This window comes from Labeo rohita, chromosome 7, assembly GCF_022985175.1.
Source record: "Labeo rohita strain BAU-BD-2019 chromosome 7, IGBB_LRoh.1.0, whole genome shotgun sequence".
In the NCBI taxonomy this organism is placed as follows: domain Eukaryota; kingdom Metazoa; phylum Chordata; class Actinopteri; order Cypriniformes; family Cyprinidae; genus Labeo; species Labeo rohita.
The window spans coordinates 40,343,941-40,466,042 of record NC_066875.1 but is presented as its reverse complement, the minus strand read 5'-3'; the positions used below and the strand labels follow the sequence as shown (position 1 = coordinate 40,466,042).

Sequence of the window (122,102 nt, the reverse complement as noted above, 5' to 3'; positions counted from 1 at the left end):
GGTCCAGCATATGGGGAAAAATCCTGGAATGTTTTCCTCAAAAACCTTATTTTCTTTTCGACTGAAGAAAGGACAGTTTTCAGGAAATGTTTAATTCTGGAAGTAAACTAATCCTTTAAGCAACTGTTTTCAACACTGATGATAATAATAATGTTTCTAAATAAATAATATTTCTTGAGTGTCAAATCAGGAGAATGCTATCAAAATGATTTCTGAAGGATCATGTGACACTGAAGACTGGAGTAATGATCCTCAAAATTCAGCTTTGCCATAACAGGAATAAATTACATTTCAAAATATATTAAAATATAAAATTATTATTTTAATTTGTAATAATATTCCACAATATTACTGTTTTTAAGGTATTTTTCATCATAAAAAACAGCCCATTTGAGCAAAATAGACTTGTTTTAAAAACATTAAAATCTTAGATCCCAAAGTTAGATTTGTACAACTACAGAAACTATCATTTGTACCAAAAATGTTAAAAAAAAAAAGTCTTTTAATTTTCAGTTAATAATTTAAAGAACTAGGCCTTCCATTTCAACATTAATTGACATATTTTATTCATTATTGGTGTTGCAGTAAATTATACAAGAGAAACTCAAAAGGAATGATATTTTAATCCAAACTCAAGAAGGGTGTATATACAAGTGATAAATGAAGTATGTTATATCTGTACATAACTTAAAATGTAACTGTTGATATGTTACACCTAAACGTTGTAACCCTGAGAGTTTGAACCCCAAACCTCGTCATCGCAAAGAAGATTGTGTGCCGTTTTCCTGGAATCTCCATTAAATATTTGTGAGACGTTCCAAACTGTGAAAGTGCTTCCAAATTGCATTTGGTCAAAAGAAATGGCATTACAAGAAGAGGTGAAACTAAATTGTGAGTCCTCATGTGATGCCAATGCTGATAAGTGAGTTTCAGTTCACTCTGTACAGGATTAAAGAGAGAAGTGAACAATATGACTGTTTGCCATAGATCAGTGCAACATTTTAATGTAATGAGGCCTATTTTATGCTGTTCAGCATATGGTAAATAAATGCAACTAGGAAGTGTTAATGATTAGAGAACATGCATGCATTATCTGCCCATTTAATTGCACATTTACGATTAAATTCACTATTCAAACTGACCAAGATTCATTAATGCAGAAAATGAATGATGAATAAAACACTCCCTGAGACATGGATCTCACTCAAAAGAAACTGGACTTTACCTAAACAGGAAGTCCATTAGATTTTTATTTCAATAGAACTTTTTGGTGAACTGAACCAGTATTATATAACATTAACATTATAAATCATATATTATATTTATGCTGCTTCTTTCAAAATGGCAAAACGTGATTGACAAAATGGTAAGTGAAATCGAATTTTTTTTTCTCCCATTGTGTTTGCTTAGTAACAGTCCCAAAAACTTGTACTGGGCACCCATTTTAAGTGCTGAAAGTAAAATAATAATGTTCACTGTAATGATGTCATGCAAAATGTCAAACATGGGAATCAGTAACAGTCTTGAAGTCTACAAAATAAACAATGAATGTACAAATGCTTTCAAGAGTGCTTATCCACAAAAAAAGAAAATGTAAGTTTAGCAAAATCGCTTGTTGGGAAAAATTGTTTAAATGACATTGGTGGCTTCTTGTTTCATTTTCAAAAGTGATTCAAGCATAAATATTCTTTTTAAACTTATTAAACATTTCTTTTACTCACTTTGTTAGAGACAAAAAGTACAATAATTCTCCAACAATGTCAAGTCCTTCAAAAAAACGAACAAAAAAAAGGTTTAACCCCGCAGCAAACTTCCTGAGTGAAGGAAAAACAAAAAACAGGATGTTGAAAACTCATCCCTAACCTTTTTCTTTCAATTAAGTGCTCTGACTCGTAGTGCATTCGGTATTAACATAAGCATTACCGTTAGCATTCTCCTTATGGCCGTGGTTTGAACCCGAAAAACAGTCGTCCGAGTGAAAGTGCGCTGAGATCTGGTTGTAGCAAAGCAGGACCAGCTGCCTCTCCTCTGGGTTGTAGTCCAGGGAATGAGGGTGCACTTGTAGGATGTGTCTCTTGATGGTGCTGACCTTTAGTGTTGCGAGCGTAGCGCCACACACCATGCAGATCAATCCGTGCTTCCTGCAGTCGTAGTCCATCAGAAAGTCCATCTTCCAGCGGGCCTGGTAATTGCGCCTCTGGTCCTTCCCCGGGTAGTGCCTGTGCCGCCCAGTTGTCTGTGTCGATGGTGTGATATTTGTGCTATTATTGTCTTCCGTTTCACCTCCTTGCTCTGTGGTTTTCACAGGAGACACCTGCGTGTCGACAGCAGCGTTTGTAGTGACAGGGCCACTTTGTGAGTCTTCAGTGGCAGAAAAAAAGAGAGAAACATTACTGAAGCAAATTTGCATAATGAATGCACGTTTTCTTAACCAGCGCTACAAGCAAGTAGGCTCAGCTGCTAGTACACCAAGAATATCTTTACATCCTTAAAACACGATAAATTTACCTGAGAACCTAAATATTCTTTCATTTTCAAGCTGTTCACTTGCTAATAAGCGAACTGAAAACACTAGGAAAAATAAATGTTTGACTATTTTTAGCTTTTGAATGAAATGTAAGACAATAATGAACATATTTTCATCATTACATAGCTAAAACAAGATACATTTACCTAGTTTTCAAGCTGTTAGCTTGCTAAGCAAAGGCTAACTGAAAACACTAGGAAAGAGAAACGCTTAATTTGGTTGTTTTAGCTTCTGAAATGTAATTTAAAAGACATTAATCAACATATTTTCATGATTAAGCACAACTTGAATATCATTACATACTTCAAACAAGATATATTTACCTGAGATGCTAACCCTGGTGAAAAAAACAGCATATGCTGGTTAGGTAGGTTTTGATGCTGGTTTAAGCTGGTCCTCTGCTGGTTTTGCTGGTCATGTTGCTGGTCAAGGACCAGCAAAAACCAGCTAAGGACCAGCATAAATCAGCAAAGGACCAGCTTAAACCAGCATCAAAACCTACCTAACCAGCATTCCAGCATCAAAACATACCTACCAGCATATGCTGTTTTTTTCACCAGGGAAATATCTAGTTTTCAAGCTGTTAGCATATAAGCAAAGGCTAACTGAAAATACTAGGAAAGAGAAATATTTAATTTGACTATTTTTAGCTTCTAAAATATAATATTTAATATGTAATTTAAAGGACATTAATCAACATATTTTCATGATTAAGTACATCTTGAATATTTGGTCTGAAAGCTAAAATTTTACTAGGAACGAGAAGTATTCAACCATTTTTGCTTCTAAAATATATTTAATATGTAATATAAATGACATTTATCAACATATTTTCACGATTAAGTACAACCAGAATATCATTACATACTTAAAACAAGATACATTTACCTACGATGCTAAATATCTTTAGTTTTCAAGCTGTTAGCTTGCTAAGCAACAGTTAACTGAAAACACTAGGAAGGAGGAGTTGACAGTTTTTAGTTTCTAAAATATATTTTTATATGTAATTTAAAAGACATTAATCAAAATATGTTCATGATTAAGTGAATTTTAAAAAATCTGGTTAATGAGCTAAAATCTTTAGTTGTCAAGCTGTTAGCTTGCTAAGTAACAGTTAACTGAAAACACTAGGAAGCAGAAGTTGACAATTTTTTGTTTCTAAAATATATTTTATATGTAATTTAAAAGACATTAATCAACATATTTCATGATTAAGTACATTTTAAATATCTGCCCTGTTGAAAAAAATAGCATATGCTGGTTAGGTAGGTTTTGAAGCATGGATGCTGGTTTGAGCTGGTTTAATCTGGTCTCTCCTGCTCAGGACTAGCTTAGGACCAGCACATAACCAGCTAAGGACCATCTTAAACCAGGTCATGACTAGCTAACCCTGGTGAAAAAAACAGCATATGCTGGTAGGTATGTTTTGATGCTGGGATGCTGGTTAGGTATGTTTTGGTGCTGGTTTAAGCTGGTCCTTAGCTGGTTTATGCTGGTCCTTAGCTGGTTTATGCTGGTCATGTTGCTGGTCAAGGACCAGCATAAACCAGCAAAGGACCAGCATAAACCAGCTAAGGACCAGCATAAACCAGCAAAGGACCAGCATAAACCAGCTAAGGACCAGCATAGACCAGCAAAGGACCGGCTTAAACCAGCATCAAAACATAGCTACCAGCATATGCTGTTTTTTTCACCAGGGAAGGACCAGCTTAAACCAGTTCAAACTAGCATCCATGCTTCAAAACCTACTTTACCAGCATATGCTGGTTTTTATAACAGGGTGGTTAGCGAGCTAAAAGCTTTAGTTGTCAAGCTTTTAGCTTGCTAAGCAAAGGCTAACTGAAAATATAGGAAAGAAATGTTTAATTTCGCTATTTTTAGATTCTTAAAAATAATGTGATATGTAATATATAATTTAAAGGACATTAATGAACATATTTTCACGATCAAGTATATCTTGAATACCTTTAAATCCTAAACAAGGTAAGTTCACCTGATAAGCTAAATAATCTTTCATTTTCATAGAATCAGTTTTGCTTTTCAGGATCTTGTTTACAGTTTTTTAGAAGATGAAATCGATGTTTAAGATCTGTGTTTCTTTCTTTCAGGTGTTTATTTTGTTTATATGATGATTTTATTGTTATACAAAATTATTAATATGACATATACAGTAATGATATGCCTAGTTTATGTCTCTTTATATCTGATTTTGTGTATCTACAGTTGTCTGTACTTACCATCCCCTTTCGGTGCAGCCTTTTCGATATTCTCATCCTTTATCCAGGCACTGACCACAGCATCTCTCTCACCTCGGCTGAGGCTGCATGTCTCCGGATGGCACTCCTGGATGTGCTTGCGGAAGTTGCTGACCCTCGGCACGGGCAGGTGTTCAGAACACACCATACAGTAGCAGAGCGGGTTTTCCGGAGGACCGTACGCCACTAAATAATCGAGGCGGAGGCGCCAGGGGCTGCCGTATTTCAGTCTTCTCTTTCTGGGATAGTAAGGTAAAGACTGGGATCTCTGACCAGTGTCTGCTGGATTCTCATCTCCTCTTGTGTAGTTCACCAAATTTCCCTGAATGGGATCCACATTCAGAGGGATAAATGAGGCGGAACCATCTAAGTTTATTTCTTTGGTATGTTGTTCCGATTTGATTTGAGGTTGTAAAGAGTGGGATTCTTCATGACAAATCCAAGGAGAAAAAAACGTATTAAAGTTGAGAAGAAATCAGTGTGAAATTTACAATTACAGAAGCATTATTATTATTTCAATAGCACACAGACTGTTTTAAATTCTCTGATTTCGTCTGTTTTTTTTTTTGTTTCTCACCTTCACCGTGTGTCTTAGCCCAGGTCTGCAGGATGGAGTGCTTTTCCTCAGCACTGTACAGCAGAGAGTTTGGGTGCAGATCCAGCATGTGACTTTTAATATGATCCAGGTGCAGCGAAGGCAACAGACAGCTGCATACCATGCATACTAGACGGCCCTCCTCTGCCTGGTATTCCATCAGGAACTCCTGGCGGAACCAGGCGTGCAACGAGTCATTCAGGTAGCGCTCCATCACCTGAGCTGTGGGGCCTGGGACCTCCTGAACCGAGGAGGCCGGAGGCGATGGCGTGACCCTGCTAATGCCAGATTGAGCCTGAAGTACTGGAGAGATGGAACCACCAGTCTTGCCTAGAATGACATGAAGAATGAGCTGTTAAAATAATAATAATAATAATAATAATAATTTTATGTTAATTAAATGTCATAAAATGGAAAAAATCTATATTATTTATATATTTATGAATATTTTTCTTTTAAAAATGTATTATTTCTAATGTGCCTTTCTTACACTCAAAGCGCTACAATATAACATAAATGTAAACATCTCAAAAAGAGAAATTATTATTATTTTCTCTTTTTGATATATAAATTAAATATATTTTAAAAATGAAATTTAAAAAATAAAAAATCTTATTTATTTTTTATATCTTATTATTTTAGTATTTTTTTTTAATATTCAGAATGCTACAATACGACCTAAAAGGAAACATCTCAACAGAGATAAATAATAATTGTACATAAAATTACAATTTTGAATGTCAGATTTTTGAACTGTGACATTATTTTCATGGGATTTAAAGGCATTTCCAGATGTTTAAATATTTGTGTTTTTAATTCTTATTATTACAGTAATGAAAAAAAATCCTGCCCAGACAAAATTAGTTTAATTAATTAAAAATATATATACATTAGCATACATTAAAGGCTTTAAAGAACATTTTACCATGACACAGACACACTAAAATACTCAAAACAGTGTGTATATTTATGATGTATATATAAATACACACACATACAGTATATATTTTAAAAATATTTACATGTATTTACATGTACATTTATTTACGTGTATATATTTATATTCATATAATTTAATTTACACATAAATATATTATACAAAACATAAAATTTTTCTTAAAATATACATGCAACTGAAAAGAAGTCTGATTAAAATAATTATATATTATAAAAAAATATATATATATATATATATATATATACTGTATATATAATTTTTTTTTATACCTTTTGTACTTTTTAATTATGTATAATTTATATAGAATTATATACAATTTATAATATTTAAAATTGATACTTCTTTTTTTTTTTTTTTTTTTTTTTTTTGATTGCATTGCATGAGTCGAATGTGCTTAACTGAAAAAAAATCTTATTATAATAGTATTAGATTTTTTTTCCAAAAATAGTTTACTTTTAAGCAAAATAAATTTATTGATTTTTTTGGGTGAACCTTAAGACATGTTTTGTAAGGTTTCATGTGATTCAGACTTCACAAAAAACACACAGAAGCACAACGAAATATAAACACAGACCTGTGGAGTGCCTGTTAACATCCAGAATCTCCTGTGCCTCTGGAGGAACATCTGGATCGGGACATAATGGCACCTGGCTGTTTTCTCGATTCAAATGATTCTCCCATCCTGACCGGATCACATCTTTATCTGACTCGGTCCACAGCAGGGAGTACGGATGCTTCTGATTGATGTGCCTCTTGATGGTGCTTAACTTCAGGGTTGCCAGTGAACTGCCACACACCATGCAGATCATCCCTTGTCTCTGTGGGTCGAAGTCCATGAGGTACTCGCTGCGCCAGTATTCATGGTAATAGCGCCGGTGGTCTCGACCAGGTGTGTGCTTCGATGGAGGGGGGTCCTTTGTAGATGGTCCTGGGATGGGAGACAGAAGGAAAGGAGAGTCTGTGCTCTCAGAGACACACCAGTAACTAGTGCCTTGGGAGGACACAGAGGTGACAGGAACGTCCTGGCTGTCATGAGATGTGAGACCATTGGCCACATCCTCCTGACCTGTGGAGGAGACAAAACCAGAGTTTTATTGATGAAGCATAAGGTAAATAACACATAATGGAGATAAATTTTAAATAATGGTGAAAATGTATTTATGCCAGCCCTTTCTGTGCACAAGTTTAAAAAAAATAATCTGTATAGGGTATATTCAGAACATACCATATGTGAATGTTATACTGGACAAAAATTATGTATTTATTATTATTATTATTATTACTTGAATAGGACTGTTGCTGATAGACTAAAGGTCGTTCTCAAATATAGTAACAGGGGAAACAATAAAATTAGAAACTTTATAGGAAAATATAAAAATTATTTTGTATTTTTTGTATTATTACATATTGTTAATATATAATGCATATTAAAAATGTGTACAAATATAAAAATTATTTTAATGATAAGTTTTTATATATAAATATTATATATACAATTATATATATATATATAAGTATTTTAATTATAATTTTTTTATATCACTGATAGATTTAAAGTCATTCTCCAAAGACAACAGTTTGTAATTTCATATGAAAAATATGAATATGCAAATTATCTTGTATTTCAGAAAAAATAAAAAAAATATAATAATGACTGGTGAATATTAAATAAATATTAAAGACAATTTTGTGTATAAACCTACAAATAATCTATCGGATAGAAAAAAAATTCTGTCTCAAAATTTTAAATATTCAAATAATTTTTCATTTCAGCAAAAAATATTCATGCAAATAATATTCTAACGCAATTTAAATTAATTTTATTAATTATTAAATTAATTTTACATTATTTTTAATGAATTTTATTAATTATTTTGTATTTCAGAAAAATGTAAAAATAATAATGACTGGTGAATATTAAATATTAAAGTCAAATTAGTGCATTAAATTACAAATAATCTATCAGACAGATTAAAATTCAGTCTCAAATTTTTAAATATTCAAATTATTTTTCATTTCAGAAAAAAATATATATGCAAATAATTATTTAGCACAATCTACATGAATTTTAATTCTTAAATGAATTTTAAATGAATTGTATTAATTATTTTATATTTCAGAAAAATGTAAAAATAATAATGACTGGTGAATATTAAATATTAAAGTCAAATTAGTGCATTGAATTACAAATAATCTATCAGACAGATTAAAATTCAGTCTCAAATTTTTAAATATTCAAATTATTTTTCATTTCAGAAAAAAATATATATGCAAATAATTATTTAGCACAATCTACATGAATTTTAATTATTAAATGAATTTTAAATGAATTGTATTAATTATTTTGTATTTCAGAAAAATAAATCAAAATAATAATGACTGGTGAATATTAAATAAATATCAAATTTGTGCATAAACCTACAAATAATCTATCAGATAGATTAAAATTCAGACTCAGAATTTGAAATATTGAAATTATTTTTCATGTCAGAAAAAAATGATTAACGCAAATAACAATTTAGCACGATTTAAAGTAATTTCAAAGTGAAACTGGTATTTCCGCAGATCCATTTTTAGCACAAGAAGGGGGCGGCGGCATGGTGCCGTACCGCCGTATTTCCGCTAGGTGGTGACCGCGCATCGCGTGTACATATGCAGCATGGTTATTTTGCCTTTGTTTATAGTGGAGCCCGAAAGATTAGGGGCCATGCCGCTGCGTGCTATTGTTCGTCACGGGTTTTAACGCTTCCAAAAGAGAGCCATCGATCTAATGGTCAAAGTTAAATGCCTAACAACAACATTTACCTGCTGAGAGGTCCCCCAAGTGTCCCCGCTGCGGTGTCGCCTCCTCTTCCTCAGCTTTTATTATTAATGAGCGCGATTCTGTCTGCTCAGCTTTGTGCACCGACTCTTTGGACTCCGCTTCATCCATACCTGTGTTATGTTATTTTAACGTACAGGATTCGCACCTTTTGTACGTAGAAATGTCACAACCGGAGGATTTCGTAGATGCATTCGTCGGGTGGTTGACTAAATATCTGAAACACGCACTCACCCATTACAGTGTGTGCAGTGTCTGTCTCTGCACTGAAGCCTCACCGCTGTTTGCTTTTTGCTTTAAGTAAACTTAACTTTACGTGACGATAGATCGCTTTTAGATCGAAGTTGGAGTACGGATCTGTCAAATGGTCGGTGACTTTAAGCGGTCTCCTGTTTGTATTTAGATGTTCTGCTTGTCTTCAGGGTGGAGAGCCGAGCTAGGGGCCCCTGGGGCTCCTTTAGGGGCTCCTGGGTAAATTTAAAGAGACAGTAGCGGCTGTGATGTAGTGACGGCTGCATCATGGGGCCCATCTTTAATGTTTTATTTTAGATTTTACATAAGATTGTTTTTGTACATACCCATTTTTGTACATACCATTTAATATTTAATTAATTCATGAATTATAAAATAGGATTAAATATATTTTCTTGTCTAGTTTTGCATTGATTAACAGGCATTTTTTGGGAATTACAATTAGGCTATTTTACATGAAGTGAACGTCTAATGAAATGTATTATTTATATTATTGATACTTATTTCTTATATTTATGAATTATTGTGTATTTATTATGAAACTGAATAAAAAAGAACAGTATTCAATATTCGTGAAGTATAAACACACATTCATGTTACATTAGTTTAAACAGTGCATCTGTATTTTAAAAACATAACTCGTTATGTGAAATAGGCTATGCATATAGTAAGATTCATCATGCCTATAATAAGGAAAAGCTGGTACTGTTAAAGCCATTGTTTACACATTCGTGACACAAAAGGCATCTTTTTTTTTTTAAATACTTAAATATTAAATATATATATTAAAAAACGTTACGTTATCTGCACCTAATTCATATTGTCTGTTGTTTAAATGCAAAACGTAATTGTTATTTTTTATGGAGGGAGGGACTCTACTGCTTTAAGACCCTGTCCATCCACGCACATGCTGTAAGCTCCTACATCCTGGTACTTTTACCGTTGTCAAGGCGCCGTAGAAAGGAAGGCTGCAACGGAAAGCGACTGCAGTGTCCTGAGACTGAGCTTAAAGAAAGTTAGGTGCCTTTACCAGGTAAAACAAACGCATGCTTCGCGTACTCGGTGTTGTCGTGACGCCTTTTACTGTAAAGACTCGACAGTGCACACGCTGACAGACAAACAGACAGACCGCAGCTCACGAGGGCAGATAAGGAAGACAACATTGTCCCTGTCAAACACTGGAAACAGCGACAGCCTGCTCAGTAAAATCACTCCAGTGTTTGATAGGATGCTTTTTAGTATATATTTTATATAAATAAACAGGTGCTCGGAACAAAACGCCAGATAGCCGGAGAAATCGTCAGCTTGTGATTGTGAGATAAGATTTAAAGTGACAGCAACGTGTTTGTCCCCTCCTTGAGCTTTAAGTTATCATTTACTCCACATTGTATTAATATTAGCATATTTGTGTGCTTTCAATTAAGTAAAAAGCTCCTTTCTTTAGCAACGCATAACAGTTGTAATGTTATTAAATAAATAGTTGAATAAAAATGAAAATTCGTGCATTGTTTACTTACAGTCATGTTGTTTTAGACCTGTATGAATTTCTTTCTCATGTGGAATGCACAAAAGCATATTTTGCAGAATGTGCAGTCTGCTCTTTTTGATCATAGACGTGACCAGAGGCTGCCAAGCTGCAAAAACGCACCAAAATATTAGTCCAGAAAAATCTGTAAGATAGCATTATGCTATAAAGATAAAAAGAAATCACTTAGGAGCTTCATGTGTGACACTCTGGCACTAATATTTACATTAATTCATGTTTGCAAATGTTTTTATACAAAGTAACTTGCAAATTAGCAATACTACAGTATGATTCTTCATAAGGAGATGGCAACATAAAAAGCTGCAATACAAAATCCTAAATTTGGCTAGTACCAGGCATGGGCAAACTTGGTTCTGGAGAGCTGGTGTCCTGTAGAGTTTAGCTTCCACCCTGATAAAACTGACCTGTCTGTAGCCTTTTTTAGCAGAGATTGTCTTACTATAGGGAGATGAGAGGGTCTGTATTATTTACTATAGAGGGTATGCATGTGACGTCACCATCATCTGGGCTCCGCCCACTGAGTGGCAGCATTAGTTTCAAAGCAAATGGTGCGACAGAACACACAAAACACCTCTTAAACCAGAACGAGCTTTGCGATTGACTGTACAGAGATTTGACAAGAAACCTGAGGTATATTGGTACAGACTGCTGAAAGCTACTGAAAAGAGAAGCAAATTAATCGCTGCAATTCAAAGAAACAAATGGTCTCCAGGAAGCGAAACACGGAGTTGCAGTTATCATTTCATGTTAATATGTTGAATTGTGCAGTAAAATCATATCCTATATATTGTAGTATATCGTATTGACAAGTCATCAACTAAATATTTACCATCTTAAATTCTGCATAACTGGATGTTTTTAAATAAACACTGGCAAACACTATATACGTTTTTCAGCTGGATGATATGACGATATGTTTAATATTGATATAAGTGATCACCGGGGTTTAGACCAACCTATTTTGTATTTACAAAATTAGTTTACAGGCAAATTTGCTTTATTTATTTTCCCTGGCGTCAAAATCAGACACGTGTAAGGGTTGGAAAACACGATTTCTGGCTGCATCATTATGCACTGACCACTGGATATTTGTTAAGTTGTTAGGAACATTATATTAACTTCAGTAACCTTTAGTTTAAACTGATTATCGTTTGTTTTACTGCACGTTTTCGCACCTTCTCTATTAAATCCATTCACGCTGAAGGCTCTTTTGCCACTCAGTCCGGCTAAGGGGGCGTGTCCCAGCGGGTAAGTGACGTCAATACATACCCTCTATTAGAGAAAGCGTAACGGCTAACTTGGATCACGTGTCCCTTAATAACCAATCACATTACAGCCTTGACGTCAATGAATTTCAGTCAGAGTTGTGCGACACTCAATTGCTGTGTACGGATACCATAGGAATGAAGGAGAAGTGCCATAAGAAAATCCCACCTGTTGCAAAAAGTCAGTGACTTCTTTTATAAAACACCATTTCTTTTTGTAGTAAACTAGTGGTAAAATAGTTCAATCCAAAAGTATTGTGTAGTCTAAAACATGTTGAAGATTAGCAGATAGGCTGTTGATTCATTAAATAATAAGCTGTTTCCTCAAACAAGCTGTAGTATTCAGCGTAGTAAAGCCTTTCCTCCACTGACATCCATAAAAAAAAAAAACGGCCTTTGGTCTCCTTTCCCACATACTGCCAGACCGGAAGTATTAGCTTTAGCCGTTACACTTTTTCAGCTAACGATTGCAAGCTTGCCATCTAGTGGCTTTGTTTCTAGTAATCCTAAAGACTTTGATTAGCTTGTTCAGGTGTGTTTGTTCAGGGTTGGAGTTAAACTGTGCAGGGACAAAGGCCCTCCAGGACAGAGTTTGCCCATGCCAGGGCTAGTACCGAGAATGCAGTGGTCTCAAACTCAATTTCTGGAGTGCCACAGCTTTGCACAGTTTTGTTCAAACCCTAATCAAACACACCTGATCCAGCTAATCAAGGTTTTCAGGATTACTACAAACTGGTGTGAGTTAGAGCTGGTTGTAGCTAAACTCAGCAGAGCTGTGGCCCTCCAGGAATGAAGTTTGAGACCACTGAATGGTTGCAAACCAAGCATGAGTTGTCTTTAGATGTTTATGGAAGATTTAAGAATAACTTGTGACAAATTATTGAATACTTTTTTTTATATATTTGTCCATCTAAATTGAATTCCTGTAATGTCAATGTTGTTAAGGCTTATGAAGGCAGTGCTTGATGTTCTTATAAATTTATATCAGCATTGCAGACACAGCATGTGGGGCACATTCCCTTGGGGCCCCAGACCTTCCCTTCCCCCACATGGATAGAGGGCATCGTTCTTCTGTTTCTTGTATCTACATGTACTACTTCAGGGTACACTTGTCATTGTGTACTGCATATATTACTCTTATGATAAATTGCTTGCACTGTTCCTCATTTGTAGGTCACTTTGGATAAAAGGGTCTGTTAAATGAGTAAATGCACAAGTACTGGAGCCCAATGTGTACTGGAGGGCCCCTTTGGTCCCAGCCATGCCTTTGGAAGACTGCAGGGGCCCCCAGAATTCTGTTGTTGCTTATTATATTATTGTTGCTGATCACACATGAATCACAATTGACGATTTTGTCTCAACACCCAACAAAGTGCTCTCTGGGGCCCCGTCCTTCAGCATAGGGGCCCTTTTACATTTACAATTCTTAACCCTTATGTAATAGTTTGAATTATTTGGGTAATTCAGGTTATTTAGGCTTTATGTAGTTTGAATTCTTATATAGTTTGAAAGTGATGTGTGGCTTGTTTATTTGCATTTTTTTTTTACCAACCATTGATTTTTATTTGAATGCAATTTTTATTTATTTTACACAATTTTCTGTTTTATAAATTATTATATTGATGTGCTATTTAATTCCACATGGATTTAAATTATTTTTGACAATTAAAGCCAATGATTTTACTGACGTTTTGTTTTAACTGTATGTATATGGAGTAATATTATGTGTAAAATTATTTTTCTGTTCAACAGTTGATTTTGTTGATTTCTATTTAAATTGGTTTCTGTTGTTATTAAAGTCAGATGTTATTTTGTTTTCATTTTATTGTTGTTAAGGTGTAGCCTTAAGCTTACAGTCGATTGGTTTTTGTTACTGTACATGAGTTTATAATGTTTTACAAATCTGTTTCTCATCATTCATCGGCTCAATTATTAATTATGCATTTTTGTTTCCCCCAAAGGTCAACTACTCTTGGTTGTTCAGAAAAATGGACAGGATGACTCAAGCTCTGCATGCAAAATCCATCTAAATAGAAAGACCTTGAGAGACTGCTTCATATAAATTAAAGATGTGACCCCCAAATACCCTGTTTAGAGCAGGTTTTGCCCTGCCTAAGAAGACTTAACCAACCGTTGACGTTAATCAACAGTATAATAATGGTGTAACCAAACAACAGCTATGTCCAGCAAGACTTCCTCTAAACGTCGTTATCAACCAGCAACAGAGTTTGATGATGCCACTCTCGCCCGCAAAAGGGAATATTGGAGGACCAAGAAAAGAGAGCAGAGGGCAAGAAAGTTGTCTACCAAAAAGATCAGAAATGAAAATCTTGGGTTGTGCATGTCCATTGTTAGTGAAGTCAGAGATGATCCTTCTCTACATAATGACATCTCATTCAAACAGAAAGCTGCTGATGCTCCTAAAAACTTCTTCAGCTCAGGTCTATCAATATCTGAGAATAATATTACTACAGTGCCATGGAAAAAAGAGAGATGCTTTCAAAGGACCAAGCTCAACCATGCCTTACCTCAGTTCCCAGAAACAAGCACAAATTCTCTGAAGGGTGTAATGGGCAATAAAAAAATAAAGTCCTCAGATACTGGGTCATCAAAAACAAATGCTACAACAGTTGAGTCTGTCTGCCCTAGAGTCCTTTTGGTGCCTACAGCATGCATCGAAATGCATCCAAACAAGCATCCAAATGGCAAGCAATTAGCATCATCTCCGCAAAGCCATGTATCCATGGTTTTACCAGTGCACAAAAACCAAAATAAGCCACAGAACTGTCTTAGACCGTTGACCTCTGTAGAATGTGAGGTTCATGAACACCAGAGTTACGTTCATAGTCCTATCACTAAGAGAAAAACATGTGCCTTTCCTTCAGAGCACAAGAAAAGAGTGGCTATGAATGAAGAAGAGATGGTTGCTAAGCGTAGAGAGAACTGGCGTATCAAAAAGCGAGAACAAAGAGCAAAGCATGCTGCAAAGCTGGCACGGGACCGAGAAGGGAGTCTTGGACAAGGACAACCTTTATCTGTTGGTATCGTGCATGCTTCGTCTCCTACTAACAGTAAGGCCTTGAGAGGAATCAACCTCAATTCAAATCTCGTATCCTTCAATCAGCAGTCATTGGGAGCAAAATCTGGCAGTTCTCGAACAACACAGCTACATGTTCAGGGTACTAAACCAAACCATGCATCCTTATCAGGTGGTATTTTGCAATCATCCTCAAGTAAATCAAAATCCAAAGGACAGAAATTTTCACATACTCAAAAGAGGCATTGTAAAAATATTGCGAGGAAATCCGCACTTGGTGCTTCCAAAGTTGAATCTCCTGAGGATCGCCATGCCAGGCAGAGAGAGTACTGGCGAATTAAAAAGCGTGAGCAGAGAGCAAGGCTGTCTTTGGCGTTAAAAGCACGACTGAAAGAGCGAGATGCACTAAAGCATCGTGGGAGACGCTACCACAGCAGTTTAAATCAGACGTGTGGAGTTCAAGTGAGCAAAGCAAGTGGATTTGCAGTTTCCTCAGATACCATTGGTGGTTTTATCAAAGAAGATGGCACGGTGACAGTCTCCATTTCAAAGACTTCTTCTGAGGCTTCCCTATCTGCAAGCCAAGACATTTCCAATGCGAAACGCATTGGAAAGGTAAAACTCCAAGTTCAAGTAAATTCACCCCTACATTCAGATGCTCAACCAGTCACAAAGCCAGGTTCTGCTCTCTGCAGTGTTTCCAGTAACTCTACCAAAACTCATCAAAACTCCCTAGTAAGGTCTAGGTTAGCCAGAGGTGCAGTTATGGGCAGTATGACAGTCACCATCCAGTCTGAAACCCCAACAGAAGAAGAAAGGGTCGCCCGTTTGAGGGAGTACTGGAGGATAAGGAAACGAGAGCAAAGGGCTAGCCGAGCTGCCCGACTTGGGAAAGGTTTACTTAGGTCAAAGGTTTCAGTATTAAAGCAGAGAGAGCAAAACAAGAAGTCAAACCAAAGGCACAGTATTACTTCATCTGTCGCCACAACAGTTTGTGACTCCTCAACCAGTGCCCCAGTCCCTATACAAGAAGAACACGTCTATCCCACTATACAAGCTGTATTTTCCATCCCAGAAATTACTCCCTGCATCACTGTTCAAGACCGCAAACCTTCACCCTGCCCATCCTTAGAGTCGCACATTGAACCTCCAGCAGCTGTGGACCATCATGACACTACTCTTCAGGCTGTAGCCTCCTTGAAACAGCTCCTGGAGGAATCAGTTTACACACCAGAAGAAAATAATGCCAATGAAATTCATGTTAAGTGTGAAAATGAGCCTCTTCCATTAACTAAAGATGAGTTTCTTACATCTGAAGATGTAAAGCCAAGTTTTACCTTAAAACAAAATGTCTTATTACAGTGTGACGTCTCAGAGGACGCAAGCCTTAAAGATATCAAATTGCGTCCTCATGCATCAACTTTTGAAGACACCAGCCATTATAAGATTCATAATGTCTGTGAAGAGGCTACAGTTGGAAGTCATGCCATTTTTCCGATGCCTTTGCAACCTCAGTGCAGAAAAACTCAGAAGTTCAGTGATTTTGGAGCAGATCCCATGCAGTCCTGCCTTTCACAGGCCTTGCAAGAGCAGCAGCTCGGTGAAAGTGATGAGCTTCAAAGAAAGAGAGAGTATTGGCGGTTAAAGAAGAGACAACAGCGGGCTAGAAAAGCCAACAAAGATGCAACCAAACATGTGGTTCTTCGCAATCTGCCAAAGGTAAACTGCATTGATATTTGAGTGACATTGGAAGCATAGAGTCTGGGTCAAGTGAGTTGGTTGTTTGTCTGTCTATCTACCCCGTCCGTCCGCCCAATTCATCCATCCAATCCGTTCGTACATCCAATCCATCCGTCCAATCCGTCCGTCCGCCTGTCCAATCCATCTGTCCATCCATCCGTCCATCTGTCCGTCTGTCCAATCCATCCGCCCAATCCGTTAGTCCATCCCATCCATTCATCCATCCATCCATCCATCCATCCATCCAATCCGTTCGTCCGTCCCATCCATCCATCCAATCCATCCGTCCATCCATCCATCCATCCATCCATCCGTCCAATCCGTTCATCTGTCCCAATTGTCCACCTATCTAGTTCATCCATCTGTCCAATCCATGCGTCCAATCCGTTCGTCCGTCCCATCCGTTCATCTGTCCAATCCATTCATCCATCCAATCAATCCATCCATCCATCCCATCCATTCATCCATCCAGTCCGTCCAGTCCATTTATCTGTCCATCCAATCCATCTATCCAATCCGTTTATCCATCTTATTCATCCATCCATCCATCCATCCAGTCCATTCGTATGTCCAATCCTTCTGTCCATCGTCCATCCCCTCCATCTATCTGTCCAGTCTGCTCGTCCATCCCATGTATCCGTCTCTCTGTCCAATCCATCCGTCCGTCCAATCTATCCAATCCATCCATCTGTCCAATCCATCCGTCCATCTGTCTGTCTGTCAGTTGTTGCTTAATGGTTTCGTTTACCAATTTTCCAAAAGTTATTTTAGAGAATAAATATGTGGGGACAATTCTATTATTAGACAGTTCTTCCAGTAATGTTTACATGCATGAAGTTAATGAGTGTCTCCATATGAACAAACTGATTTACAATTAGTTGAAAGCTGTATAAGTTTGATTCACTAACGAGAATTTATTCTTTAGTCACTACCATAATCAAACTACACTGCTTGCATTTCACAGACTTCTCAAAAGAAAACACAAAGCACAACTTTCATGCAAGCAATGTCCAGGGACACTTCCACATACAGACAGATCCCCATTCAGAAAAAAACAAGAAGGTGCACCAAGCCTTCAGGTCCACAGACAAAGATTACCAATAAATCAAGAACTAATAGAATTCAAATAGTGGCAACACCAAATCCACAAGAAGATCCAGAGGAGATTATACGTAGAAGACGCATGCAATGGAGGATCAAGAAACAGGAGCAGCGAGCTAGAAAGGCAGCACATGAGAGAAAGCTTCGTCAGATGATGGTCCCTCCACAAGGCCGAGATTCACAGGTAATGACTTTTAAGCCCTTTATGTGACTTACTTTTTAAAGGTTTGGGGTCAGTAAGATGTATTAGGCTTTCCACAAAGATATTGAGCAGCACAGCTGTTTTCAACATTGTTAATATTAAATGTTTCTTGAGTAGCAAATTGGCATATTAAAATGATTTCTGAAGGATCATGTGACAGACTGGAGTAATGATGCTGAAAAATCAGTTTTGCCATTTCAGGAATAAATTATATTTTAAAATATATTAATATAGAAAAATGTTATTTGATCATGTAAAAGAGTTTCAGAATATTACTTTTTTTTTAATTGTTGCTTTTTTTTATCAAATAAATGCAGTGTTGCTGAGAGACTTCATTCAAAAACCTTAAAAAACCTTACTAACCCCAAATTTTGGAGAAAATGCCCCAAATAAAAGCACAATCATTTCAAAACACTGTCAGCAATAACATCCCCCTCATTTTATAGATTGTTCGAAAACAGACCAAAGTGCAGCACCGCTGTGAGTTTGAGTGGGACTGTGATACCCACGCAGCGCAACCCACTGATTGTGCAGTTGTTTACTTGTGTGACAGATCTTTTGAACCAATTTGTGGTTTGCACAGTACTGTGCAAACTGATCTGCTCTTTACTATCAGTGTCTCGTTCGTTCATTTAAACAGAGAATCATATAGCTATCGGCATGTCGTTTCAAACCTGTATGACTTTCTTTCTTCTACAGAATGCATAAAATTTTTCGAACTATGTGTTCCATGAAAGAAATAAGGTCATACAGGTTTGGAATTACGTGAGGCTGAGTTTGTACTGAGAAGCAAACATCACGATCTACCAAAGCCCTGTTATAATAACACTACATGCTTTATGTCCCCTTGGGGCCCCAGCTATATCTCAGCACCAGAAATTCACAGACAAATGGGGGTAGGTTCTTTTGAATTAGAGTAGTGTTCGCAGGGCCCCATATGGGGCCCCAGCCATACCTTAGCGCCAAAATATCACAGAAACATTTTGGAGGCCTCTTTTGACTTGTGGCAGTGTACAGAGGCCCTGTGTGGGGCCCCAGTGCCTCCAGGCATATCTGTGAGCCAGCATACTGTAGAGACATGGAAAACATAGGGAAATAATTTAGGACATGATGGTGGCCAGTTTTGTAATTGATTAGGAGTCAAATAATGAAAGGTGTTTTTCTTCAAAGAAAATTTATAAAATAAGCATGCAAAAGATATGAACATGTATGTTAGCACACAAGGTCAGCAGCCTTCTCACAGCTTGCTGCTTTTGGATTACTTATACCTTAGATGGAGAGATGCCAATGTTTTTATACCAAGTAACTGAATATGTTCAGTGTTTTTCTCAGGATTGGGATCTCACTGTTTCTTTCACAAGTTTCTCAAATGATTGTATCCCCTCGGAACAGATTTAAGGGTTGAACTGCATGATTATCGTAGGTTTAAAATGCCATGACAGGAATGTCTAAATTTGGTTTGTCCATTTAAGTAGCACTTTATAAGTTTGTTTGAGAATTGCCAACATCTACCCAGCCTTAAGTCGCTCAGAACTTGTTTTTGACTTTGTGAAAACTGGACCACTAGACTACTTAATCTTGCATTTACATATACTTACTTGCATACTACATAAACTTCTAATAATCTTTTTTCTCTCCTTTGGTCAAATGAGATACAGCTCTAGTGCCCCCTAGGTTCCGACACTCTAGGATTTGTTGTTGCGATTTGCTGACTACAGTTCATGTGCATTATTCTTACTTTTCTTCCTAGAGTCATAACTCCACCAGTCTCTGCTCAGCAGTAGTTCAGAGGTAAGTAGTAATATATAAAATGTATATAAAAATTGTGATTATTGTATTTAATAATAAGCTATAATAATAATAATAAACCTTATAATAAGATTATAAATAACCTTTATAATAAGATTATAAATAACCTTATAATAAGAATAAAATTATAAATTATTATTATTATTATTATTATGTTTTTTGTTTGTTTAAATGTACACTACTGTTTAAAAGTTTGAGGTCAGTATTTTGTATTTTATTTTTTTTTTTTTGTAATTTTGAAGTTTACGCTCACAAAGGCTGAATTTGTTTGATAAAAAATACTGTAATAACAGTAAGACTGTGAAATTTTATTATAATTTAAAATAACAGTTTTCTATTTTAATATATTTTCAAATGCAGTTTATTCCTGTGATGGCAAAGTTTATTTTTCAGTAGCCATTACTCCAGTCTTCAGTGTCACATGATCCTTCAGAAATCATTTTAATATGCTGAAGAAACATTTCTTATCAATGTTGAAAATTGTTGCGCTTTTTAATATTTTTGCAGAAAACTGTTTTTTTTTTTTTTTTTTTTTTGTCCTATGTCTTTTACTGTCACTTTTGATCGATTTCAATGCATCTTTGCTAAATAAAAGTATTAATTTCCTTATATTATTATAACTTATGGTAGTGTATATCTTATTTATGTACCCAAGTAATGTTGGCTTCTTTTCCAAACAGCATAACATCAGAAAACCAACTTGCCAACTTAGCTGAACCATGTCAGACTGCAATCAAAGGTTATTTTTAATACATTTTTGAATACGCACTTTGCCAAACAGTTTTAACTATTTGTTTCCTGATATTTCTAATATATTCTGTTTGAAGAGTCAGGCTTTGCACCAAATGATGCAATGGAGGGGCCTTTATCACAGGCTGAGTGGAGAAATGTCTACCTCATGGACTTTGATCCTGTCAACCCGTTGTTGGTGTGTATGGTTTGTGGAGAGCAGCAGTACTCTGTGAGTGTGGAAGGGGTGAAAGCTCACATTGAGGAAGTGCACCCTGATACACTATTATTGGGAGACTTTGAACGCCAAGGCATTCTTGATGCTTGGGATAAACAGGTGGCTGTACGAGAGCACTTCATCACCCACCAGCTTCAGCAGCAATGCAGAGCTTCTACAGGTAACGAGGAAATCTGCATTCAGTTTTGCTTAGAAAATAAAAAAGAATTCAATTTATGAATCTTTTTTCAGAGCTGAATTTAAACTGCCTGGTCAAAATTGAACCTAAAGTAGAGGCTGAAGACTTTGAGTGATCTGACGGATGCAAGAGGAAATGCTGAAGCTGATTATTCATTTATATCCTTTATAAACAACCATTTTTTTCCCACTAAAACCAAACGTAAACTTTTTTCACTCCTTAATGATCTAAGATTCTGTTTCTTACATTTTCTTTGTAAGTTCCAGCAGTCATGTAAGAGATCAATATCTTAGTTAGTGACTATGTACTTTTAAATTCTGGTAATGTTCAAAACTGTGTATTTACAGGTTACTGTCTTTAAAAATGTTCTCACAACACATAAAAACTGGAACGTTATTCTGTAATCTGAAGAACTGAATTTTGATCTTGTGTTTTTAGTACTTGTTTCTGTACAGGGTTGTTTCTGCACTTTTCTGCAAAAATTTGTAATAAATTTTCTTTTTGTAATTGTTGAACTGCATAATATATATTATTTTTATTTTGTACTTTGATTTTACAAAAAACATCACTTAAGAATTTGTCTTGAAAAAATTATTACATTTTCCTTCAGTTTATATAATACTATACAATCAACTGTATTAACCATAATTTGAACTTGTAGTTAATTACTAGCTAACCTGCTGAATTATCTGAGAGTGTGCTGTTAATGTTTGGTTATAGACATGGACCACGTTTGCAATTTAAAAAAATAAATAAATAAATCACAAGGATGAGAATAATCAAAGTCATGTATAGTTTAGCAAACTGTGACAAATTGTTAGTCTTTACAGTCTAAGCGAAAGGATAAGTAAAACATTTAATTATGATTATGGATCTTTAGTCCACATCTGTTTTAGCTAATAAAACCTTTGGCCCATTTTGTTTTATGACACAGATCTTGCATTGATTACATAGTTTGGCTAAAATATAGGTCTATTTTCACTTAGAATAGTGAAACAATAATTGTTCTGAACACTGAAGAACTACTTATCAACTTTATATAATCCACAAGTTATATTAAAAAATGCCCACAAAATCTAAATATTGGAGAAATGTATGTTTTATTGCACTGCCAAATCAGTTTATGGCATGTTTACACATCATAGAGCAACTCTGCATAATGTAGACAGATCTCAATTCAAAATAGTGTGTAATTGACAAGACATAACTATCAGATTCATGTATAACTACCACAGTCCGTCGTCTTAAACGCACATCCATTGGCATGGCTTTTGCAACAGCAAACTCTCACTGTTTCACTCTTTGTGAGTGTAGCGGTTCCTCCTCGATAATTGGGTCTGTTTCAACCTCCTGCTCAGGGGTTTGCTGAGCATCCGATGAGGTTTGCAGTTCTCTAGGTCCAGATTCCAGTCGGAACACCGTGGGGATCTGGCCCAATATGGGACAGGTCTCCTGTAGACCAGAAATCCACTGCGACAGAGTGGCCTGATCACCCTGACCGGCCATACACATGGCGTAAACTGGCCCCTCTTCCACTGCAGGATCAAATGAATGGACATCATTTTATATGATATGGTAATATGCAAAACATTTTATTCAAACCAAGTTGACAAAGCATTGTGAGTCTCACCATCATCCACATCGAAACTGAAATCATCACCCATGTCTCTTTCCAGGTCAAGTTCCACTCGCTGAGGGTAGAAGAGACTCTGCTCCGGTCCAATCATCTCAGGGTCAAGTTCTTCCTCAACCTACAGGAATATAAGAGCTAATACATAATCCGGAATGCAAATTTTTTAAGAATGAAGGCTTAATTTATTTATCAGGTATTGTTGTATTCTTTAAAGTATCACACTACTAAGTTTGAAATAATTAAGATTAAGTTTTTGAAAGAAGTCTAATGCCCTCGAAGGCTGTATTTACAGTTGAAGTCAAAAGTTTACATACACCTTGCAGAATCTGCAAAACGTTATTTTACCAAAATAAGAGGGATCATACAAAATTAATGTTATTTTTTTATTTAGTACTGACCTGAATAAGATATTTCACATAAAAGACATTTACATGTAGTCCACAAAAGAAAATAATTTATGAAAATGACCCTGTTCAAAAGTTTACATACGCTTGATTCTTAATACTGTGTTGTTACCTGAATGATCCACAGCTGATTTTTTTTTGTTTGTTTGTTTTTTTTTTTTTGTTTAATGATGGTTGTCAGTCCCTTGTTTGTCCTGAACAGTTGAACTGCCCACTGTTCTTCAGAAAAATCCTTCAGGTCCCACAAATTCTGTGTTTTTTCAACATTTTTGTGTATTTGACCCCTTTCCAACAATGACTGTATGATTTTGAGATTCATCTTTTCACACTGAGGGACTCACATGAAACAATTACAGATGGTTCAAATGCTCATTGATGATCCACAAGGAAGCACAATGCATTCAGAGCCAGGGTGTAAACCTTTGAATAGTGTACATTTTTCTTATTTTGTATAAATATCATATTTTATCAATTTAGTACTGACCTTCAGAAGCTACAGAACATACTTCAATGTTTCCCAGAAGACAAAATAAGTTAAATATACCCTGATCTACAAATTCCAAAAGTATTCACCCCCCCCAGCTTTTAATTCATTTAATACATTTTTCCTTCTGAGGCTTCAGTGAGCTTTGTGAAGCTTTTGTAATAGTTGCATATGAGTCCCTCTGTTGTCCTCAGTGTGAAAAGAAGGATCTCAAAATAATACAGTCACTGTTGGAAAGGGTTAAAATACACAAAAATGCTGAAAAACCAAAGAATCTGTGGGACATGTAGGATTTTTCTGAAGAACAGCGGGCAGATTAACTGTTCAGGACAAACAAGGGACTCATAAACTACTAAAAAAGGGATTTTGTATGATCCCTTTTATTTTGGTAAAATAATTTACATTTTGCAGATTCTGCAAGGTGGATGTAAACTTTTGAAATTGTGAATCTATTGTAATATTATTGTTATCTATTGTAATATAATTTATAACTGTGATGATAAATCTGAATTTTCAGCAGCCGTTACTCCATTCTTCAGTGTCACAGAGTCTCTGTGTTAACTTTAGACTGGTAGTGTGTATTAAGTTAATTTTTATTTTGAAATGCCATCATTAGCCTGATTACTGTACCTTTTCCTCAGGCGGTATAGGGTCTGCCCTGAGAAGGTAATAATGAACACAAGTCTTTCTGAGCCATAGTGGGAACGGTCCTTCGACAAACACAGGCCTGCAGGGATTGTGTTTGGCCAGAAGGGAGCGCTGGTTTGGACTTTGGATACCTGATTACAGAAAAGTTACAGTGGGTTTTATTTTGTGTGCTTACTAATTTAACAAATAGTATCCCAAATTCCTTTTTATGCCAAGAAGCATTTTAAAAAAATAAAAATATGAGGTCCAATCACTTTGTATTAAGATATAGAAATTAAAATTACAATTGGTCCTTTGCACAATGATCAAACTATGGTTAAATATACATTTCAGTTTAAAAAGCGTACAAGTTGGATAGTATTTGTAAAGAACGCTTTAGTTGTGAGGTCTTATTTTCTGTTGTATAGATGAGATACAGATAACTCAGAATTTTCCTGAAATTTGAGGTTCAATTATCAGAGCTACATACCTACAATATGGGGACGTGTAACTTCTTCACCAGTCTCTGTGATGTCTGTTGACGGATACTGCAAAGAGTGAAATAAAGCACATTTATCAGACTGAAAAGCCTTTGTTTCAAGATATATAACTGTATACACTAAGAGTCAAAAGTTTTCCGACAGTAAGATTTTTAATGTTTTTTTAAAGAAGTCTCTTCTGCTCACCAAGCCTGCATTTATTTGATCCAAAGTACAGCAAAACTGTACAATTTAGAAATATTTTTGCTATTTAAAATAATTAATAACTTCATAATTTTCGATTTGAACGTATTTTAAAATTTTATTTATTCCTGTGATTTCAAAGCTGAATTTTTACCATCATTACTCCAGCCACATGATCCTTCAGAAATCATTCTAATATTCTGATTTGCTGCTCAAAAGATATTTTTTATTATTATTGTTGTTGAAAACAGCTGAGCAGATTTTTTCAGGTTTCTTTGATGAACAGAAAGTTCAGTAGAACAGTACTTATCTGAAATAGAAATCTTTTGTAACATTATAAATGTCTTTATCATCACTTTTGATCAATTTAAAGCATCCTTGCTAAGTAAGCTGCATCACATTTTAAAATATATTAAAATAAAAAAAATGTTGTGTTTTACTGTATTTTAAATCAAATAAATGCAACTTTGGGCCTTGACTTTTTTTCAAAAACCTTTAAAAAAAAATCTTGTTAACCCCAAACTTTTAACAAGTATTGTTTCTGCTTGTGTGATTCTGCTTTAAGTTGTAAATTCAACAGTCACCTGATAGATTGTTAATTTAGCATCCAGGTTATCTGCAATCCGGGTAAGACTGAATCGAGCAAGTTCTACTGGGTCACTGGGGAGCACATGTGGGACGGGGAAGGGGTTTGCGTGCTTAAATTTGGGAAACCAGTACATGATACGCTGGTACTTCCTCATGGGATGACTCTTTTCCCCAAATATCTGAGCCAGCAATACCTTGGTCTCCACATTCGGTATGATACCTGGAAAAATTAAGAAGGCAAAGAATTAGCGAATCATCAGCAGTTTTTCTTTCTCTCTTACAGAAACACAAATGCACACACCATAATTCTCCATCTGCTCCAGCAGCTGTACTCCACACTCTTGCTGTCTTGGGTAATGGTTGAACATCCTCTGAATGAAGTTCCGAGGCACGAACACTTCTTTTGGAAACACATCCAGGAGTTTGTTGTAAACAGTAATGTCTCGTTCTACTCCAAATTCTGGCATCTTTTTCAGGGCAGCATAAATAAACTCCACATGGCCTCGTCGTCGAATGTCCTTCTTGCTGAAAACATCCACTACTCTATTAAAATCAGCCTTGGTCTTTGAGTCTCTAGCAGCTCGCTCAAATAAATCATCATGTGTGACTAAACTTTTGTCTTTATTAAAGGTCTCATCTTCAGCTGTCTTTTCAAGCTCTGTCTGGCTTGGACGACTCGTGGAACGTGCCGCACTGCAGTGGAATGGCCTCAGAAGCTTAACAAAAAATTGGACAGAAAAACACAGCGAATTAATGCAGGCACTCAAAGTCTACAAAGCAGCATTATTCAGAGGTAAGCAGGTACCTGGCCATATTTGTGCTGTGATCCAGGGGTTTGTAGATGTGCTCCAGCAGGTAGGATCACTCGCTGTACAGGTGTCCCCAAAAAACGTGCAACGCACCCAATGCACTGGATCCGTAACAACTGACGAGGGGCATTCATGATTACGACATCACAAACCAAAACAGATAAATTACAAATGTGTTGAAACAGGCCTAGAAAGGAAACAAGGAACAAAAGAAAATCATCAATATCAAACATAATATCAGTTATACTGTATGTAATAATTTATGCAATTACTTGTACCTATCTATCTATCTATCCTACCAGTCAAAAGTTTTTGAACAGTAAGACTTTTAATGTTTTTTTAAAGAAGTCTCTTCTGCTCACCAAGCCTGCATTCATTTGATGCAAAGACAGCAAAATTCTGAAATATTTTTACTATTTAAAACAACTGTTTTCTATTTGAATATATTTTTAAATGTAATTTATTCCTGTGATCAAAGCTAAATTTTTAGCATCATTACTCCAGTCTTCAGTGTCACATGATCCTTCAGAAATCATTCTAATATGCTAATTTGCTGTTCAATAAGCATTATTTTTATTATCAATATTTAAAACAGTTAAGTACATTTTTTCAGGATTCTATTATGAACAGAAAGATCCAAAGATCTGAACAAGATCAAGATCGCATTTATCTGAACAGAAAAGCTTTTGTAACAATAATTTTAATTTTGGGAAATAAATTATAAGAATTCATATTTTTATGTAACAAGGATGCTTTAGATTGATCAAAAGTGATGACAAAGACATTTGTAATTTTACAAAAGGCTTCTGATGTTTTTTGAGCAGCAAATCAGAATATTGGAATATCAGAATTTAGTAATGATGCTAAAAATTCAGCTTTGAAATCACAGGATTAAATTAAATTTTAAAATATATTTTAATAGAAAACAGTTATTTTAAATAGTAAAAATATTTTAACATTTTTATTTTTTTCTGTACTTTGGATCAAATAAATGCATTCTTGGTGAGGAGAGACTTCTTTAAAGAACAAAAAAAAAAATAAAAATTTGTACTGTTCAAAAACTTTTGACTGGTAGTGTGTGTGTGTGTGTGTGTGTGTTAGTAATTAAGTAATGAGTAATTAATAGTGATATAATTCTTAATAATCACATTATTGTCACATCTATCTATCTATCTATGAGTTATTAGTAATTGAATAATGCTATAATAACTTCATTGTTACATATATCCATATAACCATGTTAGAATAATTATTAATGATATAATGCATAATAATCACATTATCAATCTATCTATGTATCTATCTATCTATATATCTATCTGAGTCATTAGTAACTAAATAATGCTATAATAACTTCATTGTTACATATATCCATATAACCATGTTAGAATAATTATTAGTGATATAATGCTTAATCACATTATCTGTTCATTTATCTATCTATCTATCTATCTATCTATCTAAGAGTAATTAGCAACTGAATAATGCTATAATAACTTTGTTACATATATCCATATAACCATTTTAGAATAATTATTAGTGATATAATGCTTAATAATCATTACCTATCATCTATCTATCTATCTATCTATCTATCTATATATCTAAGTAATTAGTAACTAAATAATGCTACAATAACTTTATTGTTCCATATATCCATATAACGATGTTAGAATAATTATTAGTGATATAATGCTTAATAATTACATTGTCTATCATCTAGCTATCTATCTGAGTAATTAGTAACTAAATAATGCTATAACTTTATTGTTAGATCTATCCATATATTCATGTTATAGTAATTATTAGTGATATAATGTAATCACATTATTGTTACATCTAACGCTATCTATCTTTCTATCTATCTGAGAGTAATTAGTCATTAATACAATATAAATCTTCAGAGTAATTAGTTATTATGTAATGCAGTGATAATCACTTTACTGTGACATATACTAGTGCATTTTCTATAAATGTAATTATGTTGTAAGATAAAATAATCATATACTGCAGAGAAACGCGAGACAATAGTTTGTCAATACTCACGATTAGTCAATCCACTCAGATCTCATTCTGCTGTCAAGTCTCCTTCAAACACGCACCGGCTGGTTTCCTGGTGTGTCGCCTTTCAATCCCCCCCTGAAACGCTACGAAGAACGTTACGCTCACATTGGTTCCGGGCTGGGTGTATTATTCACCACATCAGCGCTAGATGGCAGAGAGGTCTTGCGTGAAAACCACAGCTGTAGCTGTCAAAGTTCTGTTTTTACTTTACGTTCAATTGGGGTCTGGGAGGGGAACTATAGAGTTCGTAGCGACGTAGCGCGACTTATTTTACTTTCGCTTCGTGCCGTTACAAGGATTAAATTACAAACCTCACGCTCTCAAGCAACTTTACATGGACGCGGTTCCTGGAGTAAATCCAGCCCGTGAGACCTTGCACTTGCCTCATGCGTTAGATACCCTCTCTGCTCATTTCCTGGATTCGTGATTTTACAGTTACAACTTCTGCAATCCTCAGTGGCACCTCCACGCGTGTGCTGCTGTGCGAGGGTCCCGCCAGCTCTCGGCAATGCTGTTGACAGCATATATGGAGATATGCACTGCGTTTCTGCCAATGGGATATACTAGTATAATCCAACATTTGAGAGATCTGTAAGGAGTATTTGATTCAGACATGGATGGATCTACGAATAGTCTTGGTGAGTTGATAAACACGTTTGGCTTTGCTTTGCCACTTACAATGCTCGTGTCAGTACAGTATAAATATAAACAATAAACTTAACTTATACGTAAGTTTTATTAGAACCAACTAACTAGTTTTAAACGCTTTGGCAACGTCATTTCTGAGTATGAATTTGTAATTTTCCCAGTGAAACCAGTCTGTTATCGCTCAGTATTTACAAATGTGTAGCTTGGCTTACTTTAAAAAGTTTTAAAACTTATTTAAACTGAGTATTTTGAAGTGTGTGGCAACTTCAGGGTGTAACAGACAGTTACTGACACTATCAGACTTCCCTAGCAAAACAATATTATGGTAACTTAGTTTTCTGACAACATATAGTTCTTGTTGTTGTATTCAAACTAGTAAGTTGATGGTAAAACAGCATTTAAAACAAAACTAAACCGATCTTAGCTAGTCTCCTAGCCTGCTCAGGCAAGCTGGTTGTTAGCTGGGAAGACTAGATAGCTGAGATATGTACAAAACCCATCTAAAACAGGCCTGACCAGGCTAAGAGACCAATCTTAGGCTTAAGAGAAAACACTGACACTAAAAAGAAAATTAACATTAAAATCAAAGGAAGATTATAATAACGTCTTCCCCATATTAATTTTGTTTTTTAAAGTCACATTAGCTTATAAACACAGTCATATTTTGTAGGAAACTATGATAACCTGTTAAAAAGGTGCTGTTAATGCAGCCACTTTGTGCACTATTAGATATCAAATTAATAAATAATCTTTTATTTTGTACATTTTGTTAGCATGTTTAAGTTTCAAAGTCATGCAGACTTCAATGACAGACCCACAACAATGGCCGCAGTTCATTGCGTCAGTTTTGTTTTAAAAAATATATATATATATCAAAGCAATCCAAGTCTCACTTCCTCTGTTGGTCTTCATAGTTAACTCATGCTGCCCTATTAGCCTTTGAAGGATTCTGACACACTATGGCAAGCCATTTTATCAGTTATTTGTTAACTCTGAGTAGTATCTTAAATAATAAGTAAATAAAAATAAAGATTAATACCTAATTAATAAATGACAGCAACTCTTCAGCTGCTCTTTAGTAATTTTTCTGTTTCAACTATTTCAGCTGTTGCATATTCCAGTTTTACTAGTACTTAGATATTGGATACTAGTACCCTGTTATCTGCCCTGGTACTTGCTATTAACGTTTCATCCTTACCAGTTACAATTGCTCCTTTTCTTTTCATATATACTGACAAGTCAGGATTACTACTTTGTAGTTTAATTAAACGCTTTACTTTTAAGATTCAAAATAGTTCTATTAACAATCCACATTCAGTTGCTACTACAAAAAACCTGGAATAAATACTAAAACTGTTAGTTAAAATAAAAATACAAGTAACTAGGGCTGTCAACGATTAATCGCGATTAATCGCATACAAAATAAAAGTTTACGTTTGCCTAATATATGTGTGTGTACTGTGTGCAATTATTATGTATATATAAATACACACAAATTAATGTGTATATATATATGAGAAATGTTATTAATATACAAAATGATTTTAATATAAATTATTTAAAAATTATAATAAATACATATGCTTGTAAATATTTCTTAAATATATACATGAATGTGTTTGTATTTATGTATACATAATAATTATACACAGTACACACACATATATTAGGCAAACTCAAACTTTTATTTTGTATGCAATTAATCGTGATTAATCGTTGACAGCCCTACAAGTAACCATTGGATTGCTACTCTAGTATTTAAACATAAGTTATTTTGAATGAGTAAATGTTTATACCACTTGCCATAGTGTGTTTGGTGTCTAGACAGCTTTGTTGGTTATAATGGAAGTGTTGTAATTTGTGACATTGCTTGCAGTATAAGTTTTCAGTGTTGGATGGGTGTCTGTAGCGGTGACACCACATGTGCTTTTGTTTTGTTTACTGTCTGGGCCAGTGGAGAGCTGTAAATGTCATGCAGGAAACCCTCTGGCATCATGCTTTTACCACAGATGCTTAATTTCTCCCAGCTTGTCTTTCTGTGATGGGCTCTCTGTCTGTCTCAAGTGCCTCAGAGTCTGCGAGACGTCAGAAGAGATGATTGCCAAAGATATCAGATAATTGGTGCAATTGCAATGATTGGCAAGTTGACATGGTGTCAAAGTGTTTGGTTTTCCACATGTCAAAAAAATGTTCTTTAAAAGTGTGTTTACTATGAAAGTGGTTTGTAAGTGCACAGATTTTAGGTTTTAAATTTTAAACCTAAATCAGATTTTTAAAGAATTAGTTTAGATTTACACAGCAGTTAGTTTTACATATAACTTTGACATGCTTTCTGAAACCTTGCTATATGAGTGTTAATAGTTTCGCATAGGCTTCCAATTCATGAGACTTGTCAGAACGACATTTTTTCGACCTTGATAGCCTTTTGAAACTCCTACATGCACTAAATTTTCACTCGGAAATTGCCAGTAAATTTTACAAAGAAATTTCAGGTAACACTGAATTAAATGTGAAACTTTGAAGTAGAAAAACCACAAAGGTTTTTTCTTGTAAAACACTAGTTTCTGTTTCATTTAAAATTTCAAAAAAAAAAAAAAAAAATGGAGTTTGTCGGCTCGTTTGGGAGAAATCTGGACGATGTCAAACAGAAGAGTTATTCTTTCTCGCTATGAATTTCTTACTGCTCTTTCTCGTCTTTATGAAGAATTAGTGCTTCTGCCATGTTTTGAGAGTCATAACAATGTTTCTTTCATAACTCACTTGACTTTATAACAGTAACAGATCTGAATTGGTTGGACAAAAAAAGTTTTTATGGAAAATGTGCATCGACTCTGTCTAATTTGTTTTTGTTTATCCTGTAGATACAAATAAACGTAACTGACGAAATTGTTTGGAGAACACAAGAAAGCGTCCCAGCTAGTTAATATTTCTTTCTTTTTCAAATAAACTTTGAAAGATGTTGTACAAAGTTTTCTCTTGCTTTTCGTCTCATTGTGGGAGGTGAGAATTTGTGTTTGTGAGTAAGAATGAAGATGCAGGGGCGGACAGTGCCGTACAGGAAGTTCCGCCGTAGCCATAAGCGGTGCGACGCAACGCTGACAGGAAAGAGAGCAGTAAGAGGTGGGCGAACTGAAGTGGAGAAGTGCCACACAGGGCTTATGATACTTTCGTTTCTTATATCATGGCTCAAAGTGAAAACAAACACACTAATATTAGATTTTGTGGAAGGCCAGATTTCTCCCAAGCTTTGCTGAAATTGTTTTGCAAAATCAGTGATTGACATTGGATGCCAAATTCTTCACAGATTCAGCTAAACTGTTTTGCATGGAGCATATGGTTTTGTATACCACGGATGAAAGGCAGTCACTCATCAGTGTTTGATTTATTTTTAGCGTTTTGTTTATTTTAACATCTTTATTTTATTTGGGCTTGCAAATTGCAGTTACTCTGAGCTGTCTGACTTTGTTCTGCATTGTTTTTCAGAGTGTGAATTATTTGTTTTTTATGTTTCAGACAGAAAAACAGTTCAGCATCCCACAATGCAATGCACTTCACCTGGCCTTTCTTTGTGCCACAATTAACCAGTCTTTTTTGGCTCATTCTCGGGTATGACTGCCAGTAATGTGCACATTAATTGCACATTAAAAATGTATCACATAATGTGTAGTGTATTTTAAGCAAGCTTACAATATGCCATAAGCGATATATTAATACTCCATTCAGGAAGTTCCCCTCTGTTCAAAGCTCTTAGGAAAGATTATCTTTAATTAGGTTGGAAATGCACTGGCTTAAAGCAATTTAATTCCATAATTTTACATTTTCGGCATTACCATAAATTGAGGTTGTAATGTCTATTTTTAGTGAATGGTTGTGAAAAAAGATATGAGATGTTTACATGATGTTTATTTTGTTCAAACAAAAACTTTTTGTTGTTTAGAATGGCTTAATAGCTTGATAAACACATTTTTGCATATGGTTTGCGTTAACGAAACGAAAGGGGAGTAAGGGAATGTAATTTGGGACAGGGATTGGCTCTGACGTTCAAAGAAACCATACAGGCCATATCCAGATTGGTTTCTCTTCTTGAATTTACAAATCTGATGTTGTGCATTGCTCTGCAGTTCTTTTCCTCTGTCACTTTCTCTCTCTCGTATCAGCGTGACTCTAAATGTGCTCAATGTTCCCAGTGTTTCTAGCTAAATAAGTCCTCTTTGTTCATAAAGTTTTACAGACTGCTTCTCTGGCCCTGCAAGTCTCGCTGGACTCATTTCGTTGGTCTCAGGCTCCAGCTATCTGAAGATTCTCAGCTGAGATACAGGATGTAGAGACTGTCTCTCACATTTATTAAATAAATATGAAGGGTTTGCATTGTGCAAGTGCCAGGGTTATTATACTAATTAGAAACTGACAGGGAAAAACTACTAGTGAAAAAATATTTTTATTAACTAAAAAATTAGAGCGTAAAACGTGTACTACAAAAACAATAAAATTGTATTTTTAGTTTTAGTTTTAGTAATTTTACGTACTTTATCATTTTTTTTTAGTCTTTGTTTTATATTATTGTCAAATATTATTTTATTTAAATGCTTTTTAGCTATTTTTATTTGTTTTAATTAGTTTAGTAATTTAATTTAAACTTTTTTTTTTTTACTTAAAACTTTTAAAGTTTTCTTTTCTAAAGTTTTTATTTCATTTCAGTAGTTTTATTTAAATCATTTTAGTTTAGAAACTAAACCAATGTGAGTGAGAGATCTCTTAAACTTTCTTCCTCACCTACAAGGCTCATTTGCAGTCTTTCATATGCAGAGAGAAAGTGAAAAAAAAAACCTTGGGATGAAAAAAAAAAACCCAGATGAACACAAACCACTAATTGATTCCTCATGTGCACAGGAGTGCAGTTTGGCCTGCTCACATTGCTGCCTGATAGATGTGGCTCAGAGCACAACCGACAGACCTTTATGAAATTCTGGCTTGGCGTTAATGAAACTGACCGATATTTCACCCAAACATATTAAGACCCTGGTCACTTTTAACTTTTAGACTGCTGCTGTTTAGAAGCCAAATGCATGAGGACAATCAAGTTTTCATTGTCCTCATGCTTCTGGTTTCTAAAGTGCCAGTACTCTAAATTCATGGAGACCAATTAAAGTCGTTTTTACTGTATGTTACTATCCTTGCCGATCTCGCCCACTCTTTTCTTAAATGGCAGACAGACTGTGCCACATAATCGTGGCCTTGTTAGTGCCAGCATTACCATCCCACTGGCATTTTCAGCATTTCTGTGTACATGCTGGCTTGAATTTAATAGGTGCAATCAAAAATAAACAAACCCTTATAATTTCTTTTATGAGTGCTTCTTGACCATAATAGCAGCAAGGCATTTAGTACTTGGAGGACTACTGTTGGATAGTCGTGCAGCATTTTACATAAATGGCCTGTTTTTGTTTTTTTTTGCTATTGAAATGCGGAGAGTTATGTCACATCTGAGCTCTTTAGGTTTACGAACTGGATTTATTAGTTTTAATTTACTAAGGCACGCATTACTATTACTATTGCTCATACTTAGGGTTAGTGATTTCACCACACCCCAAATATGAAATTGGGCTGAACTTGCACCGTTTATGCTACAGAGATATATGATTCCTCAAACTGAACAGCTTGTTATGAGCTATTACTTTTCTAAGTTTTCAAACCTAATTTTTCTTGTGGTGGATGATAAAATGGAAAACAAAAAAATCCCCTAGACTAAGAATGAAAGAGGTACTAAAGCCATTATTTTAGGACCAGAATCTCATATATAGTATGTATCTTTACACAGCTGAGTTAAAGGGAAATGAAAATTCTGTCATTAATTACTCACCCCAATGTAGTTCCAAACCTGTAAGACCTTCAAAACAAATTAAGATCTTTTTGATTAAATCCGAGAGCTTTGTGACCCTGCATAGACAGCAACTCAACTGACATGTTCAAGGCCCAGAAAGGTAGTAAGAACATCATAAAATAGTCCTTGTGACAGTGCTTCAACCTTAATGGTATGAAGCTATGAGAATACTTTTTGTGCACAAGAAAAAAAATTGCATGCATGTGCATTCCTCTACTCGTAAACAAGGTGCAGCACATCCGGATTCTGCTGTACATCAGAACGCTGACTTCTGCGTCAGCAGCACCACATGTATGCGTCATGATGCTCTCATAAACGCGCAGCAAAGACTGAGACAGAAAAGATTAAATTGTTAAATAAAGTTGTTATTTTTGTTTTCCTTGCGCACAAAAAGTGTTCTCATAGCTTCATAACATTACGGATGAACCACTGATGTTACATGGACTATTTTATTGATGTCCTTACTACCTTTCTGGGCCTTGAACATGTCAGTTGCATTGCTGTCTATGCAGGGTCAGAAAGCTCTCAAATTTCATCAAAGAAGTAGTTAAGAGAAGTCCACTTCCAGAACAACAATTGACAAATAAAGTACTCACCCCCTTGTTATCCAAGATGTTCATGTCTTTCTTTCTTCAGTCGTAAAGAAATTATGTTTTTTGAGGAAAACATTTCAGGATTCAAAATCGTCCTATATCGCTATTTTACCTTTTTTGTTAAGGGTGTTTGATGATCTTTGCATGTTCACTTTGCATAGACTGGGTCGGAACTTTTGCAGCAATGTAGAATGATTTTGAAATGGTTTTTGAAGTTGAGGGAGAAAATACGGTTGGAGTTTTACTACATACCCTTGAGCCAGAATACACAGAGTTCAGGGAGAGCAAGACAAGACGATCGTTTGAGACTAAAAAGTATTTAAATTGTATTATTTTAATGAAAATAACCGATCGTTTCGCTAGATAAGACGCTGCTTCCTCGGCTGGGATCGTTTTCAACCGCATTTGGGATCGTTTGAAGCGGCATTTAAACTGCATTTTGGAAGTTCAAACTTAGGGCACCATATCAGTCCATTATATGGAGAAAAATGCTGAAATGTTTTCCTCAAAAAACACAATTTCTTTACGACTTAAGAAAGAAAGACATGAACAGCCCTTTAAGGTTGCTCTGTGCCTCAGAATTCTGTGAAAAGATGTAATGCTGCATAAAAGACAGATTAGTTTATGCCCGCTTTGACCCACCTCAATCCCTGTCATCGAAGTGTATAGTTATAATAGCTGTGTAAATGCATTTATGCCACCTCTGAGCAGCATTAAAGAGCAGATCATATGGTTTGTTAAGTGTCGTTTCACAGTGATTTCAGAATGGTTCGTTCAAAGCATTCTGTTTGTGAAACCCTCCATTTTACAAGCCAGCTCTGCTTTGATTGGTCAGCTGGCCAAGTCTGTTGTGATTGGTCTTTCCATATACAATGCAAGCATATCGTGCCTACAGCTAAAGTTTAGCTGCTAAACTGTAAACACTTCACAAAACAATAATGGTGGATAAGTTAGCCGGGTGCTAACGTGACCAACTAAACAATACAGTTTGTAAACCAAAATATGTCTACTGTAATGTCTGAAGAATGACAGACAAAATACGCTCCGTGTCTTAACTTTTAATTTGAACGCAGAACGGCTGTATAACCCCGCATTAACCCTATAACTGCTGGTGCAGCAAAGTAAACAGCAATTTCTTAGTGATTATAAAGTCTGTGCGCTACACTACATTTTTATTATTGAACGAAGTAATTCGAACAACAACAGTCTACATTAATTGACACATTCTTAGGAAATAGTGGGTTCACAGTGAATTATCAGAACTAGTAAGACAGTAATATTGTTTTTTATCCTGGAAACCTAAAGCTACAGTAGGTATACATCACATATTAGCACCAAAAAAAATACATTTTTGAACACTCGAAGACAATATCTTTATCATGCACTTTTTTGATTAACAACTTCACAGACTGATTACATTTAAACATAGTTACGTTAAAAACTGCAAAAAATATGTTTTTTGAAAACCCATATGACCTGCTGTTTAAACAGTTTGACACCTAAATACTTCAGAAGCATGTCTGTGTCACCTTTGCAGTGTAAACGCAGCAATAGACTGAATGGATTGGCTCTTCTGACTTTGGCCACTAAGTCACTGCCCAGAATACCTTAGCAACCACATAAACATCTAACAAGCACTCTGAACACCTTAGAAACATCACTTCATCATCATCATGTTTTTCTTTGTGTGAAGAATGTTTTAATAATCTGAAGAACATTTTGTGCACTGCAAAGGTTCCATGGTTGTTAAAGGCTCTTCATGGAGCCAATGATGAGTGTAGAAGTAGTTATGAAGATTTACACCAATTAGAATGTGTGGGAGCTTCACAGATCAAAAGGGGTGGTTGAACTAATTTAATGTGGAAAGACTGGATTCTTGAGACATCTGTCTCTCATTATTAGCCATTTGGTCATTCTCATTTAAACAGGTGTTTAGACAATATGCTGAGTTATAACTTTGGTTCTGTAAATGGTGGGCATCTGAATTAGATCTGTATACACAGCTAGAATGAAGAACTTACAATGCAAAAATAGAGCTTGTCTTTGTTCTTTTGTTTTGATTTAAACCAGTCGGGTCATATTTTGTTACACTGCAATTTGCTGTACTGGCAAACAGTGTACTTGGCAACTCAGACCTTTTGTTTGGTGTTGCATTGAATCAACAATAGAGAGAACATAGGTGCTATTAATGTTGGAATCTTAGGCCAGACCGCACATGTAAGTGATGATAATTATTCCTCCAGTATTACAGTAGTGAGAACTGCAAGTTGAGCTTTGCAGAAAACACTGTTAACACGTTCTTTACATTTTATTTTTTTTAAAGAAACAAAATACTGTATTGAACCAATCGCCCATTATTTGAGAACAAATAAAAAAACATCATTCATGCAGAAACAGGCGCACAGTAACATTTAAAATCTCTTTATAGCTATAGTTTAGGGTTTAAGTTCCCTTTTGTTATGATTAATTGTACTAGTTGTACTAGATTCATTGTACTTCCTATCCTTTATTATATTTTCTACATTGTTAATTTTCCATGTAACGTTTGCAATATATACAATATTTATAATACACATGTAATATTTTCTGCTAGGGGTGGGTGATATACCAGTGGACATGATTAACTGGTAAAAATTTGTGAATCGGTAGAGATTTTGGACTGTATTGTTTGCACACGTTTTTAAGCATTGTGGTTTAAAAACAAGTGATTTTAAGCCACTGAAATGCAATCAGCAGCGAATTAGAACTCATTTCGTTATATGCACGCACAGTCTGAGAGTTTCAGAGCGCTGTCAGAGAGGCGTTCAGACATGAAGATGGAGCTCATATAGCACGGGAGGATAGAACTTATTTGTGCTGCTTTATAGGCCTTGAAAGGTTAAATACACACACCAGATGCAAACACCTGAGAAAGATAACACGTGCAACAGTATATTGAATCTGGGCAGCTCTTAAAGTGACAGCAGTCTAATATTCCTGCTGTCTGTCATTCATGTTAATCAAACAACAAAAGAGAGAAAAACTCTCACTGCTCTTGACTAAATGACTTTTGTAACTTTAATAAAATAAAATATATACAGTGGCATGCAAAAGTTTTTGGAACCCCTTGCACAATCTGTGGAAATGTGAATAATTTTAACAAAATAAGAGAGATCATACGAAATGCATGTTATTTTTTATTTAGTACTGTCCTGAGTAAGATATTTGACATAAAAGATGTTTACATATAGTCCACAAGACAAAAAAAATAGCTGAAATTATTAACATAACCCCCTTCAAAAGTTTGGGAACCCTTGGTTCTTAATACTGTGTGTGGTTACCTGGATGATCTATAACTTTTTTTTTTTTTTTTTTTTTTTTTTTGGCTTTGTGATAGTTGTTCATGAGTCCCTTGTTTGTTCTGAACAGTTAAACTGAGCACTATTCTTCAGAAAAATCCTCCAGCTCCTGCAGTTTCTTTAGTTTTCCAGCATCTTTTGCATATTTGAACCCTTTCAAGGAGTGACTGAATGATTTTGAGATCCGTCTTTTCATACTGAGGAGAATTGACGGAATTTACTGAATAACGCAAAATGTCACGGAATTAGTCAAAGTTTGAATTAATTAATCAAAAGTAGGTCATTACACTTCAAACTGCAATATGGACTAGTATCTGTAAATATTACGCCGCAAAAATACCATTTAAATGTGAGTCTGCATGTTCTGCTGTCTCTGCTGTTTTATGAATGGAGCAGACGAGCAGTTTTGTTTACTACACAAACACTGAAGTAACGCTCGCTGTGATTTTCAGCGTTTGTCGTTTCACTAAATGAGGACATAAATACCTGAACAATATCTGCTGAAAGTCACTTCATGGGCATTTGACCGTTCCATTTAGGAAAACTAGCAGTATATCATATACACACAGAAATTTAAAGGTAGACACGGCAACCCATCAAAATAAAAGTTCGGTATAATCACACAACATTTCTTACTTGTTTTAATTTTAATAGTAAATTCCCCTTTGTTTGCCAAAGAAAAGTTTGCTTTGAATAAAATTAATGTTTTATGCCTTTTTGATAACATTTGATAACCAGAACATTTTAAATACACAAAACAGAATTTTTGAGAATAAAAAAAACTCTTATAAGGCTGTTTTAAGAATAAATTGTAATAAATTAAGAATGCATTAAAATAATTTAAAAAACACAGAATTTGATAACAATAAAACATATGGTGAGAAAAAAAAAACATTTCAGAGGGCCCTAAACATGTACTTTTTGTTAAACCTTTATTAAACTGATGTGAAATTGTATAAGTTTCATAATTTTAATTAATTAGACATGCTCTTTAATTAATACAATTTAATTTAACCATTAAAAAGGAGTTAAACTGGAAAAAACTGAATTTGGAAAAAAATAAAACGGATTTCATAGGGCTCTACAGTACTATATAGAAAAAAATTTGATGTTGCAACAAAATAAGAAAAATTTGGACATGTCCACATCCCCCCCAGCTCTTAATTCATCTAATTTCTAATTCATGTTTATTTTTAGGTTAATTTTATTTCATGTTTGGACAGTCGTAGAAACATTTCACTGCATGTTGTACTGTATGGTTGTGTGTGTGACCAACAGAATTTGAATGTAAAATACATTTTATGAGGATCAACTTTGTACTAGTTAAGTCCCTGGTTTTATTGTGTTTATTTATCCTTTGCGGATTTTGAAAATTGTGTGAGATGTTTAATAACAAAAAAAATTGTCAAATAAATCAAATACTAGTTATAGCTCACTTCTAAAATGTTTTATAATTTATTATTGTTGTTAAAGGAAATACTCTGTGTTTAAAAACTGATTTGATATCGGCATGGAATGATATGACATCTTGACGGATCTGCATTACAATTATCCTTGTTGTTTTAACGTGACTGTGGTTTGCTCATTTCTTCAAGATCTTCAAAGTTGTTTGATTCTTTCTTGTGCATGTATCTGCCTGTCTTGCATCTGTTAAGAGACTGTTGGGCCACATGGAGTTCAGCCAGATGTTGGTTTGGATGTAAATATACTGTAGATCTGTTGCCATATCCTGCTTCATTTGTCTGTGTGGATCTGTGTGAAATTTGTTGAAATGTCAAACTAAATTATCCATGCAGCCCTGTAGTTGGCAAGCATTTGTAGTTTTGTATAACTTCCTTTGTTAACTCCTTCTAGAAAATCTTCTAGAAAAGTACAGTTTAAAGGAATAGATCATCCAAAAAGGAAAACTGGTTTTGAGGAAAGATGCACAAGTTGGAAACAATGTCAAGATGAATAAATAATGACCTGTCCCTTTAAATCAGTAGTCTTATTTTCCCCACAAATATGACTCATCACAATCTGCAGTCATAAATGAAAGTCATCTAATAAAAACAAGGCTATTTAATGATTTGTAGCCTTCGTAGTGCATTATGAATCTCAGATTCTTTTAGTAGATTCACTATTAGTCCATATTTGTGACTGCTGTGCACTCGCAGCAGTTTGGCCCTGTTTGAATCTGTTTGGTGTATTTGTGGTTTTGGCCTATGGTTGGTCTTGTGAAACTGAAAAACATGTTAGCTGGAAGAGAGCGTCCCACATCTTCAATGAACCCATTGTGGGAAGAAAGCAGAGGAGTCACAGTTCTCGTCCAGAGGCATTGAATAGCCCAGTTTATGAGTCTCTGTGTGTGAGAGAGAAAAGAGAACATAGTTTAGGCTTCAATTTTGTCTCTCCCTGAAAGAGCACAAAACGACTCAAGTAGTGGTTCAGGAAGTCTGGACCATAGAATATGCGCACTTCCTGTTGTGTTGCAAAGAACTTGAGCCAATTTGCAGCAGCTTGCCTCAGTAAAATAGATCTTGTCTCACCTTGCTTTGTAAGAGCGAAATTTATATCTAAATAAGAGCTAAATTTATATTGACTTCTGTTGCAAGTGCATTACTGTAAACATAATTTGTGCTTATTTAAATACAGACGTACGGGAAACCTGAAATTATTATCTGTGGTACTCGTCAAAATGCTGTAGATGCTGTTAGTGGGGTTTAAATTGCACTTAAGCCGCAACATTCTTTTAAGGAACTTCATGACACCTTTAAATAAACCATTGACGTCGTCGAGACAGTAGTCCAAGGCCCAATTGTGGTTCACTACTGCTGTAGCTCAGTTCCGTGTAATTCGGTAAATAAAGGGTTATCACTAAAGAGGAAATGCTTCGGGCTTGAAAAAAAAATCTTGCTGCTAAAATAGATTAGTCAATAATTCCAGGTGATCAAAGCAAAATGAAATGGGTGTGTTGGGGTGAGGCCAGTGTGTGATTGAAAAGTCTGGCAGTTATTTATGTTTTCACAGCTTAATCTTATTTTATTGCCATTTTATCCCATTGTCAAATTTTCTGACATCCACTTAAGATAGTGGCCCCCAATACGTTTTTTTTATTGGCCAGTGCTGATATATTGCAAATACAAACACACACCCACATATATATATATATATATATATATATACTCTAGACTATAAGGATATGTATAAGGACGTATAAGGACGTATAAGGATTTTCGACAGGCCAATTTTAAAATACAAAAAAATAACAATGGCCACGTTCACACTGTCAGTTTTTGAGATTGACAACCGCATTTACTTACAGGTGTGAGTCTCGAAATGTCCCGTTCACACAGCAGCTTACAATCGCTTTTCCAATATTGTCTGTATGAACGTGCAGTAGGAATCAAGCCCTATTTCTTGTAAATAACCATAGCAAAACAGACCAAAGCAATATCAAAGATGGCGACGTCCATAAAACTGACAGTATTACCGGTTTCTGACACAACATAAATCCAATCTAGCCGCGAGTTCATCCATTAAATCATCATTAACCGACAGCAGATTTTAAATTTGAGTGGAGAGCAGAGCATTTGAGCCGTTGAGCCGCGTGAAAACCGCTAAACTGACGGAAGGCAGCGGCTCCGGTGGAGACAGGATATAAAACTTTCCGATGACACACAGCTCATTTTTCCGTCACTGTAAGTTACCGAAACCACGGCTCTCTCGCCATTTTATGACCTGACAGACAACTAGGGCCACGTTCACACAGCAACAGAATATTCGAGAATATGTGAGTCCTTAATGCGGATACGTTCACTCACAGTACGGTTATTTACGGGTGTGACAGCCGTATTCTATAACAGAACCACTTATCTATATATAATGTAAATATATAATCTCTATTATAGATCAGTGAACAGAACACACCCCCGTAAATTTTCAGGACTCACAACCACATTGTTGGAACACACCCGCTGTGTGAACTGAACAGGACTGAACAACTAGTTTTCCGTCACGTCATTCAGCGCGAGAGAGCTGCACAAACGCGCATCTACCCTGTGCTGCGTGGTTTAATTTGTGGTTTAATTTTATATCCAGTATCACTCTCCACCGGATCCGCTCCCTCCCGTCAGTTTTGTATCCTGTGCGCGGCTCAAAAGTTGCTGTCGGTTAATGATGATTTGATGGATGAACTTGCGGCTCAATTAGATTCTTGTTGTCAGAAAGTGGCAATACTTTCAGTTTTACAGACGTCGCCATCTTTGATACTGCTTTGGTCTTATCGCTATGGTTACTGGTAAGAAATTCAGGCTTGACTCCCGTTGCGTGTTCATACCGATAGTATTCGAAAAGCGACTGTTTGCTGCTGTGTGAGCAAGACATTTCAAGACTCACACCTGTAAGTACACTACAGGAGGCCTAGTTGTCCAGTCCTGGTCCGTTCACACAGTAGTGTGTTCCGAAATCCTGAAAATTTACGGGTGTGAGTTCGGTTATAGAATACGGTTGTCACACCAGTAAATAACCGTAGTGTGTGTGAACGTAACCGCATTAAGGACTCAAATACGGTATTGACAACCGTATTTTGCTGCTGTGTGAACGTGGCCAATATATGTTGTAATTGTTCAAACATTAAGAATGTACACATAAATTCATATTAAAATACAAAAATAAGTGATTTTAGTGTTTTTTTCATTGCAACGAATTGGTCATAGTCTTAAAAAATGTCGTACCACATGATATTTCAAATTCAGTCAAAATTTACAAACACAGAATTGGCCACCTAAGCAAAACAAAAAGTCACTATGAAATTTAGAATATAAATAAATACTTAAAGAAATAACTTTAATATTCATTGTTTTGTTTTGTTTTTTGAGGTCATACCACATGATCCAAATGTAGTCACTGCATACCAGCTGTTAAAAGGTTGTATTTTTCCACATTTAAAAGAGAGTTACAAATCTGCTTGATGCTTCCATGGGTCATTGGCAAATTGGTATATGTTGCAAAGTCCTATCTTTGAATGGATTTCAACATAAAAGTCCCAAAATTGTAGTTTCTTCATAGTTGCACCACATGATATTTCATAATGGAAATCATCGGACAAAATTTGTTTGTATATTATAATGGATACATATGCTACTGCTTTTGTGATGTGTCATGTGTAGTTAGTTGAGGAACTTTTAATGTTGCATATTAATGTGTCCCTGTGTGTTTGTTTTTGTGTGGTCTATTGTAACTAAGAGAATAGACCTATATCTGCTTAAACACAACAAACACATGCCATATATTCAGCAGAAGTTCATTTAAGCCTAGAGGGCAGAACATTCAGTCTGCAACAGTTGCACTAATGACTCTTAATAACACTCACCCAGCTTCTATTACATTCCAAAAATTAGGACACCAAGAAGTTGCCCTGTTTTTTTATTTTAGTGATCATCAACATGACATTCTGCATAGAGAAAGCAAATTCATCATTTAGAACCATTAACACTTTTTGAATCTCATTACTGTTATACAAAAAATGGTATATTATGAAATAAGTGTGAAATATTTAAGTCATTATATGAAATAGTATACAGTCAAACCAAAATGTATTCAGAAACCTTAAACGCAGTTTATTCGCTGTAGTTTAGAAAATGGTAATAAAATATGACAAGAACTCGAGTTAAACTCGAGTCACAACAAATTCATCTTGATAATGTCAGATAACTTTGATAAAAAGGTATGTAACAAAACATGGTCAGGTTAAAGTGTTAAATCAAATGGTACCAAATTTTTATTAGTTTTACTGGTAGTACACTGTAAGAATATGTCACAGTTTACTTTATTTTGCTATCTTACGTATATCAACTGTTCTGCACCCACTAGTAAAAAAAATATAAAAAATTATATCTGGTGTGTGATTAATTTTTGGTTTGGCTGTATGTTGTTCTGCACTCATTTATATGCTGATTTTAACTTTAAAAGCTACAATTTTTTTTGGTGCAACATTTGTCCCAGCCATGTTTTTTGCATGGTCCTTACATTTATATTGTTGTTTTCTAGATGATGTGTCTGCAGAAAGCAGCACAGAGTTTCCTGATAGGCTGTCTTTAATGGAAGTGCGCCTCCAAGCACAGGAAGATGAAATAACGCTACTGAAGTCCTCATTGGCCGATGCCTTGCGTAAACTCCGTCTCCATGACCAACAGATACCCCTGCTTAAACAGCAGCTGATTGCCGGTAAGAGGTTTGTTAAAGGAATGATTCACACAAAAATAAATATTTGCTGAAAATTGACTCAGACCATCCGAGGTGTATCCAAACAGATCTGGAAAAATAGCATTGCATCACTTGCTCACCCGTGGATCCTCTGCAGTGAATAGGTGTCATCCACAGCATATGAAAACATCACAATAATCCATAAGTAATCCACACGACTTCAGTCCATCTATTAATATCTTGCGAAGTGAAAAGCTGCATGTTCGTAAGAAACAAATCCATCATGAAGGTATTTTAACTTTAATCCGTCACTTATGGTGCAAAATATAAAAGTCCATAATCCATAATAATGCTTCCTCCAGTGAAAAAATCCATCCCATGTTGTCCTCACACATCAGCATGCACTGACATACTTGTTTGGAACTGTTTTAAGCTGTTTTCACTTGTAAACGGTATTGATCTGTGCATATTTCTCTCGTGCTTCAAAGGAGACAACTTACTGAAGCTATATTATTGTTAAAATATATTTTAGCCAAAAGCAACAAGTTAAAAACATCTTTCTCATTCTGACGGCATCCATTCATTACAGAGGATCCACTGTTGAGCAAGTGATATATTGCTCAATTTCTCCAAAATCTGTTAAGATTTAAAAAAAAAAATATTTTTGGGTTAATGATTTCAGTGCACTACTATAAAGATATTGCCAAAGGTTTATTGCTGTTTTAAATGTATTGCAACATATTTTTATTGCATTGTTTTTCCTGAATTAAAGCTGTTATAGCCGTAAGCTATCACTCATGCAAATGTGTGTGTACAGTGAACCCTGCTGCAGCCCGAGTGTTAAATCAGTCCTGTTATGTGGATGGATTTTCTAAACCTTGCAGACTGTCTACAAGCTCCCTTGATGGCTTTCACCACTCATCCAACAGGTATACAGAGAACTTTAATCATTAGCTTGAAAGGTAACAACAATTTTCTGTCTCTGTACATTTTATATGGAGTTGTAGTACAAGGCTGGTTAACAGAAATCACAAATTCAGCTCACAGTCAAATAGTTATTCATCAAAATATCTGTTATCCTTCAAATGAAGTTCAGTTACGTCTTGATGAAGTTTCAGATATGCTTGATGATACTGAGAAGAAAAGCTCTGAGAAAATCAGTCTGGCCGCCCACACATTTAGTACAAAGAAGCAGAGCAACATTCCTTGACAAACTTCACATTTGGGACATTCTGAACAGCATCCAGGGAAAAGGGGAAATATTTATGTTCATTATAGACCAATTATAGGTTTGTAAACATTCGGGATGCGCGCACATCAAGGTTGCAGAAAACCCAGGAGAGATAGCCTTTACGGCTAGAGAATTACATGGTTACGGTACAAAATGTTCTCCGCATATTACGAGAGCTTGTCCCCTGCGATAAGCACTGTTATTTAACGAAACAACGTTAGATATCCAAAACAGGGATGATGGTTTTTGTGGGCGGAGCCTATCTGGTCACAGAAAATGACGGTTTTCAAGTGGCAGTCTATGGAGCCATGGAATGAAAGATTAAAAAAAGGTCAATTAGATTTTATATTCAAAATTCTGACATTATTCTTCCAATTCCGAGATTATATCTCACAATTCTAATAAGGAAAAACAACTCGTCATTTTCTCTTTTCCCCTCGGCTCAGAATAGGAGTTTATATCCCACACTCCTGCCTTTTTTTACCCTCAGAATTGACAAACTCACTATTTTAGAGTTAAATCAAGTTATAAAGTCCGAATTAGGAGATATAAACTTTTTTTGCGAGAAAAAAGTCTGAATTGTGAGATTAAATAAGTAAATGTTATGTAAAAATGTTAATAGTAATAGTTTTAAATAATATGTCATGCTGTAACTGTAGGGCTCATACAATACGTCCCCTATGAACAGCTTATGTGAATATTATGCAGACCTATTGTTTAAATCAAATTTATGCTTTAAAAGTAGAGTAATCGTAGCAGTTCTCATCCATAGTATGTGCGTTTAAACGTATGTGTTTAGCTTCAAATGGCATCTTTGATGACAGTATTCTATAAAAATTATTTGAATTCCAATTTTGACATCAAAAGGTACTTTTTTTTTTTTCTTATTCCATGGATTTTACCCGTTTACCTCTATTTGTTACCAGTGTTTTTCTGCAACCACTGTGCACGTGCAGCTGCAAGTGATGTAACTGTGACGTCTACTCCGAATTGGTCTATAGTATTAATGTTACTTTAATGAGATCTTTTTTTGTATGGAGAAAAATGCAAAAATTACAGTTCTTCTTTGAAGTTTACTGCAGGTCTACATTATTATAGTGTGATGGTGTAGCTTTCTGCTTAAAGAGTTGGGCTGGTAAGTGTTAACTAAAAGTTTGTAGGTTTAACCCTGGAATAACTGAACCTTGAACTAATGAAGATTAAAAACAAGTAGCTTTGTCATAATCAAATAATGAATATTGTCAAAAGAGTTAATAACCACTGTAAAAGTATCATTAAAGTAGTCAATTGGTCTTCTGAAGTCATATTATAGCTTTTTTTCAGAAATCTTGACATTTAGCATCCAAGTTGCATGAAGTTTTACAGCCTCGAAAAGGCATTTAGGATATTATGCAATATCTTTCTTTGTGTTCCATGGAAAGAAAGTCATAGATGTTTGGAATAATATGAGGATGACTAAATGATGACTGAATTTAAATTTTTGGTTTGTTCCATTCACTTCACCCGAAAAGCAGCATTTTGAAACGTTCTTCATCTCAAACATTCTGTTTTATTTGTGTATCTATAGCCATATCTCAAACACAGCTGAAAACGGGGAGGGCGGGGCTAAAACCATTTCCAGCCACAAACCGAGCACTAGCGACAGGTCCACTCAGACCGAACCGTGGATCCCAAATCACGAGGCTGTCCCACTGGCCCTGACACGGGGCATCCAGAGTCTCTCCCTGGAGGATGCATTAACAGAAAGTGTCCCGTACGCTGATGAAACCCGGACCAAGCTTCGCGGAGAGGACGAAGATGCCGATGAATACGAGAGGGGGAAAGACCAGACCTGGAGCTCCATAGTAGAAGAAACCATCCAGCCCACAACAATCAGAACCCTTCAGCAACAACAGAGCAAAGGCAGCGAGGACAGCCAGGGTTCATGCCCTCAAACGCCAACGTCCTCCTCGCCCGCTCCCCCAAAAGAGCGGACATCCAGCCCACACGGAGGCCCTCTCTCTCCGATTCGGGAGGGAGAGAAAATGCTGTGCGTTGATGCCCAAATGGTGAAGTCAAGCATTGGCTGGCTGCTTGAATTCACTGCTTCTGGTTTTGGTGTTAATCCTAACATTAACGCTTATGTTGCTGCACAAACCAAGGTTACAGCTTGTTGAGCCAGTTTTGGCTCCCAGATTGAGCTATATTTACACAGAAGCATGAGTGGATATTCTAAAAAAAAAAGTGGGAGTGTGTAATTTAGGTCAGCCCTGATTTTACTTGAGACTTGTGTGTGCACCAGTTTTAGTAGGAAACTTGTTACTTGTTACATTGCCAGTGGATGAACAAATTTAAATAGCTTCAAAATAGTGCTGTGCAATGATTAATCGCGATTAATTGCATCCAAAGTAGAAAAAAATTTGTTTGCATAACATATGCAAACAAACAGTGTACTGTGTATATTTATTATGTACAAATACACACACATGCAGTATATAGTTTGAAAGTATTTACATGTATATATTTTTATTGATATTATATATATATATCTCAGAGGTTGCGTTAGACTGTAACATTGGACAGGTCATAAAAATTCTGTCATAATCTATTACTACCCATCATTTTATTTTTCATGTTTAATTATAAGAACACATTTAATTGCTTATATTTTTGTTCACATTTTCATTTTTATTTTTAAAGATCTATTTTTTGGCATTTATTGTGACAGGACAGATCATAATTGACAGGAAGTTAAGTGGAAGAGAGAGGAGGGGTGGGATCAGGAAAGGTCCTCGAATCGGGATTCGAACACAGGGCGTAACGGCGCTGTATGTTGGCACGCTGCCCACAAGGCTATTGGCGCCGACCACGTTATACCAACATACACAGTACACATATATTACGTAAACGAAAAGTTTTATTTTGGATGCGATTAATCGTGATTAATCATTGCACACGCTATTTTAACATTTCAAGAGATATTTTAAAAATGCATGACTTTCTCATTTAAATTTTATCCCTAGTGACTTGCGTTGCATTTAAGGTATCCATTTGATCATCATGCATGTTAATAGATTTCCTGAGAATCATTTCTAGCACCATTGAGCTGTTTGAGCTACAGTAATGTATTAGTTCTTTAGTAATACCAGAGACATCTGTATCCCTGAAGGTGCTTCAGGCCATGTCTGTATTGATGTACTTCTGGCATTTATTTAGCTTTTTTAAAAAGAACAGCTCTGTACCAACAGAGTTTTAAATTTGTTTTTGGATCTAGTTAATGCTTTGACTTCTTTAGAACTGTAGTGTGATTTATTGGGGCAGATGTCAGAGTTCTGAAGATTGCAGGTTTGAATTTTTAGTAGGAAAAGGGGAGGACAGCTGCCAAGTGTTTGTTCAGTTGCAGTGTTGATTTAGCTAGGTATGCATGTCCGTTACTACGGTTTCAATAATAGTACAGCCTTCCGAAATAAACGCAGCAATAATATTGTCATCGAGCCCTGTCGACTCTCCTTCAGGTGAATACGGAACACATGAGATCACCGCTGAACCCGAAAAAGCTGTCATTCTGACAGGAATGTTGAAATGCCTGCGTGCATATGCCACAATAGCTCCTGGGAATCTTGTCTGTAACATGGTTTTGCAGAAACACAAACCTCAAGATTGTGAGGCAATGAAATTCTAACCTGTAATCTCACTTAATCTTCTAAACAAAGGAAAGCTCTTGATTCATTGACTGATAAATCTACATGCATGCTTTGGGTGGTCTTCCGTGTAAATGTCTTCTTGGTTTCCACAAATGAAATAAGCCTTATTCCATGTAAACAGTGCTTTACAGATAATTATGTCTTATCCCTTCCTGGTGTCCTTGAGTGGACCTCAAGCAAAAGGGTTATCGGGTTTTCAAAGTTATGTGGTGCTAGAATGCCACGGCAAATTATTTTGCAACAGAGCACCAGGCAAAACTAAACAGTGCTTGCATCGTTAAACGGTCATGGCTAGTTTAGTTTCAGTGCATGAGGGAAGCGTGTCCAATGAATGTATCTGAATATGCAATAAAAGAATGTGGTTTTACAGTCTGAAACCCCAGAATGGAACTACCCATAATTAATTACTAATTCATGGTAAAGTATGAACAGTGAACAAGATAATGCAAGATCATGTTGACAGACAGTTAAAATGTCTTATAGTGGCCCCTAAGCTTCTTAACATCCAAGACTATTTCAGATGGTGGTCTGTAACTTGTCACTCTTCTGCTGGATTAACTCTGAATGAAAACAAATGTGCAGTTTTAATAGCATTCCACGCAGACAAACTCTTAAACTAACAACGTACCATGAACCACACTGGCACGATTTCAATGTTAAATGCATGACGAGTTCCATGCACTGATTAAGTGGACATTGACCATATGTTACATTCAAAACAAAGTTAGGAAACACATAGTTTACCATGTTCAGACTCTGTTTAGACTGGTTTTCTGCCATTCAGAAGTTTGGGATCTGTGAGATCCTTCAGAAATCATTCTGATATGCTGATTTATTATGAATTTTGGAAACTTGTGCTGCTTAATATTTTTTGGGAATCTGTGATGCTTTTTTCAGGATTCTTTGATGAATAATAAGTTAAACGCAACAGCATTTATTCAAAATAGAAATCTTTTCTAACAATATAAGTCTTTACTGTCACTTTTTATCAATTTAACCTATCGTTGCTGAACAAAAAATATTAATTTCTTTCAAAGAAAGAAAGAAAGAAGCCCCAAACTTTGAACAGTAGTGTATATTATTACAAAAGATTTCTGTTTTAAATAAATACTTATCTTTTTAACTTTTTCTTCATCAATGAAACCTTTTAAAAAGTATCATAGATTCCCAAAAAATATTAAGCAGCACAGCTGTTTTTTCTGAAGGATCATTTGACACTGAAGACTGGAGTAATAACGCTGAAAATTTAGCTTTGCATCATAGGAATAAATTCTATTTTAAAGTATATTGAATTAGAAAACCACTATTTTAAATTGCAATAATATTTACAATTTTACTGTTTTTTTTGTTTTGTTTTGTTTTGTTTTGTTTGTTTTTTTAAATCAAATAAACATAGTGTTGATGAGCAGAAAAGACTTCTTTAAAAAACATAAAAAATCTTACTGATCTCAAACCTTTTGAATGGCAGTGTAGGTACTCTAAATAAATGATCTTTTGAATTTGGCTTCATTGTTTTAACAATACTGATATAAGAGTTTTATGTTAACATATATTATATTTGTGATTTAAAAATATGTATTAATACAGAATTTATATGTATATATACACATTAGCTTTTATATTACACGTTCACTCCATATGTAAACTACCATTTTTTTTTCTGAGGAAAAATAAACAACTTTTATTTATTTAAAGTGACAGTTAAGACATTTATAATGTTAAAAAGGATTTCTATTTCACATAAATTTGTTCTTTTGAAAAAAATCTTTTCCACAAAAATATCAAGCAGCACAGCTGTTGAAAATTCAGCTTTGTCATCACAGAAATACATTTTCAAGACTTTCTAAAAATAGTCACATATTGAGTGAGCAGCGTGGGTAGTGTATTGGTCTAATGCTCATTTTGGCTTGCCATGTAAAATGTGGCATGTAAAGTGTGACAGGATTAAGTTTAATAAGAGTGGACAGCCCCTTAGCTGAGTTTCACTTCTCTGTCTGCCACCACAAGTATCATCATTGATCACATGACCACAGATATTTCCTGTTTCATGTAGCTTTTTATTGGATGCTTCTAAGTGTGTTCAGAAGAACAGGAAATAGGGTGTGCTAAAGGAAACAATCCCTCAGTGAGCACAGACTCATACTCCCACACACACAAGTTCAAATATATTGTGACTAAAACAATTGCATTAACTCACTGATATCTGATTTATTTGCATGGTTTTGTCTGCATGATTGTTTTATTGTGGGTAGTGGGTTTGGTATGTGGTGCATTTGCATGCTGCACTTGTCCAAACTTGATGGGACACTTTAATGAAAACATGCTAAGCACGTTCTGTCAGTTCTGTTACTGCATGTCAGCATGCTCATGTCTGCATTGGTGACTGCTTGCATGCGCTCTGTGAGTCTGATTTTAATTCCACTTGCAGTTACTGATTAATGTCTCTTCTTGAGATCAGGGTGAGGAGGAACAGTGAGAAAAGCAGAGACTCCCAAGACAAGACCAAACAGCGGCTTTCTAAGAAAGCGGCCTCCTCTACGAACTTACTCACTCGATCTCCAAGTCTGGAGAGGTGAGAGACTTTTTTTCTGTTCAAGCATAACTGAGTGTTTCAGAGTAAATACATAATTTAAGCACTATCAGCACAATCTATGAGATTATGTCGGTTTCCACAGAAAATCTGTATGACTCATCCCTCAGTTTACAAAAACAACATGCATGTACAATGGATGTCTATGGCACAAGTGTAAAGCATTTACGAGGATTCTTTAATATAACAATGTGTTTTTTTAGTTGTAAAGTTGTCTAAATCATCCCTTCCTGTGAATGGAGTTTGCTCCATGTAATCAGCACTTTGTTGATAGTTGTTATGTCCATCCATGTTTGGATATGCAAAAAGTTTCTGGGTTTACCAGGTTATATCAGCTGGCCCACTGAAAACCCATCAGGCAATATGTAAGCCACCTACACTGTAAAAAGTTTTTACCAGTTTCAACTTAAAAACGTAAGTTTAGCAGCTGCCTTTAAATTTTAAGTTAAATCAACTTAAGTCATTTTAACTCATAATTTAAATCAACTTAAAAGTACAAGTCATTTAAACTTATTTTATTGTAGTGAGTTGAAATGATTTGTACTTTTAAGTTGATTTAACTGCTGCTAAACTTAAGTTTTTAAGTTGAAACTGGATAAGATTTTTACAGTGTAGTATTTGCATTATGCTTAATTTTTGTAATTTAGGTGGGATGAGTGAAAATTATTTGTGACCCTGGACCACAAAACCATGTGTGCCAAGCGTCAATTTTTTGAAATTGAGATTTATACTTCATCTGAAGTCATTATTAATCATTAATGTGTGGTTTAGGGTTGGACAATATTTGGTCGAGATACAACTATTTGAATATCTGGAATCTGAGGGTGCAAAAAAATTTCTTAGCAATGCATATTACTAATCAAAATTAAGTTTTGATATATTTACAGTAGGAAATTTATAAAATGTCTTCATGGAACGTGATCTTTACTTAATATCCTAATGATTTTTGACAAAAAAGATAAATCAATAATTTTGACCCATACAATGTATTTTTGACTGTTGCTACAAATATACCCATACTACTTAAGACTGGTTTTGTGGTCCAGGGTCACATTTAGTGATAATCGACAGAGTGCCACAGATGGTTTAAGAGTTCATCCAAACATGAAAAGTTGCTGAAAACTCAGCCTCAGGCCATCCAAGATGTATATGAGTTTGTTACTTCATCGGAACAGATTTGGAGAAAATTTAGCATTACATCATTTGCTCATGGATGGATCCTCTGTAGTGAATGGGTGCTGTCAAAATGAGAGACCAAACAGGCCATCTGAGAAAGCAATATTATTGACAGAGGTCTTCCATTTTAGCCATTTGGACCTGTTTGGACTCTTATTCTGCAGAGAATCTATTGGTGAGCAAGTGATGTAATGCTACATTTTCTCCAAACCTGTTCCGCTGAACGCCTGAGGCTGAGTACATATTCAGCAAATTTTAATGTTCAAAACTTATTGTCAGATTCTCAGTTCTTTTTTAAGTAAAGTCATATGTAACCTTTGAGTTCATCTTCATGTCTTCAGGTCTTGTTAACAAGGAATTTCTTGCAAAATGAAATAATTATATCTTATTCTCTTTTAAATTGTAACAATGAACATAAACAATGACATTTTGTGTTGTAACATTTGTATTGAAAGGTTGATTTGACTGTCATGTTAATATATATATGTTCTGTCATTCACTAATTAGTTGATGTATTTGTCTCCATAGCCGGGCGAAAGACCTTATCTCCGGTACAGGTAATAAGGCATCTCTCTTGTTCTCTCTCATTCTTTTTCTTCATTGTTCTTTCATAAGCATTTCTAAACAGCATTGATCTTTGCAACCTGGCTTTGTCATAATTCAGGCTTGCAGCCAGCGTTTTATCATTTTTACTTCAGTTTCTGTGCAACTTCAGCTATTTGTATAGAGATAGTCAGTTATGCTGTTTACAGTACCCTTTCTATTCTCATACCTTGTGGTGTTTTTGATTACTGGAAAAGCTGTCATGTGTTATGAATATAAAACATGTAACCTTTCACTCATCATGTAGTCATTGTCTGTTCAGTTTCTTACAATCAGGATTGTCAGGTTTCATTTCTTGATAAAAATGTATTTTTTCCTCAGCCAAAGAAGGAAAACATGTTTATAACGCTATCTTTTAATCTCTCACTTCAACCGATGAATTCAGAATAATGGGAATATTTGCTCATAGCAAGACAGTAATTGTCTTTATATTTATTGATGAAGAAATGTATGCACAAGTGTTGTACAACCTCGCTAATCCCGGCCCATCAATTATTATTTTAATACGTTTTTGTGTTTCTATACACTATCAGTCAAAGTATATTTTTTTAATTTCAAAAGAAGACTCTTACACTCACCAAGGCTGCATTTATTTGGTCAAAAATGCAGTAAAAACAGTAATATTAATTTATTGTAATTTATTTTTGTGATGAAAAGCTGAATTTTCAGCATCATTACTTCATCCTTTAAAAATCATTCTAATATGTTGATTTGCAGCTTATAAAAATATTTCTTCTTATTATTAATGTTGTAAACAGTTATTCTGCTTTTGTTCAGTGATACGTTTTTTTAGGATTAATTAATAGAAATTTCAAAGGAACAGAATTTATTTAAAATAGAAATCCTTATAACATAAAAGCCACTTTTGATCAGTTTAGTACATCCTTGCTCAAGAAAAGTGTTCATTTGTTTAAATTAAGGCTGTCAAACTGTGTAATTATAATGTATATATAGATACAGACACATTCATGTATAAATTTAAGAAATATTTACAAGTATATGTATTTATTATAATGTTTGTAAAATTTCTGGTATATATAAATAAAAATATTTTGTACATAACATATTTCTCTTAAATATATACATTAATTTGTGTGTATTTACATATACATAATAACACACAGTACACACAGATATATTAGGCAAACTCAAACTTTCATTTTGAATGTGATTAATCGTGATTAATCGTTTGACAGCCCTGCTTTAAATAAATAAATAAATCCCACAGATTTCATGAACCACAGTTTGAAAATTGAAAACCCAATTCATAACAGAATAAAAATAGATTAGAGACCAAAGTCCAAATGAGTTGAGGTGCATTAAGGTCACTGTGCATATAAACATTTATGAGCGAGCATTACTCAGCACAACCGACTTATAATTACTGTAACAAACTGTTAGTGGCCTCATGTCTAGTCTTTAGATATTTATTTGTTTGTTTATTCATTTTGCACATACAGGTGCCGGTTTTCTTCAGCAGTGAGACACAGGAGAGTTTGTGCTCACGCTGGAAAGTTACTCTCACTGGTTATGCAACCGCACTACTCTAGTTTTCTGTCCAGGATGATGGATGTCTGTTTCCCATTCCCTGCGTGCCAGAAACTCACACCACCTTTTCACAGCAACGCCTTGGCTGTTTCATTTGTGTGCATGTGGTGTTTTAATAATTTATTCACCTGCACTATTTAATTGCTGGAAAAAATAAATGGGGGGGAGGTTTATTTCAAATATCATGACTGTGCTCAACATCAAACATATGTTGTATTTCCTTTGGGGATGAAACTGACACATTTATGGAATGTTGTTTCGGCGTCACCTGGGCGACATCTATCTGATAACATTAACATAAGGGTCCTTCTGGAGTAGTACATGGTTTCATTTCAAAACCATATGATGCTTCAGAGGAATATGAGATACTTTCTCTTGTATAAAAACAACCCATATTATAAAAGATCATTGCAGGTCAGTGATGTTATGATGCAGACTTTGATTAGTAGTTTCTGGCTGTTGCTTTTATTGTCATTCCATGGCATTAGACACACAGATTGACTTGCTTGTCTCATTGCTTTTAAAAAGCCCTGTTAAAAACAGAGTTTTCCCCCTTGTTGCCGTCTAGAACCAGGTCCAGACAATGATACCGATGAGTCAGAGAGGTGTTCTTACTGGAGCTCCCTGTAGAGTCAGTTGGAGCGCCATAGGGCTGCAGGAATTCCTAATGTGTTTTGCAGCTGCAGAAATAATGTTTGTTTGCGTTTTATCTGTTAACAGGATCTCAGGGGTCCAGGAGAGGAACTCAGAGTAGGTTTCAGTCTTGGCTTTGTAATTATTTGTATTCGTATAAGTCAACGGTATTCTTGAAGTTAACGAATCCAAATTATAGTAACCATTGCAACTAGCTATAAACATGAAAGTCATTTACATTTCTGTATTTTCATGTTGTGCATTCTAATATCACAAGTCGCATTTATTTTGCTTACAGGTCAGTCAATCAAGATGTTCATCCGTGGACGACCAATCACCATGTACATTCCTTCAAACATTCTAAACTACGAGGAGCTGAAAATGGATCTCCCCTCACAGAAACTGGATCTGGATTGGGTGTATCCTGAAGAAATTCTTTTCTGTCATAGTTTTATTTTTAGCAATTTATTTTATTAGTGAATTAATTACATTTGAATTAATTCAAAAGAAATTAATATAAATTGAATTATATATGAATTTACGTTGATATAAATTAATTGTAAGTAATTATATAATACATTATATTATAAAATAATGTAATATATAATATAATATTTTATTATAAAACCAGTTATATTTTGTGTATATGTCATTAAATATTTCACTATGTATATACACTGACGTTCAAAGTTTGGGATCAGTAAGATTTTTAATGTTTTTTTTTTAAAGGAGAACTCCACTTCCATAATTTACTCACCCCAAGATGTTCATGTCTTTCTGTCTTCAGTCGTAAAGAAATTATGGTTTTTGAGGAGAGCATTTCAGGATTTTTCTCCATATAGTGGACTTGGTGCCCCGATTTTGAAGTTCCATAATGTAGTTTAAATGCGGCTTCAAAGGGCTCTAAACTTTTATACTTTTTAAGCACAAAAGCTTGTGTAGCACAGGCTCTGGGATGCGTGTTCACAACGCTACGTACTATTGAATCACGTTGAACCACAAACCCAGTGTTTACAAAGCGAACGTGCATAGACTAATGAAGTGCAAGTAAGTTTGTAAACACTGTTTACAAACAAAAAGGTACAACGAAGTCCTCCTCTCAAGTTGTAGGAGAAAATAAGATAGAGTTTTTCGCCATACTCAGTGCACAGATGATGAACTTACACGTGATTCGTAGTAGCGATGGGAAGTTCAGAAGTTCAGGGTTTGAGTCGTTCGCTCATCTTATAGGGCTGTCATGTGATGAACGAACGACTCAAACCCGACTCGAAAAACCCAAAGACTCGAAACAGGTGAACTAATTCCAGTACAGAACCTAACAGAATGTTGCGCATGTGCGACTGAACGAATCACTCCCCGAGACAACTCGTTCTTCCCGAGTCACATTAAAGATTTGTTCAAAATGAAAGAATCGTTCAAGAACGACCAATTACTGATTCATAGCATCATGGACGGGCATCCCAGAGCCTGTGCTACACAAGCTTTTTATTTTTATTTTTCGAAAAAAAATGACAGATCGTTTCGCTAGATAAGACCCTTCTCCTCGGCTGCGATCGTTTAGAGCCTTTGAAACTGCATTAAAACTACATTTTGGTAGTTCAAAGTCGGGGCACCAATGAAGTCCATTATATGGAGAAAAATCCTGAAATGCTTTCCTCAAAAACCATAATTTCTTCACAACTGAAGACAGAAAGACATCTTGGATGACAAGTGGGTGAGTAAATTATTTGTAAATTGTTGTTCTGGAAGTGGAGTTCTCCTTTAAAGAAGTCTCTTATGCTAATCAAAGTTTTATTTAAAAATATTAATTTCTTTGAAAGTAAGAAAGAAAAAAAAATTACTGCCCCAAACTTTGAACGGTAGTGTATATTGTTACAAAAGATTTCTATTTTAAATAAATCCTGTTCTTTTTAATGTTTTATTCATCAAACAATACTGGAAAAACGTATCACAGTTTCCAAAAAAAATTAGCAGCGTGACTGTTTCCAACACTGATAAGAAATCATCATATTAGAATGATTTCTGAAGGATCATGTGACACTGAAGACTGGAGTAATGATGCTAAAAATTCAGCTTTGAATCACAGGAATAAATTATATTTTAAAGTATATTAAAATAGAAAAACACTATTTAAATTGCAGTAATATTTCACAATATTACTGTTTTCTGTATTTTTAATCAAATTTAATCTTGATGAGTAAATAAATCTTTTCTTTAAAAAACAATCCCAGACTAATGACTGGCAGTGTATATATTCACATATTCTTCCAATACGTAGAACATTAATTATGTAACTTGACTTGTGATTTCTCAATTTCATAATTTTTGGGTTTATACCCAAAAAGCAAGGTCTGGAACAAAATACCTGTTCCCTCGATTATTTTGGAAACAGTATAAATCATAATTTTCCGAAAATCTAATATTACCTGACATTGCCAAACACAGTGAATAAGGTTTCCTTTATATAATGCATAAATATTAGCAAATGTTCCTTGACCTTTTTATTTTCAGCTATGGTTACCGGGGTCGGGACTGTCGAGCAAACCTTTACCTGTTGCCATCTGGAGAAGCAGTTTATTTTATTGCATGTGTGGTGGTTCTGTATCATATCAACAAACAAACACAAAGACATTATCGGAAGCACACAGACTGTGTCAGATGGTGAGTTTGAGGAGTTATTTAGATGTGCAGAATCACATAATTTATTTTTGATCGTTATGTTCTTGCTTTTTATTTTTTCTTCTTGGCATGTAGTGTTGCTATCCACCCAGACAAGGTGCGTGTAGCATCCGGACAGACAGCAGGAGTAGACAAAGATGGCAAGGTGAGATACACATATGTATATATCACATTCTACTGATTACCAAAATGTGGTGTCATATTTTTAGTTTTCCACAGCAAATAATGAGTATGTTAGTTGACATTCAATACAAACAGGAAATCAAAATTGTGGTGTGACGTGCTATGCGCCATGTAAATACCGCTTTTTTGTAACTCTATTATTTATGTAACTATTATTTTTCCATGTACAATTAATGACCTCATATGCATTTGTAATAGTTTTACTTTTAAAATTAATTTGTTGATGAATTGCTCTAGTTTCACTTTGGATAAAAGTGTCTGCAGTGTGCGTAAATATAAATTAAGCAGTGAAGGCAAAATGGTGATTAGAAGTGTGAAACATTACAAGAAGTGGCTTAACAGTCTGTTGTACGTTCATAAAAACCTCTTCATTATGTACGTTCATTAGCCTCTTCAACCATTTGTGCACATCTGGGACTCCAAAACGCTAGTGACACTGCAACAGATTGGCCTAGGCACATTTGAGCGAGGTGTTGGAGCCCTAGCGTTTTCCAGTTCAGTGAGTATTGCCTCCCACTTTGCATTCTTTCCAGTTAAAACACAGCAGACAGAAAGAATGGACTGTTTTTTCCATGTGCAAAAAAAAAAAAAAAAAAAAAAAAAAATCATCATCATCATTATAAAAATATGTAAATTACTTCTATAATACTAGCATTTCTAGACTAGAAACATTGCCATGTGGCAGTCGTACAATAGTACAATTTTAATTGTAAATAAATAAGTAAATATCTTTATCTGACTGTATCTTTATTGACTAACAATAACAATTAAGTTATATAAAATTAAGTTAAATTAAGTTATAATAAATAGCGTAATAAATGTATTGCTCACTGTACATTAACTAATGTTAATAAAGGCCACCTTATTGTTAATGTGTATATATATATATATATATATATATATATATGTGTGTGACCCTGGACCACAAAACTTAAGTCGCTGGGGTATATTTGTAGCAATAGCCAAAAATACATTGTATGGGTCAAAATTATGGATTTTTCTTTTATGCCAAAAATCTTTAGGAAATTACCTAAAGATCATGTTTCATGAAGATATTTTGTAAAATTCCTACTGTAAATATATTAAAACTTAATTTTTGATTAGTAATATACATTGTTAAAAACTTTATTTGGACAACTTTAAAGGTGATTTTCTCAATATTTAGATTTTTTTGCACCCTTAGATTCCATATATTCAAATAGCTGTATTTTGGCCAAATATTGTCTTGTCCTAACAAACCATACATCAATGGAAAGCTTATTTATGTGTAAATGTATAAAGCTCAGATTTGAAAAATTGACCCTTATGACTGGTTTTGTGGTCCAGGGTCACATAACTGTTTTTACATTTTCTAAAATCATGTTTTTTTTTTTATTATGTTTTTGTGTTAGCTGTATTTTTGTAGTTATTTTCATTCAGTCAATTTTTGATCAATCAATTTTGGTCAGTCTATTTTTTTATAACCCGACTGCAGTTTGTTTGAGATTAATTGGAATGCACAATGAAAAAACACGATTTGTGGAGAGCGTTAAAAACAGAGTTATCCGTTTTTGCAAATGAACTCTTCATATATATTTATATATATATATATGTGTGTGTGTGTGTGTGTGTGTGTGTGTATATATATATATATATATATATATATATAATACAGTACTGTGCAAAAGTCTTAGGCCACTAGTATTTTCACCAGCTAAAAAATGGTCAGTTAAAAAAAAGTCAGTTAAAGTCAGTCTTTTGCTGTAGTGTGTCAGTAGGAAATATCAGTTTACATTTCTAAACATTCATTTTGCCATTAATTATAATAATCCAGTGAGATTTTTGTATGGAGCACAGGCTGTTGTCAGACTCCTTGTGCAAACAGAGATCTGATCTCCCCATCATTCTGTCCAGTCTGTCTTTAGAAACAGAAAAAACGGCGACAGACTAAATCCAGAAGAACTGTGGCAACATCTCCAAGATGCTTTAAGAGTCCTATACCTACAAAGCTACAGTACTAAACTGTACTAAACTTTTTAGGCAGTTAGGTACATAAAATGAGGATGCTGTCAGAAACAATGTCATAAACAGATTTTCTTTATCAATGAACTTCTATTAACTAAAATAAATAAGCATTTGATGTGACCATCCTTTACGTTTAAAGCAGCTTTTGCCCTATGTGCACTTGTGCAGAGTTTTTCAGGTAGCTTTGCAGGTAGGTAGGTTACTTGAAACATCTTGAGAGATGTTTCAAGGAGATGTTGCCACAGTTCTTCTGGATTTAGTCTGTCTCAGTTATTCTGTTTCTTCATGTCATTCCAGAGACAGACTGGATGATGGTGAGATCAGATCTCAGTGTGGAGCACTGGCTGTTGTCAGACTCCTTGTGCAAACAAAAATCTCACTAGATTATTACAATTAATGGCAATGTTGAAAATGTTAACAGATATTTTTTACTGACACACTACAGCAAAGGATAGAAATAATTTACTTTAAATCATTTTTTAGCTGGTGAAAATACTAGTGGCCTAAGACTTTTGCACAGTACTGTGTATATATATCTCAGAGGTCACGTTAACTGAAAATTGGACGGAATTATTTTATCAGTGACGGAAAAAAAAAATATATATATATATATATATATATATACATATATTACAATGATTTATGAAGGATCACATCAAGACTGGAGTAATGATGCTGAAACTTCAGCTTGGCATCATAGGAACAAATGTCATTTTAAGGTATAATAAGATATAAAAGAAAACAATTTATTTTCAATTGTAATAATATTTCACAAAATTATTGTTCTTACTGTATTTTTAATCAAATAAATGCAGCTCTGGTGAGCATAAAAGCCTTATTTCAAAAGTATTAAAAAAAACATAACTATTTCAGACTTTTGACTGGTTGTGAATTCCATTTTCTTTCTTTTTTTCACCTTTTTTTCTTGTTACAGGATGCTGGTACATTCCTGTGTGTGATCGACGATTCCAATGAGCACATGCTTTCTATATGGGACTGGAATAAAAATATAAAGCATACTGAAGTCAAGGTGCGTTCATGTACACACACACACAGAAATGTAAGTTCAGTGTATATGTTCTACCATTACAATATCTACATAAAGCTACATGGGTATAGTTTACATTCTCATGTAATCTATTAGTAACCTAGCAATATTTTTTCAAGCACACTGTATTTTCTAATAAAAACTCCAGGTTCAACCCTTCATCATGTCTGAAACTGTTCTAAATTGTTTCATAATTTATTTGACTTTTTAAGATAAATTATCCCAGTGATTATTTCAGCAGCTCTTGACTGAATATACATCCAGCTGCCTGAGTTCTGTAAAGCTGTCAGCTTTATTGTGGATGTTTTTTTTAGCTCCGTGGGATCTTTTGTCCTGAATATTTCCTCCTCCTTCTGCACGAGCGGTTTGAGCGGGGTTGCTATGGGAGCGGCTAAATATTTTACAGTAGATTTGTGTGAGTGATTGCGAGTGTTTTTGGGAATGGCCATTTGTATGAAGTAATTTTTCTTCCTCGTGTGTTTATTTTTGGGCTGTGCCGCTAGTAATGGATTTAGGAAGTAGTAGGACTTTGAATGGCATGACACTTTGTCATTGCTGACTGAGTTAATCTAGACTTCTTAGCTCAGTGGGTTTATTTTTTTAAAGTTAGTTTGCGGTGAGGTAAATATCATTCAGAAATTCACAAGCCTTTCAGAGAATTTTTGAGGTGAAATTCTGGAAACAATAGTGCTTAAAGAAGCAGTACAAAATTAAAGACTCTGAACAATTTAGAAATCATAAGCAATGACAATATCTTCTGCGGAGCTTCGAAAATGTATTTACAGTTTTTGGATTACATATTTTAATAAAACAGGAAAATTACAGTCATTTTCTGTCATTAAACTGACATGAGCTGCTATTGCAGCTGAAGACCGACTGGATGTTTGAAGCTGAATTGCAGCTTTTCTCTTGTAATAACAGAGCTGTTGGCACGTAGTCATATATACTGTGGAAAACCATATGTCTTCATGGTGTGTGTCTCTGTGGGTTTGTTATAGAGCACTAATGAGGCAGTTTTGGCTGTGGACTTCAGCCCAACAGACACCAACAACATCATCTCCTGTGGCAAGTCCCACGTCTACTTCTGGACCATGAGCGCTGGCACACTGACCAAGAAACAGGGCATCTTTGGAGTGAGTCCATACTTGGCCACCAAGTTGACTGTCCTCCACTTTAAAATTGGTATCATTTGCTTTTCCATGTACGAAAATGGGAAAAAATTATATACATTAAAAGCAACTTACTTACAAAAATGTACCATGGTATTATCATATTTTAGTGGATGTGGTACCGTGGTAGTATTATGTTATTTTTAGTTTAGCATCACAAAGTTTTTTTTTTTATTTGTTATGAATACTTTTATTTAGCAAGGGTGCATTAAACTGATCAAAAGTGACAGTAAAGTTATTTATAATGTTACAAAAGAAATATATCACATAAATGTTGTTCTTTTGAACTTTATATTCATTTTTGATGGAAAAAAATGATGATCACAGCTAAATAAAATTAAGAAATACAACTATTTTCAACATTAATAATAAGAAGAAATGTTTCTTGAGCACCAAATCATCTTTAGAATTATTCCTTTTAGTAATTTAGAATTACATTTTAAATTTTAAACATAAATATATTAATATAAAAACAGTTATTTTAAATTGTAATAATATTTCACGATATTACAGTTTTAATGTAGTAGTAAAGTAATGTACCTTGGGTGGTATTTACAGTTGAAGTCAAAAGATTACATACATCTTGCAGAATCTGCAAAATGTTAATTATTTAGCAAAAATAAGAGGGATCATACAAAATGCCAGATGTTATTTATTATTTAGTACTGACCTGAATAAGATATTTCACATAAAAGATGTTTATATATAGTCCACAAGAGAAAATAATAGCTGAATTTATAAAAATGACCTGTTGATCATGTTATTTCTGTAATAGTTGCATGTGAGTCCCTCAGTTGTCCTCAGTGTGAAAAGATGGATCTCAAAATCATACAGTCATTGTTGGAAAGGGTTCCAATACACAAAAATGCAGAAAAACCACAGAATTTGTAGGACCTGAAGGATTTTTCTGAAGAACTGCAAGCAGTTTAACTGTTTACAACAAACAAGGGACTCATGAACAACTATTACTAAACAAAAAAACACAGCTGTGGATCATTCAAGTAACAACACAGTATTAAGAATCAAGTGTATGTAAACTTTTGAACAGGGTCATTTTTATAAATTCAACTATTATTTTGTCTTGTAGACTATATGTAAAGATCTTTTATGTGAAATATCTTATTCAGGTCAGTACTAAATAAAAAATAACTTGCTTTTTGTATGATCCCTCTTATTTTGGTAAACTATTAAACATTTAGCAGATTCTGCAAGGTGTGTGTAAACTTTTGACTTCAACTCTATATGTGATACCATCACTATACTATTACATAGTATATCATTTTAAGTACATATCTTACCGTAGCATGCCTCATAGCTAGCTTATGATTAGCTTTAAAGGAAAAAAGAGTTCAAAATGTATTCAGCTATGAATTCTCTCATTGTTTGGTATTGTTTTATGTACAGAAATACAAAAAGCCCAAGTTCGTCCTGTGCTTCGTGTTCAGTCTTACGGGTGATGTGTTGACGGGAGACTCTGAGGGGAACATTCTCACGTGGGGAAAATCAGCTGCTGATATTAAAACATTAGGAAAAGGAGCAAAGGGTATGCAAAATGATTTCTTCATTTTTGTCTGATAGACTTGTTCACAATATTAATCAGTACTGTATCAGTACGTTTTCATCTAATATTAGACATTAGATAACCTTGTAATTTTGTATCAAAATGCCAACGATCTTCCAGTGAAATGGCAGACTTGTCTCTGGTAATGTATGCCGGACTTCTCTAATGATTTTGTCCAATCATCTGCCTCCATCTAATTAACAACCAATTAAATAATCATTTAATAGAATTTCACTTGGTTGTATGTTACTTCCTAACCTTGTGATTTTAAGTGTCTTTTCTAATATTTAACATCTTCTAAATATATATCCATGTCCATATAAATAAAGATTATCTTTGTTTGTAGCATTTAAAACTATTGATTTGTGTTTTATTTACATTTAAACAAAACAGTGTGTTGTTTTTGCCCATTTAACATTTTTTAAATTGCATTCATTTAATCATTGGCTTACCAGTTAGCATCCAGAATTATAAACTGTATCAGTGCAAAATATTTTTTCCTTTACTTTTATCTGCATTTTTAAAATTGCTTTAATATAGCCTGTATTGCTTATTGAAACACTATAGATACTGTCCGTCTTTTTAAATTCACCTTGCCACTTTTTCTCTTCTTCCTGCCTGCAGAGACATTTCAGATCATGAAGCAGACGCGCGCTCACGAGGGCAGTGTTTTCACTATGTGCGTCCTGCAGGGTGGAGCTATACTCAGCGGTGGCGGCAAAGACCGCAAGATCATCCGCTGGAGTGCAGACCTGGCACCTGAAAGAGAGTGTGAGGTGAAAAGTGAATCTGTATTAACTCTGAACTGTGTGTTTGGAGCTATGTAAGTATATGCAGATATGGCGTTAATATAACCAAAAATTATTGAATGGTCATTGTTCTTCCAGATTCCTGAGAAATTTGGTGCAGTCCGCACCATTGCGGATGTAGACGGAGAGGAACTGCTCGTTGGCACAACACGAAATGCAATCCTAAGAGGAACATTTTCGGATGGGTTTGTTGCCATTGTGCAGGTAAATAAATTGAATTTATATGCAAATATACAACAACATTTGTCTGTCAGAATAGGACTATTGATGTACATTAAGACTTTACTTACAATAAAATGAACTTTGAATTATGAATCTTTTTTATAAATTTTATTTAAAAGCAACTTCAGCAAAATAAACAAAGTTTTGATCTTATACTCTTAAAGGGGCAGTTCACTCAAAAATAAAAATTCTGTGATTAACTACTCACCCTCATGTTATTCCAAAATTGTAAGACCTTTGTTTATCTTCGGAACACAAATTAAGAAATTTTTGATAAAATGGAATGACATGAGGGTGAGTAATTAATTACAAAATCTTTATTTTTGGGTGAACTATCCCTTTAAGTGAATCTAAAAATTTGTATTGAATTGTCAGGGTCATGTGGATGAAATGTGGGGTCTGGCCACACACCCCAATCAGAACATATTTCTTACCTGTGGAAATGATCGTCAAGTGTGTGTGTGGAATGCAGAGGACCACAAACTGGACTGGTGCACAACACTAGAGGTCAGTGAGGTCACAGAAAACTGTTTTAAAGGCACACTAGGTGTTTTTGTGTCTGTGCCACTGGCTGCATACTACACTTTATACTGACACCTATTGGTATGGATTCTGCATTGTGCAATATGCTTGGAATAGAGTGGAAGTACATGGCTGAAAGTATTTGATAATATATATAATAAGATATATTCATTTGGTCTCAATACTACAGTGCAGAATTATTGGGGCTGGTGCATTCTTTAATTCAAGTCTCTTATGCAAGGTTGCATTGTTTGAATAAAATATACAGTAAAAACAGTTCTATTGTAAAATATTATTATGATTTATAACTGTATATTTTTATATATTAGCAACTAAAATAATATAATGATACAAAATAAATAATATTAATAACTGTATATTTTTCTGTGTTTTAATGCAATTTATTCCTACAAAAGCAAAGCTTAATTTTCTTCAATTTTTTCTTACATGATCCTTCAGAAATCATTCCAATATGCTGATTTAGTGTTCAAAAAACATTTCTTGGTATTATCAATGTTAAAAACAGTCATGCTAGTTAATATTTCTGTGGAAACTGTAATGCATTTTTTAGAATTCATTGATGAATAGAAAGTTCAAAAGAACAGCATTTATTTAAAATTTTAATATTTTGTAACATTATAAATTAGTAATTTATCTCAAAAAATGAATACTGACCCTAAACTTTTGAATGGCAGTGTATGTAAAATACAGTTTTTGATTACACCACAGACATCACTTAAACGAGAACTCCACTTCCAGAACAACAATTCACAAATAATTTACTCGCCCCTTTGTCATCCAAGATGTTCATGTCTTTCTGTCTTGAAGAATTATGTTTATTTAGGAAAGCATTTCAGGATTTTTCATTGGTGCCCTGATTTTGAATTTCCAAAATGTAGTTTAAATGCAGCTTCAAAGGGCTCTAAACAATCCCAGCCGAGGAAGAAGGGTCTTATCTAGCCAAATGATCAGTCTTTTTTTTTTCGGAAAATAAAAATGTGTATACTTTTTAAGCACAAAAGCTCATGTAGCACAGGCTCTGGCATGCGCGTTCACGACACTACGTACTATTGAATCATGTCAAAAGGTCACGCCGAATGTAGGCAGAACCACAGACCCAATGTTTACAAAGCGAACACGCAAAGACTAAGAAAGTGCAAGTAAGTCAAACGCAGTTTGCAATCAAAAAGGTACAATGATGTCGGACGATTCTGAAGTTGTAGGAGAAAATAACTTTTTTCGACATACTCTACCTTTTTGAGCCGGAGTACATAGACGATGAACTTCAAAGACGTCATTCGTAGCAGTGATGGGAAGTTCGGATCATTTTACCGACTCGGACCTTTGAGTCTCGTTCAGCAAAATTAACGAATCTTTTTTCGATTCATTTCGTTCATTTTAGCAAAATCAGCATCACGTGACAGCCCTATAAGATGAACGAACGACCCGAAAAACCTGAAGACTCAAAACAGGTGAACTAATTCCAGTTCAGAACCTGATAGGATGTTGTGCATGCGCGACTGAACGAATCACTCACCGAGATGACTTGTTTTTCCCAAGTCACATTAAAGATTCATTCAAAATGAACAAATTGTTCAAGAACGCGCATCCCAGAGCCTGTGCTACATGAGCTTTTATGCTTAAAACGTATACAAATTTTTTTTTTTCGAAAACAATGACTGATCGTTTCACTAGATAAGACCCTTCTTCCTCGGCTGGGATCATTTAGAGCCCTTTGAAGCTGCATTTAAACTGCATTTTTGGAAGTTCAGATTTGGGGCACCAGTGAAGTCCATTATATGGAGAAAAATCCTGAAATTATTTCCTCAAAAAACATAATTTCTTTACGACTGAAGACAGAAAGGGCTGAGTAAATGTGAGGTGAGTAAATTATTTGTAAATTGTTGTTCTGGAAGTGGAGTTCTCCTTTAAAATCATTTGAGCATGTGTCATTTTAAACATATTTGCTATTATGAATATTCATTTATTTAAATGTAAAACGTTTATGTTTAATGTTTTATACTTGGTGCACCTTTAAATATTTATACCAGTATTATAAACACATAATAAAGTGACAATGAATTTTAATTTTAATCACTTTTAGGAATCTGGTCTGTGCGCTGATTTCAGCCCAAATGGAGCTGTCGTCTCTGTTGGACTGAGTACTGGAAGGTAAAACATTTACAACACAGCTGATAACAATTACCATTACAGTTTTATAGTAAGCTTTTAACAGTGAAATGTTCCCTTTAAATGACTTTATGATGGGTTTTTTACCGCTTACCTATATAGATGGGTTGTACTGGATCTGCAAACCAAAGAAGTGGTGTCAGACCTGATTGATGGCAATGAGCAGCTGTCAGTAATGAGATACTCACCAGGTAAGAGGTCAACAAAATCACAATAATAAAGGACATAGTGTAAAACACAACAACTCTTTTCCATTTATTACATTTATTAGTAAATATATTGTGAGATATATTAGCCAGAACTCACTCATCATCATGTTTTTGTTTCTAGCTTGTTTGTGGCACATAGGGCATGTGTTTCATTCTAGCAGCTTTTACTGCATGCAGCTCTTATAAACCTGTTTACAGATGATAACTTATACTTTACTACTTACTAAAACACAGATGGCAGCTTTTTGGCAGTTGGTTCCCATGACAACTTCATCTACATTTACAACGTCACTGAGGGTGGCCGGCGTTATACGCGATTCGGAAAGTGCACAGTAAGCAAAGCATTTGGGTCAAGTGTTCTAAATGATGTCAAACTGTTTTATGGTGTTTTTTTGTGTGCAGTGGTTTATAGCGGTAAAAGCACAATAAGTGTTGCAGATAAAACTCTTCCCTGTATGTAACTCTACAGGGGCACTCCAGTTTCATTACTCATCTCGACTGGTCCAAAGATGGAAAATACATCATGTCCAACTCTGGCGATTATGAAATTCTATACTGTAAGGCTTCGTGCTTGAGTTCATGATGCAGATGCATATTCACAAAAGACAATAAGTTATATAAATGATAATGCGTTTGAACATTTATGTTTGTAAAGGGGATGTCGCAAGTGGCTGCAAGCTGTTGAGGAACCGGTTTGAGAGTAAAGACAGAGAGTGGGCGTCCTATACCTGTGTGCTTGGATTCCACGTCATGGGTGAGAGATAATCTTTTTTTTTTTTTTTTTTTTGCAAATTCATTTTAGGCATTAGTGGTTCTTGCTAAGGCAAGCAGCACATTGAGTCATATCTACCAGCATAGGAGTGTCAAACTCATTTTGAGTCTCAGTTTTATATTTTAAAATGTAAATTATTCCTGTGATTTCAAAGCGGAATTTTTACCATCATTACTCCAGTCACATGATCCTTCAGAAATTATTCAAATATTCTGATTTGCTGCTCAAAAAACATGTATTGTTATGATGTTGAAAACAGATGAGTAGAATTTTTCAGGTTTCTTTGATGAATAGAAAGTTCAGAACAGCATTTATCTTAAATAAAAAATCTTTTGAAACATTATAAATGTCTTTATCATTACTTTTGATCAATTTAAAGCATCCTTGCTGAATAAAAGTACTAATTTCTATAATTTATTTCCCATAAAAAAAAAAATGTTCAGGTAAATGCTGATTTTTGAATCTTTCTATTCATTGAAGAATCCTGAAAGAAATGTGCTCAACTATTTAAATATTGATAATAAAAATAATTAAATTTTAAAAAATGTTCCTTGAACAGCAAATTAGCATATTCAAATGATTTCTGAAGGATCATGTGACACTGAAGACTGGAGTAATGATGCTGAAAATTTAGCTTTGATCACAGGAATAAATTACATTTTAAAATATATTTAAACAGGATACACATATTTTAAATAGTAAACACATTTAAAAAAATTACTGTTTTTATTATTAAAACATTACTGTTTTTGCTGTACTTCGAATCAAATAAATGCAGGCTTGGTGAGCAGAAGAGGTTCTTTAAAAAATATTAAAAATCTTACTGTTCAAAAACTTTTGACTGGAAGTGTACACAACATACACTTTTCTGAATGTCCAAAATCAACTTTATCCTTCCTTTATGACCAATATTATTTTACATTAGTTAAAAATAAAAAATAAAGTTAAAACTTTTGTTAAAAATGTAAAAATGTTAATGTTTTGTTTTTTGAAAATCACAGTGTTTTTATGTGTTAATCATATTAATAAATATTACTTGATTATTTATTATTATTAATTCGTATTTTATTGTGTGTACTTAAAGGAGAACTCCACTTCCAGAACTTTACAAACAATTTACTCACCCCCTTGTCATCCAAGATGTTCATGTTTTTCTGTCTTCAGTTGTGAAGAAATTATGTTTTTTGATGAAAGCATTTCAGCATTATTCTCCATATAATGGACTTCATTGGTGCCCCAATTTTGAACTTCCAAAATGTAGTTTAAATGCAGCTTCAAAGGCTCTAAACAATCCCGGCTGAGGAAGAAGGGTCTTATCTAGCGAAACGACATTGTATACTTTTTAAAAGCTTGTGTAGTACAGGCTCTGGGATGCGCGTCCACGACGCTACGAATTAGTATTGGGTTGTTCTTGAACGATTCTTTCATTTTGAACGAATCTTTAATGTGACTCGGGAAGAACGAGTCGTCTCGGGGAGTGATTCGTTCAGTTGCGCAATCGCAACATCCTATTAGGTTCTGTACTGGAATAAGTTCACCTGTTTCGAGTCTTCTTGTTTTTGAAGTCGTTCATTCGTCACATGATCAACGAACGACCCGAAAACTTGTCAGATAAGAGGTGAGGTGAGCTAATCATAGACTAAAGACCCAGGTGAACAATGAATTAATCTTTTCTGTTTCTTATAGCATTATAGTTTTGTCTTGTTTGTAGTCTGATCAACATTTGTGTAAGCAGTAGATGTGTTAGGGAAGTAACACGTAACATTTTAATTATATTTTGCTAAAATGAACGAAATGACTCAAAAAGATTTGTTCATTTTACTCAATGAGACTCAAAGGTCAGAGTCGGTAAAATGATCCAAACTTCCCATCACTACTACGAATCACGTGTAAGTTCATCGTCTGTGTACTGAGCATGGCGAAAAACTCCATCTTATTTTCTCCTACAACTTGAGAGGAGGACATCGTTGTACCTTTTTGTTTGTAAACAGCATTTGACTTACTTGCACTTTCTTAGTCTTTGTGCATTCGCTTTGTAAACACTGGGTCTGTAGTTTCGCCTACGTTCTGTGTGACCTTTCGACGTCATTCAATAGTACGTAGCATTGTAAACGCGCATCCCAGAGCCTGTGCTACACAAGCTTTTGTGCTTAAAAAGTATAATAAAAATTATTTTCTGAAAAAAATGACCGATCGCTAGATAAGACCCTTCATCCTCGGCTGGGATCATTTAGAGCCCTTCGAAGGTGCATTTAAACTACATTTTGGAAGTTCAAAATTGGGGCACCAATGAAGTCCATTAAATGGAGAAAAATCCTGAAATGCTTTCCTCAAAAACCATAATTTCTTCACGACTGAAGACAGAGACATGAACATCTTGGATGACAAGGAAGTGAGAAAATAATTTGTGAATTGTTGTTCTGGAAGTGGAGTTCTCCTTTAAGTGTGTATGCATCTGATCTATGTGCATTAAGTATATTCCCTAATGTACTTTACACATATAATTTAATATACTTTAAGTATGTTGTGAGTCCCTAAAGTCCTGTGCATTGAAAGCATATGTAAGTGTATGTTGACTGTCTTTCTAAACTGCAATGCTGTCTAGGTGTGTGGCTCGAGGGATCAGATGGAACAGACATCAATGCGTTGTGTCGGTCACACAGTGAGAGTATGGTGGCAGTCGCCGATGATTTCTGTAAGGTTCACTTGTTCCAGTATCCCTGTCCCAAACCAAAGGTAAGTCACTGCCTGAAATATTTATTGAGAATCAAATAAATGATCGTTATCGATATACTTAACAATGCATTAAAGTTTGATATAACAGGCCAGATATTGTGCAGTTTAATAATTCACATATGTATGTTTATCAAGTACCTGTAATAATTTAGAAAAAGTGTTTGTTTATGCTGTAAGACTTTAATAATTTATTCCCTGATTTCTCTGTCAGGCTCCAAGCTATAAGTATGAGGGGCACGGCAGTCATGTGACCAACGTTCGTTTTACACACAATGACAGTCACCTTCTGTCAATGGGCGGGAAAGACACGTGCATCCTCCAGTGGCGGGTTAAAGGAACAGGGATTGGAGACCATCCCAAAGAACATCTAGCTTCTTCCTCTTCTCTTTGCTCTTCCTCTAGCTCTCCAGAGAATGGAACTTAGAGAGACATCTACCAGGAATCAAGGAGGAAAACAGGCTTGAAGATATTCTAAGAAATGAAAGGAGGAAATATCTCATTGCACAATCTGCTGTGACATGAGGCATTTTGAAGGTTATGCCAGCTTTTGTGAAACATGTCACAGTGTTGTTTTACCATTGAGAAGTCATAAATAATGCATAGCTATTCACTACCTACATTTCTTCATGAACTGACGAGTTACCCTGTTGAGGCTTAACAAATGGGCAAAAAAAAATATTGTGTTTGATATTTGTGTTTTTTTTTAATGTATCATTGCATACCAAAATTAACAGTAATAATAATACATTATGAAAAATCTATTAAAATGTTGTGGTGGTCCTAAAAATGTTTATTTTCTTAATGCAAAAATTTTCATTACATCTTTTTTTTTTGCCTTTTAATTTTGGGGCTTTGTATGAGGCAAAAATTGTGAATTTTCACAATGGTGAAATTTCTGTCATTTAAATGCATCACGAGACAAGGATGTATTAAATGAAATTAAATAATCTCTAGTTTTTACATGTATCATGCTTTACTCAAGTTTACAAGTGCTTGTTTACTTCATAATGCTTTTCATATGCTTATTTTAATCATCTGTTTTATCTGGCCATTAAATACTACATGCATAATTATGTGACATTACATTATTAACCATAAATCATGTCCCTGTGAAGCACTGTGTTAAGGGCAGTAAGATAATCAATGCTTTAATTGCCTTTAGGAATATCTCCTCTGTTCAGAAACTTCCAGAAGGCTTGTTTTCATGGATCAAGTCAGCTTTTCACGGCTTGTTAAACAATGTGAAATTTATTTTTAATCAAATAAAAACATTTTAAAGTAAGAATGGTTTTGTCTGTGTGTACTTTCATAATGTGATTCACGCCACCTAGAGGACATTAGGAGCAAGATTTGATTAGATTTTTGTTGTTGTTAAAGGATTAGTTCAGTTCCAGAACAAAAATGTACAGATATTGTGCTCATCCTTTTATCGTCCAAGATGTTCATGTCTTTCTTTCTTCAGTCGTAAAGAAATTATGTTTTTTGAGGAAAACTTTAAGGAATGGACTTCAGTTTAAATGGAAATGGAAATGCAGCTTAAATGCAACTTCAAAGGGCTCTAAATGATCCCACCCGATGAATAAGGGTCTTATTTAGCAAAACGATTGGGTATTTTCTTTAAAAAAATACAATTTATATAATTTTTAACCTCAGATGTTCGTCTTGTCTAGCTCTGCGTGAACTGTGTATGCCGGTTCAATACAGTTAAGGTAGATCGAAAAACTCCCATCTCATTTTCTCCTCTAACTTCAAAATCGTCCTACATCACTGCAGAAGTACCGACCCAGTCAGTAAGTGAACGTGCAAAGAAGATCAAACGCCCTTTACAAAAAAGGTAAAAGCCATGTAGGATGATTTTGAAGTTGAGTTTTTCGACATATCCTAATTGTCTTGAACCGGAAAAAAAAAACAGTTCAGGCAGACAAGACGAGCAATTGAGTTTTAAAAGTATATAAATTATATATATATATTTTTTTGTTTGTTTGTTTGTATTTTTTTTTTTTTTTTTTTTTTTTTTTTAATAATAGATTGTTACGCTAGATAAGACCCTTCTTCGGCTGGGATCATTTGGAGCCCTTTGAAGCTACATTTAAACCGCACTTTGGAAATTCAAACTCGAGGGCACCATAGAAGCCCACTATATGGAGAGGAATCTTAAGATGTTTTCCTCAAAAAACATAATTTCTTTACGACTGAAGAAAGAAAGACATGAACATCTTGGATGACAAGGGGGTGAGTACATCTGTAAATTTTTGTTCTGAAAGTGAACTCCTCTTTTACTGAGAGACTGCGATGCAGTCTGTAAGTCTATAGAGGGAAGTATTGCACCACTTTTCACTGTCCTAACCTGAATCTGCGTTGTGTTTGCAAGTGAACATTTCTGACAGTTTGTAAGATAGGCTATCATATATCTGCGAAATTTCATTTTCAGTTTAAATCTAATGCAGTGAACCTTTGATAGGTCTAAGGGTGCATGTATTTTTTATTTAGTCACTAATTAAACAATTAATGCAAAAAAAAAAAAAGCAAAATAGTCTTATGGTGCTGCATTTATTTTTACGTTATTTTCAAAAGTACAGCTATTTATGTTGTTTTCAGAATAACATATAAACAATGTAAACCTGTGAATTACAATAAATCATGAGAGAAGAAAAACGACGTTCACTGATTAATGACTTTGATATCCTTATTATGCAGTATTAATGTATGTACGTGCAAAATTATATTTAAGTCCATGATATTCAGTTTTGCTTTATAAAGCGAGAGTAAGCCCCTCCACAGTAACTTTGTGCCACAAAATAAATCTAAAATAAAACGTTGTATCATCTCTTTTAAATGTTTAAAGCAATTATTTACTGGAGCTCGTGTTTCTGTTTCCCGAGAGTTTGTAGAATTCTAAGTGACGTTGTGAGCTTCCGAAGATGACGTTGGAGAAGGGGCGCGTGCACGCGCGCCCGTCTGTGTGTGTGCGTGTGTGTGAAACAGAGCGGAGGTGAAGAAGAGGAGGATGAAGCAGGGAGCGGAGGATGGGAGGAAGAGTGGAGTGAGAGAGAGAGAAAGAGAGAGACAGGCTGGCTATCAAGGGCTCGTGTGAAGTGTGAATGTCTGAAAGGGGCTTCGATGGGAGTTTTATCGCAGCACCGAAACAAAGACGCGATTTTTTTACCATCCGCAGAAACATTGTAGCGGAAACTTTAAACTTTTACCCGCCAGAGCGGCAGCGCCGTGCCGGGTCCCGGCTTTGTCTCGCAACGGGGGGAAGTACGCCAGTACACGCGAGGATATAAAGAACCAGCACCACTTTTGGATACACATTTTTACCCACGCAACGAGGGAATCCGTGATTATTGTGTTTGTTTAGGAGAGTGAGAGAATGGCGGCCAACATGTACCGAGTTGGAGGTGAGTATTATTGTTAAGGCTAACACTAGCAGCAGGCTCGCGGGGGTTAGCATTAGCATTAGCGCGAACGGCTGTTTCCGCCTTAGTTACAATGAGCGGAATCCCGTTGCTAAGCGAGCTAGGCTAGTTTCATTACGGCTGAATTTGGGTTAACGCAATATTAATTATTTATATACGTATTTAACTTAACTTTCAAATTCACGTGGATGTAAAAACTTGAATTGCGTCGTAAACTCTTTCTTTTGTTCTTAGTTTTGATTCTTCAAGTAATTAGCCGCCGCAAGCAAATGAGCTAATTATAAGGGGACCCTTCCGTTAGTTTATCAACTTATGATGCTTTTTACTCACTTTTTCGACTTTCATTCAAGTTTTTGCCGTGCACGTTGTCTGAACTCTGTCATTCTGTCAAACTTTTGACAGCTGAATTATATGGAGTGCATATGAGAGTCTCACAGTACGAGATGCAAAGACTTTCAGTTTTGTCACCTGTTTGAAAAGGAATTTGGTCAAATAATTGTTTGTTTTTTACGGATATTTGGAAATGTAGACATTTTGAACTTGGTAAACCTAGATTTAGAGTTCATTGAATGGTACAGAACAGGAAAACGACCAAAGTTAGTTCATAAGTGGCACTGGAAGTTCATTTATTTATTTATTATATCCAATCACTGGTACAAATCCAGTGCAGAAAGAACAAGGCAAATATAAAGCATTGTTGTACAATTCAGAATATGTAAAATAAGGAATAAGAACAACAAACAATGCAAAGGCAACAATTACGTAAAAATAAATAAGGAATAAAATAAGTAAAATAAAAATGTAACATTTGGAGAGTTACATAAATTTGAAAAGCTTTTATGTTTATTTTTTTATGTTTATTTTTTTTTATTTTTTGTGTTCTCATGTTTGTAAGGGTTTCAAAGTACACTGTGAGATAAGTTTTACAAAAGGTGATCTATGAGGGTTTTTTTAAAACTATTTTTGTCTTTTGGATGTAAAACTTGAGTTAACGAGTTAAAGTAAGGTCAGTTTTGCTTACCAGGAAATGATGGGTTTTGTAAACAATGTCCATTTTGAAGTAAATCCAAAATTAAATAAAGAAAGGGCAATAATAATAATAAAAAAAAAAAAAAAAAAAAAAAGGGAAACAGCTTCGGCTGTAAGTTTATATATGGATGGTGAATAATTTCCGTGCTCATGCATGTGAAGATGTAATATGATAACAGTTGCATCTAATCTAACTGCAGTTTACACTTCGTCCTTCTTACTGTACGCTATCATGTATGAGCATCTTTTGTCAGCAAGATGCTCCCTAGTGCATTGTAGTGAAGTTTACCTTATAATAACATTGTATGTGCATGAACATCATTGGCTGCAGCGTGACATGGTGACCATGCACATGATAGTGCTTTTATTTTCTTAAATCCGGGAATAGGCAGTAAATAGGTCACGGCAATCAGGCTGTGTTGCTTTAGCAGATTCAGCTGATTGCTTTATTGCAGTTGCAGATTAAACAGGCAGGGTTTGATGGGAAGTTCGGGAGGAAAAACTCACATATTACACGCTTGTCAAAATGTATTAGAGTTTATGACTCAAGACTAGGTTCAGAGGAAGGCAAAGTCTGCATCTGCTCAATAAAGTCGCATTAAATGTTTTATACAATTAAGATGCTGGTTATCTAGCATGCTGTGTAGGATTTAATTCTAATGATGATCTTTCATAGTTTGCCAGATACTGCATTTTATTGCGCTGTTTGCTAGTGTTTTGGGAGGTGCAGGTACAGGTTTAGGTCATTGAACTTGACCTTCTATTCTGGCCCCAAGCTGTTGCAACTCTGCATTTTACCTCTGTGATCTGAAGCTTTGTGACTAAATGCTGTCGCCTTGCTCTGTTTTCCGTTTACCCTTTTGATCAGAGTGTGTTTTTGTCATTGAGCTTCCTAGAATGCATTAGTGATAGGCTGACATATCAGCCAATATCTGCTGAGTAGTGCTAGACTGATATATTGGCCTGGCTGTATTATCAGTCAGCGTTTGGCCATTTTAAGAAAACTGCTACTGCCAATTCCTGTATCTGTATCTGCTTGAAAATTCTGTTTTCGAAAAGCATGTTGTTGTTTTTTTTCCTTCCTGCAATAATTTTGTCCATTTAAACCCGCCACTTTCTTATAATAGACTGCTTCGTCACATTCAGATCTGCCCCTATCCAGTCATCATTCTTCATTTTTTGCATCCATTTTACTCTGATGTACGTCACAATATGGAATAAAATAATATGAACAATATGATCTGTTCTTCCGTTACATTGCAAATTAACCAACAGCCTTGTCGGTGGATTAAAGTTTCTGTTTTCATTATTTTGTAGTGAATCACTAGGATCAGATCATATATACACAATGCCGAATAGGGCATTCCAGAACCTCAAAGTTTTTAATGTGAAGTGAAGATTATACAATATGCCTCTCTTGCCAGAGTCCAGTATCTCTTAAACATATTTTGTTAAATTGTGTTGGCTTAAGTTCTCTTATGAAATTATGTTACTCTGAGGACACTCTGGAAGAAATTTTAAACAGATTAATCCTGAGTCCATTTCAGAAATTTTATCTAATGCAGACTTTGAAAACTGATTTAGGTTTTAAATTGCTTTTTTATATTATTTCAATGCGTTACCCACCATGAAAACAGCCAAGGGAGCTGGCATGGTGTTAAACTACCAACCAACCAACAGTCTTTTGTAGACTGTGTAAAATCATTTTGATAGCACTTTATTTATGGTGTCCTTGTTGCAGATTTTAGATATTTACTATAGATAGATATTAACAACAATAAATTATACATAATTACATGCAACTACTAAAACCAACCCTTAGGGTCGGAAATTAATGAAGCCATATAGCAAAAACCGATTAATCGACCGATAGTTTTTAAAATGGATACTGAACGGAAAATAAATAGTGCTCTACTTTAAAAAAAAAAAAAAAAGTAACCTGCTGAACCATACTTTGTAAATGAATAAAAATATTAATATTATTATATTGATCATTACAGTTCATTGTTCTTTAATGTTAACAAAAGCAACTAAAATTGCTAAAATATATAAAATACTTCTATTCTACAGCTTTTATCAATGTTAATGTTACAAATGGATTGTAAAGTGCTACCATTACATCAACAGTCAAGCTAAAGATGACCATCTTTGAATATCTACACAAAGGCCACAGTATTGAAATTGCAGACATATGGATATTGTGTACTTTTGCAATTTAACTGCTTTTATTCTAGAACATTTGTGGTTATCTAATCAAAATATAAAAATATGTTAGTCACACAACGGGCAAAAGTGCAGCGCCGTGTCTAGAAGAACTCGCAGCTATCACACACGCGTTCAACTCAAGCTAGAGGCCGCTTTCGTGCTGTATAACAAAGACTATAGGTACTTTGCTGTATAATGACGACCTTCTCAGCCGCTCCAGCAACGGACCCAACCTGGAAAAAAACTATAGGCATGGATTTTTGCCGATAACCAATAGTCAATCAACTATCGGTGCCAATTAATCAGCAAAACTGACACATCATTCGACCTCTACAAAGTATTACGGCTGTCGTGATTAAAATTAAATGGAAAAAATGAATGAAAAGTGTCAGTTCACAGAATTTTGTACAGCATTAAGTTTCTGTTAAACTTAGGAATGCATTGGCCAATCAGGTGCTTAGGTTAGTCAATGCTGAAAACACCGGCACTGTGATGAATGCGCACACTCACAAATTCCCTCATCATAAACAGCAAAGTGCAGATATGATGTAAATAAAAGATTCATTTTGTAGCTTTAATGATTATAATAAGAGTTTCTGCATAACTTGCACTAGACGAGGCTAACGCCATGGACCGGCATGTCTGTCTGTGAAGCCAGAATGTGACGTGCCCAAAACACAGACAGGAAACAAAAACTTTTTTTTTTCTGTTTCGATATTAATAATCATTATTACAATATAAAGAGTAATAATGTTAATTTTTGTGGTTTTTGTCATAATATTGCAGCCCTATGAGCTTCTGTTTTTTTTACATGTGTAATTTAGATAAACTGTCTGTTGTTACTGACAGCAGTTTAAAATATTGAAGTAATTGGGTAAATAAAAATTGGCCTCACAAATATAAAAAATTCCCCTGGAAATCAGTTTCAGGGGGTAAATATTGTAGTTAGTTAATATCACTTGGTACTTAAAGGTATAATTACACTGTAACAAGGACATTGTATGCGTATATTGGTATTGTATACCTGTCAACTCAAGTAGATATGTGTAGATGTAGATATGTTTGCTGGCATTGGGTTTTAGGAGATCCATATTGTTTGACCACTAGAGATATCATCTTTGCCCAGGTCACTTGTGCTCACTGAACTCCTGGTTTGAATGTCGCTGTCCTACTATGCAAACATGGCACAGTGTTCAACAGTTTACTGTATCAAATGTTACTGTAACAACCCAGATGCAAAGTGCAGGGAGAGCTGTATCCTCGAAATGCCATGTCAGTGAATTCTCAAGCGTGTTTTTAACAGTGAATAAGGCTATGTGTAAAGTCAAATTGTTCTTGCATGGTAAAATAGGGAGTTTTGGAGCAAAGTGGGTAATGACAGTTCACTTGAAGAACTCATTGTAAAATGTAGCATGGTTTTTATGTGATTTGATTTCCCTCATTATATCTTCATCGCTGCTCTTTGAACAAACATGAAGCATGCTAAAGTATGAGGGCTTGTCCTTTCTTTTGTGGTGCTTTAAGTTCAAACCAGGCAAGTACAACCACACTGTTTGTCAGCAAGAGAGAACTGAAGTGGTTCAAACCAGCACTGTAATTGAGATGGTTTTGGTTCAGCGAAGCTTACATTGTTTATCACAGGGTGTTAATTGAGACCTCTAATATGGATGCAAGGTGGATACTTGTCTAGTGATGCGGACAGAAATTTCTGCTCGCATGCATGTGTGCAAATGTGTATAGGGTGACTTTTTGTGGTTTGCTATATGAGCATCCTGCTCTGTATGTGCATATACTGCCAGACAGATGTTTCATTTAAAAAAAAAAACAAAAAAAAAAACACAGACTGCATTCAATCTCTGTTTTGTAATGCTTTACACTAGTGGTCGATAGTTATGGGCTTTTTAAATGGCCAATTCCTATACAGGTATCTAGAACAGAGCAGGTTCTTTTTTCCAAAGCATTCAAGTTGTACATTTGATCAGTTCCCTTTGAATCAAACACAAGGTCTTGCTGGTCATTGCTGGCCATGCTTTACAGTTAGCTACAGGAATGTAATTGCAATTAATGTAATGCATGTTACTAGTGCCAAATTAAAATGACACTTGTTTTGCACTTTCATTTCTTCTTATATTCTGGAGCCTCACACAGGATATGAAGACAAAAATATATATTGTGGCCACGAAGTAAGAATTTGTTCCCTCATTTAAAGAAGCTGCAGCCACATTGTACTAATTTGTTCCCTCATTTAAATAGAACATGGCCCTGTTGCACTAAGTTGTTCGCTCTTTTTAAATAAATCAAATAGAGGGGACGAATTGGCTACTGTTTACTAAAATGAGGAAAGTTGTGTGGGAACGAATTCTTAATTTGTGGTCACAATTTAACTGAAACAAGGAAACAAATTAATAAAATTGAGATGAATCGCATACAAAATAAAAGTTTGAGTTTGCCTAATATATGTGTGTGTACTGTATGTAATTATTATGTATATTTATAAATGCACACAAATTAATGTATATATTTAAGAGAAATATGTTATTTATGTACAAACTAATTTTGTATACAAATAATAAATACCTATACTTGTAAATATTTCTTAAATGTATACATAAATGTGCTTGTATTTATATACATTATACATAATTACAAACTGTACACACACATATATTAGGCAAACTTAAACTTTTTTTTTTTGTATGCGATTAATTGCAATTATTAGTTTGGCAGCCCTAATATATATATATATATATATATATATATATATATATATATATATTTATTTATTTATTTTCCTGCATGTCATGTGTGGAGATCTCAGAATTCACTGAAATATTTGTAAACAGGCATGTGCACTATTTACAGAATGAACATCTTAATATGTTCAAATGAATGTTGTAAGCCATCTGTAGGTCTTTTTCCCTCAAAAAGTATAAACACTTTCTGGTTGGAGCATCCTGACCAGCCCAAGACAGCAATATTGGCTGAATTGACTCAAGTTGGACATAAGGCTTTGTTCATCTGGAGGATTGTTCAGGAAACTTCTCATACACTTTGTTTAGTGATGCTTGTAATGCAGATATTACATATTTTACCTGTGAGTGTATTTTGTTTGCTATTTTTTTTTGTTCCTGTCAGTGTCTCAAAGCCTCAGTGGATTTTAGGTGTCTCTGAACACCAGATGCCATGAGCTAACAATACAGCACATCGCTGCTTGAAGAGCAGATGGCTAGACCCCATTTCTCCTTGAGGGAAGTTATTGATCCATGCGGCCCAGCCTCTTTTCACTGTCTCTCTGATTGATGAATCTCATGAACTTGGGAGAGAGACCTCCATTTTGATTTATCCCTTGCGGCACGGCTTAAGAACATGGCTGAGCACTGGCGAGAACAGAAAGCGTTAGTCCGATCAAAGATCAGGGTCTACCAAAATGTCCAGAGCTGACCAGAAGAGAGAGTGATTACATAACCGAAGTGATGTGTTCTGTGTATGCACTGTTGACCTCATCGTATGGTCTCTCAATACTGACTAATACCATTGCTCATGTCACCACCTGTGTGGCACGCATTATGGACTTACTGCATAATAATGTTCATGTGTTTAGAGTTGGAATCTGCATTTTTTTTTTCTTCACATCTTTGGATTTAAATACAGTAATACTTCCTGTTTGTAGATGAAAGTATTAATAAAATCAACCAAAATATTCCATAAGGGTTGTGTAGGACTTTATGATGTTCTTTGGAAATCTGTGGGTCCTAGTCAGTGACACATTACTGAATCCATATTTTAGCACTGATTGTTAAAGATGCACAAAGTATTGGTACCATACAATTTACTGGCTGATATTATAGACTAGGGATGTAACAATATCAAAATCTCACAATACGATAATATTAGGATAATAAAAAAAAAAAAAAAGACAAATTAAGAATTTTAAGTTTAATTATTCTAATGCAGTTTGAGAGTTCAAAATTAGGAGCTCCAAACCAATTTTTAACTAAGAGAACTTAAGTCAGAAAAGTCTTGTACCTGAACTTTAAAGGGGACTCAACTCTCTTTTTTACTTGTGATAGACTGTCTCAGTCTAAATTAGATTCACACTGTGTTTTTGGAAGCCAAACAAATTACAATATAATAATAATAATAATAATAATAGCAATGACAGTTTTTTTCTTTTTTTTTTTTTTTACAGTACTTTTTTCCTAATTTCTACAATTGAAAGACATGTTTTGAATTGAATTTAGGCTGCAGTTACCCATTTAAACCATTAGCTGTCAGCAATTCATACTGTACTTCTAAGCTTTTATTTGACGGAAACAGCAGTAGAGCTTTTATTTTGAAGTAAAGCTCCAGTTTCACTGAAAACAGGCTCACAAAAAATGTGCCTCTCTACAAGTCTAGTGAAATGCTGTAATCATCTGCCGCCAAAATAAAGCATAACTGGTGGCCGTAGCATTTCCAAACGTGCGCTAAACTCACAGCACATGCAATAAACGACTTCACTGCATTCGTTCACCGTAAACATAGCCGTTTTGAGGCGCCGAAAACATTGGGTCATGAGCTGATCGCCTGAACAAAGTGTGTGCTTTGCTTTGAAACGTGCAGCGAAACAGGACTTGAAGAAGGAATTAAGCCATGTTGTGCTTTCAGTTTTAGTTTGTTGAAAGATATTGTGCCTGAAGCACATCTTTAAGGACCTTTTATGTTAGAATAAGAAATTTAAATATATTTTAAAAATTATTATAGACATATATTGTGGTCCTGTTATAGACTTTTATAAAATTTTGTACAATTTTTGAATGTTGTCTATAGGGCAGTAGCTGTTGATTATTTTAGTACTCTATCGATTAATTGAGTAATCGGATAAGAAGTCATTTTTCTTTGTTAAAGAGCAATACTAAATATACAAGAGAAAATAAGGCAGGCCTCTTAAAATAAACAACTAATTTATTTCCTTTTTAGAAAAAGTAATATGTGCTGAAATTGCATGACCATTAAAACTAAACCCATTTAATGCATTTTTTATTTTTGCCAAATTACCTTTGAATACAAATTGTTTATACTAAAATTATAAAAATGCAAAAACCAATTTCACAGTACTTTAGAAAAAGGTAAACACTGCAACCTAAAACGTATGCATCAATCAAGAAATTAAGGTATTTAGATGTAGGCCTGTTTACCCACTATTTAATTCAGCTCAGAGGGACATGAATGCATTTAACTTGCAGTTACACTTGCATAAATAATATTTTGTTATTTTAAACAAAACACTGAATACTGATACTTACGTGTATTTCTAAAATGAAGATACTTTAAATGTGAAATCAAAACCGCCAGTAGATGTCAGCAAGTCACTGTTAAGTAAGTGAGTCATTGCGATTGAACTGAATCATTTAACAGGTGATTCATTCAAGAACTAAACACATTGCTCAAAGACGCAAAACAGTGCTGTGGCTGTGTTTGGAATGGTTATTTGTTGGCGAAGTAGAGCAAAACACGCAATATGCTGTCTAAAATGTAAGTCTCTTAATATTAACTTCTTGTTTATTGATGAACTGTTGCATAAAATTAGTATCACATTTGTAACCATGCTGAGGCTCTCTTCGTTTGATATTGACTAACTTTCTAACTTTCTGTGTGTCACAGAGAGAGACTGAGACAATCAACATAAATGGCACTTAGTCTTTCACAAATCATAGCTAACTTATGGACATCATAACTAACCACCACTGATTTACGGTCTTAAATATGTCCAGCGTTTATCGGGTTGTGCGTCAGTAATAATTGTCCGGGTTTATAACAGTTTTCGTTGTGTAATACAGTAAATGGACTAAACGAAGCCTAGATGATTTGTTTTTGTTTTTTGTTTTTTTGTATTCGGGTTACTCAAAGAATCGTTTCAGCCCTAGTTGTCTATTTGTTTGTGCATGCTCATTTCCCCCATTTTTAAAATGAACTTAAATTACTAAACTAAAATTAAAGTTTATAAAAACACCAATTTAAAAACGTAAGTAAGTACAGTCTTTAGCCATTGTTAAAAATTAGTATCCAGTTTCATACTGTGTATTAGAATGTACCCAAATGCATAAAAATGCTTTTAAAACAATTGATTTTTTTTTAAGCGTTTATTTTGACTTTTGCATAGATAATGTAAAAAAAAATAATGAATCTTACAGATGTTTGTCACTTACAGATGATTTCTTTTGTCTATTACAGATTATGTGTATTTTGAAAACTCCTCCAGTAACCCATATCTGATCCGCCGAATAGAAGAACTCAACAAGGTGAGGTTAAAACATGTTATGTTATCATCTTCCTTAACTTTTTATATTTGTGCTTTCTTCCTTTGTGTTTTCTTTGACGTTCATTTCACCATGAGTTATTTTTGACTAGTATGACCTACAGTGCCAATATACCAGCATACATTATGAATCTGATGTGTCACCATTCTTACAGCCTGGAGTCAGACTGACTGTGATTGGTTAAGGCTTTTGATGTCCACCAGTCATTTATCATACATCATCAATTGCATGTGCAGAGATTCGAACATTACTCTGAACGTGGATGATTGACATATGCCAGCTCTCAGCTAATGCATTGTCACTCATGACAGCGTAGCAGACTGTCTCTGTCACCTGCTCCCCTCTGTTGTGCATTGCTAATGCTCAGCCATCATGCTGTTGTCTACCGATGCACGCTGGGCTGTTTGAGATGAAGATCCAGCCGTAAGAGACTTATATAATGCTGAGAATGACACAGGCCTGTTTCCTGGAGCAGGGATTAAAACACTTTTATGTAACCTCATTTTGAAGGGCTATGAAGCTCAGCAGGACGGTTAAACTAATGGAAGTGGTATCTGTGTTCAATATGTATACGTGTTAGTCAGAATTCAGTGCCGTCTTCAATATACACAACTCCAACCCACACTGTGTTGCATTAATGAGCAAGATGTGCTTTTCATTTCCATATAGAGTGGTTCATTTTCAGGGCTGGAAAATGAGAAGAAATGTATTTATTAATAGGGCTCACAACTTTTTCTTGACAGCTTAAATATTGGTGCACTTTCTTGTAAATCATAGGCAGTATCATTCAGTACCCCCACTCTTGTTGAAATTTTACTTTAAAAGTTATACTTAAATTATGGGTTTTTCAAGTCCATGACATGAAGACAGTAATGGCACTTAAAGCGCTTACTTCACACATTGTATAGAGAAAACGACTGTAAGTGTGATGTTTTTGCAAATATTCTTTCTCAGACTGTTTCTCTTTGCATGTCTTCCCCAGACTGCCAACGGTAATGTAGAAGCCAAGGTGGTCTGTCTCTTCAGGCGGAGAGATATATCCGCCAACCTGAACACTCTGGCTGATAGCAATGCAAGTGAGTACCCAACTGTTTCAGTCTTCTCCAGTTCACGCCTCTTCGTCACATATAAGATGAAAATATAGTGTCACTATGTAGATGTACTATTTGCAGTGAAACACCAACTAAGATTTACATCTTTGAAAAGCTGGGAGCAGCATTTAAGGCACCAAAGAGGATCAATCCATGTATAATTAAGTTATATTTCTTGCATATTATATGTCCTTGCATTTTGTGTATTTGAAGTCTTCAATCTGAATGTAGAAGCAGATCTCTGCAAGCAAATCCTAAGTTTTTTGTTCATCATACTCCTCTGATTTTATGACCAATTAGCAGGCCCAGAATTTACATTCTACGCTGAGTTTGAGGGAAAATCTGTTGAATTATGTTGAATAGATTTAAAGTGAGCATGAAATCAAAATTGACTTTTTCTTTTTTTCAAATGAAGTTCATGTGCCCTCATAATCTTTAATCTAAAAACTGCTCTGACAACATTACATGTATACCAGCGTAAGGACAATAACAGCATTCTGTCACTCGCATGAGATTGCAGCAATTAGCAATCTTTTATTTGATTCCTAACTTATGGTAAAACGTCTCAGTGGAGTAATAATAGTCTGTTGTATTGATGATTGAAAGTGTAATCAAGTAATCCAAAATATTTATTTTTTTACTAAATAAACACACACAGGTCAGTGCGTTTGTATGTTTTGAATTACATGCGTTTTCATTCATTAGAAATCTGTGCAGATGCCAACTGGTCAAACAGAAGAACTTAGCAGAAAGATACCAGTCTACAAAACAGTTCACAAAACTTGTTCACTTTCATTATAATTAGGCATGGACAGGATGGTTGACTAGTTTTTTGAAGCTGTGTGTTAAAGTTTTCTATCAAGTGGGGTGGGCGATATACCAGTAGACACAATTAATGTCTACTGGTATAAATTTGTCAACTGGTAGAGATTTTGAACTTTCATCTCTATCGCAGTAGGGCTGGGCGATTTTTCAGATTTTATCGATTCATTTGAATTTATTGTTTTGCCTCGATTTTATTTCGCAATTTTTCAATTTTGAATAGAAATATTACCAAATGTTAGAATTAGACACTTTGACAATATGCCAATGATAACCATAAAGAGAAAAAGGATCCAACTCCATGTCGGTGCACGTGATTAACCGTCCACGTGTGACACGCTTATATCGCTAGGCGCCATTCACATAGAACGCGCTTTTGCGGTGACTAAGATGCGATGCGGGCAGTGGAATAGGAAAAACGTGCAAGATGGGAGTGAACTTCTTTTAACTGGAGCACTGCATTTTTAGAATGCCGTTTTATGCATGAGACGCTGCGAGAGACGTGGGTGCAACAGTCAGACGTGTCCATGTTTGCATAGAAAAAATAATGAAAAAGCAGCTCAATTGAGTAAAAAAAAACCTTCGAGGAACTACTACTGTATGTCTGATATTTCATGTTTGCATCATGATGACAGGCTGAAAGCTGTCATCTGTTGTTTTTACAGAATATTCATAGTTAATAATAGTCTACTTCAGTCATTTTGAATTTGAATTATCTTGAATTTTGAGGGGGGTTTTTTTAAAGCATTTTCCTCGTATTATTTCTGAACATATATTATGTATAAGACAAGTTTGTACAAGATGTAGTTGTAGTTCATGCATCTTTCCTGCAAGATATTTAACATTTACATTTTGGCAAGTTCATGTGCGCTTGGAATAGATTTTTCTTTAACTAGAGGGTTAATAAAAGGTTACTTGAATCATGTTGTAGTTACATATTCAAGTTGACTCGTAAAAAAAATCCTAGAAAATCGGGAATCGGTCAAACGTTCTGAATGTTCTTTTTTTGCCATATCGCCTGGTTTAAATAGTGTTTCGAGCGTTAAGTGTAATCAGCATGTTTGTGTTTGTGTTGTTGTTTTTTTTTGTTGTTGTTTTTTTATTTTTTTTATTTTGTGCAATTAAAATGTTATAGATATTCAGCCTTATGTGACCCTGGACGACCAAACCAGTCATAAGGGTTAATTTGTCAACTGAGATTTATACGTCATCTGAAAGCTGAATTAATAAGATTTCCATTGATGTATAGTTTGTTAGGGCAATATTTGGCCCATATACATTCCTGGAATCTGAGGGTGCAAAAAAAAAAGTCTGAATATTGAGAATTCGCCTTTAAAGTTGTTCAGATGAACCTCTTAGCCATGCATATTACTAATCAAAAATTAAGTTTTGATATATTTACGGTAGGAAATTTACAAAATGTCTTCACGAAACATCTTAATATTCTAATGATTTTTTGCATAAAAGAAGAATTGATCATTTTGACCCATACAATGTATTGTTGGCTATTGCTACAAATACACCTGTGCAACTTACGACTGGTTTTGTGGGTCACTTATATGATATATTTGTTGAGTATCTGTCAGTTACCCTATTGAAATAGCTTGAGTTCTTGGATTCAGCTCATGCTATTGTTGGTCTTTGCACACATACCGATAATTGTCTTTGTCCATTGCGTCACACAGTCAGTGGTGTGAATTCTCATTAATAAGCTCAACATCTGAAAATATCTAGAAACTGATGCCCTCTGTTGTGCTCCGTTTATAAAAACGTCCTATTCGAATGCCCTCTGAGAAATGCATCTGATAGGGTTACTTTAGGGCCGACTAGCAGATTGGTCATTTGGACAATCTACTGACTAGTTGATTTTTAAAAATTTGTAGCTTCACACATCCCTAATTATGTATATAACACAGCTGCAAACATCCCACATGTCTGATAAAGATTCTTTATCTCCCCTACATGCCTGAGGTAGCGTTTCATTTATATGTAAATTTTGTGTACGTGAACTGCCGTAAACCTGTTATAATTGTCAGCGCGCTGTATTAACCCAACCGTTCCAGTAGGGTCAGGTTTGAGTTGACATGGGCAGGAGTTAGCATTCAAATCCTTTGCAGTCATGAGGTCAATGTCTGCTTGGCCACCCCTTTAATACTAAACGTATCCTCCTCTTTATATCGCGGCACTCTACAGCACCAACACTGTCCTGTTACACAAGATCAGGGCTCCCATTTACATCACCTCCTCCCTTCTCTACCTTCTGCCCATCTTCCTCCTCCAAACCCCCCTCCTGAATGGGCTCCTCTGTGCTTATCCTCAGCTGCCATCCGCCCTGTGCTCTCAGAACAAAAGAGCCTTCATGGGACCCACCGGGCCACGGTGCTCAAAGGGTTAACACTAGGTTAACACTGTCTGGCTGCTGTCTTTGTCAAGGAGTGAAAGTGTTATTAAACGCATGTATGTGTGTGCGCGTTTGGCTCTGAGAGTATGCAAGTATGATGGATCTGTCGTACGTGTTTCTTGGGTGCTCATCTGCTTGTGCATGTGTGAAAGAGCTTGTGGCATTTTTTTAAAAAAAAATTTTTAAATGCGTACTTGTGCATGGGGGGGGGGGTTGTTGCTCAATGGGGGGATGGGCGCCTCAGGTTTATTGCACAGGGTTTCCCAGTAAAGCTGGCAGGGACGCATTGGCCAAGGGGAGAGAAAGGAGGGGGCAGGGCCACCGGGGTGGCAGGAGGGGTTAATGGAAAGGGGTGTGGTTTGATATCCCGCCCTCTTCATTGACAGGGTTTCCTTCGGCTCCGTGCAGGGGTGGAGTCTGGTCAGATCGGCTGATAAAGTCCTGCCAAGTCTCCTTACCTCACACGAGCATCTATTTAAGAAATTCTCTCCGACGCCATCGCAAATTGGTTTGAGTGAAAAGTAATGTTTTTGAAATGCATTCATAGTAGTTTACTTCCCTCACAACTCAACAGATCTCATGAAGGATATTCAGTTTACTAGTATCTAAATGAATGTGAAATTGATCACAACCAAAATTAATAAGTGGTGTGTAAACTCTTAGGATTTGGTCTGTGTGTGTTCTGAGAGGAAGCTGGTTCACATCAGAACTAATTGAGGCCATTAGCATCACACTCATATGTTTTGCGTCTGCATGTGTGTATTTTAGGAGACTTTGAAGAGGAGTCCAAGCAGCCTTCAATGTCAGAACAGCAGAAACACCAGCTCAAGCACAGAGAACTGTTCCTGTCTCGACAGTTTGAGTCTCTCCCGGCCACACATATACGGTAAATACGCTCACAGACGCAAACATCTCTGGATTGAATGAAGTAATCCCATCAGAACCCAGACTTGGGCTCTATATATAAGGCATTTGATTTATAGTGATAAAGTCATGTTTATACTGTGTACGTTTTGGTTTGTTTTTCTACAGAGGAAAATGCAACGTCACACTTTTGAATGAGACTGATGTTTTAACTAGCTACCTAGAGAGAGAGGTAAGTGTCACGTGTTTATCATGTAGTGTCACAAAATTGAGAGACAGGTCACACAAATTAATATTGATTTTTAATTTAGTTTTTAATATTTGTTTTTCCTCTCTCATTACTGTAGTCCAAAAAAAATTACAGTTGTGACCCTGGACTACAAAACCGGTCATAAGTAGCATGGGTATATTTGAATACATTGTATGGGTCAAAATGATTGATTTTTCTTTTATGCCAAAAATCATTAGGATATTAAGTAAAGATCATGTTTCATGAAGATTGTTTGTACATTTCCTACCGGAAATATATCAAAACTTAATTTTTGATTAGTAATATGCATTACGAACTTCATTTGGACAATTTTAAAGGCGATTTTCTCAATTTTTTTTTTTTTTTTTTTTTTTTTTGAACCCTCAGATTCCAGATATCATATATATATATATATATATATATATATATATATATATATATATATATATATATATATATATATATGTGTGTATGTATATATTAGATGTATATATTTCAAATAAACCCTTATGGTTTTGTGGTCCTGGGTCACAGTTGATTTATGTCATGGTAGTATTTGTTGTATTGAATTTATGTCGTTTTGACTTTTTGGGGGTTGGTAAAGGTTAAAAAAACTTTTTGAAGGAATAGAGTAAACAGCAGTTATATTGTGAAATATTATTACAAATTAAAATAATTATTTTCTACTTTAATATATTTTAAAATGTAATTTATTCCTGTGATGGCAAAGTCGAATTTTCAGTGTCACATAATCTTTCAGAAACATTTCTTATCAATGTTAAAAATAGTTGTGCTATGTCATATTTTTGCAGAAACCATGATACATTTTATATTATATGATGAATAAAAACAGCAATTATTTGAAGTTAAAATCTTTTGCAACACTATAAATACTGTATGAAAGTATTTAAGAAAAAAAAAAAAAAGCCTAACCTGACCCCAAAATTTGAACAGTAGTGTACTTTTTTTCTATTCATTCGTGGGCAAAATAAAATGAATAAACAAGTGAACAATTTTTGTTGTTTTAAAATGACCAAATAACCAACTGCATGGTGTATGTTTGCTCTGTAGGACTGTTTCTTCTACTCTCTGGTGTTTGACCCAGTGCAAAAGACCCTGCTGGCTGACCAGGGTGAGATCAGAGTGGGATCCAAATACCAGGCAGAAATCCCTGACAAACTGGCTGAAGGTCAGAAGGTTTTAATATCTCTGCACCTTGATGTGACTAAAACATGGTCATTTTGATGTTAAATGGTCCATTGATTTCAAAGCAGCTCCAGTAGTGGTGATGTTGAAATATAATGTTTACATTATGTGTTAATTGCATGTTATTTTCATCACGATAGTGCATCAGTATTTCAGGCCCTTGTATTGATATTTTCAGCACCCATTTAAGGGAAAGGTGTTGTTGATTCAAAACCATTCAGAACTAATGTTTTCCACCTCATCAGGTGATTCAGACAATCGAGTGCAGGAAAAGCTTGAGACAAAGGTTTGGGATCCTAATAACCAGCTGAAGGATCCTCAGATAGACCAGTTCCTGGTGGTGGCACGGTTAGTATTTCACTATTAGACTGACTGTTTTTACTGCTTTACCATTTTATTGTAATATTTATTGAAATATTGTGTGCATTTTAGGGCTGTCGGTACATTTGCACGTGCACTAGACTGCAGCAGTTCAATCCGCCAACCCAGTCTGCACATGAGCGCAGCGGCAGCATCTAGAGACATCACACTGGTGAGAACAGAAGCATACAATTACACTCCTTTCCTTAACTACTCACAAGCATTTCATTCATTGCCACCTCACTTCAGTTTTCATGCACATCTGATTTTCACACTGTCCTGTCTATCTGTAGTTCCACGCCATGGACACTCTGCAGAAGAACGGCTATGATCTCGCCAAGGCCATGTCAACGCTAGTGCCACAAGGTGGCCCGGTGTTGTGCAGGGACGAGATGGAAGAATGGAGCGCCTCAGAAGCCATGCTGTTCGAAGAGGCTCTGGAGAAATACGGCAAAGACTTCAATGACATTCGCCAAGACTTTGTGAGTGTAGAATGCCATTCTAGAGCATTTGCTCTTACAGAGACTGCACTATTTGGGAGATCAGAAGATATAAATGATCATTTGTTTATTGTTGTCCCACAGTTGCCCTGGAAGTCATTAGCTAGTGTGGTCCAGTTCTACTACATGTGGAAGACTACTGATCGTTACATCCAGCAGGTAATAAAATTTGCATGTTGTTTTTACAAACCAGTATAAATCCTGATACGTGAACGTTTATGCATGCATACAAATATATACAAAAATTATTTAAAACATTTTTTTTTTCCTCCTTCCTAGAAAAGACTGAAGGCAGCAGAGGCTGACAGCAAGCTGAAGCAGGTGTACATCCCCACCTAGTGAGTATTTAGTGTCACTGCACGTTCTTTTCTTTTTATAAATTCAAGTGGCACTTTCTATATATCTATCTATCTATCTATATATATATATATATATATATATCCACAAATTGGTGTCCCTTTAGTTTTGTTTTGTTTTTTTTTAAATAAAGGCCCCAATCCCATATTTGAATTTTTAAATAGCTTGCAGTTTTAACGTTTTGGTTTCAAAAGATGTAATCTTTTTAAATGTTATTGGCTTGTGCTCACCATGGTTGCATTTATTTGATTGTAAATAAATTACAAATATTTATGTAGTGAAATATAACGATTTGTTATATTTTTTTTAAATTTTAATATATTTTAAAATGTAATTTATTCCTGTTATGGTAAAAGCTGAATTTTCAGCAGCCACTACTATAGTCTTCAGTGTCACCTGCTCCCTCAGAAGTCATTATAATATGTGACCATGGAACACAAAACCTTAAGTCTTAAGTAGCGTGGGTATATTTGTAGCAATAGCCAAAAATACATTGTATTGTAAATACAAGTCAAAACTATTGATTTTTCTTTTTTTTTCTTTTATGCTAAAAAAATCATTAGGATATTAAGTAAAGATCATGTTCCATGAAGATATTTTGTAAATTTACTACCGTAAATATATCAAAACTTCACTTTTGATTAGTCATTTGAATTGCTAAGAACTTCACTGGGAAATTTAAAGGTGATTTTCTCAATATTTTGTTTTGTTTTTTTTTTGCACCCCAGGATTCCAGATTTTCATATAGTTGAATCTCGACTAAATATTGTCCTATCCTAAGAAGCATCAATGGAAAGCTTATTTATTCAGCTTTCAGATTATGTATAAATCTCAGTTTCAGAAAATTGACGCTTATGACTGGTTTTGTGGTCCAGGGTCACCTATGCTGATTTGATGCTCAAGAACCATTTCTGCTGATCAGTCTTTTAAAAACAGCTGCTTTTTTCTGGATTCTTTGATAAATCGAAAGTTCAAAAGAACAATAACATTGTTCTGTAACAATATAAAAGTCTCTGCTGTCAGTTTTACTTAATGCGTCCTTGCTGAATAAACTTGTGAAATTCTTTCCTTTAATATGTTTTTGTCTGCTGTTTGAGAATCTAAGCTTTGTTCTTTCCCTTAGCACCAAACCCAACCCCAACCAGATCGGTGCACCTGGAACTAAACCTGGCATGAACGGTGCCACCGGCTACCAGAAAGGCCTCAGTTGTGAAAGCTGCCACAGTGAGTGAACTCAAGGTTTTAGATATAAGCTTAATTATTCCTATGCATTATAATGAATGTATTGACCAGTTTAACTTACTACTCCTCCAGCTGCCCAGTCTCAGCAGTGGTACTCCTGGGGTCCTCCCAACATGCAGTGCCGACTATGTGCATCCTGTTGGATTTACTGGAAGAAGTATGGTGGTCTTAAGACCCCTACTCAACTAGAGGGCGCCACAAGAACTGGCACAGTATGTTAACCCTGACTTTAAGTATCTGTTTACTGTATTTAAAAATATTAAGGTTTATTGCATACAAAATTTTGGTTGGTAAATTATTTCAGGTCAGTCATTTTAAATAGACATGTTTTATTGCTGGATGAAGATAGAAAACTGCCAAATCGAATAATGAACATCATATCTTTACAATAGGATGCAGCTCCACGTGGTCACATGACCCGCCAGGAGGTACAAGGCATGTCTCCGTTTACCAGCAGCGCAGGGAGAGCTAAACTTCTGGCTAAAAATCGGCAGACCTTCATCCTGCAGACCACTAAACTCACTCGAATCGCCCGTCGGGTGTGCCAGGACATCCTGCAGTCCCGCCGAGCAGCCCGCCGCCCCTACGCTTCCATTAACGCCAATGCTGTCAAAGCGGAGTGTGAGTAGTCAATTACAAATTACAAACTAGTTTTTTTCCCTCATTTTTTGTGTGTGATTTTTATTCTTTTATTCTTCTCCAGATTCTTTTTTTTTGACTGCTTCTTTTTCTCTTTCAGGTATGATAAGACTTCCTAAAGCAGCAAAGAGTGCTATGAAGAACCGGACTATTCCTCGACCGTCCCTCATCAATATAGTTAAAGAATTGGGTATGGCTTCAGTATTCAATCATAATCAAAATGGGGATAGAAAAAATATTATTTTAAATATCTACACTGCTGTTCAAAAGTTTAAGATCAGTAAGATTCTTAATGTTTTTAAAGATGTTTCTTATGCTCATCAAGGCCAAGTTTATTTGATCAAAAATGTAATAATGTGAAATTATTACAATGTAAAATAACGTTTTTCTATTTTAACATACATTAAAATCTAATTTACTCCTGTGACTAAAGCTGAATTTTCAGCATCAGTACTCCAGTATTCATTGTCACATGACCCTTCAGAAATCATTTTAATATGCTAATTTATTATATGCTGGAAACAGTGGTGCTGCTTAATACTTTTTGGAATCTGATACTTTTTTTTTTTTTTTTTTTTTTTTTTTAGAATTCTTTGAGTAAAAAGTTTAAATTTATTTAAAAAAGAAATCTTTTCTAACCATATACACTTCCATTCAAAAGTTGGGATCAGTACATTTGTATTCATTCTTTTTTTTTTGAAAGAAATTAATACTTTTATTCAGCAAGAATGTGTTAAATTGATACAAATTTATATATTTTTTTAGAAAAGATATATTTTGAATAAATCCTGTTCTTTTTAACTTTTTACTCATCACAGATTTAAAAAAAAGTATCACAGGTTCCAAAAAAATATTTGGCATCACAGCTGTTGCCAACATTGATAATTCTAATAATAATTCAGCATATTAAAATGATTTCTGAAGGATCATGTTATATAAATTAAAATAGGAATAAATTGTAGTTTAAAGTATATTAAAATAGAAACCATAATATAATATTTTAATAACATTTCACAATATTACTGTTTTTTTCTGTATTTTTGATGAAATAAATGCAGCCTTAATAAACATGAGACTTTTTTTGGAAAAAAAAAAAAAAGTACAAGTCTTATGATCCCAAATTTTTGAACGACAGTGTATCACCTTTAATGTTGGGAAAATTAGACACAGAAGTCATTTGTTTGGCGCAATGTTATATTTGAAAACTGTAGGGCTGCCCTGGTTGACGAGTAGTTGTTCATTTTAAGCATTAGTCGACTATTAGTCGCACGTTTATTAATAAACCATATAAATCATAATAATGAGCCTTTTATATGCCTACATAGCCTATTAAGCGCTCAAGCGCACGCAAAAAAAAGCCTGCCACAGCGAACCGGCAGATGTAATTATGTGTCAGGGGAAGAACAAGGAGACTGTATTAACATTTTAATAATTTGTTAGTAAACTAGCGCTTTCTTTGCTTTCAGCTTAAGAGATGTCGGCGACACTGACTCGTCATCTCTGCATTAATGGACTCGTCATCTCTGCATTAGTCTGAATGCAAGTTTCATACAGATTACACAATCTAAGAACATTTGTTTTCTATTTGAACTGGTTCATTTGAAAGTAGACATTTCGCTCTCCATAGATAGGCTGTATTTTTCATGTCTGTAAGGCAACACTTTTCAGAAGTTTCAAAGTTTCGCACTCAAGGTACGGTAGAAAGCGCCTTCCTGTTTGCTTTAATTATTTTACAAAAGCACAACATTTCGTTGTTATTCTGAGTGCACACAAATAAACGTGGAGACTTTACAGATTCGGAAGATGTATTACTTTTATCTGTATGAGCAGAAATAATGGAGTATATTAAGAGCAAGTGACCACACCGGCACCTCCATCTGTCCTGCAGTAAACGCGCTACTGTTCAGCTTCCACACTCAGCACAGACACTAAGGTAGTGCAAATTTTCTAGGTTAACATTGCATTGAGCGGCCAGGTAAAGTTGCTACTACGTACATATTTCAGATGAAAATCAATGTGGGAGGGCAATGAATGATAGGTGAGCGTTTGGATGTCCTGTCCTATGTACTATTACCACACAGACTGGCCGTTAACCATCCGTCCGTCATGGACTGCATGACTTCGCCACTTCTTATGAATTTTTTTTTTCTGCGACTAATAAAATTTTGGTCGACCAAGCCTCTTCTCGTCGACTGACGGTTAGTCGAGTATTATGGGGCAGCCCTAGAAAACTGATCATTTGATTGTTCAGATTTGAATATTTCAAGTGATTCTCCTTGTTTTGTTCTTCAGCTGTTCAAGCTCCTTTGAAACTCAAAGCCCCTCGAGGTGCTCCAACACCTATCAACCGCAACCAGGTTAACCAGCCTCGGAGCGCATCCGCTCTACTGGGCAAGAGGCCCTTCGACAATGTGAGTATCACAAAGATACATTAACCGTCCCACAGGCAGAAAGAAAGCAGTATACACAGATCTAAGCGCTCTCATTGGCCGCAGGCTGGAGGTCATTCTTTGTCCACCAATGGAAGACCGTTCGCAATGGGAATGAGAGCAGCCACCCAGTCAGTCATTAAGAGGCAGAAGGTCAGTCAAGGAGATGCTCCGAATCCAGTGGTGTTTGTGGCTACAAAAGACACCAGGTATGTTTCTAAAACATCTCCTTGACATCTCTTTGCATTTTCCTGAGATTAATTCCATGTGGTTCACAGAGCCCTGAGGAAACACCTAACTCAGGCGGAGATGAGGCGGGCGGCCAGAAAACCACACCTCCCGGTCAGAATCAAACTTCCCGTGCCAGCCCGGCCGCTTCCAGTACCCATCATCCCCTCCAGCACCAGTGAACCAATCGTGTTGGAGGACTGAGCGATGTTCCAGTAGACCACATCCATTGCGAGAGCATGTTAAACCCGCCATCGTCAGCTGTTTTTCTTTATTCCTCGTCTTCTGTTGTCCCCCCCCAGATCCCATACGCACGACACGCTCACGTGCTCGGGAAGATGACGTACCGCGTACTCTTACACCAGCATACACCACACTTCATGGCGTTTTACTCCCAGTGTTATAGTTTAAGGGTTCGTGCCCTGCTGTCCCGTTGCTTTTTTTTAATTGCAAATACTTTTAACTGTAATTTAAAGCAAATCATGGTCATTCTAAGATGGTGGAAAAGCACACTTTATTTTTCTCCAGTTCTGTCGTTATTTGTATAAATATTAACAGGATTTTCAAAGAGTTTGATTCTTCTTGTGTGTATGGAAAGTGGGATTTAAATGTGTGAGGGAGTACATGGTCTTTTTACCATCGTTTTCTTAATTTCTTCTTAGGTCGCTTACGTTAAAAGCAACAATCACCCTTTTCATGCTATATAGACAAATGATTGCGCCGCTCCTTTTATTTCAGCCAGTACTTGTGGTTCCAGCCTTTCAGGCCTAGCTGAATTGTGGAAAGATGGTATCATGGAATGCACTGCAGCAAAAGTAGTGCCCACTATACAGCGATCTGCAGTTGATTTGGTGTTTATTAACAGCGACCTCTCTTGTTTTTTGTGATCATGCATCCAAAACTCCTGCAGTGTAGCTACTCCAGTCGGTGGATATTTGAAGGTCTCGTAGGTCTTAGTATGAAAACACGTTTTTGATGCCTTAGGAAGGCTGTAGTAAAGTGTTGAAGGTGTTCATGAATGTAAGGCGAATCTTGGTTTGAGGTGGTTGGATGTCGCAATCAGTTTGGCCTGTTTTGTACCTCAATAATTGAGCCTTTTTTCATATATGACATCATGAACAAAGCCATAAAAGTTTGTTTTCCACATCTGCTCTTTTTCCAAACGTGCTGAGGCACTCGCATTTGTTATAAAGGTCTTGTGGGCTACTGGGAAGCTGTTGTTAGCAATTGTAGATAATGAGAGAGGGAAAAAATGTTTTTGAGTTTTTCTAGTAATGACTCGACTATAGGCTGATATTGATGCATATTTCCCCCTCAAGTCGTTTTTGTTTTTTTTTTGTTTTTTTTAACTGGATCCAGTGAGATGGAAAAGACGTTTTGAAGTTTTCCTAGACATGGTTCAACTATAGGCTGATATTGATGCATATTTTTGCCTTATGATTAAGCTTTTTCTTTTTTGAGCTGAACGGTTGGGCTTTTGTGACAGATTTCCTGGCTTGTTGAGATTAGTCAACACAAAATTTCAATGTAAATCGTTCCCCCGTTTAGGGGTTTTGTAATGTTTCTTAAACAAAATGGAGCGTGCACTGCACACTAAAGACACACATAAATGTTAACATGTCCCCTTTTAATTGTCACCCGTTTTTTATGAAGGGGGTTTGTGACCCCACGATGTTTTGGCAAAGCTTGAAAAAAAAAAAAAAAAAAAACATGTTAACATTGATCTCCATTATGGGATAGAGTTGGGGGAGGGAAGGCTGGTTGATTTTAGGGTTTGATTTCAAGGATGTGAAGGATTTCTGTTTTGTATATCAATGAGAAATTTCTTTCAACTCACAACTCAAACTTTTTTTTTAATATTCCAGTGTCTCTGTATCCTTTAATGTATCTTGTGATAAGAAAATAAAGATTTTTTGTTTGTGGTCCTAATCAGGCAATGTTTCATGTTTCTTTAGAGAAGTTGATTTATTTGCACTTGCAGTGGATCCTATTCATGGTAGACACCATATGTACTTTTTCGTGAACGAAAACAAGTGTGAACGTCCAGCCGGTTTGTACATTTGTGTGACTTTAGATGATTTTATCCAATGTAACATTGAAAATGCATATTTCCAAAAACATTCCTGTGACAAAATTGTGGAAAATGTGCTGTGAATTAAACATAAAACCTTAAGACAATACATCACCTTGTTTTGATTTGTGAAAAATTAAATATGGTGTCAATTTAAAGACCAAAACTTTGAGTCCTGCCATGGAATACCAATTTAAAAAATGGTTCACCCACAAATAATAAAACAAATCTTGTTTACTCCGCCTCAATTTGTTTTAAAGTTGTATAAGCTTTCTCTTTCTTCTGTTTAACACAACATAAGATGCTGGCACACAAAGAGTTTCTGGTCCCCATTAATTTCCATAGTTTTTTTCCCCATTTTATGAAAGTTAATGGGAACCAGAATTGTTCTGTCTTTTATGTTTAACAGAAGACAGAGGAAACTCATACAGGTTTAGAACAAGTTGACTGTTTTTTTATTTTTTTTTTTTTTTTATTTTTTAATTTTGGGGTGAGCTATTCTATTGACGTTGTAAAATAATACAGCACATATGCTCCATATTGCTTTGCTTTTGGCGATTTAGTAAACTGAGATCAATCTTAAATAGTTAAGATTGGTTATTGGGTTACTGGGTTGCCAAACAACCTAGCAACTTAATGTGATTTAAGGCCACAGACTCGTCCAATCAGACGAAACTTTCACATTTAAAAAATATATACATTATGAGTCAAAAGTTTATGAACAGTAGGATTTTTAATGTTTTTAAAAGTCTTTTATTTGATCCAAAGTACAGCAAAAACAGTGAAATTTTGAAATATTTTTACTATTCAAAATAACTTTTTTTTATTTGAATATTTTTTTTAATGTAATTCATTCCTGTGATCAAAGCTAAATTTTTAGCATCATTACTCCAGTCATATTTCAGGTTCCTTTGATGGATAGAAAGTTCAGAAGAACAGCATTTAATCTGGAATAGAAATTTCAGTTTTGTAACATTATAAATGTCTAAAAAAAATCTCTTTTAATCAATTTAATCCTTGCATCCTGAGCTTTGGATCTTTGTATATATTAAAGAATCCTTTAAAATGTACTCAACGGTTTTAAATATTGATAGAAAAAAAATCAGCTTTTATTTTTCAAATTTAGCTTTGATCACAGGAATAAATTACATCTAAAAATATATTCGAATAAAAAAAGAGTTATTTTAAATAGTAAAAATTGGATTGAATAAATGCAGGTTTGGTAGAAGAAACTGTTCAAAATACTGTTCAAAAACTTCTTGACTGGTATTGTATTTTAATAAATTGTAATATTGCTAATAAGCTCGTTTGAAATATCTACTGTCAAGGTTAGGTTTTTTCCTTTGAAAGTCAGTTCAGTGGCACAATTTAGGATTGTAATGCTCCATTGCTTATTGTTTGCGGAAAATGTATATCCTCATCTCAAGCCTCACAATAAGCATAAGACAAAGACTCCGATCTGCACTTCACAGACGAGCGCTCAATTAACAACTCGAGGTGTGACGCGGTAATTAATACAGGATGGGCCTGTGTGTATATTCGGTGTTCGTCCTTTTGAAGTCGGCTAACAAGCTACTTGTCAAATGTTTATTCCAGTAGAGCCTACAAGTCAACGGCAATATCCCAATTTGATCAAATTCAAAACACCCATACAGACAAAAGCGTCATCAGTTCAGACTGCTTCCAAATTAGATTGACGGTCACCTACTGCAAACCTGATTGGCTGATTCGAACGTTCACGCTTCACAGCTGATTCCTATTTTAAAGGGAACGCGGGAACGGAATCCGGATCAGCTTTAAAACAACAGGGCGAGCAGTTGTCGGTACGTGGGACTTGCCAGGCACAGGGTGTAGTTCGCGTCTTTCACCTGGGATAGGGCAGCGGAGCCAAGTGTTTGTCCGGAGTTTAGCGGGTGTTTTTTTGGTGCTTTAGCGTCAATTTTTAAACGACCCCGTTTTGTTGAGTGTTGTGAAGCAGTCTAAAACCACAGTGATGTTTGAGGTAAGCTGGTTTTGTCTTATCTTTTCACGCTCTTTTTGGGAACCTGTGTCGAGTATGTCTTAAAGATAACTAACGTTAAGTAGTGAAAAACTTTTTCTTACCGGTCACTAAAGTGTTTACTAAAAACTAGTGTTCTACGTTTTCTAGTGATCTGTAAAGTGATAATTTGTCTTTGTTTTTTTTTGTTTTTTTTTAAAAAAGAGATTCTTAAGGTTTGTAGGAAAATAAATTAAACTCAAAAAGTAAACGAATGAATGAAACCATTAATTAAAGAGAAAAAAAAATAAAACTAAAAAAAAATTTTATTATTTATTATAATTAAAATTAAAAAAAAAAATAAATAAATGGGTTAAAATTAATTACAAACAAAATAAAATGCTAGATTAAAATAAAAGGTTGCTACTACTGTTCCTTGGTGTTAGTTTATATTTTATGTATTTTATCATCATTATTATTATTATTATTATTATTATTATTATTATTATTATTATTACTACTTTTTTTTTTTTTTTTTTTTTTTTTTTTTTTTTTAATGGTTTATATTATATTATATTATATTATATTATATTATATTATAATATATTATATAGTATTATTTAATGTTTATCTCCCCCCTCAAGTCCTAAAGGATTATTGTTTATATCTTTCCAGACCAGTCAAGATGACCTGTTCCTGTTCCCCACTGAAGGCCAGAATGAGGCTTTCTTCCCTGAGGAGGGTGTAGGAAGTAGAAAACTGTCTCTTGCTGAGGCCTTGCTTCCTCTGGTTGAGTCTCCGTCTCCCCCAATGACGCAATGGCTCTGCTCGACCCGTTACAAGACGGAACTGTGCAGCCGTTATGCTGAGACGGGTACCTGCAAGTATGCCGAACGCTGCCAGTTCGCCCACGGCCTCCACGATCTCCACGTACCCTCCCGTCACCCCAAGTACAAAACCGAGCTGTGTCGTACCTACCACACCGCTGGGTACTGTGTTTATGGCACACGTTGTCTCTTCGTGCACAACCTTAAAGAACAGAGGCCCGTCCGTCCCTGGCGCAAGAACGTGCCCTGCCGTACCTATCGTGCGTTTGGGGTATGCCCCTTCGGTACCAGATGCCACTTCCTGCACGTCGAGGGAGGCTCTGAATCAGACAGTGGAGAGGAAGAGCGAACCTGGCAACCTACGTCACAATCCCAAGAGTGGAAGCCTCGTGGTGCCCTCTGTCGCACTTTCAGCGCTTTTGGTTTCTGTCTCTATGGCACCCGTTGTCGGTTCCAACATGGGCTGCCCAACACGATCAAAGGTCTTAACTCGAACCACACATCCTGGCCTCATCAGATGACCAATGGGGGATCTCTCTCGCCTGCGTCGGATACGTGCTCTTCACCATCTCCACCGTCCTCGTCCCCTCCATCTGCTCTAGCTTCGCCGGTGTTCCCTGATGGGTCTGGTCCGGTCACACCACCGTCAGTAGAAGCAGTGGCCAACAACGCGTTCACCTTCAGCAGCCAGCATCTGAATGACCTGCTGCTCCCTTTGGCCCTTCGGCTCCAACAGTTGGAGAACGCTGCCAATGCTGGTCCACATGATGATCTGGATAAGCCACTTTTGTCGTGAAGTCTGTGGCAGGATGATCCCGAAAGCTAACTTCTAAAAGCTTTAACTGTGACTGTACTGTGCTGAATCTGTATTTAACCTTGTTTTTATTTAGTAGTTGTGTACAGTGTCTCTTTGCAACTTGTTTACTGCCTTTTGAGACTGATTCTCAAATGTTTGCTTTTATCTTCTTAATTCAAGTCTGTCTTGTACTTGAGGCCACTTATTTTAGACGGACTGAATGAAGCCCCTTAAGTGTAAATTGAGACTTTTATTTTACTGGTGTGTATATATGAAGGATTTGACTATGAATGTTTCTAACTTATAGAGTTTTAAACTAAATGACTTTTTAAATTATTTTTAGAAACATCAGCATCCTTGGATCTCAATAAAACCTCCTAAAAGGATTGAATGTGTTGTGGGTTTTCTCTAGCAATGATGTGTACGTAGACCTCTGAATGCTTTGTCTAAACTCCAGTTTTTATAATTAAGTACTTGACTGTTTAGACCAGTGGTCTAAAACTCAATTCCTGGAGGGCCACAGCTTTGCACTGTTTTACTCCAACCCTAATCAAACACCTGATCCAGTTAATCAAGGTCTTCAGGATTACAAGGAACTTCCAAGTGGTTGTGTGTTGGAGCTAAACTCTGCAGAGCTGTGGCCCTCCAGGAATTGAGTTTGAGACCACTGGTTTATCCCAAGATTTTGGTAACTACGTTCTTATGTATGGTCTTGTTTTGATTTAGTAATTGTGGTTGGTTCAGTCAGCAGCGGAAAGTGTTGGATTTCTGTAGAAATTACAGGTTACTATAGATTTTTAATATTAAAAATGTGGTATCTTGGCCTTTAAGACTGCTTAAGTACGGAGTAAAAATACTGGGTGTAGAATACTAAACTGTAAAATACTATTGGAATATTCAGTTTTTTCCACTCTGCCTAGTACTACTACCTAGTACTTTTAATCTTAAGCAGTGCTGGGCATGCTGCTCTTTTAAAAAAAAATTAGTTTTTAGTTTAGTAATTTTTTTTTAAATTAGTTTTCACAAATAGTAACTGATGTAATAACTGAGTTACATCTTAAAAAAAAAACAAAAAACTTATTACCAGGGAAAATGGCTTGTTACTTTTTAAAATGTACAAATGTCATAACTTGGATGCATCCAATAGTAATTAATTAAACTTTAATGAAATATTTAGTTTACTCACCTGGCTAATATTAAATATCTAATATCTCTTTCTCTCTATGTATGTGTACATATAAAGCTTAATGGCAGAGTTTTTTAAATATCTGACACTTAGCGTCAGTCAAGCATTATAATATGACATTATGATGATTTAGCAATAACCATGCATGAATGAATGTCATGTTGACTGAACTTAGGACTGGTGGTGGTTCTTAAGATATTGTAATTTAGTGTTTCTATTTTTAAAAAGGGAAAAAACTAAAAATAACGCTGATAAGATAAAACTACCACGAATTCTACTACAAATAACAATATAAAACGCACCGAGGATTAATGAGCTGCCGGGTTCATGAATATTAATCAAGTTGTCTGCGTTCGCTCGAACTGATTTGCTAAAACCAAAACAGGGACGATGATCGGTGAGTGCCAGCCAATGAGATTGTCGTTTGCGCACTGGTTCCGCCTACTAGACTACAGAAGAAAAGAGCAGTTCTTAAAAGCTGAAGAATTCCAAGGAACTCAATTATCTTGACAGGAAAATACAGCAGAGAATATCGTTTACATGTAGCGCGTCAATTCTGTATGGTATATAAGACTCTCTCGCTCTGTATCTTTCTTTGCGTGTATGTGAAACAAAGCGACGGCAAGTGCCTTCACACTAGAGTTTCGTCAAATACAGGTACGTTGCGCATCCATTCATATGAACTGAAAAATAAAATTATAATAATATTATAATAAATTATAGTAACGCCGCATTTTATTAACGGCGTTGTAATTCAATTTTTTTATGTTTCTGACAATAAAATTCAAATCATTTAATTATTTATAATTAATATTATAATTTAATATTATATGATCAGCTTTTACAAAAATATACTTTTTATACTTTTTATATACTACTATTTTCACGTCATTTTGACTATTGGTGTACTTCATTAAACTTTTGTGTCATGGGTGAGTGGATAGTGGGGAATGTGAAACTACAGCTATTATTATTGATTTATTTATTGATTTATTATTATTATTATTATTTATTTATTTTTTTTTTTTTTTTTGGTGCATTTCCACAGCTTTCCAAAACAGAAAAAAACACAGGGATTCATTACAGCAGTCAGTAGAAACATGTCCAAAGTAACACATAAATAGGATAAATATCTTAATACAAATTCAAATAACTTAATACTTAATACAAGGTATCTGTCCTAGTGGAGGGATTGAAAAAAGGCCACTCATGTCAGCCTGCCCGACACAAAGCTGACTGAAAACAGAAAACAAAAGAGTGGCCATGACAGGGTTTTTATTGATCTCTATGTCTTACTTCATGACCTGAAACAAAAACAAAAATCAGTGTTATTTATCTAAATACATTACATTTAGAACAAAACATTTTGGATGATTATATGAAAAAACATTTAGCATTCAATCTTAAACTCTAATCTTAGTACCATAAACCGGTCATGGAGCTGCATCTCCTCCAGAATAATTCTCCACTGTGGATCCAGCTGCAGACAGGAGCAAATTATCCAGCAGCATTCTGTTACAAAAAAATACTTATCTTATACCTCTAATCTTATACCTCTACATATACGGTATATTTAAAGCTCAAATTGTCAATCCTATTTGTCTCACCTTGTGACGGGTCAGGGTTGGACCAGTCGTTCTTACTGATCATGTGCAGGTCTTTGTCATCTGGATAAGACCCGCACACCATCACAAACAGCAGGATCCCTAATGACCAAACTGTCGCCGGCTTTGCGTGATACCTGCCATCGACATCGAACTCCGGTGGACAGAACATTTTTGTGCCTAAAAGAAGGAGATTTAGATGTTTAATGCATTTCTATCCACCCTTCCTGGGTGTATATTTTTATGTTAACAAATAAAATTATGTGTCAAAACTTAAAAGATTTATGTGCAAACATTTACATAATATTATATTAATTTATAATATAAATAATATGTTTAATTTGAAACGATTTGTTATTATTATTATTATTATTAATTAGTTTATTTTATTATAATTTTATTATTAGTTAAATCACATTATTGGTTTAATTAAATATTTTAAATTGTCATAGAAATCTCTTTTTACCTCATCAAAAATTTAGTGCAAACCAACGTGAATTTAACTGTTTATTTAAAAGAGTAAAATGCAATAAAGAACATGTTGAGTTGGCATCATATATGCATATATGCACCCTCAGATTCCAGATGTCAGATTATCTATCTAACTATCTATCTATCTATCTCGATTAGTAATATATATTACTAATTTAAGAGATCGCTTAGTGAACCGATTTAAAAGATTCGAATCGCTAAAGTGAATCAAAGGAGCTCAGAATGCAAGCGCATGCGCGGAGCTCTCCAGCCAATCAGACGCTTCCTCCAAGTTCACCAGTGTGTTGTATAAACAGTCTGGTGAGCTTAGCTACTTGTGCTAATATAGGCACATAACGTTGGTAAAATATAATAAAATAATGTAACTTGTACTTATGAGCTGATACGTCATTAATCGCCTATAGGAAGGTACGGTGCATGATTTTTAGCCCTATTTTTGATTACAAACGTGCTAAAGCAGCCTAGCGAGGAGAATTGAAAATAGCTTGATGCCGCGCAGCCTCGTCGCTTTAGCTCTAACGTTACATCTTTAATGTAATTTACAGCGTCTTTATTTAGTGATCTCACTAACGTAAAGATGACGGAGAGGGAGGAACGGCGCTTCGCCGAGGTGCCCCGGGAATCCATCAAACTAATGGCCGAGAGCACCGGAGTGGAGCTCAGCGAGGAGGTGGCAGCTCTGCTGGCGGAGGATGTGTGCTACCGCCTGAGAGAGGCAACACAGGTCATATATGACTTCATTATTTCATCTTATATAATATATTTACATGAACTGTATGCTCCTGTATATGGCTGTGTCTGAATGTTCCCTTCAAGCTGTTCTCAAGGGTTCTACTGTCTCAGCAAGGCCATTCAAGTCACTCAAACGTTCACGTCTGTCATTCAGAGGCTTTTACTGAGTTGTTGTACATGCATTGCATGCTCTCATACATGCATGCGTCTTATTTCTTTCTGTGCTGTTATTTTAGATGACTATTCTCTGACATGCATTTCATGCTCTTGTACATGTAAATGTCTTGTTCTTTTAAAGTTGTGCTGATCGATGCTCACATGCACCTGTTTATTGTTTTAAAGCCGTGCTGATTTGTGCTACTGTCTATAAACGGGTCCAGCTGAAGATTTTGTAGATGTTGTTTCTGGTGTCGTTTTTATTCCTCTAAAGCACTGTGCTAAAAACTCTGCACATTTCATCTCTTTGTCCCACTACAGAACAGTTCACAGTTCATGAGACATGCAAAGAGAAGGAAGCTGAGTGTGGAAGACTTCAATAGAGCACTACGGTGGAGCAATACTGAGGTATCTATTTTTAATGTGAATTTGCATCGTGGAGTTTGTTACATTTTAACATCTGGAGAGCAGCATTACACCCGCTGTATGTTTTCTAGACGGTTTGCGGCTATGGTGCGCAAGACGCCTTACCGTTTCGTCCGTTAAAGGAAGGAGAGCTTTTCTTTGTAGAGGATCGGGAGATAAATCTGGTGGAGTTGGCACTTGCTACTAACATTCCCAAAGGCTGTGCAGAGACGATGGTTCGAGGTACGACGGGTATTATTAGTGTCATTTATTCAAAAATACTGTCTTGCATTTAAAAACATGTTGTCTGTTTTGTTTCATTGGCAGTGCACGTGTCATATCTTGATGGAAAAGGCAATCTGGAACCTCAAGGCACAGGTGAACCCCAAGTAGCTTAATTGGTTTTTATTTTAAGTGATTTATCAGGTCAGTCGGTAACAGGGCTTGTTTGTGTTTGTTTTTATTTTTATTTTATTTTTTGTAACTCAGTACAAACATCAATCTAAGAAAGCACATTAAAAACTTTGCACTATGTTGGTTGGTTATATATTCATTTATATCACAAACAAAATAACATGCTGTAAATATTCAATATATTAATCAGCTCTATTCTGTGGTTATTTACTTGTGTTCTCTTGTTAGTGCCCACTGCCGTTCAGTCTTTATCAGAGGATCTGCTGAAGTATTACCAACAAATAACGCGAGCCATTTTAGGAGAGGACCCACATCTCATGAAGGTACTTGCATTACCTTTCAAAAGTTTGTGTTTTTTTTTTTTGTTTTTTTTTTAATAGAAATTAATTATCTTATTCAGCAAGGATGAATTAAATTGATCAACAGTGACAAAGACTTTTACATTTTTACACAAGATTTCTGTTTCAAATAAATGTTATTCTTTTGAACTTTATATTTATCAAAGAATCCTAAAAAAATGTAACATGGTTTCCAGAAAAATATTACACACCACAACAGTTTCCAATGTGATAATATATTGTCTGAGCACTAAATCAGCATAATAGAATGATTTCTGAAAGATTATGTGACTCTGAAGATTGGAGTAATGATGCTGAAAATCAGCTTTGCCATCACAGGAATAAATATATTAAAATAATTGTACATTTTAAATTGTAAGAATATTTCACAATATTACTGTTTTTACAGTATTTTTAATCAAATAAATGCAGCCCTGGTGCACATAAGAGACTTTTTTCAAAAACATTAAGAAAGGCAGCGGCTATTTACATTAAGTGCAAATAGCAATAGACTGTATTTACACTATGTTAAAATAGCAGGATTTTCTGCTATTTAAACTACTTATTGCAAATAGTGGCAATTATCTGCACCTCAGTATTGTAGTACATTATAAAACAGTATGCAATAATAACATAAGTGTAAATTATAATTTTAATTCAGATTATTAAATAGATGCCACCTTATTGGGGCAATAAAGCCCTCCCTACACCTTCCCTAACTCTACCCAATACTTTTTCAACTTTTTGATAATTTCCTTCATTTTTGTTAAAAGTAAATGCTTTTTCCGATGTGAAACGCGGATTTGAATCCGGGTCGATCGCATCAAAAAGAGTATGACGTGCTTTACCACCTATGCCACTGGAGCTGATGATTGACAAATGTCTTTTGTCATGTTGACTAGTTTAATCACATGTTGGAGGAGTTAGTGTAAATAGCCTCTGCCAACAAGGTGGGCTATTTGCAATTCTTGCACTTATGTTTGTTTTCTCTTGCTAGTATTATAATGTTGTTCTGTTTCTGTCAGGTGGCTTTGTTAGACCTCCAGTCCAATTCAAAGATTGCTGCCCTCCTGCCTTACTTTGTTTACGTCATCAGTGGGGTACGTTTGCTTTTTCAACGTAGTACAAAATTAACTAATATAATATTAGCTTTTTTAAAATGATTATAAAAGTAGTGAAACTTGTTACATGACCTTGGGCTCTTTGATCCATATTATGATCTGTGATTCTCTCTTTTTCCCGCTTTCTTAGGTGAAGTCAGTAAGTCATGATCTGGACCAGTTAAACAGGCTCCTACACATGGTGAAGAGTTTGGTGCAGAACCCGTACCTGTACCTGGGCTCATACGTGCGCAGTCTGGTGTCTAGTGTCATGTACTGCATCTTGGAGCCTCTGGCTGCTTCCATCAACCCCCTCAATGACCACTGGACCCTGAGAGACTATGCAGCTCTTTTGCTCAGCCACATCTTCTGGTATGTCTTTAGCATCCTACAGTAAAACAAAACTTTTTACACTCTTATTGCAAATGTTCTGTTAATTTCTGTAACTCTAGTCTGACTAGTTTTTCTCATGTTGACTTGTAGGACACATGGTGATCTTGTGAGTGGGCTGTACCATCAGATCCTTCTGTCTCTGCAGAAGGTTCTTTCCGATCCGGTTAGACCCCTCTGTTCCCACTATGGAGCTGTGGTGGGTCTGCATGCTCTTGGCTGGAAGGTAAACACTAGCAGCACGTCAAACACAAATACGCTTTTTACTCCTAAATGTCACACTGTTTGTGCATGTGTTTTGACACAGGCTGTTGAACGTGTGCTGTATCCGCACCTCCCTGCCTACTGGGCGAATCTGCAAGCTGTGTTAGATGATTACTCTGTGTCCAACGCTCAGGTGAAAGCAGATGGCCACAAAGTCTATGGAGCCATTCTGGTAAGACTTTGACTGGTAGTTCACAAGTTTCTTTTCAGGATGCTGAGAGATACCTCTATAATCAAGTGACCACTTTACTTTCCTCCCTGAAGGTGGCGGTAGAGCGTTTGCTCAAGATGAAGGCACTCAGTCTGACCTTGGCAGCAGAAGGAGGTGGTGCTGGTCTATCAGGCACCGCCGCAGGCACTGTTGGTTTCAGAGAAAACTCGCCTGGCCTCAGCCCGCCTCCTGAACCCCTGTCTGAACCCCCTCTTGGCATTGCAAGCCATCTCCAAGCAGGTGGAGCTGGCTGCCCATGGGAAGAGTGGACTCCTGTATCTCTTCCTGCCATGTATTGTGAACTCTACTCCTTTTTTGGAGATAGTCTAGCTGTACGCTTCAGCACTGACCCGCCACTAGGTGGCGGCCCACCTCCAGGTTCCTGCCAACCGGTAGAGAACAGAAAAGAGCCAGCGACTGGTGCCCCCAATCTTGAGAATACACGAAAAATGCCCCAGCTAACTGCCAGTATGAATATAAGCCCACGACAAGATGGAAGCCCTCGTACTGAACCACAACCACCCAGTCTGGCTGCTACCGTCCCAGGGAGGTAGGAGCCAAATGATTGAAAATTTGTAATAGAGTGGAACAGTTGGATTATTGATGTAAAATCCTATTCATTTTCTCCATAGAAAAGGGAATAGATTGTCATGGAAACCTATTTCCACCCTTCGATTTAAAAAAAAAAAAAAAAAAAAAAAAAAATGCAGAATTCCAGGACATAAACTCACAAATCTGTCTTTTTTTCTCAATTGCAAGTATATATCTCACAGTTGTGACTTTTTTTTTTCCTCAGAATTTTGAGTTCATATCTTGCAATTCTGACTTCATAACAAGCAATTGCCAGTTAAGCCAGAATTGTGAAATATAAACACTTTTTTCCCCTCAAAATTTGACACTATAACTTGCAATTGCGAGTTTATCTCAAAATTCTGAGAAATAAGTCAGAATTGTGAGATACAAACTCGCAACTATGAGAAAAAAAATTCAGACTTTATAACTTGCAATTGCAAGTTTATGTCGCACAATTTTGAGAAAAAAAGTAATTATTGCGATTTTGTATCATTCAATTCTGAGAAGAGTTTCTGAGTTTATATCTTTTTTTTGAATTTGTCTCACAGTCGTGACTTTATAACTCGCAATTGCAAGTTTATGTCATGCAATTCTGACTTAATTTCTCAGAATTGCACATTTGTATCTCACAATTGTGAGTTTATATGTCACGGTTCTGACTTTATAACTCACAATTGACTTTATAACTCGGAATTGCGAGTGTATACCTCACAGTTCTAAGAAAAGTCAGAATTGTGAGATAAAAAGTCGCAAATCTCAAAATTCTAAAAAAATAAGTCAGAATTGCGAGATACAAAAAAATTCTGACTTCATAATTCGCAATTGTGAGTTTATATTGCTCAATTTTGAGGAAAAAAATTCAGTATTGCGAGTTTGTGTCATGCAATTCTGAGAAGAAAAGTCAAAATAGTGAGAGAAATTGCAATAACATTTTTTTTATTCAGTGGTGGAAACGGCTTCCATAGGTTACTGACTTCAACGACTTTTTACAAATCCAATCCCTATGTGGAAAATGAATGGGAAAAATACTTCCAGTACCAAGGCTGCTGAAAAACTGGATGGGCAATAATGCACTATACTGACCTTTTTTACCTAAGCATTGTCAGTAATACTGACCCAATCCTACATTAGCAAGTCTTGTCATTTAAAACTAGCGAATAAGCAAAAGGTCTTTATATGTTGATTAAACATTTTGTTGTGTTGTGTTGAGTGCATTTCTCACTGGTGGTCTCTTTTTGTGTTGTGTCTGCAGATCTCTTGCCCGCTCTTCCTCCTCCTCATCTTCCGTCTCACGTTCCAGATCATCTTCGTCACGTCCTGGACGTTCCACCAGCCAGTCCCGAGACATTTTTCCTAAAGCCCGTTTCCCGCTGCCTCAGGCTGGACCTCCTGCTTTCTCTTTCATCATTGGCGGGCGGCAGATGGGGCGACGCTGTCAGGGACGGCGCTTCCAGACGAGCTTTACTCCAACTCCACCGCTTACTACCCTCCCGCCTCGTGCTTACGCCCACAAGCTGCCGGTCATCGGGAGAATCAGCAAACCTGTGCGCCGCTGGACGTGTTCCCATTACTCGCTTCACCTGCCGCTTTAAAATCCATGCACTATGTATGTGACATTTAGAAACACCTGACAGTGACATCTCATCGAATGGCTGCATTTTAGTAATTCCAGATGAACAATTCTATATGCTCTATGCAAACAAGGCAAGTATTATTGTGAGGAAGTTATTTTGAGCAACCAGGATTTTTGTTATAGTTATTTCTGTATGTACTGCAAAAAGTATAATAGAACCTGACACCAAATAGAGTTTATATTTACAGTACTTACAGCAGGATAAAGCTGAACAGATACTGCTGTACAGTTGCCTTGTTTATTAGAGTATTTATGTTTAAGTGACTGTTCTTTTTTTTTACGTTTAACTTTGTTTGTAATGATGTAGTCCTGTAACAATAAATACATCATGTAATGTACTCACAAGATAATTTATTATTTTCAGTTGAAATGGTCCAGTCTGTTTATAATGCCAGTGAGTTTCTTTTTTAGGCCTGGTAATAAGCTGTATGTCAAATCTAAATAGCCCTTCCCGTGATCCCTTTTAATTAATTTAGCAAAAACAGTGCAAGTACTCCTAAAGAGCTGTTAAAATTATTTTAAAAAGAGATATTAGCATTGTTCCAGAGAGTAGTTCTTAAATCATTTTAATTAATCTAAAACATTCTTTTTAAAGGGACAATTCATCTTTTGAGACATGGTGATAAAAGAAAAAAAGATTTGTGATGGAAATAATGAGTAATGAAAATATTTTTTTTTCTCCCATCTCATATTTTTCCATTACCACGTCCCCTCAGAGGCTCTGTATTCTTTGATTGTGCACAAAAGAAGTTAACCAGGATGATTTTCTTTTTTCTGTACAGTTACACAAATTTCTGTCTGTTCACCACAAAGCTATCATATAGCTCCAGAAGACTTGCAATTGCAAGTTTATATCATGCAATTCTGACTTTATAACTCACAATTGTGAGTTTATATGTCACAATTTTTACTTTATAACTCACAATTGCAAGTGTATACCTCACAATTCTAAGAAAAGTCAGAACTGTGAGATAAAAAGTTGCAAATACCTTCTTTAAATGTTTTATTCAGTGGCGGAAATGGGCTTCCACAGGAACCAAACCAGCCAGCTACAAGGTGAATTACAATATTACAAACTTTGATTTGAAACAAAACTATTTGAAAATGGACAAAAAGACTAAGGTTCAAGACTAAATGGCTTGATTTTGCAATTGTGACTTTTTTTCCACAGAATTTTAAGTTTATATCTTGTAATTCTGACTTCATAAGCAATTGCCAGTTAAGTCAGAATTGTGAAATATAAACATATCAGTCTTTTTCCCCCTCAAAACTGGACTTTATAACTGGAACATAAAGCATGACTACTTTTATGGTAATTTTATAATGCTTATTGTTCTTTGGAGCTGGATGATTCTTAGTTACTGATTGTATCTTTCCATACATTTTTCGAGAAATGCATTATTTTTGTTACCTAGAATATCTCATTGTTTTGGAGCAACATGCCTGGGTGAGTAGATGTTCAGTATTTTAAACTATTCCTTCAAGATATAAAGTTTTCATCTAATGACAACTGGAACAAAGTGCAATCTCTAGTGAATTTGTTGGAAGCTTCATAATTTGTAAAGTTAGGTTTAGGTTCTGCTTTACCAAACAGGTGAAGGCAGATGGTGTCGAAGATGTCTGCTGACCTGTTGCATTAAACTTTCAGCACGGTGTTGAACTCTCCATGTCAGAGCCCAGGTTTGGTTACACTTGCAGCTCTCAACGTTCTGCCATACTAAGGCAATACACAAACAAAACTAGTTTTAAAATGGCTATTTTTGCTGATAAATCCCTGACTTTTCTACGTGTTTACGCGTTTACGTTCATGATGATAGCGTATGGCCTCTTCATAGTCGTCGGTGCTGTTGTTTTGATGATATTGGAGCAACCTGAGGAGAATTTGCTGGTTAAAGAGGTCCGTGAACTAAAAGCTCGTTTTTTGGCAGATAACCAATGTGTTGAGGAGAGCAGTTTGGATCAACTGTTGATGAACGTGCTTTCTGCGAGTAAACGCGGCGTGGCCACACTGGACGGTGATGAATGCAACTTCGACTTCACGTCTTCGCTGTTTTTCGTCATTACCTTCCTCACGACCACAGGTGAGCAGCAGTCAGGTAGGAATTAAGATGTTGGCTGGACGTTTAAGCTCGAAAACTACCGCTATGAATTTACTGAATAAAACATGCCTTCAATAATCGCTCTAGTTCCTTATCTAATATTCTAATTGCTTAACTTGTGAATTTATTACTACAGTCTAAGTGTCAGAGACTGTCTGTATAATGTCATATTTTGATAAACAGCTCAGACTGTAGAAGCAACTGACAATGTTTTTTTTTTACAGCCAGGAATCAAAAGTGGGGTTAGTTTATTTATTACTGTCTTTGAGCTCTCTTTTTAGATTAAAATAAATGATACATTTTAAATATTTGGGGTTTTCTTATATTTATTATGTTATTAAAAATATATATTTTGTTATATATTATTATACATTTTAATTTTTGTATACTAGTCAGTATCATGCAGTGTAATGTGGCTATCCCATTTATTAATACTTGTCATACTTTATATTGTTATAATTTTTGTTAATATTTTACATTAGATTTTAAATTTGTTTTTCACTTTAATTTTAGTTAAAAGGTTAAGTATTTTTATGTTGTCATTTTTATTATTTTTAATACATCTGTAAGGTTATGTATTTTTATTTATTACTTTTAGTTTAATTAATGAGTTATTTAGTACTTAAAGTAAAAGTACATCAAAATATATATTGCTTTGCCAATTCTTCTGAAATAGAATACAATTTTTTTCTAGTTAATGTCCCCAAAAAGAATACAATGTATACAATTATAGCGATGAATGCCAAAATATTAAATGTCATGGATAAATATTTACTGAGTAATTCACTATTTTGTAGAGGAGGTCAAAATAGCAATTTTCACCTGAGATTTAGTGACAAATTACAAGAGGTAAAAATGACTTTGGAAAGATGGCAGCATCGTAATGTCATTTTTACAAAGAGACTGGTAGGTCTGTTAGTGAAATCTGTTGACTTTAGTAATCTTTGTTGCATTATGTGCCAATGGTGACCATTCAAAAATGGGGAAACAGCACTTTTCAAATTTTCACTCCAAAGTTTGCATGTCTGTAAGTCAAGAAGTACTTAAAGATATCTTAATGCCCTTTTGGATATTGGGTCTTAACAAACTTTCCTTTTAGTATTATCATTTTAAAGGCCCTGTATGGTTCAGTTCCAGAGATATTGAAATTTCAATATGGCTCCAGCAGCAAATTTGTAAATTGTACTGGATAAACGCACAACCACATTTGTTTTTTGACCATTGGAAATGGGAAGGATAATGCATTTGGACATGGAGCTTAATATCTCTGGGATTAAACCATGCAGGGCCTTAAAAATGAAGATTTCAAAAGAAAAGTTTTTTTTCAGAACCAGAATCTAAAATCATAATTAGATAACTTTTATACTTCTTGAGATACAAGTATGCTAATGTTGGAAAAAAAGAATATTTATGACACTCAAACAGGCATATATACAATTGTTTTGATAGAGGGAAATAAGATACAGTTCTAGTTTCAGCATTACTTTGGAGTAAAAACTTGAGAAGTGCCATTTCCCCATTTCTGAATGGTCACCACTGGCACATAATGCAACAAAGATAGCTAAAGTCAACAGATTTTATTAATAGAGCTCCCAGTCTATATGTAAAAATAACATTATGATACTGCCATCTTTCTGAAAGTCAAAGTCATTTTTACCCCCCTGTGATTTGACACTGACTCTCAGGTGAAAATTGCCATTTTGACCCCCTTTACAAAATAGATATTCATCCACAACATTTAATATTTTGGCATTCATATACTTGTATACTTTGTATTCTTTTTATTTTATACTTTTTTATAGAGAAAATATTAGCAGGAAAGTTTCTGAAATTTGGTTAATTTGACACGGAATGTCCCAAAAACTCTTCCTTCCTCTTCCTCCAAAGTGTGTGATGTCTTCACACAGTTCTTTATTTGCAGGTTACGGCACCACTGTTCCTCTTTCGGATGAGGGCCGTGTGTTCTGTGTTGTTTACTGTCTTGTGGGCATCCCGTTTACCCTGCTGCTGCTGTCCAGCCTCACTCATGCCCTCCTGCCCTGGGTAACACACACCCCTATTCACAACCTTCAAGTCTTCTGGGGACTGTCTCGTAACCATGCAGCGCTGCTGCACTGCAGCGTTCTGGCCTTTTGCACAGCGACATTGTTCTTTCTTCTGCCTGCTGGTGCCCTCTGCCTGCTGGAGAACGACTGGAATTACCTCGAGTCGCTGTATTTTTGTTTTATCTCACTTAGCACGACAGGACTTGTTGACTACCTCCCTGGGAGGACGCAAAGCCGAGCAGCACGTCAGGGGCTGGAGTTTGCAACCTCCTGTAAGTTGCAGCACTTCTTTTTAGTGTTTTCAATGTTGTTGTTTTTTATTTATGGTTTGTTTTGATTCACCGTTTTCTTGGGGTCTTAAAATGGTCATGAAATTTTCGATTTGTGCCCCCACAAATAAAGCCTTAAAAAGATCATGAATATCTTCCTCAGTATTTTTGGCATGTTTCCAATACAAATACCGTTAAATTAAGATACATTAAGATCACATTAAGTCAGTTTATGTTTAAAAAAAAAAAAAAAAATCAATCATGACTTCTTATCTTATGTAATTTTCCTTCTCAAATAAATATACTTGGTTTAAACATTCTTAAATGTTTGCAGTGGAAACCAAAACAAAAAACTGCTGAAAACTTTTATTTAGGCTCCTCTTTTTTCAGGTTACTTGATGCTTGGACTGACTGTCTTGCTTGTCGTTATGGAAAGCTTCTGGGAACTGCAGCAGGTTCAAGGCATTCTGCGTTTTTTCGCTGGACCGCGGCAGGGTGAGCTGAAGGGGGTGGGTTTGGATGAGCTTGTGCTCAGTGGAGACATGGCAGGTGCAGAGGAGGAACCTCATTACTCTCTTCCTATATCCACCATCTCCCCTGCTTTCTCAGACTCACCTGCCACTCCAACAATAGAGCTGCCACCGATCTTTGGCCTGACACCCATAGCGTCTAGCAAAGAAAATGTTCCCTCTTCACTAAGACCATCCCCCACTCCAGATATGTGTCAGTCTACTTCCACTAGATAACTGATACAATGGAACTGGACATTGAAAGAAGAATAAATAATATCCAAGAATGAAGCTGACGACCACTGGGTGGCGATATTGGTTCATTTCATTTCATTGTTGTTCGTTTTCTTCAATACTTTTTGGCTTGAGTCAATACAAATCTTTATTTATTTATCATTTAGAACTTGGTTTAAGCATATCTTTTTTTCTTTTAAGTATATAGTCAACTTACTAAATGCATGATATATTTCTAGTTTTTTTTTTCTGGATTTATTTATCTTGAAATTTAAGTCCACACATTCGATACAAAGCTTTTCTAATTTATTTATTTAATCAACTTCATTTATTTATCATATTAAATTAGGATTTTTTAAATTTTAATTTGCCCACATACATTTGTAATCTGTAAGTATTTTAACATCATATATGTGTTATTTATTCTAAAAATTTGAAAAACAATATCCAATACATAAGTAGTCAAGGTTTAAAATCACACTTATTCCTTGTATATTAAGGCAAGACACTGCAGGTAAATAGGGTAAAAAAAAAACAAAAAAAACTAATGGTTATCGCCTTACTTACCCAGTTGATTGATTACATTGATTTTCAAATTTTCTAAAATGTTAAGTTTAAATATGCAAATGAGGCACTATTTAATGAAATATGCACTCATTTGTATAAATTTCTAGTACACTGGATAAAGTCACTTTTAAAATACTTGTTTAATTTTTTGACATATTAGAGTCATGTTTTTACAGAGTAAATCTTATTTTTGTCACTCCATAATTCAGAAAACACTTAGAACAGATAGAAAACAATATATTTTCACAGTTTTGGGGGGAATAAAATGTTGTCTATAATCAAGCAAAAATATATATATGAACAAGTCCCTCTGTAAAAACCTTCAGGATATAGACAGAAATAAAAATGTAAAGTTTGGTGTGTGTAAGTGCTATTGAAGTGGAGATTTATGGCTCAGTGTAGGAGTCAATTTGTCATTTTGAGAAAACGGCCTTTAACAATATGTAATGTAATTGAAATCTATTAGATAAAGTGCTATAATAGATAAAGTGCTATGAAAGAAACACTTAACAATGTTTTCATATTATAATATATTATATTATAATGTGAAATATTACAATCTAAAATAAATGTAAAATATATTTAGGAATGTAATTTATTCCTGTGATGGTTAAGCTGAATTTTCAGCAGCTATTACTCATATTTTGTAATAATGTAAAAGTCTTTGTCACTTTTGGTAAATTTAATGCATAAATAAAATATTTGAATATATTTTGAATAGTAGTGTATATAATAATGTAAATAGTGGTGTAAGAAATTGTGTATAATACCCAAAAATGTCCAAAACTGTCTTATGTTTTGCCTTTTTCAAAGTAGCCACCTTAGATTACAGCTCAGCCACATTTTTTCTTTTTTTCTTTTTTTAAGGAAAAGATTTTTCTATTTCTTCTATATGCTCAAATTTGTCAATTTAAAAAATAAATACACTACAAATTTTAGTTCCGTAAAAATATTCAATGAACACACAATTTATACTTGCCTTCAAAATCATTTTAATAATTTGAAATTAATTTAACAATCAGGATTTTCAATTTCAGTCAACTATGTCTGAACCTTTGGAATGGTAGTGTAGGAAAAGCAACAATTATTTATCATGTTTTTTTTCCATATGCAGCCTTTTACAATTAAATTATTCAAACTGAGATGCTCATGTTTGACATGTTGTTCTTCATAGATGCAGCAGTGAGGAAGCAGGTGTGTGTGTGTGTGTGTCTGTGTGTGTGTGTAGGACGGTGACTCAGAATCTGTGCCCAGCGCTGACGGCTCTGCCAGTCTGACATAAACACACTTCACAAACTCCGCCTCTTACTTTGCAATGAGGTCATATCTATTATGGTCTTCGGTCATGTACTGTTCAATTCTGCAGTAGCCTAGAGAGTTGGGCTAGAGGGTGCATTTAAGTTCAGATAAACGCTTCTTTTGCAAAGGTTTCTGTGTGATAAAATGTTGCTCTTAAGTTAAAACAGCATCGTAGGAAAATCAGCATGATTATTGTGTACATGTGTACTGTTAGGCATAAACTTAATATAATATAAATATAAATTTCCACTAAGGAAATTGTTCATCAAATCACTTCAAAAGCTATTTATGTGTGTGCATTGAAACGGTTGCTTCTGAGCTCTGTTGATGTGGTTACAGGAGCTGTATGTAGGTCAGGACTGAAGTAAACTTAGACCCCAAAAGCTGGTGCAGTGCTGGGTAATGAAACCTCAACCCATTTTTAGTCACTTAAACAGTAGTTTAATATACTGTCAACAAAACCCCCCCCCAAGATTAAAAATAGCAAACACATAGGATAAAAATAGGAAATAAGTAAGACTGTTTACCCTCAAATTATCCTAATGGCAGAACTGCTGACATCTGTTAACAAACGCAGGACATGAGTCCTTGACCGAAAGAGGCGTGACATGAACTTCCCAGACAAGTTAAGGAAATTATAGGGGGTTCCCCGCTTGTTTACTGTGAGGACCTTAAAGCATAAACAACATTTTTCCAAAACCTGCCAGCATCAAACTTTTTACATCTTCAGCTGGACTTTTAACATTTCATTGGCTTTAACATATTAAATCCATATTTGACACAGGTGCATGTGGTATATTCATATGACCTTGTTACCATAGTGCCTAATGCTTTCACACTGTCAACTGCTCTTTCATTCAGATTGACAGTTAGCAGGTGTTACATGCATGTCTATATTTGTCACGATGGTTTAAATGCTATCTCCGATCATGAACAGATGGGGTAACATTAACACAATGTAGTTTTCCACGCTAGAAAGAGATGAGTTGAAAGGTTGTGAAATGTTCTCTTCCTGTGAAATTAAGTTTTTGGTAACACTTTACTTTAAGATTCATTAGTTAACATTATTTAACATGAACTAAGAATGAACAATAGTTCTACAGCATTTATTAATCTTAGTTAATGCTAATTCTTTAACATTTACTAATGCATTATTAAAATCAAAAGTTTTGCTTGTTAATGCACTGTGAGTTAACTAGTGCTGTCAAATGATTGCTAGTGATTATTAACCAAAATAAAAGTTTTAGTTTGCATGATATATGTGTGTGTAATGTGTATATTTATTATGTATATATAAATTCACACACATGCATGGATATATTTAAGTATATATTTATATACACCTTTTTCCTGAGTAACCGATGAGCGGCGCCATGACGGGTTCTAACTTCCATTTGGGTGCTTTCGTGTTCCGGTCTCCATAGAAATCCATGTTAAAACGGGGTCAAAAGATCGTAATTGATACTTTTTCAATATATTTAAATATAAAAATATGCGTAGGTTTAACCTTATTATCAGCTCAGAAAATGTTCATTTGACTAGAAACATCAGAGACCAGAAATGCAAAACAAGGCTCCAGTTCCAGACTTCCACGTTCAGAAAAAGGTAGTGTTTCTTATTGGTCATAACTACTTTATTACATACTTTTCAGTTGATCTGTCCACTTTTACCTTTACATTTGTAAGAACTGCTAAAACATTTTTTAAAAATAAATTACACTTTCCCCACATATGTGACCCTGGACCACAAAACCAGTCAACCAAGGGTAAATTTTTTTGAAATTGAGATTTATACAACATGTATGGTTTGT

General features: G+C 35.3%; 8 protein-coding genes and 1 long non-coding RNA gene across 13 annotated transcripts; 6 read left to right on the top strand and 3 right to left on the bottom strand.

Moving 5' to 3' along the window:
* Nucleotides 1-571: 571 nt before the first annotated feature.
* On the bottom strand, nucleotides 572-11,025 carry zfta (zinc finger translocation associated). 2 transcript variants are annotated; one of them, XM_051113812.1, is made up of 5 exons: nucleotides 10,926-11,025; nucleotides 6,910-7,401; nucleotides 5,360-5,707; nucleotides 4,765-5,208; nucleotides 572-2,361 (listed from the first exon to the last, which is right to left on the bottom strand). In XM_051113812.1, exons 1-5 carry the CDS (start codon nucleotides 11,017-11,019, stop codon nucleotides 1,877-1,879), a joined length of 1,863 nt encoding a protein of 620 aa, XP_050969769.1. In that variant the 5' UTR covers nucleotides 11,020-11,025; the 3' UTR covers nucleotides 572-1,876. The 2 variants fall into 2 exon arrangements, with proteins under 2 accessions (XP_050969769.1, XP_050969768.1); XM_051113811.1 differs by lacking the exon at nucleotides 10,926-11,025 and adding an exon at nucleotides 9,141-9,813.
* Nucleotides 10,236-21,788, top strand: si:dkey-28a3.2 (uncharacterized). 2 transcript variants are annotated; one of them, XM_051113806.1, is made up of 7 exons: nucleotides 10,240-10,441; nucleotides 14,181-16,975; nucleotides 17,961-18,281; nucleotides 20,050-20,090; nucleotides 20,789-20,847; nucleotides 20,936-21,235; nucleotides 21,307-21,788. In XM_051113806.1, the coding sequence occupies exons 2-7, from the start codon at nucleotides 14,399-14,401 to the stop codon at nucleotides 21,366-21,368; spliced, it is 3,360 nt and encodes a 1,119-aa protein (XP_050969763.1). In that variant the 5' UTR covers nucleotides 10,240-10,441; nucleotides 14,181-14,398; the 3' UTR covers nucleotides 21,369-21,788. The 2 variants fall into 2 exon arrangements, with proteins under 2 accessions (XP_050969764.1, XP_050969763.1); XM_051113807.1 differs by lacking the exons at nucleotides 20,050-20,090; nucleotides 21,307-21,788 and having other exon boundaries at nucleotides 10,236-10,441; nucleotides 20,936-21,080.
* A 102-nt stretch (nucleotides 21,789-21,890) lies between these two features.
* On the bottom strand, nucleotides 21,891-28,620 carry ecsit (ECSIT signaling integrator). The gene is made up of 8 exons (XM_051113813.1): nucleotides 28,528-28,620; nucleotides 26,478-26,668; nucleotides 25,974-26,388; nucleotides 25,669-25,892; nucleotides 24,892-24,949; nucleotides 24,405-24,553; nucleotides 22,884-23,004; nucleotides 21,891-22,788 (listed from the first exon to the last, which is right to left on the bottom strand). The coding sequence occupies exons 2-8, from the start codon at nucleotides 26,613-26,615 to the stop codon at nucleotides 22,541-22,543; spliced, it is 1,353 nt and encodes a 450-aa protein (XP_050969770.1). The 5' UTR covers nucleotides 26,616-26,668; nucleotides 28,528-28,620; the 3' UTR covers nucleotides 21,891-22,540.
* A 159-nt stretch (nucleotides 28,621-28,779) lies between these two features.
* Nucleotides 28,780-73,314, top strand: eml3 (EMAP like 3). Of its 2 annotated transcripts, XM_051113808.1 has the most exons (24): nucleotides 28,780-29,183; nucleotides 45,036-45,212; nucleotides 46,009-46,120; nucleotides 47,990-48,451; nucleotides 52,564-52,677; nucleotides 54,400-54,428; nucleotides 56,743-56,772; nucleotides 56,954-57,074; nucleotides 59,167-59,316; nucleotides 59,410-59,479; nucleotides 59,906-60,016; nucleotides 62,456-62,551; nucleotides 63,568-63,702; nucleotides 65,143-65,281; nucleotides 65,924-66,075; nucleotides 66,187-66,312; nucleotides 66,706-66,837; nucleotides 68,957-69,024; nucleotides 69,145-69,233; nucleotides 69,486-69,583; nucleotides 69,721-69,808; nucleotides 69,907-70,005; nucleotides 72,629-72,759; nucleotides 72,971-73,314. In XM_051113808.1, the coding sequence occupies exons 1-24, from the start codon at nucleotides 29,159-29,161 to the stop codon at nucleotides 73,181-73,183; spliced, it is 2,967 nt and encodes a 988-aa protein (XP_050969765.1). In that variant the 5' UTR covers nucleotides 28,780-29,158; the 3' UTR covers nucleotides 73,184-73,314. The 2 variants fall into 2 exon arrangements, with proteins under 2 accessions (XP_050969765.1, XP_050969766.1); XM_051113809.1 differs by lacking the exon at nucleotides 47,990-48,451.
* Nucleotides 73,315-75,702: 2,388 nt separating this feature from the next.
* Nucleotides 75,703-100,029, top strand: mta2 (metastasis associated 1 family, member 2). The gene is made up of 18 exons (XM_051115128.1): nucleotides 75,703-76,160; nucleotides 85,626-85,693; nucleotides 86,694-86,787; nucleotides 90,794-90,911; nucleotides 91,058-91,121; nucleotides 92,211-92,328; nucleotides 92,591-92,693; nucleotides 92,778-92,877; nucleotides 92,999-93,187; nucleotides 93,290-93,364; nucleotides 93,485-93,543; nucleotides 94,686-94,786; nucleotides 94,877-95,016; nucleotides 95,197-95,425; nucleotides 95,544-95,633; nucleotides 97,736-97,854; nucleotides 97,939-98,081; nucleotides 98,151-100,029. Exons 1-18 carry the CDS (start codon nucleotides 76,133-76,135, stop codon nucleotides 98,302-98,304), a joined length of 1,992 nt encoding a protein of 663 aa, XP_050971085.1. The 5' UTR covers nucleotides 75,703-76,132; the 3' UTR covers nucleotides 98,305-100,029.
* Nucleotides 100,030-101,976: 1,947 nt separating this feature from the next.
* cth1 (cysteine three histidine 1) lies at nucleotides 101,977-104,158 on the top strand. The gene is made up of 2 exons (XM_051113900.1): nucleotides 101,977-102,173; nucleotides 102,825-104,158. The coding sequence occupies exons 1-2, from the start codon at nucleotides 102,165-102,167 to the stop codon at nucleotides 103,770-103,772; spliced, it is 957 nt and encodes a 318-aa protein (XP_050969857.1). The 5' UTR covers nucleotides 101,977-102,164; the 3' UTR covers nucleotides 103,773-104,158.
* A 1,868-nt stretch (nucleotides 104,159-106,026) lies between these two features.
* Nucleotides 106,027-106,733, bottom strand: LOC127167549 (uncharacterized). The gene is made up of 3 exons (XR_007827998.1): nucleotides 106,566-106,733; nucleotides 106,382-106,470; nucleotides 106,027-106,262 (listed from the first exon to the last, which is right to left on the bottom strand). It is a non-coding gene; the product is annotated as an uncharacterized LOC127167549 (long non-coding RNA).
* A 574-nt stretch (nucleotides 106,734-107,307) lies between these two features.
* Nucleotides 107,308-113,608, top strand: taf6l (TAF6-like RNA polymerase II, p300/CBP-associated factor (PCAF)-associated factor). Its single transcript, XM_051116188.1, has 12 exons — nucleotides 107,308-107,462; nucleotides 107,600-107,778; nucleotides 108,264-108,350; nucleotides 108,440-108,590; nucleotides 108,675-108,725; nucleotides 108,990-109,084; nucleotides 110,125-110,199; nucleotides 110,351-110,571; nucleotides 110,683-110,815; nucleotides 110,897-111,025; nucleotides 111,118-111,614; nucleotides 112,890-113,608. The coding sequence occupies exons 2-12, from the start codon at nucleotides 107,632-107,634 to the stop codon at nucleotides 113,227-113,229; spliced, it is 1,926 nt and encodes a 641-aa protein (XP_050972145.1). The 5' UTR covers nucleotides 107,308-107,462; nucleotides 107,600-107,631; the 3' UTR covers nucleotides 113,230-113,608.
* A 1,279-nt stretch (nucleotides 113,609-114,887) lies between these two features.
* kcnk7 (potassium channel, subfamily K, member 7) lies at nucleotides 114,888-119,492 on the top strand. 2 transcript variants are annotated; one of them, XM_051115584.1, is made up of 3 exons: nucleotides 114,888-115,351; nucleotides 117,291-117,686; nucleotides 118,074-119,492. In XM_051115584.1, exons 1-3 carry the CDS (start codon nucleotides 114,937-114,939, stop codon nucleotides 118,427-118,429), a joined length of 1,167 nt encoding a protein of 388 aa, XP_050971541.1. In that variant the 5' UTR covers nucleotides 114,888-114,936; the 3' UTR covers nucleotides 118,430-119,492. The 2 variants fall into 2 exon arrangements, with proteins under 2 accessions (XP_050971541.1, XP_050971540.1); XM_051115583.1 differs by having other exon boundaries at nucleotides 114,888-115,366.
* The last annotated feature ends 2,610 nt before the right edge of the window (nucleotides 119,493-122,102 follow it).

Bases quoted from the DNA above. Each gene is read 5' to 3' on its own strand.
- zfta (XM_051113811.1), bottom strand. From the start codon at position 9,267: ATGGATGAAGCGGAGTCCAAAGAGTCGGTGCACAAAGCTGAGCAGACA. The intron at 5,209-5,359 runs GTGAGAAACAAA...TTTGTCATGAAG, and splicing joins GGCTAAGACACACGGTGAAG to AATCCCACTCTTTACAACCT. The intron at 2,362-4,764 runs GTAAGTACAGAC...CTGCCACTGAAG, and splicing joins GGCTGCACCGAAAGGGGATG to ACTCACAAAGTGGCCCTGTC.
- si:dkey-28a3.2 (XM_051113806.1), top strand. From the start codon at position 14,399: ATGTCCAGCAAGACTTCCTCTAAACGTCGTTATCAACCAGCAACAGAG. The intron at 16,976-17,960 runs GTAAACTGCATT...TGCATTTCACAG, and splicing joins TTCTTCGCAATCTGCCAAAG to ACTTCTCAAAAGAAAACACA. The intron at 20,848-20,935 runs GTTATTTTTAAT...TTCTGTTTGAAG, and splicing joins ATGTCAGACTGCAATCAAAG to AGTCAGGCTTTGCACCAAAT.
- ecsit (XM_051113813.1), bottom strand. From the start codon at position 26,615: ATGAATGCCCCTCGTCAGTTGTTACGGATCCAGTGCATTGGGTGCGTT. The intron at 25,893-25,973 runs GTGTGTGCATTT...TAATTTTTCCAG, and splicing joins GGAGCAGATGGAGAATTATG to GTATCATACCGAATGTGGAG. The intron at 22,789-22,883 runs GTGAGACTCACA...TTGATCCTGCAG, and splicing joins CAGTTTCGATGTGGATGATG to TGGAAGAGGGGCCAGTTTAC.
- eml3 (XM_051113808.1), top strand. From the start codon at position 29,159: ATGGATGGATCTACGAATAGTCTTG. The intron at 59,317-59,409 runs GTGAGTTTGAGG...CTTGGCATGTAG, and splicing joins CACACAGACTGTGTCAGATG to TGTTGCTATCCACCCAGACA. The intron at 63,703-65,142 runs GTGAGTCCATAC...TTTTATGTACAG, and splicing joins AGAAACAGGGCATCTTTGGA to AAATACAAAAAGCCCAAGTT.
- mta2 (XM_051115128.1), top strand. From the start codon at position 76,133: ATGGCGGCCAACATGTACCGAGTTGGAG. The intron at 90,912-91,057 runs GTAAATACGCTC...GTTTTTCTACAG, and splicing joins CTCCCGGCCACACATATACG to AGGAAAATGCAACGTCACAC. The intron at 97,855-97,938 runs GTGAGTATCACA...CATTGGCCGCAG, and splicing joins GCAAGAGGCCCTTCGACAAT to GCTGGAGGTCATTCTTTGTC.
- taf6l (XM_051116188.1), top strand. From the start codon at position 107,632: ATGACGGAGAGGGAGGAACGGCGCTTCGCCGAGGTGCCCCGGGAATCC. The intron at 107,779-108,263 runs GTCATATATGAC...GTCCCACTACAG, and splicing joins GCCTGAGAGAGGCAACACAG to AACAGTTCACAGTTCATGAG. The intron at 110,200-110,350 runs GTACGTTTGCTT...CCGCTTTCTTAG, and splicing joins TTGTTTACGTCATCAGTGGG to GTGAAGTCAGTAAGTCATGA.
- kcnk7 (XM_051115583.1), top strand. From the start codon at position 114,937: ATGTCAGAGCCCAGGTTTGGTTACACTTGCAGCTCTCAACGTTCTGCC. The intron at 115,367-117,290 runs GTAGGAATTAAG...CTTTATTTGCAG, and splicing joins CACAGGTGAGCAGCAGTCAG to GTTACGGCACCACTGTTCCT. The intron at 117,687-118,073 runs GTAAGTTGCAGC...CTCTTTTTTCAG, and splicing joins GCTGGAGTTTGCAACCTCCT to GTTACTTGATGCTTGGACTG.